At 44.6% G+C, this 144,179-nt stretch overlaps 1 protein-coding gene across 2 annotated transcripts; it reads right to left on the reverse strand.

Moving 5' to 3' along the window:
* Window positions 1–24,605: 24,605 nt before the first annotated feature.
* On the reverse strand, window positions 24,606–100,156 carry ENTPD1 (ectonucleoside triphosphate diphosphohydrolase 1). 2 transcript variants are annotated; one of them, XM_066601131.1, is made up of 10 exons: window positions 99,380–100,156; window positions 52,422–52,549; window positions 46,731–46,848; window positions 44,572–44,722; window positions 41,153–41,312; window positions 38,887–39,102; window positions 33,038–33,298; window positions 30,402–30,515; window positions 30,177–30,314; window positions 24,606–30,074 (listed from the first exon to the last, which is right to left on the reverse strand). In XM_066601131.1, exons 1-10 carry the CDS (start codon window positions 99,393–99,395, stop codon window positions 29,868–29,870), a joined length of 1,509 nt encoding a protein of 502 aa, XP_066457228.1. In that variant the 5' UTR covers window positions 99,396–100,156; the 3' UTR covers window positions 24,606–29,867. The 2 variants fall into 2 exon arrangements, with proteins under 2 accessions (XP_066457228.1, XP_066457227.1); XM_066601130.1 differs by lacking the exon at window positions 99,380–100,156 and adding an exon at window positions 87,520–87,570.
* Between the last annotated feature and the right edge of the window lie 44,023 nt (window positions 100,157–144,179).

Below are 144,179 nucleotides of genomic sequence, written 5' to 3' on the forward strand. Positions count from 1 at the left end.
CATTTACACTGAAAGATGATCGCTCAAAGTCGCTCAAACAACAGTTTGAGTGACAGTTTTGAGCGATCATCTTTGCATAGTCTATAGGAGCTAAGTAGCTACTAAATAGCTATGTAGGCGGAGCAGGACACCGCCGCTATCACTCGGCGAACAATACAGTTGTTCTGCATAAGCAAACAGCTGCATTGTTCTCCGCGGTTACAGACGGCGTCCCACTGTGAACTACCATTGGGACACAGGCTTCCGTGCTTATCAGCGCTGCCGATTGTGATAACAGCCTGCACCGCTGATGAGAGTTCATCACTCAATTCAAGAAAACTAGAATTGAATGATGAACGACTCGTGCACGAAAACTGCACAATGTCTGTGCATTTAGACCCAACACATAAAAGATGGCTTTGAGCAATTTTTGAGCGAGAATCGTTGGGTCTAAATGGGCCTTTACACCTCCTAGACTGGGCTGGCATAACTAATTTTAATAATAGGCGTGACTTTGACTAACGCAGATTGCAGTGTGATTCATGAGCATAAGAAAACCAGAGTGGAAGATTTGGAATAAGTGTGGCACCACCATTGGCAGGGCGAGGGCAACTCACTACCCCAAAAAATTGACAACAGGTTCCCTTTAATTGGCATTTCAATCATTAATTTTTATGACACATCAATCAGAGGCTGACCTTAGCTGAGGATGGAGAGGTCTGCAGTTCTTCGATTGTTCCTCTGCTGATGGAGTGAGGCTTCGGTAGCTGTGGAATAACTTGGGTAAGGTCCGTTTGACATCTGCGTCGGAACCCCCGGCCGGTTGTACCGTCACCAATCTGGCTCACAACACCAGAAGAAAAAACACTTTTTCTGCTGTCGAAAAGCCAGTCAGGTGTTTGAAAAGCAGGCAGACCCCATTGACTATCCAGAGACGGAACCAGTTGGCCGCGGGGATTACCCTTTTTACTGTTTCCCAAACGAAGCAGGGAAGTATAATCCCCAACGCAGATGTTACACCACCCTAAGACTGACCATTGTTCTAAGTCTTCCTTCTTTAGAATAAGGAAGTGCATAAAGCAAATTTGTTTTCCCCCAAGTGGTGTCAACCGACAAACTCAACAGTAAGTCTGATACAGAAAAACGGGTTTATTTATTTAGTACTAGAGCAGGCAAGCAAAAAATGAATCAGATTGACGCGTTTTGGAATTGACCTGACACATTACCCAGGTAAAACACAGATGATCAATAGCCCTGTGCTGTCATATTGATCTCCCACTGTCTTCTACCTGACCACAGCTAGTCTTGGCTTTAGTGTACGCCCTTTATCTAACCCTAAACAACTCCTTTAAAATTACTTATTCCCAATGTTATTACCATTACAAAATCCTGCAGAATTCCTGTGCTGTGTTTAAAGAAACACTGGAATAGCTCTTTAAATACCATTAGGGGCATCAACAGTGGCGGAACTACCACCGAAACAGCCATAGCAGCTCCAATAAGACTAAGTGAAAACCCGTGAATATGCATAGGGCTGTGAGATGGAAGTATCTCAACGCCGCGAATCTCGGGTGAGGAGGCAAAGCCAATGGAGTAAGAATGACGGCGAAACAGACGCGGGCTACCTCAACTGTCAATCACGTGCTGTCCTATGGCAGAGGAGAGGGGATGGTATGTTACACAGCTGTTGGGGATGTTTTAATTAATATATGTGTGTTTATTCGATAACAGTATTGTATATATCAAATGGTGTAATTTCAGTATATGGCATATCAGCTTGAAAAAGACCCACATGTCGTGTCGAAACGTTGCGCTGTTATGACCAACGAAGAATAAAGGTGTTATTACGTGGATAACCCTGGTCATTTGAATAATTGCTGCACCACGGATATTGCCTTTCTTCTATACTATATAAGACCAGCTGTCTAAGGAGGGTCCAAGATAGAAGAAGGAGAGCACAGAGGGAACACAATCACCTGAGAAGGAGGGGAGCACAGAAAGACCGCTGTCACCTGAGAAGGGGGGAGCACAGAAAGACCGCTATCACCTGTGAAGGGGGGAGCACAGAAAGACCGCTATCACCTGTGAAGGGGGGAGCACAGAAAGACCGCTATCACCTGAGAAGGGGGGAACACAGAAAAACTGCTATCACCTGGGAAGGAGGGAGCACAGAAAGACTGCTATCACCTGAGAAGGGGGGAGCACAGAAAGACCGCTATCACCTGTGAAGGGGGGAGCACAGAAAGACCGCTATCACCTGTGAAGGGGGGAGCACAGAAAGACTGCTATCACCTGAGAAGGGGGGAGCACAGAAAGACTGCTATCACCTGGGAAGGGGGGAGCACAGAAAGACCGCTATCACCTGGGAAGAGGGGAGCACAGAAAGACCGCTATCACCTGAGAAGGGGGGAACACAGAAAAACTGCTATCACCTGGGAAGGAGGGAGCACAGAAAAACTGCTATCACCTGGGAAGGAGGGAGCACAGAAAGACCGCTATCACCTGAGAAGGGGGGAGCACAGAAAGACTGCTATCACTTGGGAAGGGGAGAGCACAGAAAGACCGCTATCACCTGGGAAGGGGGGAGCACAGAAAGACCGCTATCACCTGTGAAGGGGGGAGCACAGAAAGACCGCTATCACCTGTGAAGGGGGGAGCACAGAAAGACCGCTATCACCTGTGAAGGGGGGAGCACAGAAAGACTGCTATCACCTGAGAAGGGGGGAGCACAGAAAGACTGCTATCACCTGGGAAGGGGGGAGCACAGAAAGACCGCTATCACCTGGGAAGGAGGGAGCACAGAAAGACCGCTATCACCTGGGAAGGGGGAGCACAGAGGGACTGGAGAGGCCACTATTATCTGGGGGAAGGAGCACAGAGGTGACACTATCATTAGCAGCGGTTATCAAGACAAACAGCACACTACACTAAAAACATAGCACTCTGTTCTGATTGTATTGCAATGGCACAGCACACTTTAGAGGACATTGGAAAAGCTTTTACGACAGAAACTGGTGTGAAAAAGTTGCAAATGGGGATTTGCACAAAAATTTGTGACTTTTCAGTTTTTCGTGCCGCCCTCACAACTTTTGTAAAAAAAAGTGGGTGGATATTGTCAGGAGGGGTCGCAGCTGTCCCAGAACGATACACTTATGTCTAAATTATGCCAGAAATTGGTGTAAATTATACCAAAAATGTACGCCAGGCACAAGGGTGCCTAGATGCACCTAATAAATAAAGAGGTGTGTGCCTCTTCATGTAATAGGCAGATCTTGTGGGAGGGTGAAATCTTATTAAAATCGGCATTAAACATGTTGGTCTTAATAAATATTCCTCTATGTCAGTAGCGTAGCCGCCATGATGGTTACTGCTATAGCGCATCTTAAAAACTTTTTTGAACTACTCTATATCTATAACTACTAACTATATATCAGTAAATGTTCATGCTCCAGGGGCGAAGAGGCATTCGAAGGTTTGCTGTGGACCCAGCCTCTTCTAGTTACGCTGACACAGAGGGTAGCACACTCGTCCATGGGATGATCCTTGCACTCATTAGAGCCAGCAGGATGAGCCCCATTGATGAGAGGGACGGATGAGAATGGTGACAGCCTTTGTACACAGCTGTGGAATATGTTGGCGCTATATAAAAGAAATGATTTAATATAATTATTCTTTTCCCCCTCACTGTGTGCAAACAAACTGGCTAGAAGGAAAGGCCATGACTAGAGGAACTATCCCAATCTGATCTATAGGTAGAACGCGTACTACACGGAGATGAGCAGGATAGATGCATTATGCGTTATGTCACTGGCAGTGCGAGTAGCGGGCACTCAGGCTGACTAATAGACTGTAGTAAGACACTGATGTTACTGCCAGGAAGCAGTAGGTGGCAGCTGAACACACCAGATTGCCACTAGCAAACATCAACGCTCGTCCAACGAAAAGGGAACAAACATTTCTTAATAGTTGTTGTTTGTTCATGATGTGGAGCCGTTTTTTATTCCCGACGGCCCCGACTATACTCAGTGCCTCGACGTATTCCCGTTAACTTCAAAGTAAGTAGTATTAACTGCAGTCCATATTTATCAAGGCAGGATTTTCTTCCGCTTGTCCTAATATTTAGTGCATTATAGTAAGAGGCGCCAAATGTATTAAGAAGTCCAATATATTTAGTGCATCTTTCCGTAGCACCTGGAAATCGCATCTATGTCAGCTGTAAGCGGATGTAGATTTACACCATAATTTATTTGTTTGTGTGAATTATAGTAAATCTGATGGGTCGCTGGAGGCCACACCCCTCCTGCTAAAAGTCCTCTCACTTCTTGGAAAATGGTGAGCAAAAAGGAAAAAAAAGCACAATTTTTGAGAAAAAAAAAGGTGCATCAAAATTTTGTTCATTTTTTACACCAGAAAACTAGCACAAGTGTCTTTCTCATAAATTCCTCCCTATGTCTCTAGTAGTGAGGAGCTCCCCCTTGTGGTGGCTGCAGGTAGCCACAATTTTATTGCTGTGTGAAGGGAGGGAGGCACTACAATGGCATGGTTTATGGGGGACACGGTTGGCATTGTTTATAAGGTCATTATGATGACACTGTTTATGGGGTCACTCTCTATATTCAGCCTCCGTAGTAACATGAATGAACATCAGTATAGAGAAGAAAAATAGAAGGGATGGAACAGGTGAGACAAATGGTGGAAACACACAGGTTAGAGGTGAGCATTGGGTGAATGTTTCACTGATTTTGGCATCTTAAACGGGTTGTCTAATCGTAGATAACCCCTGCAGTTTGTAACTGCTTTTGCCAGAGAAAGCTGTAGCCATCCTAACATTTCCCCTGGCGGCAGCAACAGAAATGTAGTCTTTCATGGCGGCCATTCAGATGAACAGCTGTCAATGTAACACATGAGAACTCCCTCAGCTAGCCAGCATGAACTTAGGTCATCCAAGAAGGAGGTCCCTCTATTTGATGTCCATAGGTCCTAGTAGGATTTGTGAACTGGGATAGTTTTTATGAGACAACCCCTTTAAGTCTCTCCCCTGCAACCCAAATAGGGTCTTTTAAAGGGCTGTGGACACCCTTGGGGGGTGGGGGACTTTTTCACTTGTATTCATGTATTCTAGGCTCACAATCATTTTTCCAATAGGGTTTCACTAGAAATGTTGTCTTCTGCAGCATCTACATATCACTGTATGTAGACACTGCAGTCTGAGCCTCAGTAGGAGATCCATCAGTGCGGCTGGACTGATGCTTAGCTCTCAGCCCCCATCTCTCCTCTCCTGCATTTTGTATCAACTAATGAAAATGATAACAAACATAAACTTTCTCGTTTAGCTGATAAAAAGGTGCAGGAGAGGAGAGAGCAGAGGAAAATTAGGCTGCCAGTCCAGAACACTGATGGATCTCCTACTGAGGGCTTATTTACATGAACGGATATTGGTCGGGTTTTCACGCCCGGCCGATATACTCTCCAATCTAAGCAGTTCCCCCTTTCCTCCCCCTCACCGGCTCTCTGCCTTTCTCCTCCCCTCTGAGCAGTTTGCAATGGTAGTTGGCGGGATGGGGCGGAGCTAATCTCCCGACCCTTGTCCATAGTCAGCAATGGGAGTGGGCGGGATAGAGTGGCGCATAGCTCTGCCCCGTCCCGCCCACTCCCATTGCAAACGAAGGTCTGGAGAAGAGAAGCAGAGAGCCAGTGGGGGGGGGGGGGGGGGGGGGGACTGCTTAGATGGGAGCGCATATCGTCCGGGCGTGAAAACCCGATCGATATGCGCTCGTGTAAATAAGCCCTGAGACTGTCTGCAGTGTCTATATTAGGGACATGTAAAAGCTGCAGAAGAAAATGGTGCAAAGTTTTTATGTAAACCCAATTGCAAGTAAGATTGTCAGATCAAAATATATGTATTTAAGTGTATTTAATAGTTGATTTGGACCCTGACCGATCAGTTGAGCAGGCGCATGCTGTTCGGAGCGGAAACCTCTGCACCGACCACCGTGTAGTGGCCGGAGCTTGTAACTGCAGACACGGTTCCCATTGATCTCAATGAGAGCTTTGCCTGCAGTTGCAAGCACTGGCCACTATACAGAGGTTGGTGCGGAGACGTCTGCTGCTTCCACTCCGACCTCTGTGTATTTGCGGCGCTGAAAGCATGCGCCCGCTCAGCTGATCGGTCGGGGACCCCAGCTGATCAACTATTCATGACCTTTCCTGAGGATAGGTCATCAATAGTATTTCCCTAGAAAACCCTTTTACTGTAAATCAGTATAAGTCCTGACCCTTTTATGGTCCGGAACCGTGGCAGGGATGCATCATCCTAGTTATAAAGTGATACTGATGCAAATTAGCTCTAGGACTTTAGGAAAGCTGGACCCTGACTCCTACAGGAACTGAAGTCATAGTCATGGTGGTTGTCAGCCAGCTCTCCTAGGAATAAGCAAGCCTCTATATCTGTAGCGCATTGCGGGAAGCGGCTCTGATATTCTTTCTCCTCTTATCTAGGGGTGTATGAGACGCCTGCTATTGAAATCCATTGGCTCGCCTAATAAGTAGTTTGGGCCATTTGTTTATCATATACAGATGCGATGTGCTGGCGGTTGGCGACATGAACAATTATATAATGGATAAATCGTGTATTCAGGCTGTAAGAGAGAATTAGAAAAATGCTTAATGATGCATGGGTAATAACACTGAGAAGAAAGCGCTGACATGCTGAAGAAAACAGCTGCAAAGGCATTAAACCCCTCTGAGCAGAACATATAGGATGCAAATTGAATCATTCACGCAACATACCTCCCAAGTTTTGGAGATATGAAAGAGCGACGGCCATATATGTTAAAAGGGGGTTTGTAGGCACAAATACGTTTGATGACTTATCTTCAGGATCGGTTATCAATAGCTGAGCATTGGGGTCTGCCACTCAGGAGCCTGGCTGATCAGCTGAGTGGGCACCCGCCGTCAGTGCCACTCTACACAGGGTCGGTACGGATGGATCGTCAATAGGATTTGTGCCTGGAAAACCCCTTTAACAAAGCTAGCGACAGTAGCCCCATAGCAGAGCCAGCCACTGAGCCCCCATAACAGAGTCAGCCACTGAGCCCCCATAACAGAGTCAGCCACTGAGCCCCCATAACAGAGTCAGCCACTGAGCCCCCATAACAGAGTCAGCCACTGAGCCCCCATAACAGAGTCAGCCACTGAGCCCCCATAACAGAGTCAGCCACTGAGCCCCCATAACAGAGCCAGCCACTGAGCCCCCATAACAGAGCCAGCCACTGAGCCCCCATAACAGAGTCAGCCACTGAGCCCCCATAACAGAGTCAGCCACTGAGCCCCCATAACAGAGTCAGCCACTGAGCCCCATAGCAGAGTCAGCCACTGAGCCCCATAGCAGAGTCAGCCACTGAGCCCCATAGCAGAGTCAGCCACTGAGCCCCATAGTAGAGTCAGCCACTGAGCCCCATAGTAGAGTCAGCCACTGAGCCCCCATAGCAGAGTCAGCCACTGAGTTCCCATAGCAGAGTCAGCCACTGAGCCCCCGTAACAAAGTCATCCATACTGTTCCCTTAATAGAGTCAACCACAGTGCCACATAACATACCGCATAATGTACATACTATTTATGTTTCAATATAAATTCCTTATCGCTGCAAGAAACTACCTCTGTCTGTCACCATCGCGCCATCACAGCATCACTTATTACACCCCCATAACAGAGCCAGCCACAGTACCCCCATAACAGAGCCAGCCACCAAGCTCCCTTAGCAGAGCCAGCCACAGTGCCTGCATAACACAGCTAGTGTTCCCTTTACAGAGCTGGTCATGGTGCTCCATAATATGCTATAACCAGGTGCAGTACCCCCATACCAGAGCCAGCCACAGCGCCCCCATACCAGAGCCAGCCACAGCGCCCCCATACCAGAGCCAGCCACAGTACCCCTATAACAGAGCCCGCCACAGTGCCTGCATAACACAGCTAGTGTTCCCTTTACAGAGCTGGTCACAGTGCTCCATAATATGCTATAAGCAGCCACAGTACCCCCATACCAGAGCCAGCCACAGTACCCCCATAACAGAGCCCGCCACAGTACCCCCATAACAGAGCCCGCCACAGTACCCCCATAACAGAGCCCGCCACAGTGCTCCTATAACTAAGCAAGCCAAAGTCTATCTTTAAAGGAGCGAGCCACAGAACCCTCAAAACTAACATCGTCACATCGCCTCTATTAGATCAACAGCTAACAAAGTCAGCCATATAAGCCATAATGTCTCTATAATGTAGCCAGCCATGGAACCCTCAAAGCCCAGCCACGGCGCCCCCCACCACATAGCTAGATATACACTGTTTAATTAGTATTTGTATTAATTGATACTGTTCTACATGTACAGCATTTGAAGGAAGGGTTCACCAAATGTCAGGACACAAGGACACAATGTCACAGAGATTGCGACACACGTGATGCAACTGAAAGAGGAAATGTGCCAGATGTATTTTCGGCTTGCGGTTTATTACTTATAAAATGCTTTTGAAACATTTTTGTAAAGTTCAATGTGATGTTAATTTTGGGGAATCCTTCTTTTGCTGCGGAATGTAAACCGCAAGGGTTATACCCCTGACAGATGAAGAGGAGAATATGAACAGCAATGTTTGAGTTGGAAGCATTACAGTTACTGCAATATCACTTGTGACCAACAGGTGGCGATACTGTGCCATGCATTTTCACATACGTGCTGCATTGTAGAGCAAGGAGAACAATTGGGGCATATTCATGCCGGGGGTAAATGTCATGGATTTTCCACAGAGAATTTTGCAGTGCAAGCCATGTAGTTGAGACTGAAAGGGCCACTCCAGCAAAAACACATTTTTCCAACCCTGCCTTTCCCCACCTCACCTGATTGCCTGTCACACTCTGGAGGTCTCTTCTATGTATTGCAATCACTTCCATGCAGTGCAGCCCTCTGTCTGATGCCTAGCACGCACCATTTACTTTCACTTTGAAATCCATCCCATGATGCATCGGCACAGTATTAGCTAGTGGCTATAGCCTTTCTGCCCGCTGGGATACAGTTTAATTACCATTACCTTCTATATTTACCTAAATAAGCGACAGGCCATAAGTATACAGTCATGAGGATGAGCTGTGATCTCCTCTGTTATAGCTGTGGGAGCATCATTAGTAACTGTGACGTAGTCTGTGTCCCCCTCTAGGAAGTTTCTTTGGTAAACTCCATGTAACAGCATCACACCTATAAGAAATTGACTAGAAACTAAATACATACCCCCAAGCACCACGTCCATCGGTCACATGGCCTGACAGCAGCTCAGTCCCATTCCAGTGAGCTGCAATACCAGGCACAGCTGCTATACAGTGTACAGTGCTGTGCCTGGTACGGACCTGACCATTGCTGTACCTTCAAGCAGCAGACCACCACTGATCAACTATTAATGTCTTATCCTGAGAACAGGTCATCAATAGTTTAGTGTGGGAAACCCCCTTTAAGGGTATTTTCACACATAACGGATTTTGCAGCGGATTTTGACATTGATCCACTGCGGATTTCATCCTTTTAGTTGGAGGAGTGAAGTCAGCTGTGGAACTGCAACAAAAACCGCACCAATAATGTGGTATTGGATGCGCAACTTGACGCAGATTTTAGTGAAGATTTTCCACTGCAAAAAATCTGCACAAATTCCCCTCCGTGGGAACATATCCCAGATCCCCAGCATGTCAATATATGCTACAGATTGTTAGTGCGGATTCCACTTCTTCAAAACAGGGGATGAAGTCTGTCCGAAAATCAGTTTCAAAACCCACATAGAATCATAGAATGGTAGAGTTAGAAGGGACCTCCAGGGTCATCGGGTCCAACCCCCTGCTCAGTGCAGGATTCACTAAATCATCCCAGACAGATATTTGTCCAGCCTTTGTTTGAACACTTCCATTGAAAGAGAACTCACCACCTCCTGTGGAAACCTGTTCCACTCATTCATCACCCTCACTGTCAAAAAGTTTTTTCTAATCTGTGTCTCCTCCCTTTCAGTTTCATCCCATTGCTTCTAGTCTTTCCTTGTGCAGATGAGAATAGGGCTGATCCCTCTGCACTGTGACAGCCCTTCAGATATTTGTAGGCAGCTATTAAGTCTCCTCTCAGCCTTCTTTATTTGCAAGCTAAGCATTCCCAGATCCTTTAACCGTTCCTCATAGGACATGACTTGCAGACCGCTCACCATCTTGGTAACTCTTCTCTGAACTTGCTCCAGTTTGTCTATGTCTTTTTTAAAGTGGGGTGCCCAGAACTGAACACAGTATTCCAGAAGAGGTATGACTAAGGAAGAGTAGGAGGGGAGTAATTACCTCATGGGATCTAGACTTTATGCTTCTCTTAATACATCCCAGAATTGTGTTTGCTTTTTTGTCTGCTGCATCACACTGTTGACTCATGTTCAGTCTATGATCTATTAGTATACCCAAGTCTTTTTCACATGTGATACTTAGCTCAATTCCTCCCACTCTGTATGTGCTTTTTTTCATTTTTCTTGCCCAGATGTAGGACTTTGCGTTTCTCCTTGTTAAATAGCATTCTGTTAGTCGCTGCCCACTGTTCAAGCTTTTCTAGCTCTTTTTGAATACTCTCTCTCTCTTCCCTAGTGTTAGCTATCCCTCCTAGCTTTGTGTTGTCGGCAAATGTGATCAGTTTCCCATCAATTCCCTCCTCCAGATCATTTATTAAAATGTTGACCAACACGGGGCCTAGGACAGAGCCTTGTGGTACCCTACTTGATACATTCTTCCAATTGGATGTGCAGCCATTTATGACCACTCTGAGTACGATCACTCAGTCAGTTGCCTTGTCAATCCCACATTTGGTAATCTTTTCAATAAGTATGGTATAAGATACTTTGTCAAATACTTTACTAAATGTTACATGCAGATTTTGATGAAGATTTTAGTGCCGATCCACACCAAAATCCACAGCACAAAAATACGCTACATGTGTACATATTGCACTCATTACATAGCAGAACTTAAAGGGGTTGTCTCGCGCCAAAACGGGTGTTTTTTTTTCCATAGGCCCCCCGTTCGGCGCAGGACAACACCAAGGGATGTGTTAAAAAAAAAATACATATTACTTACCCGAATCCCCGCTCTGCGACGTCTTCCTTCTTCTTCCTTCACCAAGATGGCCGCCGGGATCTTCACCCACGATGTACCGCGGGTCCTTTCCCATGGTGCACCGTGGGCTCTGCGGTCCATTGCCGATTCCAGCCTCCTGATTGGCTGGAATCAGCACACGTGACGGGGCGGAGCTACGATGACCAGCTCTCCGGCACGACCGGCCCCATTCACCAGGAAGAAGACCGCACAGCGCAAGCGCGTCTAAAAACGCCAGAAGAAAGCGAAATTAGACGGATCCATGGCGGCGGGGGACGCTAGCAACAGAGCAGGTAAGTGAATAACTTCTGTATGGCTCATATTTAATGCACGATGTACATTACAAAGTGCATTAATATGGCCATACAGAAGTGTATAACCCCACTTGCTGCCGCGAGACAACCCCTTTAAGGTCCCTTTACACTGGACGACTGTCGGGCAAACAATGCCCGACACTCATCCCTGTATCCCCGCGCTCCTGCACGGGAGATAGCAGAGCTGGCTGGTTCCTGGAGCAGCCAGCAGGGGGGCGAGGCAGTGCAGGAGATTTCTCTCCTCTCGCTCCCATGCCCCCTCCATTCACATAACACAGCCGCCGTTCACTACTGAACGGCCGCTGTTTAAACTGAACAATGAGCGATAAGCTTCATCGCTCATCTTTTATGCTGCATAAAAGATGAGCAATGAAACTCATCGCTCAGTTTAAACAGCGGCCGTTCAATAGCGAACGGCCGCTGCGTATCTCAATGGAGAGGGGCGGGGAGCGAGAGGAGAGAAATCTCCTGCACTGCCTCGCCCCCCCCCCCCCCCCCCCCCCGTCCGCTCCGCGAACCAGCCAGCTCTGCTAGCTCCCAGGAGCGCGGGGATACAGGGACAAGTGTCGGGCATCATTTGCCCGACAGTCGTCCCGTGTAAAGGGACCTTTAGATGAAATGTCTGTAGACTTTTTTTATAAGCGTAATATGTAGTTACTTATTTAAAGGGATGTTCCATACTATTGCTGACCTATCCTCAGGACAGGTCCTCTATAGTTGATCGGCTGGGCTCTGTTGCTTAGAACCCTGGCTGATCAGCTTATCGGGCGCCTGCTGACCGCGCCGCAAATGCACAGGGGTCAGAGCGGAAACCACTGATCTGGCCCCTGTATAGTGGCCGGTGATTGTAATTGCATGCTGGGGACTCAATGAAATCAATGGGAGCTGTGCCTGCAGTTCCAAGCGCCGGTTACTACACAGGGATCGGAGCAGCAGCTTATACTCTGACTCCTGTGTATTTGCGGCGCTGTTGGCGGGCGCCCGATTAACTGATCGGTCGGGGTTCCAAGTGGCGGACGCCAGCCAATCAACTGTTGATGATTATTCCTGAGGATAGGTCATCAATAGAATTTTGCCTGGAAAGCCCTCTCAATATGAAAGGTATAGGGTTTCAGATCATCAGAGCGCCGGTTGCAGAGAGCCTATTCCGTGGCCGAGTGGCACACCACCTTGTTATTATTGTTTACACTCTTAGTTTCCATGTGTTGCCATCCAGGACCTCGCTGTGATTAGCACAGACGGCCACTTCCTTAGAAGTTCTGCTTAGGTAAACAGAAAAAGTTTTCATTTGCAACTTCACTAACCACAAGGAATAGAGCGCATCAGCAAAAGTATAAGGGAGTGAGAGGAAGAAACCTCATGCCTATGGATATTGAACTTTCATGTAACTAATGCAGCAGCATGGTGGTCAACATACCAGCCGCAGGGGTGTAGCTACAAGGGGGGACAGATGGAACAGTTGCACCTGGGTCCTGGTAACCAAGTGGGCCCATAGGCCCTTCCAACACATAGGATCCTTTTACACGGAGCGATTTATAACAAAGTTTGCTCGTTTGCTCATGCAGCCTCTTTATGCAGACAGATAAATCATTCGCTTGCAAAACATTCAGTCATTCACATTCATTGTACCACTGAAGGTGAATGATTAAACAATTGCTGTTTACACAGAACGATGTGTGAACAGCGAATTATGATTTTTTATGCCTGCATTAAGTGAACAGCGAATGAGAAGCAAATGAATTCTCATTCATTGTTCAATCCTTGGCCATATTCACACTGAACAGCAGCAGCTTATCTCCCAGGAAAAAAAAAAGGTTCAAACGTTGGAATTCAACCTCTGCCCATCCTTCTTTTCCCCGACATAATTTGTCAGTGGCATGTTAAGCCACCCCCATATACATCAGAGGTTCATCCAACCTCGTCGTTATTGATGTGTATGGGAGACCCTTACATTAAATAAACCAAGCAGAAATGATCAACAATCTCCCTCATCCAATGAATCAAAACACACTTATACCAAAAGATGAGAATTTTTCACATGTGTAAATGTATCACTTCAAATGTAACATTTAATAAAAATCAATTAAAGTATATGGCTAAATACAAGGCCACATGAACAAATATATATAGAAGGAACAACCTCAACAATGTTGTTTGTCGAGGTATCCAAGTAGCCAAATATAATCCTTCCACGAAGTGAGGCAAAGAAAATATTTTTTAATCCATCAAGGCATAGAGACATATAACTCACCCTGACATGCCCTACCAAGTGCTTCTACTGGATCCTAATGCCGAACACAGATCAACCACCCTGATAAGAGCGACCCTGTCAGGAGCCTATCCCCATAGACAAGTGCCCTAATTTATCCCTACAAAAAAAACGTCCCAACTGTCCTAACATGTTTCGTCCCTGTCATGAGAGTCTACTAATAGATGTCACAGGGAAAAACACTTAATAGGACTAAGGCAAACGCATCAACCAATTGGGCATTAATATGCACTTAATAATGTTAAGCAGAGTAGCCTCAGAAGTTTGGGCATTATTATACTGCCACAATTTTGCCCCTTAGTATTGGGCAGTTATTGGTTACAAATCAGCATCAGTCTGTAGGTGCTTCTGATATAACCCCTCTGAAGTAGAGCAATAGAGCCCCATGGTGTCCAGCGCTGACAAAGTAACGGGGCATGCCTCCTCATGCTCATCTCTCCGCCGCCAATGCCCCGCACTTTATGCGAGACAGGAATGACATGGCTCTCACCCTCACGTCCAGTCTGCTGCTGCGTCATATGACAGTGACACGTGACTACATAACATGGCCGGTGATATTTAAAGTGTGCATATATATTAGTTTAACCCTTTCCAATCCACTGTCTGACCTCTGAAGACATTATCATTTAAGGCTGTACTGCTCTGATGTTGGAAGACATCTGTCGGGGGTACTCTTACTGTATATTGCCAGCCACTCTGCTGTCTGAGCCTATCCAACGTGTCACCTCATGCAGTACTGGCTTTAGCCAGCAGATAGTGCTGTTGTATAACAGCAGAAAAAGAGTAAGCCCCCTAGGAAAACCAGGATACAAACTGGATTGGAAAGGGTTAATAGTTTTCACTGCAAACTAAATTATACTCTCGCTTCCAAAATAAGGTTTACACAGATCTTTCCTAAAATCCCAGACAAAATAGTGCAGCATGCCAGAGGGCATGGAGGAAGCCAGACAGACCCTATCTTAGTCAATGGAGTCCGTCAGTAATCGCCTGGTTCGGTTACAGGACATACGTTTCTGGCAGAGATTTTGGTTTCCTGCTCCCATAAATGAACACGAAAATGGGAACATCAAACACAGATGTCAGCAGTCTTAGTCTGCTCACAGCTGATGGGCTTGTTACAAATTATCATACCTACCATACCATCATATCTTAAAGAGGCCGCAAAGAGGTAGATTCAGGCTGCTTTCACACCTGTGTTAGGGTCAGTTCAGGCTTTCCATCTCGTTTTTGGAGGAGAGAAACTGATTAAAAAACTGAAAGAAAATGGATCCGCTGGTTTCTCCATTGATTTCAATAGGCTTAAAAAACAGAAAGACTTGAGTTTGCTTCCATTCCATCAGGTCTTGTTTTTTTGGATGGAAAAACGCTGCAGATTGCTTTATTATACCGTCCAAAAAAAAAGAAACCTGACTATATGGAAGAAAAAAAAAAAAGAGTCTTTTCGTTTGCTTTCCATCTACCGTTTGTGCGCCCGTTCAGAGGGCCTGAGTTTGCAATGCCGTCGGGCAGGGGCAGACAATTTAACTCTGCTAAACTGTCTCCCCCTTCCCTCCCTCTTGCCAGCTCTCGGCAAGGGGAGGAGGCAGGACGGGGTAGGAGCTGGTGTGCTAAGCTTCTGCCCCTTGTCGGCTGCCAGCAATGGGAGGGGGCGGGAGCTTAGCAACTAGCTCCACCCCCTGCCATTGCAAACAACCGGCAAGGGGCGAATAGAAGGAGAGAAGGGGAAGGGAGTTTAGCAGCATGGCTGCTAAACTCCCTCCCACCTCCCTTCTCCGGCAGCTGTTATTGGCTCCCATAGGAGGCTTTGCAGCCACTGACGTATTCTTGGCCAGAAAAGTAGTTCCAGGACTATCTTTCCTGGGGCTATATTGGCCGGCCGGGCGCTTTTACGCTGCGGGTATACGCCCGTCTGCACTGATGCATTGGAATCCAATGCAACAGATGGTAGCGTATATCCGGCGTGAAAACGGCGGATGATATATGTTCGTGTGAATAAAGCCTTATACAGCAAATGTAAAAGACTGAACGATACTGAATGATTCTCTTTTGAACGAGCCAACAATGTGTCTGCCTGTCTAAACAGGCTGCGTGAGAGCGAACGAGCTACCGGGGACGGCACTCGTACGTTCACTCATTAAAATGAGAATTTGCTTGTCTAAAAGAATGCATAGTTCTGCTGTCAGCTGAGAAGTGGATACAATTGTATCCAGTCTTGACAGTGCCTTGTGAGCTAAGCAGTCTGGACTTCAGACTGATACATTGTAGCAAACCACCAGAGAGATTTTGTTCTGTTGCTGATGTGTTTAGTTCACAAAAGAATTGTCTAGACTGGATATAAATTATCAACTGCACCATCTGAATATAACCAGGGGCTTCTTTTATACCTCCTTCCTGTAATGTCTCACATAACAGCATGGGCATGCTTTGAGTTGTAGTTTCCCTTTTATATACTCCCTCTATAATTTCCACTGTTAACCAATAGTGTTTTGGACATTCTGGAAGATGTAGTTCATTCCTTTTATACATGGAAGTAACGAAGGGTTATGGGGGGCCAACTGACACGTACTCCCGCCCATGCAAGATTTCCCGGCTTTAGACCACCAAAGGTGTACCCCAATCCCCTCTGTTCTGCATCATCACCATAGGTGTGCCTATTAATCCTTTATGTGCTATAGACCATCAGAGTTTTGCCTGTTACCCCCTTCCGTGCCTTAGGCCGCCAGGGATGTGGCCACTAAACTTTTCAGTGTTATTGAAACCCATGGTAGGTCTCCCTTAACCCCTTAAGGTCCATATGTGGTGAATACATGGCGCTTGATACGGGGCTTTAATCCCAGCAGATAGCAGAAGTATGGCGCAGGATTAAAGCCTCTGCTCCTGTAATCAAGCAGGAGCAGGTCGGATCCTCAACTGTCAGACACAGCCAAGGACCCAGAGAATGGAAAAGCGTTTAACAGCTCAATGAGCGCTGCGTAATAAAGAGTGAAAGTGGAAATATTACTTCCACTACATGACCCGTCAATCACGGGACTGTCGAGTGCCCTCTGTTGCACAAGAGCTGCAGGGTCCTAGCAGACCCTGATCAACTACTGTCACTACAGAGGGATGGTTTCCCCTGTAACTCGGGCTCACCTACTCAGTCCAATCCAGTGTAGATGCTCCAGTGACTGCCCGCTGGTCTGTCCTTACAGGCTGCCAGCAGTGATGTACTATAACTGCATGTAAAGACTGCATCCGATCACTAACTTCAGTGGTTACCTGCCATTCTTACTGACATTATCACACAACACGGAGGAGGGTATTTTTTTTTTTCGGGACACTTTTGCTGCTGTTTTTTTGTTTTTTGTTATGTGTATTGCTCAGCTGCAGCAAGTGAGAGGTTAATGTTTGCATGAGACTGGGAGATGCTTGCAAAGTATCAATATTTGTCTAGTCATATGGTATGTGAGAGTTTATAAGTAAGAGTGTTTTGGGTGTGGTAGTCTGGAGTGAGTCCCATTTCTTCTGGGCTCCTGAGTAAGAGTGCCAGCCACATGGGGGTACCTTCAACCCTCATGTGGTGAAGAATGGAAGAGGAGGAGCGGTTTCTGAGAATCTATATACCAGTAACCACGGAGGAGTGAGAGCCGGAGGAGAGAGAGAGACCAGGTCTAGATCACCATGCAGAGGTACTATAACCAAGAGTGTCCGTGGAGTGTCCTTACCCTTATCCTCCTCTGGAGAATTGCCCTGCCAGGAGCGGTACCGGACAGATAAGTTGGCCTGCAGCACTGGTGTCATCCTGCGTTTTCCTCCCAGATCTTAAGTCTACTGTTTTGCCTGCACGGTTGTCTTGTATCCTTGTGCCTTGTACTGAGCTCATATCAAGTAAAGTTTTGCCAGGCCCTGACCGTTTCCAGGGACCTGAGGTACGTTACACAAGTATGCGGCTTATTTATTTACCGCCGAGGATCATTCCCTCCCTGGCACAGTGGCGTCACCCATGACAACCTTGTATCCTATTCTCATGTTTATTGGTCATCCCTCTCCTAGGGGTGTCCGGAAGAGTTCAGAGCCTGGTCAGTGACACTGTGACTAGTGTCCACTCTACCCTCCCAGCTCCTCAACGTATGTCCTGTGTCCGGAGTCACCCTACGGGACACTGCATAAAAGGAAAAGTTACTAAATACATCAATCAAAATGTGTAGAATTAATACAACAATAGGAGATGAAAGAGGTTTGTCATTTAAACTTGACGGTATTAGTGTATCTTGACGCCACCGGAAGCTAGGGGTTTGACAGTAGGAACGCTCCTATCACACCCCTAGCTCCCGATTGGCTCAAGTTAGGAAGGTCCTAGCACCCGGTGGAGACATTTTGGCCGGCCGTGGATGGTTAGGCTGAGGGTTACAGTTCTTGTTAAAGCTTCCATTATTACCTGTAAATGCTGCCATGTTACTGCTGTAACATGCCAGCATTTACATTTCATAATCTAAGCCTAAGAAGAACTGTAACCCTCAGCCTAACCATCCGCGGCCGGCAGAAAAATGTATGCAGACAGTGCAGTGTCTCACCTCAGTTCCGGACGGCATTTGAGGCATCTGTCCTATGCACCCTCCGCCTCAGCCCTCCGTCCCACGCGTCCGCCGCCGCAGCCCTCCGTACCCATCTGGCGCCTCAGCCATCCACCGCCTTAGCCCTGCGTCCCAGCTGCCGGCTGTCAGCTCTGTGTCTGGCGGCCACATGTGTGCTCCGTAAGGGGCCACTCACCCATTCCCAACTAGCAATCAGATGCCGCGCAACCCCTTCTATACTGACGCCAGGTTCGGCCTCCAGGGCCACCACACGGAAACTTCCTTGCAGATATGTGTGCGCGGCAGCAGCACTGGCCGCCACTGTATCCCTTTTTCAAAAAATCTTTAGTGGCCTTCCAGCACCTGCTGCCTAACAAGCTGTGCAGCCAATCAGTATCAGGCGGTGTCACCCCCTCTCAATCTTGGCTCCACAGGGAATTCCTGGTGGCGTCAAGATACACTAATACCAAACTGGACCTTCTATAGCGATACTGTATCTTTGGGCCGCCCTCACACGGCGTTTGCAAAACGTTGCCCATTCATTTCAATGGGAGACTCAGTTGAAAATGCCCAAAGATAGAACATGCAGTGCTTTCAAAACGCAGTGTTTTTCAAAGCAGCGTTCTCAGCCTTGTGTGAGCAGCCCCATTGAAATGAATAGGAGCCTTATACAGGGCTGAAAACGCTCTGTGTAAGGGAGGCCTTAAGTAAAAAAATGTGTTTACCAAGAATTGAGACGATGAAACTGAGTTTAGTATCAGACACTCACCATCTTTGGTTATTACAGCTGAGAGTAGCAGCAACATCTATAATTATAGGAGCAATGTTTAGAGCCAGTTACTTACAAGCAGTGATTAAAACTTCTACGGTTAGAGTCAGAAAAAACTGAAAAAAAAATTAATTAGAGCGAAACGTCAAAACAGATCAAGAATCACTAAATACAGACATGAATCTGATGGAAGCACGAGCGGTATGATGTGCAGGAAGCAATACTGTGCTGAAAGGGAGGGAACAGACAAAACCTAGTTTGAGCTAAAATTAAAAGATAATTCTTATCCTATTTTTTCCCCAGATACCTGTGCCCTTAACTCTGTAACATCATTATCCCTCCCCAGATAACTCTGCCCTTCACTCTGTGACATCACTATCCCTCCCCAGATAACCCTGCTTTTCACTGTGGCATTATATTCCCCCCAGATAACTCTGCCCTTCACTGTAACATCATATCCGTCCCCAGATAACCATGCCCTTCATTCTGTGACATCACTATCCCTCCCAAGATAACTCTGCAGTTCATTGTGACATCATGGTTCCCCCAATATAACCCTGCCCTTCACTCTGACATCACTATTCCTTCCCAGATAACCCTGCCCTCCACTCTGTAACATCACAGGTAACCCTGCCTTCACTTTGACATCATATCTCTCTTCAGCTAACCTTATCCTTCATTCTATGACATCACTATCCCTTGCCAGACAACTCTGCCCTTCACTGTGACATCATATCCCTCCCCAGATAACCCTACCCTTCACTCTGTGACATCACTATTCCTTCCCAGATAACCCTGCCCTCCACTCTGTAACATCACTATCCCTCCCCAGGTAACCCTGCCTTCACTTTGACATCATATCTCTCTTCAGCTAACCCTATCCTTCATTCTATGACATCACTATCCCTTGCCAGACAACTCTGCCCTTCACTGTGACATCATATCCCTCCCCAGATAACCCTACCCTTCACTCTGTGACATCACTATCCCTCCCAAGATAACTCTACCCTTCATTCTGTGAAATCACTATCCATCCTATTATAACTCTATCCTTAACTTTGTGACATCACCAGCCTTTTCCAGATAATACTGTCCTTCACTCTTTGACATCACAAATCTTAACCCCTTAGTGACCAGCCCATAGTGTTTTTATGTCCTGCCCAAGTGGGCTTTATTCCCTGAGGACGTAAAAACATGTGTCCTGCAGGGAATAAAGCCACGTGGGCTATGGACATGACAGCTCCATGCTGTCGGTGCCCGCAGGTAGCCGACAGCATGGAGCTGTCATCCTGGGCTGCTATCCAATGGATAGCGCCGATCACAATAAAGTGAAAAAAAACTTTTAAAAAAATTAAAGATTCAGCTGCCCTGATGGATTGGATCCATCAGGGCAGCTGAAATTACTCATCCGCCTTCTCCGAGGTGTTCTGCAGTGAAGGGGTCCTCCGGGACCCGTTGCTGCTCTTCTGTGCATGCGCGCCAGACGAATGACGTCCCACGCATGCGCAGAAGGCCAGGAGCCCCGGCAAATTTAAAATCTCCTGGCTCCCGTCTCCTGAAGGTAACCGGGAACCAAGGGATGCTACCAGGGACCGCGGTGAGCCGTCCCCGGCCTCGCGATCGCTGCTATCAAATGGATAGCGGCGATCACGAAAAAGTTTTAAAAAGTACAGTTTTCACCTCCCCTCATGGATCGGATCCATGAGGGGAGGTGAAAATACTCACCTCGGGTCCTCCGCGATGTCCCGGCGTTCCGGGACCTGAAGTCCCCTTCTATGCATGCGCGCCCAACGTCAATAATCGGGCACGTGCACAGAGGGGCTCAGGCCCTGGGAAATTCAAAATTGCTTTCCTCCTGCCTACCATGTGTATGCCAAAATGGCGTACGCATGCGCAAAAGCTATGGATTGCCAGGATAATTTAAATTCTCCCTGCTCCTGGCTACAAAACTGAGCCAAGAGCCTGGAGATTTTACGGGGGGCCGCGGTGAGCGGTTCCTGGTCATGTGTTCGCCGTTATCCAATGGATAATGGCAGTCACGTAAAAGTTTAAAAAAAAAAAAATAGAAGTTTCATCTTCCCTCACCGATGCGATTGGTGAGAGGAGATGAAACTTTTTACCGGAGGCCTCCGTATTTGAACTGTGACGTGATCGTCCTCCGTGAATCTTCCCGGATTCTGCACATGCGACTACCAGCAGAATGCCGGACACATGTGCAGGAGTCGGTGAGCCCAGGAAACTTAAAGTCTCCTTGCTCTCAGCGACCAACAGTCACAGAGAGCCAGGAGCAGTGACCAGAGGCCTCGTTGAGCGATCCCAGGTCACGTGATAAAAAAGTAGCGATCTAACATAAGCTGGTCTCACATGACCGGATAGGAATTACGCAGATCAATTGCATTGGATTACACACTTCCGCTCACATTAGTGGGTCGAAATTGTGTAATCCACTCGCAGGATACCGCGGATATCAGCAACACAGAGCCCATTGTGCTCCATGGTCGCGGATATACCCGCAGCCCATATGCAACTACGTTGTATACGGGCTGCGGGTACCCGCGTCATCGCTAAGCGACGGTGCAGGAAATACAAACAAAAAAAAAGGTGTATTGCGCATGACCGCCCGTGTAAGTATGCAGTTACGCGCAGTACATTACGCGGCCGTACGCAGGGTCACAGCTGGGTTCACAGCTGGGATCCGCTGCGGGCCTCCACAAGCGGATTCCGCCTACGGCTGTGTGAGCCCGGCGTTATTCAGACCGCTACCTGTAATACATAATTTACAAGAAGCCCCGGGAACGTTCGCCTTCATGCAGTTCGTTGAGCGTCTTCTGTGCGAGACCACCGCACCTCGGCAAGCTTACGGAGACTCACAGAGTGACACTTTTTACACCCCATACCCGCCACTGAGGTCAAGAAATGACCCCCAAAAAGCATGAGAGGAGGGGGGATCCCCGGTTTTATTGCCCCATGTACCCATCCCAACCAGCCTTCGTAATTGCCCCTGTCTTCGCAAATACCACACAGTTCACATTATTACTTTTATCTAAGATTTGGGGAAAAGGGCGGGGGGAGGGGAATATTTTTAGGGAGTCAATTTTTATTCCGCACAAGTGATCAGTGGGGCCTGGAATTTATTCAGTTGTACCCTGAAATCCAACGAGTGTTCCTTCCATTATAGGCCTTGCGATGTGTCCTGTAAGTAGATTAGGGCCACAAGGGGTATGGTGTATGGTTCTGAATACGGAACAAACAGGGGTATCCATTTTGGGGTGAAAGTCTTCATCCCTATGTGTGCTGTACAAAAAAAAAGCTGTTTTCAAATTGACACAATTGCCCAAAAAATGAAAATCATAATTTTTTTCTTACTGCTTTGCTTAGATCTAGTCAAAAATTGTAGGGTTAAAATACGCAGTACACCTCTAGATGAACGCGTTAAGCGGTCTAGTTTTCAAAATGGGGTCATTTGTGGGGGTTCTCTATAGTTTTGGCCGCTCAATGGCTCTACAAGTGGGCAATGGGCCCTAAAAGGTCTTCAAGCAAAATCTATGTTCTGAAAGCCACCAATTACTCCTTTCTTTTTGGGACCCGTTGTGCATGCGGACATAATATTAGGGCCACAATGGGTATATTTCTGAAAACAGCACAAACAGGGGTATCCATTTTGGGGTGTACATCTCCATTCATGTGTGTGTTGTACAAAAAAAAGCTGTTTTTTAAAATGACAGAATCGCCAAAAAAACAAAAATCACAATTTTTTCCTTTGCTTGAATTCATTCAAAAACTGTGGGACAAAATATGCAGTACACCCCTAGATAAATTCGTTAAGGAGTCTAGTTTTCAAAATGGGGTCATTGGTCGTGGTTCTCTATGGTTTTGGCCGCTCAAAGGCTCTACAAGTGTGCTATGGGGCCTAAAAGGACTTCAAGCAAAATTTCTGTTCTGAAAGACACTGACTACTCCTTTCGTTTTGGGCCCCGTTGTGCATCCAGACATAAGATTATGGCCACAATGGGTATGTTTCTGAACACAGGAGAAACAGGGGGATCCATTTTGGGGTGTATAGCCTCATTTTCATGTGTACTATAGAAAACATATAGGTCTTTAAAATGACATATTTGCAAAAATATGAAATTTTACTTTTTCTCCTCTAAATTGAATTCCTGAAAAAAAACCCATGGGGTCAAAATACTCCTGACCTCCCTCAGTGGATACATTAAGGGGTATAGTTTTTAAAATCGGGTCATTGGAGGGGTATCTATCATTCTGATTCTTATGATCCTTTGCAAACTGGGCTTGCTGTAAGAAAACAAAGTGTTCCTCAAAATGCTGAAAAGTAAAGTTAAATTTGTATGTCTCCTAAAAAAAAAAAAATAAATACAAGTTTTTCAAATGTGCATCCAGAATAAAGTAAATAGATGGAAATATATATCTTAGCAAAGGTTTGTACAGTATGTTTGCACATATTTGATATATTACAATTGAAAATGTAAAGAATTTTCCCAATATTGGCACTTTTAATAAATATACATAAATTCTATCGGACTATTTTCACCACCTAAATGAAGTACAGTATGTGGCGAAAAAATGTCAGAATCCCTTGGATATGCAAAACCTTTACGGAGCTATTCTATGTTAAAGTGACACACGTCAGATTTCCAAAATTTGGCCCAGTCATTAAGGCGCAAACAGGCTTGGTCACTAAGGGGTTAACCAGGCAACCCTGTAACTCACTATGACATCACCATCCTCTCCCAAACGACCCTGCTCTATACTCTTTGACATAACTAGCCCTCCCCAGATAACCTTACTCTTCACTTTGTGACATCACCAGTCCTCCCTAAACAATGCTGTCCATCACTTGTGACATCACAAGTACTACCCAGATAACCTTGTCCCTCACTCTTAGATATCACAAGCTTTCCCTGAATAACCCTGCTCTTCACTCTGCAAGCTCACTGGGCCTGCTCAGATAACCCTGCTGTTCACTCTATGACACACCAGCTTTCCCTAGATAACCCTGTCATCTACTCTGTGACATCTCAAACCCTCCCTAGATAACCCTGTTGGTCCTTCTATGATAGTACCAGCCCATCCCAGATAAGTCTGTGACAGCACACTTTGTACAAATAACAAAAAATGAGCAACATAGTCAAGTATAAAGTCAAAATAGCTGCATTGACCTTGATGCTCCTTTATTCACTCCAGGATAAAAGTCATACAACGTTTCAACCCCATCTGCTATCTACTCACTTTTTTTTACCCAATTGCAGTATAGCCTATTTAGCCAATAGATGTCAGTACTTATAAAAACTAGAACATAGCATGAAAGGATAGACATGACTATAGCTGCCAAGAGGCCTGTTCCTCGTGGGATGGTACCAGGAGATGCACGACAAAAGGGTGTGGCTTATGCAAATGTGTATTAAAGAGGGAGTTCTTAGGCAAAATAGGGTCTTCAAATACTCCAGTGTCTCAATTTTGCGAGTTTAGCCAACAATATTGCCTCAGGCTGAGAGCAGTCCTATGGAAGGTACCTTCATTAATGCACATAACAAATAAAGCAATCAAAAACTTAGAAACCTGATATGTTTATTGTAATATAGAACTACATACATTTTATAAAGTACATAAAACACTCATTTCTTGTTTTCAGAATTAAATTCCTGTTCAAATCTCTCCCAGACCAGACCAAGCTGTAAACACTACATGTCTAGGGGATGACTCCGTCCTACTGGACCATTGGCACTGCCCTCTGCCATGCCACAGTATGTAGTAGGAAGGACAATGTGCAATGTACTTCATAGGGTTGTATACTCTTGAACTGCAATCAGCGGGGTTTTTTTGGAACCACATCATGATACCTGCAAGCAATGGCCATAATATCGGTGTATTCCAATGACCATTGGCTCTGTATTATAATAGCCCTCTCTTAGGCTGGGGCACATCTACTTCTATCCCACTGAAAATATTAGATCATAGTGACAATCATTACATTTATAACAAGCGGATTCATTGAGTCCTCTCGTTATCGAACCAGCATGAACAGACCTATGATCATATAATCAGTGGCCTGATGGCGGCAGAATGCCCTGAGAGTCTGAGACCCCACAGTGGGCAACTCAACCAGCCGATTGTGGTCAGTGCCAAACGAGTGATTAACGCTGGGCCTTGATGTTTGTATAGGCCGAGTGGAAGGGGATTTATTTGCTTCTTCAGGTGGTTCTGACTATTCAGTCCATAGCTGGTTATACCCCATTACAAAAGTTTACTTATATTGCTGTAGGATCATTTTGTGCTTGATGGACCAGTCCTAACACATCAAGTCCCATATTACTTCAAGGGGATCTCCACTATTACAACATTTAGATGTGTGGCAGAAACATTTTCATTAGATATCCTCTAAGCAGACAAGTAAATTCCTACAAAGACAATAGGGCAAAGGAGATAGAGCCGCTCTATATAGGCATCTGCCTAGGACATATCTAATGGAGACCAGATTTTCCAATCTTGGACCTTTATTGCATAACTATAGGATATACCATAAATGACTGATAGGACACCTTTGGGACCCACACCTACAGCACGATGTAAAAGTTTTATGCCGGGGTGGAAATAATGCTCCAAAGTAAGAATGCTTTCAAAAATAGGCATCTGATTGGCTCCAGATTTATTCTGCAGGAGGACAACGACCCCAAACATCCAGCCAATGTGAGTGTAAAGATGAACAAGGAGTCCTGGAAGTGATGGTATGGTATCGTTTCCTTAGAGCCCTGATCTCATCATCATCCAGTCTATCTGGGATTACATGAGACAGAAAGATTTGAGCGAGCGACATCCACAGAAGATCTGTGTTAGTTCCCCAAGATGTTTGGAACAACCTTACTGCTGAGTTCCTTCAAAAACTGTGTGCAAGAATATCTAGAAGGAATGATGCCATTTTGAAGATAAAGGCTGGTCACATCACATATTGATAGGATTTAGATTTCTCTTTTGTTCATTCACTTTGCACTTTGTTAGTTGACTAAAAATAAACTATTAACACTTCTATTTTTGAAAGTATTCTTACTTTGTAGCATTTCTTCCATAACTCCCTAAAACTTTTACACAGTACTGTATTTGCATGATTTCTCCGAACCCAATTATGGAAATAGTCGAACGAGCTCTTCAAAGCTGTTTCCGTAACTCCCATAAAAAAGGACTTTACTCAGTTTACGCAATTCCCGTCTATTTGAATTATGGAAATAGCATAAAATTGCCAGTTCAGCTGTTTCCACAATCCCAGCCTGTAATCCCTGTATTCACATTTCAGTCATATTTGTCGCAGATGGCAATAGTCTTTAACTTCTGCAGTTGACAGTGGAGTTCATGACAAGCAGAAAACATCTTCTTGCTCCCCCTAGTGGTCGTATAAACTAGCACTTTCATGACCCTCTATAGTCAATATTTTAATTCTGCTAGGTTTGTGCAGTATTTGTACTAAATGCATTGATTGCGATGAGAAAATGCTCTCTTTGTAATTTAATTTTACATTTTAAATATATTTTTTACAACAGTCGGACCTCCATTTTACTAAAACCGAGCCCCAAACCCCCTGAATAGACATAATTAAATTATAAAATTCTATCCACTACGGGTGGAGATTAAAAGCTTACTGTATGCGGTGTTATTATGGGGATCAATGTATAACAGAACACAACAAGCTCCCCCTAGGGGTAACGATAGGCAGGGAAAATGTTATAATTTGAGAAGTCTACGCAGGGGATTTGGAGCTCTGTATCAGAAAAACTAAGCCTTGACCACTACAATAATATATTAATTCTCTAAGGGCTGACACCCACAGGTGTTTTATTCTCTCTTGCGCTGCGAGAGCAAGTGAAAACACTCGCCTCGCAACGCAAGAAAAACGCTGGTAAAATGCTGGAACATCGCCAGTGTTTTCAATGGGGCCAGCGACAGCAGCGCTAGCCCCATTGAAAACATAGTGAGAATGCCGCGGACTTCTGCCACAGCTGTCAGAGTTGTGACAGCTGTGGCAGAAGTGCAGCATGCTATCCCATTGCTTTCCATGGGATCGGCACTGCTTCCGGTCCCATTGAAAGCAGTGGTTTGTGGCAAACCCCGCAGTATGATTTTCAGGGAAGGGCTTGAAATATAAGCCCTTCCCTGAAAATCAATCAACAACTGGTTAAAAAAAGAAGAAAAAAAAATTTACTCACCTCTCCACCGCTCAGACGTGTCCTCCGGCTTGCTCCCCATCACTTTCAGCAGGCGAGGATTTAAAAATCCCCGCCTCCTAAAAGGGCTGTGCTGATTGGCTGAGCACTCAGCCAATTACAGCTAGTGCTTAGCTATTCATGAATGTGTTCTAGCAGTCATAACTTAATTATTTTTTCATCCATGTAGCTGTATGACACCTTGTATTTTGTGGGACGAGCTCTAGTTTTTCAGGTACAAATAATATACAGAATAACTTTTATTGAAGGAGCTGTTTCGAGGTAATTAAAAAAAAACAAAAAAAAACAACATGTTCCCCATGTTAGAAAATAAAAAACAAGCTCATACTCTCCTCTCCAAATTCCCCGCATCTTTTGCAATTTAGATTCGTCCTTCACACTGGCTTTGTGGTTACCGGCTGTAGTCAGGCTGTTCGTGGGATGTCACAGATTGCTGCACCAATCACAGACCTCAACACTCGAGCGCTAAGGTCTGTGATTGGCTGTAGCAGCCATTGCATGACAGCGGACACCTAGAGCTGCCGATGCAGGAGATGCGAGGACCTGGAAGAGGTAAGTATAAGCTTGTTTATTATCTTCTACCTTGAAGAACAACATTTTTGTTTTCTTCTTTGAAAACCCCCTTAAGTTTTTTAATGGGGAGTAATGAGGAAAAAAAAAAAGCAATTTCACCATTATTTTTGGGGATTTTTTTTTACAGCGTTCACCATGTTATAAAGGTTATGTCATTACGATTATGACAGTACTAAATTTAGAGAGGTTTTATTATGTTTTACTGCTTTTGCGCAATATTAACTTTTTTTTACAAAAATATTTTTCTGTATTACCATATTCTAAGACCAGAACTATTTATTTTTCTATCAACAGAGCTCTATGAGGGCTTGTTTTTTTGTTTTTTTTTTGCAGGATGACTTGTAGTTTCTAGTGGTACTATTGTGAGGTATGTATGACCTTATGATAGTTATTCCTGGTTTGGGGAACTGAGATGAACAGAAATAGGCTATTTTGCATTTGTTTTTAACTTGCTTTGCTGAATAATGTAATATTTCATACAGGGTTAATGAAAAGTCTCCATACAGTCTGCATAAATGTTTATTCCTATACAAATACTACAGGATACATCTAAGCAATACAATTTCAAGTATGTGTTTGATGTGCGTACCACCCACATCACAACAGACAAAAACTCACTCTGTTCCTCCTTGGTCAGCTGCATCACTTATATACCTGCAAGACACAAAACACACCCGCATGGAGACTTTTGACTAACCCTGTAGTATGGGTTGTGGTGATACCAATTATGTGCGTTTTTATTTTATTTAAAGAATTGTGTAAGGTGAAAAAACTACTTTTTAAAAAACTTTTATTTCTTTCTGTAAAACCACTTAGATGCCGTAGTCAGCAATGGCCATGGCATCTGCAGGGTTGTGGAGCAGTGTTTAGATTAACAAGTGCTCATCTTTTCACTTCTTTTCTGGGAAAAAAAAGACTACCATTTGTGGCAAAGACTACTGTATATTCTCTGATCAGTGGGGGAGATAACATGACCAAAAGTCCAAGCTACTTCTTCCCTGGGACAGGCAGGAGAATCTCATATCCTTCTCTGCTGCCCCTTTCCCCTCTGCTCTGCATAGAGACTGAAGTGGCAGCTGTAAATTCAGTATTCCCCTCTCACTTCAATGACTGTAGCTCTAGTTCTATTATGGCTACAGGCCTGTTTTTGGTCTTGTTTTAAAGCCAAAGATATTGGCTGTAGCCACAATAAAACCAGAGCTACAGTCATTTTCAGTGGAATGAGCTCTGTTCATCCCAAACTGTAATGTCCTTTTCCTGTTGAAGGAACAGATGTTGGAGTAATTAGTAGGAGGGAATTTGAAAAAAAATGTATGTATTTTCTGTAGCCTGGAGAGGTAAACAGACACACAACAAATGATAAAACAAGTTAGGAATGTATTGTCCTCTTGTCAGACAGGTGATCAAACTTCTTTAAGGGACTTTCTACAAAAGAATAATCATCTCGCGGAAATTGAAAAATATTTCTTGCACTTAAAGACACAGTGTCTGGTCAAGCACTCACACCACAGTGACATTTGACATTTTTGCTGCTTTTATATATAAACATAATGTGTTGGAGTACACAATAGCAATGCTATGGCTTTCTTGACAAGGACAAGGGAATGCGACCTATAATATAAATGACGAGGGCTTATAAAAATACAGTAATAGACCTAATTATATGATGTCACCTGAGATCAGTTTATTTTTTATAGTTCTGAACGTAAGCCCCATCGGTACGTTCATTGATATATTTTTTTTTTTGAGTCTACTCACAGTCTTCCATCATGTTCCTCTTGAAAAAATAAACTTAGTTAAAAGCTTCATAAATATGAAGTTGATAAAATATTCCATTCAAGAACAAAAGTTGTGCTCCAAGCATGGCTTGTATTGGTCCCACAAGGTAAGAAAAAGGCTCTTCTTGCTTTCTGCTCTTCTTGCGTTGGCTGATCCGGTCTGCAAAGTCACCATATAAAATCCATGGCAAGGCAAATCCAAGGTGCAGCTCTCAAATCTATCTAAGTGATCCACATTTTATGATGTCCTTAAATGATGCCCTTTTGTAGACACTTTGGCTTCCGGAAACTTAGCCAGCAAGTCAAAAGGACGAATAATAAGAAAACTGAGAAAAAGACCATGAGTCCAATATAACCACCGTGAGACAGCGGAGGAGAAAAAGGAAGCTCTGAAGGGATCATATTGGTTAAATTAAGCATGTATCCAAGAGTCCATCCAGCATCACTGCCATGGATCTGCAGAAGTGGAACAGAAAATCACTGACTGATTGACAAGGCCAAGGCACGGACAAAACAAGACCAAGACAAGACAGACAGATAACAACAAAATACTATTACCTTGCCTAAAAATGTGATATCTTTCCAGCTGCTGGAGTTAAAGCCATAACCAAGTTCCAGAAGAGTTAGAATATAGACTCCAGAGAAGCAATATTCACTTAGATATTTTTCCTTGACTTTTCCTGACTCGCTCTTTACCTTAATGAATAGAAAATGGAGACATTTATAAAACTCGACCAGATTTCCACCATGCCACCAAGATCAAGGAATTGGTAAGAGACTTGCCTCACTCCAAGGTTTAGCGCAGTGTCTCTCCACAGTCTCCTTCACTGTGTCCAAAGAAACCTTTTCCTTGCTTAGCTTTAGAAAGTCCATAACAAAATAGAAAGCGGAGAATGCCTGTAAGAAGAGGACATATAGGATATAAGGAGCTTTATAGGCTGCACACACCTATACATTACAATGTTTCCTTGGTCAATGGACACAAAACATGAAGCTCTCTCGATGAGGTTTTGATAACAATGTCCAGCCCCCTTCTCGTTATAGTTCTTTCTGAAACATAGGGTACTTCGTATAACTACACATATAGGTTAGCAGTATTTATGGTATAGTTAACAACACTTATAAACATGGACTGGATGTTATCTCACTGGGTGAACAGACTTGATTCTAGTCCATAACGTTACTAGGGATTCTATTTTATTAGGTCATCCAAGTATGAACTTTATAGCACTAGGCCACCAGGGACTACAAGCTATCACACTAATTGATTAGGTTTAGGTTGCCTTGGAATGAATGCTATCATACTAGGATGTTACAAACTCAATGTTATGACACTAGGCCACCAGGGATTCGTTGATATGACACTAGGCCATGAGGGACTGAAGAATTTCACACTGGGTGACTAAGGACTAGATTCTAGTGCAATGGGTCAGCGCATGTGAGGTTCTATCACAGTGGGTCGACAGGAATGGATTGTTTGACACTGGTTTTCCAGGGAAGGAATGCTACGGTATTGAGTTAGTAGAGATTGGATGTTATCCAACTGGGCCACCAGGGACTGAATGCTATAATACTGAACTACCAGGAAGTGAATACCACTGGACCACCATGTGCAGGATACTATTGTAAGGGCTTACCCTAAAGGGTTAAAATGTTGCCTTGGTGATGGACTGTGACTTGCGCCAAAATCACTGTATGCGCCAAAATGCGTCAAATTTCAGCACCGTGAATATGAGCATGCTCCGTAGGAAGTTTGTAGAGACTGAAGCCTTGGTTATGAAAGGGACATTTTGTGCTGAGGGACAATACAGAGCAGAGAGCTGGAGGTGCTGCTGAGCCGGAGAGAGCTGAGGAGCTGCTGCCTGTGAGGAGAAGCTGCTGGCGAATGGACATTGAGTGGAGACAGCCTGGTGTCTGGAGCCGAGAGAGAGTCAGCATTTTGTCTCCAGACCAGCAGGACACCTGAATGGTGACAAGGATTTACAGAAATTGTGGTGGAGGAGCGCTCCTGACCCTGGACAAGTCTGGGTCAATCGAAGTGAGTACTCCCACGAGACATATTGTAAGTGAGGCTAGCCTCAATCTGACAATAGATGTGCTCACCGAGGAAAGGGTTAAAAACAGTACGTTACAGGCTTACTATAGGAGATAAGGATCATATTATAGTCACTAACATCGTACAAGCTTCTGATGCTTAAACTCGAGTTATGGACGGTGTTATTTAAAGGGACATTATATGTGAATACGGGAACCAGTTTTTCTAAGAGACTGTATTGGAGTGTTAACCCGTAAGGGGAAGTTGTGACGCTGTACCATATATTCCATAATGGATATCGTTTGAATTGGTGCTGATAATTGCTGTAATTGTGTGCAATAGGAAAGAATTACAGAAGAACAAAGTATTATCCTTAAGATCTTGTTAGCTGTAGTTGGCAACCGTAAGTAAAAAGTAAAAATAACTAAGTAATTAACTAAGTAACTAAGGTTTAATCGCATAACCATTATTGCTATACAGTTATTGTTCATTTCTATTTCTGTGTTTCTTAATAAATATTGTAAACTTTGGTTACTCCATCTGCTGCATCGTATCCTGAATCCTGCGTTGCAGCATCACACTGGGTTATTACAGAACAATATGCTCTGTAGAAGCAATCAGTTACTCTGTAGGTTCTATGTCTCTCTCACAAAGCTCTGTGGCAGACAACTGCGGCAGTGGAGACCTTGTGGTTATAACTGCATGGTGTCCCATCCGTTTCACTGTGGAGATCAGTGGTTGACCGCAGATTATGAAGGGACGGTAGCTGACTATAACGGAGTGTCACTGTGGTTGGCACTTTTATAGGGGTGCGATCAGTTATGAGTAGAGATGAGCGAGTATACTCGCTAAGGCACATTACTCGAGCGAGTAGTGCCTTAGCCGAGTATCTCCCCGCTCGTCTCTAAAGATTCGGGGGCCAGCGGGGAGCGGCGGGGGAGAGCGGGGAGGAACGGAGGGGAGATCTCTCTCTCCCTCTCTCCCCCCAGCTCCCCGCCACAACTCACCTGTCACCCGCGCCGGCCCCCGAATCTTTAGAGACGAGCGGAGAGATACTCGGCTAAGGCACTACTCGCTCGAATAATGTGCCTTAGCGAGTATACTCGCTCATCTCTAGTTATGAGTACAGCAACAAGAGTTGGCAATTTTTGGAGGCATCAAATATGTATAGATGACACCTCTTCCCCAAAATTAGTATGTACATCCCTGTATCCATATACTGACCCAACTTTAAATGTTTTAGGGGAATGTAGTTGGAGTTCTTCATTTTTTTCCCATTATCATACACAGGGGCCAAGCAATACCTACTGATAAGCGTGTGCCAAGCCCACAACGGACACAAATCAGAAAGCCTTGAACCAAGTATGCAATAAGTTATACTCACCCCAAATTCCCCTTGTAAAACTGGCTGAAAAATGCCATTGAATGAACATCTGGAGTAGGTACAATGGGATAGGTGGAAGATTTCCTGGACAAATTGCTTGCATAGATTATAATCACCCGTCCCCTCAATTCGAATGTTCGGCGGCGTTGTTAGCGTCTTCTGATCGGACACACAGGGACTATTGTAGAGATCACTTGTGTTGAGATTCCTTGTATATCCTGAGTTAAAGCAGGGATTCAACAGGGAGATATTTTGTATGTTCTGTAATGGAGAACAACGTAGCAATGTTTAAAGACACATATACTAAATTCAGGTATACATTCTGCAGTCTGTATACGAGCTTAAGTGCACCTATAGACTTCTATGGGGCAATAATAAGGTGTCTATAAACTTCTATGGGGCATTACTGCTTTACTATTGTTCCAAATTCCCCCAATTTCATGCGTTTCTACCATGAAATAATGTGAATTACTTATGTTGTCCCCTTCCCACACTGACGTCATAATAGCATTGGCGCTATGGCAGATCATTGGGGCATTGGAAAAGGCAACAGGAACCTTGTGGTTCTAACTATATGGGGCCACTGTATGAAAGATCTCTGGGTGACCTTGCCCTATAATGTAGGCTGCTGCAAACACCAGGATAAGAGATTATACCAATTCTGGACATTTAACCTCTTTAGTGCAGGAACCTTGTGTAGTCTGAACATGAAGTCCTACTCTTTACAATTTAACCCCTACTGTGTACTGGTAAAGTTAGTAAGAAGTAGGAAACAAATGCAAGAGAATGTGACTGCAGGATCAGTGGATCAGACTACACAGAGTTCTTTTGTAGTCTGTTACCATGGAGACACAAAGTGTGAAAAGTAGCTGTAGACCTAAGACGGTCAGATATTTTTAATCGAAAGGTCAGGCTGTTGACTAGTAACAAACAATGACATCAAATATGACAAATCTGTAACCCCTTTACACTATAGGCTGTAGAGTTACGTTGTGCAGCGTTGGGATATGTATGAAGAGGGATCACGCGGTGACCCTTTCTTCATACAACGCGGCTACTGGCAGTTTCTTACAGCAGACACCTGCCTGCAACAGCTCCAATAAGCCACATGGTTCATTGGAGCTGTTAACCCTTTAAATGCACCAGCTGATGTTCTGGGATCCCGTATGGCCTCCCAGGAAGAGATAGGGGGTTGGCGTGCGGGTGCCATGGCAGCCGGGGCCTTCTGAAAGGCCCCAAGGCTGTCATAGTAAAATGCCTATCAAGCCATGCCCTTGGGGTGGCTTGATATAATGCCTGTCCGATCGCAGTATTATGTAATGCTATGGCAGAATAAATTTTTTAAAAATGTTCTAATTATTAAAAAAAGAAGAATACATTTTAAAAAGTTTTTCTAATTATTAAAAAAATAATAAGTTTAGACAAAAAAATTTCTTTCCATATTTATAATAAAAATCTAAATAATAAAACAAAAATACATGTTTGGTACCGCTGCGTCCACAAAAGTCCAATCTATCAAAGTAATGCATTATTTACCCCACATCGTGAATGTGAAAAAAAAATTAAAGGACTCCAGAAGTGTGCTTCTTTGGCCACACAGTCTCCAAAAATAATATAATAAAAAGCAATAAAAAAGTCATATGTACTCCAGAATGGTACCAATGGACATCCCACAAAAACCGAGCCCTCGCACAGCTATGTCGATAAAAAAGTTATAGGAGGTCGGAAGATGGTGGCAGAAAACAATAAAAAAAAAAATTAAATATCCTTGTAAATAAATCAAAGTAGTACAGCAAAAAAAAAACAACAAAAAAAACAAAACAAACCACTACTTAAATTTGGTGTTGTAGTTATCGGACTGACCCATAGAATAAAGTTATCAGGTCATTCTTGTTGTAATGTGTACGCCGTAGAAAGAGGATGCACCCAAAAATAGTGGAGTTTCGTTTTTATTCCATTTCACTCTACTTAAAAAATTTTTTGTAGTTTTTCAGTACATTAAATAGCACCATTGAAAAATATAACTCATCCCGCAAAAAACAAGCCCTCATACAGATTTTTAAAAGGGGGAGGAAAAACAAAAAATGAGGGGAGTTACCTGGGGACAAGAATCATTATTAAAGCTGCTCACAATGCTGTAAAGCGACATATTCACCACACCAGTTTCCCTGTTGCTCCAGTTCCGCCAACAGGTTTGATGATGTCCCAACAGCTGGACATGTGACTGTTGAAGTGAGCTAATGATTGTCTGCAGCACTCTCATATCCCTGGTGTTGGTGACATCATTGCTTTCCTGCTGCGGACGGAAAGAAGGACCAGCGGGGGACCAGGCACAAGCGGAATGGAAGTTGTGGGGATCTGTTGAGGTGATTATGGCTTCCTTTATTTTTTTCTATAGCATTGTGAGCCACTTTGAAAAACCTTTTGTCCCCAAATAATCCTTTTAATTACGTATGGCTTTAAAATGCTCTTATAAACTAAATTAAAACGTTGCAAAGTGTTTCTGACCACCCCTTCCCTTTGTGTCCTCCACTAACTTCCACAGAACCCTTAGTACCTAATTAACATAAAAATGAACACAATTTACATATCAATTTTCACTTCAGCAGGCAACCTTTCCCCAGGGCCGCCTATCCCCATAGACCTTCTTGCCAATAGGCAAAAGCGGCCTCGATTACAATGACTCTTCATTAGGGTCATTTAACACTATACAATGTGCTGGTATTGACCAGTGCCGATCCATGAGATCAGTGCCCATCTACCAAACCTTCACACAGGCCAATTTAGATTATTAGGAGATGAAGGATTTACATGATCATTCGTTCCCTATACAGCTTTATCATTGTTGACAGCACAACCCCCGTTCACATGGGGAGATGTGCCACTAATCAAAAAAAAAATAAAGTATGCTGAATAAAGATGGGATCGCCCAAGAAACAAGTGTTTGCCCAATTTATGGGATGATTGGCAGCACCTTCCCATGCCTACAAGATTAGGCAAAAAACACTTCTAGGAATGTTCTTACCTTATCATCAGGGAGTGGTAAAAGGTCCTTAATGTGACCAGCTGGTCCTGGACAAACAAAGATGGCCGCTTCTCTGACTACCTGATGCACACTGTGCATTAGTATGCATCGCTAGTCTAAAACAGTACACTCTGCTTTGATTGGCCAGTGTTGCCCATGTGACCAGTCCTGGCCAGTCAGAGCAGCATGTAGGTTCTTAGACTACTGATGCATACCAAAGCACTGGTAGTCAGAGAAGCGGCCATCTTTGTTTGTCCAGGACTGAAGGGTCGCTCTAAAAGTAGTTGCCTAGTACTATGCAGAAGTGCTGGTGATATTATGGATGACACACCGCTAGGACTACCAGGTCCATTGCCCTCCTTTTCTTAGGGATAGATGGCCAACACCCGCACGCCACCGTGGTAGACATAAGGAATGAAGGCAAATACTGCTCTTCTTAAAGTAGTCAACAGTGATATGAGTACAGAACTATATATAAAAGGAATACTTCCGATAAAATTCTCTACTACAGCGTGATCCATAATGACTAACTAATAACGCTCAGGCGACCGTAGAACACAATAGACTTTATTTAACACCCCAAGTCTAAAACTCCCGAACTTCATGCGATAGCGGTTAAATATTTTGCTATAAATAATCAGAACTCCAAACCGCTGGTGAGAAAAGTTTTAGAAGCGAAACAAGAATTGCAGAGCAATTTATAGAAACAATTACCAAACTAAAATACTCTAAGTATTTGAAGCAAGTGATATAATAACCCAGAGTCTAGAATGGGAGGAAAAGGGAACAATAAAAAAAACAAAAACGGTTAATTGCCTCCATTGTGCAGCTGGCAGGAAAAAGATGGCTGAGCTGGGTTGGAAAATTATGTTTTTTCGGCATCAATTGTGGGGTATAAGAATGTTCCCGACGCGGATGAACACTCGGCTATGAATTATATTTTAGTCTGCTTAAGCGTGGCAATGATTTCAACATTTTGAGCTGCGGCCTATTAAAGGGCTATTCCCATCTTGTAAAGTGAGGGCACATTGCTAAGATATACGATTCACTTTTTGATCGCCAGGGTCCAGCCATTGGAATCCCTGTAATTACAGTTTTCCTTGTAAATCGCTCCTGACTGTGCAAGAAAGTGCAGCACAGCCCCATCAACTTGAATAGAGCTAGGGGCTGAGCGGACTTTGGAGTGAGCGCCCCCTAGCTTCCGATTGGCTAGTACTGCGGCAGGGAGGACACGCTCCATCGTGTGCTGCTGTCTGCTACCGGTGGCGGGGGTGGGGGCTCGCCAACATAGCAGTGAGCACGCGGGAGAGCATAGCGGGGCCCTCAGGAAGCACGCCGTCAGAACTGACGGGGTCCCTAGAGTTCCTGCAGTGGGGACATGGCCACACGGACAGTGCTTCGGATCCTGCGAGCGCATATTTGAGGGTGCCAGGGAGTGTAGCAGGGCAGCAGAGTGGTCCCAGCAGCACCCCCCGGTCTACAGCGCTGTTTGGTGTATAGCGCTGCATAACCCCGCCCCCATATGACCAAAGCCCCACCCCTGCCCCACCTCCGCACCACCCTGCCGGGCCATGGAAAAATCATCTTGCTTGAGGCCGGTCCCTGGAGGGAAAAAGGTTGGGGACCACTGGTATAGACCAGTAATACTATTTTGAAGGGTGTAATTGCCAGCACCACCACTAATCAGTGGAATGAAGTGCCTTCACTGTTTAGAATGCACCACACCGTACTTTTAGTAGTGGCTGTTTCTGGTATTACAACTCAGTCCTATTCATTTGAATGGGATGGAGTTGCAAGTAAGTAAAAAATATCAGGTGTGTGGTAAACAATAAAGGGGACGTGATGCCCACTGGAGGGGGTGCCTGCAGCCAGATTCCAAATCGATCCCTATCCTGAGGGGAGGTCATGAGTATTTTAGCTCTAGAAAACCTTTAAAGTTGAATAGGTACTGCATAAAACTATATACAATGAGTTCCCTCTAGCATACCAAAGGAAATGGCAATCGTGAGTTGACTGGACCCCAAAAAGAAGTGCTGGGAAAAAATAAAATAAGTATTTCAACACTGTATGACACTACTTCGCCCACTACGAAACAGCCATTTTTCATAATATTTTTTAGAGAGACTCTTGGTTAATTTATTAAAGTGACCCTCCAGTCTTGGCTAAACAAAGATGGCGGCATGGCTTCTCTGACTACCTGATGCACACTGTTCACTAGTATGCATCATCTAAGACATTACATGATGCTCTGACTGACCAGCACTGCTCATGTGAACAACACTGGCCAAACAAAGTAGTGTGTCGTGTCTTAGCCTAATGATGCATACTACTATACAGTGTACATCAGGTAGTAAGAGAAGTAGTGCTGCCATCTTTGTTTGGCCAGGGTTGCTTTAAGTGAGACAGGCTTTGGAGTACAATAGAAGAAGTGTCTCTCTGACATTCAACTGTTGGTAGAGCTCTGTAAAATCTATGTCTATGTCAACATGTCTACAGTTATTTTTAAAGGATAAATCCTAGCAAAACGGTGTGTTACACCTAGTGCAAGATCTGCAGGGGCGGAGCCAGACAGTAATTCAAAGAACACCAAATAGTCCTGCTCCACCACTGCGGATCCTGCACCAGTTATACAAATGGTTATAGAATACAAACTGTTAGATGTTACCCCTTTCCATCTGCCTCTTCTTCTGTAGGCTATCCAGGGTTAGGGTGCAGAAGGAATAACACTTGGCTGCAGGAGCACTGTAGTCTATACTCCAAAAATTGTCCAAATTCATTTTATTTTGCCCAAATGACATCATAGATATTTCTGACTCAGACTTACCGTTATACTGTTGGCCAGCTGCAGGCGGAGGGCTTGGTCTTTTCCGTAACATAGAAAGCTATGTGTATAGACATTGTAGGTTTTTCCGTACAATCGAAAGTGCAAGGAATTATCTTCTGATTCAATATTTTCATCAGATTCGAACGTTATCTGTGTTGAGGCCCCTCCCAGATCCAGGGCACCCGATGTTCTCACCGACTTAAAATAGGACCATTCCTGGTAGAATAAAAAGTAGGGGTTTTGGTTTTTTTTTTTTTGTGCTTTTCCATCAGTGTATTGTCTCCGAAAATAAACCAAGTTGCCGACACCCATAGCTTCAAAGTCTATACTATGATTCTGAGGCGAAATTGCCTCTTGCCTCATGGGAGGGGGGGGGGCTTCCTCTGGATCAACAGTGCAGGATAATAGGCTGAACTTATGGGATCTAGGTCTTATTTCAGCCTTACAAACAATTTGACTCTTTTTGACTAAACCAAATCTTTATTAGATTAGAAATGTCTGACTACGATCCCTGACTTTAAAGGCGATTTTCTTTCCATTTCATTGGGGGTCTGACTACGGAGATTCCCAGCTGAGACCGAGACTGGCACACCCAAATGCCCCATGTGAGTGTAGTGCTGGTGCGCATGCTCGACTGCTGCTACATTCACTCGGGTGGCAGTGATTGGTGCACTTGGCAATCTCTTTTCATCCCAAAGCAGCAAATAGGGCAGAAGTTGAGCATCTGCACCACCGCTCCATTCACTTGGAGCATTCGGGTGTGCCGGTCTCGGAATGTCTGGGGGTCCCAGCACTGGAATGTGGATAGGGGATAAATGTCTGTAATGGGAATAACCATTTAAAGGTGTTTTTTTTTTAAGTAAAAAAATTATATGTCCAGGGAATGGACTCAAATTAAAAACAAAATAAGCCATTCTAACCAGGCCGAAGTCCTAAAAGCTTATTCTGGGAGCGGAGCAGCCAGGCCAGTGCAGGAGCCCCTGTCCCTTCTGCTCTGGTCCCAGTAGAGGCTATAGCTGCACAAGCTATTCATTGTACATATGAGGGCTTTAAAAGTAGGAACTTTCTGATACTCAATATAAAAGCACATTTACCACCATGTCCTACGGATAGTATAGTATCATGACACATTCTGTAGACTCAGGGCACTGTAAAAAACATGATTTTACCGAATAACTGCATCCCCAACCAAAAATTTCCAGCAATGAAGGAGACAAAACCATCCAAAGGGTTTAACTGAGATTATAAGAAGGTAAAAAAAAAAAAAAAAAAAAGGGTCAGGTTTAGAGATGAACGAACGTACTCGGTTCAGGTGTTCTTGCACTCGGGCACCACTTTTTCCGAGTAACTGACTACTTGGACTAAAAGATTCGGGGGGCGCCGGGGGGGGGTGGCGTGGTGGAGCAGTAGTCAGTTACTCGGAAAAAGCAGTGCTCGAGTGCAAAAACAACCGAACCGAGTACGTTCGCTCATCTCTAGTCAGGTTTGATTTTTCCAGAAAAAGTACCACTCTTGTCCACAGGACATTTATTTTATTACAGTTCATCCCCATTTAAAAAAAAAAAAAAAAAAAAAAAAAAAAATCAACTGCAATAACAGCTTTAACCTATAGACAAGAGTGGCGCTGTTTCTGGAGCAAAAGCCGACCCTTTCTCCTAATTACATACAATCACTTTGTCATCTACCCCTATATCTCTAATACATACTACGGGGTAATCAATGGGATATTTTTGCCACGAGTACATTGACTTCCATCAGTCAAATAGTGATCACCAATATCATCAATATCACATGAGGACTAACAGTGGAACAGTGGGGAAGATTTTCTATTGAAAATGTGCCAGTTTTCTGGCACACATAGTGCCAGAAAACTATCTTACATGCTCTGCACCACATTTCTATGTGTTTTAAACACTTTTACACATTTTATTACCCAGTCTGAAAAAAGTGTGTAGTTTCACAGGAAGGGTCAAGGCTTTACAAAAAAAGACATGGCCTATATGTGACAAGGAGCCACAATGTATCCATGAAGACTACCTTAAACTAAGCCAACTAATGCATGGTATTAAGTTAGACTGAAGTGTCTAATAAAGCGCTCGATTCCTCCTCTAGCGTGAGCTACTCTGATAAATGTTGTGCATTTTAAGACTGTCTAGTCCAAGTTTGCACTGCCTACCTATTAAACCTCCTTCGTTAATCTGCCTTAAGGTGTCCCTTTAATTAAAACATTAAAATTGCTTAGAAGAAAAAAAAAGGTTGCACTGACTTGAATAAAGTTTCCTAGAAGATAGTTAATTGTGATCCATCCGTAGGCTCCTTCTTCTTGTCCTGTAATTATTCTGGCACCTTGAAAATCAAAGTGAGAAGATCGCAAAGTATCCTCCACTGAAGTCAGAACCTTATCGGCCACCTCCGGGTTAGTACGCCTACGGTAGAACAAGATCGTTAGTAAATAAACAGTCAACGTAATAATAGAATGTAGTTTGCAAAAATAAACTGTTGACACATCTCGACTTGCTTGAGCATGAATTAAGCTCTGGTTACTGTCACATGCATTGTAGTATTGCAGTGTGTACAACGGCCATATTAAAGGAGTTATCCCATGAATCATCTTCATACCAAAAATCCTGGAAGGCTGTTAACATCTGTTTTAAACTAACTCATTAGATTTCTAGTATAAAACTATACTTTTTTTCATCATCAACTAGAGGCTGCTGGGGGATGGGGGCTATACCCGGGTGTGCTGACAGCGCCATGTATTTCAAGGTGAAGGGGAGCAATGTACAGTAGCTACTAAAATCCGCTTCAGATAGGCAGCTAGTCAAAATCCCCACCTGTCGTGCGGATTTTGATGCGGGTTTTTAAGCGCAAATACTGTGGAATTTGCCATGGAAATTTCTGCAGTATTTCCACCCCATGTGAGTGTACCCTTAGAAAACTTCTGATGGGTCATAGTGGCATGTCAAAAGTTTTGGTCGGTGAAGGTCCAGGTGCTGAAATCCCCATCAAGTGCTAAAACAAAAGGGCAGCAGTGCTCATTTTTAAATCTCTGCTCAGAGGAGTACATGGGCTCAATAGAAAGTCTATGAATCCACGCATCACTGGCAGCCCAGAGGCATGGCACTTGGCTGAGCACTTCTGCCCCTTTGTTTTAGTGATCAGTAGGATCTCAGCACCTGAACTTCCACTGATCAAAATTTCTGACATGTCAGAAGTTTTTTAAAAGTTTTGAAAGTTTGTGACAGATTTCCCTGTCCTACTAGAATGTCTTCTTTGTTGTTGCTCATCACTAGGGTTGAGCAAACCGAACCAGTTTGGATCAAACTTTGCTAAAAGTTTGATTCAGTAGGAACCGAAACTGAACTTTTATCAAAGTTCTACCCAAAACAGAATTCTACTAGTTCAGTTCATTCCTTAGTAGTCCTGAACACTGGTGTACAACAAGTGTTATACAGTGCTTAGATTGGATGCAGGATGTGATATGGGCAGGCATGGAAGCATACAGGTTCCCAAAGGTATCCTGTGGCATATTGGTCCACATTTGCTATAACTGAGCCTTTAGATCATGCAAGCTCAAATGGTCCCATACAAGCTGGTTACACTGTAGCAGTCCAGCTTCATTGTTCAATACACCAGTGCAAATGGAAGCGATGGTGGGTGGGTGTCAAAGGCAGTACATGTAATGGGCGCTGTGATATTAAATGTCCTTCAGCCAGGTGCCTGGAAATGGTTCCAACAGACACAGGGCCCTTTAACCCCTTCCCGCTGCAGGGCGTAAGTTTACGTCCTGGCAGCCTGGTACTTCCCGCAACAGGGCATAAACTTACGTCCTGGAGATAGCGCGGGATCACATATGATCCTGTGCTATCCCGCAGCGGGAGCCGGCTGTCAGTCACAGCCGGCGTCCCGCTGCAACAGCGGGGGGGGGAAGGGGGGGGTCATCGGAGATGCGCCCCCCGCTGTTAACTCCTTCCCTGCCGCGATCTAAGTAGATCGCGGCAGGGAAAGAATTGACAGAGGGAGCGCGGCTCCCTCTGTGTCTCCGGCCGGAACTCGCGATGTCATCGCGAGAGCCCGGCCTGTCACCATGGCAACAGGACGCCAGACACTGGCGTCCTGTATTGCCTATGCCTATAATCGCTGTACAAGCGATAAGGCATGGCAGAGCAGTAGCTCTGCCATGCCTTATACCAGCGATCATCAGGGCAGTGGTTAAAGTCCCTCAGAGGGACTCAAACAGTGTAAGAAAAACAAAGATTAAAAAAAGAATTTAAAAAAAATGTAAAAAAAAGTGTAAAAAAAACATTTTTTAATGCTTTTTCTCAGATTAGCATAAAAAAAAAGGTAAAAAAAAATAAAATCCCACATATTTGGTATTGTCGCGTCCGTAACGATGCGTACAATAAGTTGCACATGCTTTTGACTGTGCACGGAAAAAACGCTAAAAAAAAAAATGCTAAAAAACTGAGGCAAAATGCTAATTTTTAGCATTTTGCCTCACTAAAAACGCAATAAAAGTGATCAAAAAAGCCGTATGTACCCCAAAATGGTACCAATAAAATCTACAGCTTGTCTCGCAAAAAATAAGCCCTCATAGAGTGCTGTACATCAAAAAATAAAAAAAAGTTACAGGACTTTGAATGCAGCAATTTAGAAAAAAAAAAAAAAAAAAAAAAAAGATTACCCAGAAAAAGGGTTTTTATTGCAGAAAAGTGGGAAAACTTAAAAAAAATGTAAGAATTTTGGTATCGTTGTAACCGTACCGGTCCGCAGAAAAAATGGAATGTCTCATTTATGCTGCATGAGTACCGCTGTAAAAAAAATTAAAAAAAATCTATGGCAGTATTGATGCGTTTTCTCTCCCTGCTATCATTAAAAAAAAAAAAAAGTTTTACAATATAGTCTATGTACCCAAAAGTGGCACCGATAAAAACTACAGTTCGCCACGCAAAAAACAAGCCCTCATACGGCCGCGTCGACGGAAAAATAAAAAAGTTATGACTTTTGATAAACGGAGAAGAAAATCCGCCAAAAATTGTTGCGTCCTTAAGCCCAAAATAGGCCATGTCATGAAGGGGTTAATAATGGCGCCATCTGCCTCTTGATCACGGACAACAAAACAGTTGGAGCTTCTGCTTATCAGACGATCAGACCGAGAAGCACGATCAGTTCCAACTGTTTTGTCTGTCGAGGTAGCCCTGGAGCCTGATCACTTTTCGTGCGTGCCCTCACGCATCCACTGGTCCCAACACCACCTAACCACCTCTATATTCCAATAATGCGCCCCTCTCAAACGCTTAACTGAGTGAAATCTCTTCTCTGCCTCGTAGAGGTATCTAATAGTCAACAAGCTCTACACAAGCGGAAAAAGAAGTCAATTACACACAAGTAGCCTATGAGAGCCTGTTTATAGGCCAAGGGGGGAACCACTTTTAGGGCTCAGGTGGCAAAACCGTTCAATCACACCAGAACTCTAATCATTTGCATATCTGCCGGAGTTTTGCAGCAAAACAACAACTTCTTGTAGTTGCTTGATTTTATTTTTACAAAGAATGTAATTCAGACCAAACCAAACTTTTTGCAAAAGTTAAGCAAACTGGCCGAACCAAACTTTTTCAAAATTTGCTCATCACTATAGATTCACTAAAATGCACAGGAGAGGCAACAGACAGCAGGGTAATATACCTGAGAAGTCTCATTCCAGCAGTGGCCCCTAAATACACAGGTGTTTCCTTCTGCTGAGTTGCTGGAATCACTTCTTGGGCTTTGTTCATGCAATGCAGAAGAGAGCGACCGGCATCTGTAGGCTTCAGGTAGTAGCTAGATATACCATTGCCTTTTTGGAAGAGAAGAAAAGTGATATTGAAATGATCAAATACATATGAGATGCTGGATGAAGGAATTGCGTTGTAAAGGGGTCTGAGCTACTATTTATATACAGGTACACTATATACTACCGGACACGGACAGGGCATCCAATACAGTATTTACTCTTGACTATGTTGAAGAATGAGCTTTGTCCATGAGCAATCAACAATCCGTCGGCACTCTGATGTAATCATTTATCATGTATCCTCCTGTTTTTTTCTGACTGTTTGCCAGTTCTGCTGTTGGCAGACATACAGTTCTGACATTGTGAGACAGAAATAAAATAAACATTTCATGAATCTGCCGTACTTTCCTTTACGTCCAAAATTAAAACTAATGGACGAGGGCCAGGACTTATGTTTTATCCAACTGGTGTTCACAGCTTTGGACTAAATTAGAAGAAAAAACGGCTGCGCACAGGAATTTCAGTCTCATTAATCACTCACGGATGTCTATTTTTGGAAAGCCACAACAGAATATCCTATTTCTTTAGTTTAGGTTAGTCAGAAGGATGGATGAGTGGGGATAAAGAGAGCAATGGAGAAACAAACAGAGGTAACCACAGATAGGCAACGCTCGTTCTTCCATGAGAGAGGTTAGAAGGAATCGGCTCAGAACGAGGCTGTGTTCACACGGGAAATATTCCTGTGCGAGTCGTGTCCGAGTCCGAGATGGAGAAAACTCGCATAGAAAGAGAACCCATTCATTTGAATGGGTTCATTCGCACTCGTGATTCTTCACTCGGACCAATGGGATGAATTTGAAAAATCGTTGCATGTGCTGACTCTCGGTTGAGAATAACACCCTGTTTTCCCCCAAATAAGACCTACCCTGAAAATAAGCCCTACCCTGATTTTTGGGGAGGCTTGACATAAAAGCGATGGCTGTGAATGGCTCTTCAACCGCTGCTCAGCCAATCAATCTAGAGCTGAATGAACTAATCACAGCCATCTGCAGCATTTACATTACATGCCATGTTGTGGAGGTTTCAGAAATCTCCTTCACATGGTGTGGAAACGTTCATATGTCACTACTGAGCATACGGAAAAAGGTTTTCTTCCTGAAACCCCTTTAAGATGTCTAAAAGTACAATGCGAGTATAGTGACCAGATAGAGAATAAATGGAGCTAGTGAGACCGCGGTCCATTGACGTGTCTATCAGAATTACAGACCCAGCCAAACAAAAGAGGAGTTTCCCCAAACACGTATCGGATCTGTATGTTGTGTATACAGCATTAATATATTTGGTCAGGATACTCCTTTGAGTTTTAAAGTCATTCTTCAATCAGAAATGAAAAATTCTGTAATGTAGGAAGATTTGTCCCACCGTACCCCTTATATCCCAGGTTTTTCTATCCTTTGGCCCCCAATTTAAAAGACTGGATGTGGATTTTGGTCTGGTTACTCCAAATAAGCCAGTGCTGCTGGTGAAGTTAAATACCATATAATAAGAGATGGAGAGAGTTAGATATGAGAGAGTTAGATATGAGAGAGTTAGATATGAGAGAGTTAGATATGAGAGAGTTAGATATGAGAGAGTTAGATATGAGAGAGTTAGATATGAGAGAGTTAGATATGGCCCATAAGGCAAACTATGCCCGACACTTGGCCCTGTGTGTCCTCACTGTCGCACGGGAGCTAGTAGCACTGGCTCACAGAACGGTCAGCAGGGGGGCGGAGCGGCTGCAGGAGATTTCTCTCCTCGCTCTCCCCCGCCCCTCTCCATTGACATAACATAGCGGCCGTTCAGTACTGAACGGCTGCTATTTACACTGAGCGATCAGCTCATCATCCAGTGTAAATAGCAGTCATTCAATACTGAATAGCCGCTATGTTATGTCAATGGAGAGGGGCGGGGAGGAGCGAGGAGAGAAAGAGCGAGCGAGAGCGAGGAGAGAAAGCGCGAGCGAGAGCGAGGAGAGAAAGCGAGAGTGAGGAGAGAAAGCGCGAGCGAGAGATATAAGGAAACTACTAACCTTCCACTTTACATTCTGCTACCTGCTCGACGACTCCAGTGTCATTTTCCTTCTCTGCTGGCCACTGATAAATATACAGGTTGGTGTGCGAGGAGCCTGCGTCCAGCACAATGCCATACTAAAAAATAATCAACAGATTGATTATTAACTGCTTGCAACCAACATATCGCTTCAGTGCTGCTTGTTATATTACAGACTATCAGATGTGGCCAGAAAACCACCCAGTGAAGCCACTAAGATAATTCTTCAGCATGTGTATAAATACTTGAGATGCCCACAGGTGGTTCCTACTGGCGAGTCAATGTGTCAGCCATAAAACCTACTAATAAGTAAGGGGATGAAGTAAGTGATTTCAGCCACAGCGACAACCCTTTGTGACCGATGTTGCCCAATGATGTGGACTCAGCAGCATAATCAGCCCTTTCAATGCTAAACTGCTAACCTCTAGAACATATTTTACATCTCAGGCCTGACCACAATGGGAGTGACATGGTACAGAGAGTGAATGGTGGTCTGCAGAACATCCCACTAGTCTACCATCTCACAGCATTGTCTATATATATAGAATGAGCCTTCATATTTGAACATGGAATATTTGGGGTATACATCAGTTACGGTACAGTGGGGAACATGCACAGAAGTTATAGGAGATACATATGTAATCTTTCAGACTCTAGTCACTGTATAGCTAGAATCATCAGCCTTCATATAAAAACGGATAATGTTGACCTCCATTCGAGAAGAGCGCGGCGGCGCTGTGCGTCTCTCCTTGTACGATATGTTCCCAGTTGTTCACATGTGGATATATCAGTGTTTGCATTAGTTGCTACGGGGGAGAAAGGCTCCTCGCAGGCCATTGTCCTGCCTGACATCGCAAATATGCAATGTTTGTCCTTTAGTTCTCTAGCTTCCATGCATGTGGGATTACTGATAACAAAGTAAATGGAAGCCACCTGCTTGAAAATAGCTGCATCTCTTTATAGACTGTTGGGAGCCTAAGATAGGGATACAGCAAAGACTAAGCAGTAAACATCTATTACGGGTTTACTATCCTTTGTGGATGGCGCAGTAGAGCCCCATTTACACACAAAGATGATTGCCCAAAATTTGCTCAAATATCCATTTGAGTGACCGTTTTGAGCGATTAGTTTGCAAAGCTACTAATGGGCACTAATGCCCATTAGTTGCTTATTAGCTTTATTTGCATGTAAATGAGGCTCCCTTTGCTGTATGCAGATAACAGCGGGTGGTCTGTTATCTGCATACAGATCAATTAATCTCCCACGGGACAGCAGCTGAAAACAATGTTATCAGCGCTCCCGTGGAGAATCACAGTGTGCGATCCCTGATATCAGCTGGCTAGCCTAATGATGGTTTTTATGCTGAACTAAAAATCATCGTTCATCGGAAAAGCGAGCGATGGTAGCATTTACATGCAACGATTATCACTCAAAAGACATCGTTTGAATGAATTTTGAGCGATAATCATTGTGTGTAAATGGGCCTTAACTCCCTTGTTTATAGACTTGCCTCTAAAACGTGTCAAACTCAACCAAATATCGTTTATTTTCTTCCAACTTTGCATGACTGCTACTGATAATATATCTCTAGTGCTGTGGATGAGCTTTAATGCGTGACTACGTCACGGGGCGCACTCTGTGCACTATTGACCTGGGCAATGTAAGGCATCTTGCATCCTTCTGGTTAATATGTGAAATATTACTTTGGGCCTTGTATGACGGTACTATTTTGTTCTGTGTGCCATTATATTGCCTCTCAATGGAGGTATTATTTGAGCATTGCATGGTTGTGCTGCTTCAGACAGCATTATTTGGGCACCAGGTGCCACAGATGCCACATCTATGTGCTGCGGCCAGTACTATTATAGTACACTAGATAACAAAATTATAATTTTTTTGTTCCCAGGAACTTAGCGCAATTTTTTGGGTTTCTCAGGTGACATGTAATTGATAATACGCTTTTATTGAGTCATAACTTTGGTTTTGAAACAATTAAGCTAATGTTTTAGGTGGACCTATATCCTATGCAGCATATCACTAACAGATTGTAAAGAAAAGTTTCATTATGCAGGCGCATGCATTTGTTTTTTTTGCAAGTCTAGAGCTGCCTGGAAATCTGAGGTATACTTTCTGTTATTTGCAGGAGACAATCAGACAAAGCATCTGCATCAGTTTTTCCATGGCCTCGAGAGGTTGCAGGTATAATTGCAACCTCTCAAGGCTATAAGAAAACCAAGTATACTTGCAAATCTCTGAAGGCCATGGGAAAAGCAATTGCGATACTTTGATTTTTTCCTACAAATAAAAGAATGTAAACTTCAGACTTCAAGGCAGCTTCAGACTTGAAAAAACAAACAGATGCATGCGCCGTGCGTAAGGACATATGTGCTTGCAATCTTCCATGACTGAGTGCGATATGTGCAGTGATATGATGTATAGCGCCAGGTAAAGTAACAGCTCAGCTGGTACAAAACCATTGACTATTTGACTCATTGTGAGCCTGGCTACCCTTAGTTATATTCAACCCATGCAGTTGCACAGGGCAGCAGCCACTAGTTTGCGGGAGAGGGACAGCCGAAGGATGTGGACTAGGGGCATTTGCCTCCCTTAAATCCACCCAGCCATAAGATCTCCTTCTTCAGTGCAGCAGCATCCTGTGAAGCTACATTAATCATCTTCCCCTTGGCTCTGTCTCCTCTTTGATATTCTGAAGTGCCTCTGTCAGCCCACTGGAGCCCCTGCAACACAACTGCTTAGTGCTGCTACTGTATTTATGTTATGAGCTTGGTTCTGGGCTGTATTTATGTTATGAGCTTTGTTATGGTATTGAATCAGTATATCAATATTGATTCATGCTGAATTTATGTCCTCAACTTAGCTCTGGTGCTTTATGTATGTACTGCGCTGTATTATGGTGCTGTATTTATGTTATGTGCCTGGTTCTGGGGCTGTATTTACGTCCTGAAGCTAGTTCTGGTACTGTATTCATGTTAAGAGTTTGATGTTGCATTTATGTTATGAGCTTGGTTCTGGAGCTGGATGTATGTACTAAGCTTGACATTGCTGCTGGATTTATGTACTAAGCTTGGTTCTGGTGCTGTACTTATGTATTGAGCTTAGTTTTGGTACTGTATTTATTCCCTGAGCTGTTCTAGTGTGGGTATGCCACTATCTTGCTGGCAGACTACCAATCAGTGCAGTATATATGATTATTTGGTTATGATGGGAAGTACCCTACAAACTCTGTATAGGATGCCATCTAAGGATGAAAGCTCAGGTGACTGCTACATAGTGCTAAGCTATTGTAAGATCAACCAGCCTTGACATACGTAGAGCTAACATACCCATTGTAATGCAAAATCAGAGCAAAGTAAGTAAACCTCCATATTTTCAAAGTTACTCTACATTTTTATACTGCAGAACTACATTTTCCCAGCAGCATTTGCAGAGCCGGTACCTCTATCATATTACTCGAAGTTCAAAACCCGGAGCGCAAGTCGCTCTGTGCATTACTGTAGGCTAGAGGGAAAGCGAGATCAAAAGAATCTAAGCAGCACCGTATGCCCGTACCTATCTTCGCAGTTTGCACTGGCATCCACACGCCTATATAGGATAAATATAGGATGGCACATTGTAACATGTAAGAGCTGCCTAATTGTGTAATGCTGTATATAATCTTGCACATTTGTCAGCAGTTTTAGTCCTGGAATCTCTCCCAGACTTCAGTAAATGGTACGTTACAGTCTGAAGCTGACACTAATGAGGTTCTCTCTTGGATAAAAGCTGCACAATGAAAATAAACCTGACAAGGGGAGATAAGGGATATTATTGAGTAGGCACTGCCATCTTAATTATGTGGTGCAAAGATTCTGCAGGAAGCTTTCTTTAAGAAAACTTCCCTGACCCCACAATTCCCATATGCAATATTTACATAGGAAATACCATAAGCTCTGTCTGCCATAGTAGATTGCACGATATAAGAAAGCAGACCGCCACCCAAGAAAAATAATCGCTAGTAGATAGAAATCTATAAAATCCTTCAGTCATTCCCATCTGAAGACATTTTTGGCACAGAATGAGGAGCTTCTTGTTCCCTTTTTGTCCCTGATTAGGGTCTCCTATAGGGAAGCCACTTAAAGGGAACCCATTACATTCAAGATGCGGCTCAATTTGTGTAAAGAGCAGGAGGAGCTGAGCAGATTGATATATAGTTCTGTCGGAAAAAGTTCAGTATAACTTGTGTTCTATTCATTTAAACCTCTGCTCAATCTTAGGAGTCCAGTGGGCGGAGCTATCAGTGATTGACAGTTATCTCTGTATGCACACACATATAATCACTGATTAGGACAGCCCCTTGCACTGCTATGTATGAGCAGAGGGTAAAGGGGCTGTGCCATTACTGGACAACATGCCTCCTGTAGTGCTCCCTGTGCTAAAATAAGAAAAGCAGTACTTACTTGTTCCCTGCCACCGTGATCAAGTGTAGCAGCCCCGCTGTGGTAATGGCATTTCTTGGGACAGATGTCATCACTGGAAGTCAGGCCAATTAGAGGCTGCAGCGTCACGTTCCCAGACTCCTGGCATCATGGCTCTCAGGATGTCAACGCTGATGCCAGGAGAAAGAGTGGTAATGCTGCAGCCTCTGGTTCGCTGTAGTGGTCACCTGACTTCAGGTGATATTATCGGTCACCACAAACTCCAGGACCACAATGGGGCTGTAGCGCTGGATCACAGTGGCAGGGAACTGGTAAAGTGCTGCTCCTTTTCTTATGTTAGCATAGGGGCACTTAAGGGGGAATGTTGCTCAATAACCAGACAGCCCCTTTAAATTAATAGTTTACAAGTTATACTGAATACTTTCCTACAATTCTATACGTGGATCTACTCCGCTCCTCTTGCTCTATACCGTGAGGTCGGTAGATTCGATGTGACAAGTTCCCTTTAACTTTCCAAGAATACAAAACAGAATGGGAGGGATATAATACTGCAGTAGATAACTTTCCCAGAAACAGATATAACCAATAGTCTTCTTCGCAGGTGATTTTTTTTATTTTATAGGGAAAAATATTCTCTTTACCCCCCTCCCCAAAGCAACTGATAGTTATATGCTACAGATCAGTGGAGTGTGACGATTACCATTCAATGATCACTATAGCATAGACTTCAGAGGTTCTAAAGCATAACTACTCTTTCAGGTTGCCTTCATGATAAAATTCTGCTTACTTGCAGTCACCACTAGGTGGTGCTCACTGCATTCACTGAATACAATAGAAGCTGTATAAATATACATACACAGTGAGCTCCCCCTAGTGGAGGCTACAGGCAATTAATGTTAATCAGTAAACTGTACTGCTATGTGAAAGAAAGCAGGGAATTTGGAGCTCTGTGTCTCAAACCTACACATATTTTTTACTTACTAGTCTCTTTCTTGCCTTTTTGAGGGAAATGGGTTAATTAGATTTTTGCTACTGGGCACTATTTTTTATGCCCCTTTGTTAAATTCTTTGCACAGTGCCTTGTTGGAATGGCACCATGAAGAAACCAGACCCCCTCTAGTGATGCCAGTGGTCAGACCTCCATGACCAACAGGTTAGGGGATATCCTATGCCACAACTAATCTGAAAATCCCATTAAATACAACCGGAAACAGTTATGAAATTAATTGCATTACCTTAAGATTCTTTGGAAGAGGTCTGTTCTGAACGACTGCTACTACAATTAAAGCAATTATCCCCAAGACAAAAAGAACTCCTAGGATGAAGAGGACCTTTCTGTTCCATGTTTTCTTCTGTTTTGCAACTGCAACAAAGCAAAATCAATGTAAATGTTAGATGAGCAGAGATCATTACCACCAAACATTCAGTAACCATTTATATACTTCATATCTATAGCACCAACATATTCCGCAGCGCTGTACTGAGATTCATCACCACCAAGAATGTCCAATCTGCTCCGAATGCCTAAAAAACAAGCTGTAATATAGTCGGCTTACTGTGGTAATGATCTTAAAGGGAACCTGTCACCAGGTTGTGGCTGCCCGGTTAATGGGCAGCATGAACCAGGGACAGATATGCCCATTTGGCCCCAGTTTGTTTCATCCTACAACATTGCTGGGTTTAAGAAAAAGAAAAAAGTGAATACCAAGCGTTCCTTCACACGAGCGTGTGGTGACAGCGTATAAGTCTTCCGCAGGCTCCCATGTTGCCGCTCACACATATTGCATGTAAGATGCAGGCAAGGAATACACAGCAAAGTCTATCTTGGCGCGTATTACGCGCACCTACATGCCAAGATAGTGGATGGTGATTGGCGGCATGCAGCAATTATGTAATCTCATTGCATACTTTCTGTGTGCCGCCTCGGGTTTAACTCACAGCTCCGGTCCAGCGGCCGCTGCTAGTGTAATCAGACTGACCTCTCCCCTGGCATCTGCGTTCCTGCACACAGACTACGGGAGTAGAGGGCAGGGGTCACACTATGATTATAGCAATAGTGGCTGCTGGACTGGAGCTACAGATGGAGGGAGTTAAATGTTTGATGGTGTCAAGTTGCTGTCCAGCCCGAGGTCCACTAAAGGGGGCACTTACTACTGGGGTCACTATTATTACTGAAGCCACTATGGGGGACACTTACTTCTTGGGTCACTATTATTATTGAAGTCACTATGGTGGACACTTACTACTGGGGTCACTATTATTACTGGAGCCACTATGGGGGACACTATTACTACTGGGGTCACTATTATTACTGGAGCTACTATGGGCGACACTATTACTACTGGGGTCACTTCTTACTGGAGCCTCTATGGGGGACACTATTACTACTGGGGTCACTATTATTACTGGAGCCACTATGGGGGACACTTACTACTGGGGTCACTATTATTACTGGAGCTACTATGGGCGACACTATTACTACTGGGGTCACTTCTTACTGGAACTACTATGAGGGACACTTTTGCGTGTCACTATTAATACTGGAGCTACTATAGGGGACACTATTAATACTGGAGCTTCTATGGCGGACACTATTACTACTGGGGTCACTAATAATACTGGAGCCTCTTTGGGGGACACTATTAATACTGGAGCTTCTATGGTGGACACTATTACTACTGGGGTCACTATTAATACTGGAGCCACTATCACGGTCACTATTACTACTGGGACCACTAAATGGAACACTATCACCAAGGGAGTCACTATTACTAATGGGACCACTATGGCAATCACTATTCCTTTTTTTTAGAGGGGGGGGGAGGGGCACCATTTCACACTTCTTCTCAGGCATCAAAAAGGCACCCCTGATCATGGATTATCTTATGTGGCCTCCTCAGGTTCCAGGGCGCCCCTTTATTTATGTCCCTGCCATACAGAACTCTTTCAAACACACTACAACAGGCCTCCAAGTTCTTCGAAGCTCATGCCCTGAATATAAACTATGGAGAACCTTCCAAGAAAGGAAACTGATCGACTTTTTTCCCATCCTTATTAGAGAAGAGGAAGCAATACGTTGCTTTCCGGTGGAATTATGTCATAGAAGTGTAAGAAGGGATTCCCTGCAGCACGGTCTTGTACAAATTAACAATCTGTACCATTCACTGCCTCTTACAAAGCACATTCTTTCCATCTGGATATATTCCCGCTCAGCCAAACACTGCAATAAAAGAAAAAAGTAGTGCCCAAGATAGAATTGCTTTCCTTAGCTGAACTGCTTTTGTGACTCCATTTACATAATAAGTAAGAGAACAGGCCACTGTCTTGTTGGCATCGTTTAACATTATAAGTGACCACAATAAACTAGTCATTTGTGTGCTGCAAACTGTGCAAGACCTGTTCTGTAGGAAGTAGGGAATAAGGCCGTCTTCTAGTAATAAGCAAAAGGCCATTGACTGAGGTTAAGGAACATGTCTCGGAGACCTAAGCTTACAAAAAGCAGCTTGTCTCAAGGCTATTTGTATCTGGATATTTTTACCATGGCTCCCATAAAGATATTATCTCACTAGGATCTGACCGATCGGGAAAAATATCCCTTTTACAGCACTTAACACTTAATGTGGTTGAAAAGTTTGAGGTGGTCGACGTGTGACTTGGAAGAAAACAATGAGGTTGTCGAGAAGTCGGACACCTTATATGGGTCTGTTAGAAGAAATTACAAGTCTTGGCTACTAAATGTCTAATGATGGAAAAGCTGTGACAATGTTCCCTTTAATATGTAGAATTCTTCAGGGAGACTTATCTCAGCAGAGAAGGTCACAAAGCCCTGGGAATGCTAAAGATAAATGTATGAACCCGTTATACTGCCTTCCCAACCCACATATGTCATACATTACTAGATTTAAAACTCAGGGTTTCTTAAAGAGGGTTCTGCTTTGGACAACAATTCCTACTTGTTAGAAGGGTCTCTTGACAATAAGCTGTTCACAAAGTGCTGTTGAGAAGTCCAGCAATCAACTGTAATCTCTGGGGAAACCTGGCAGTAAGTGTTCAACTTCCCTGCAGTGCGCCCACAGGGAAAAGGAAGCATTACACAGTATCCATTCACATCAATGGGTTTTCTGTATAATGCAGGATCGGACAGGACCTCCAGAGGTACTCTTTGGAACCTTCCACTTCTATGGTAAGGAGATGAGGATCCTAAACTGAGGACCCCAACCTTCTATTAGAATTCCAAATAGGGTGCTTGGGTTTAGTAAATCACACAGCCCCTTTTAGAAAAGATATCCACCAATATCTGATAAATAGGGCAGAAATGGACAAAGAAAAAAGTGTGTAAAGGCCCATTTACACGCAAATAATCATTCAAACAATTGAAAGTTTTAGCGATTTTGCATAAAGTGTTAATAGACACTAATGTCCATTAACACTTTATAATCTTCATTTGCATGTAAAAGGGCCTCCCTACACAACTCCAACATGTTACAATGTAAGCTCTGACTCCCGCGGAGAACACAGTGTGCGATTTGTGTTATCTTTCTCTGGCTGAACGATGGATTTAAATCATCCTCCAGCCGAAAAGTAAACGATGGCAGCGTTTACACGCAACGACGATCGCTCATTTGCGGTTGTTTGACCCCATTTTGAGCGATGATCGTTGCGTGTAAATTGGCCTTTAATCATCTTCTAGCCTTCAAGCCCTCAGCTCAATGCCAGCTGGCCTCCAACTAAGGATTCGAGTAATCTGAGTCAGGCTAGAAGATACTAAATGACCACTACGTTGGAAAGCCTGCAGTGGTGGTTTGGTAGCAATCAAGCCATAGTATTGATCATAAATCAGATTAATCAGATTTTATAATCTCACAAGGATTTACAGTATTGGTTTTAAGAATTCTCAGGATTTTGTAAAATGTTTTTGCCTCCTTGCATTCTATTATACCAGTTTTATTTGTGCATCAACACAGTGGTATGGAGTGGAGTATGTCGGACATGTGGTAGCACTTTAACCCTTTGCAATCCAATTTTGGATTCAGGGTTTCCTAGGGGGCTTTGTCTTTCTGACATTATACATTGGCGCCGTCTGCTGGCTAGAGCCAGTACTGCGGTATGGGACATGCTGGAGAGGCCCCCGACAACAGGGTGTCCAGTAATACAGATTAAGAATACCCTGCCGGACGTCCTCCGACATTGGAGCTGTACAGCCTTCAATCAGAATGTCTTCAGACGTCAGACAGTGGATTGGAAAGGGTTATAGTGCCTTTTTGGGGTACATGGAAGGTAGCATTTAATTAGGGGTGAAATCCTGTGTTGTTTCTGTTACATCATAGCAGGATGCAATATAATGTCCATGAAGGACGGTGTTACATCCAAGCCGGATAGAATGTTATGTTTGTAAAGGACGGATATAGACACACAAAGTTGTAATGCACAAAATAGTATATAAGGAAACCAAAAAGGGTGAACTGACCCTAACCTTCCGATATGAAAAAAACCCTACCTAAAAAGTGGAGCGCTCACCTGATGAGAGCAACCCCACATTAGCAACCAGGGGTGACCTTGACTATCCTTAGATGGCAACAGGGATGTGACAACAGTTAGATGTTATGCAAGAATAAGAACCAGAGACTTATTTGAACTGAGACATTGAACTGGTCTGAAAGCCTCCTACTGGAACAAATACACCTTCAGACTGAGAGTATGACCAGCGTCCTCTGTAAGGAGGAGCTGGAGTAAATGTATACATGGAAACACTGATTGGCTGGCTGGGAAACACACTTCCCAGCCAACCAATCTATCCACACACCAGCAGAGAAGTGTTCCCCTTGGCATCCAGCGCTTTAATGACAAGGAGCATGTGCGGGTGTGAGGATGATCTGGGCTGAGGTGTGACATCACTTGGGTCCTGATCCTCCGATACATCGAGCCGTGACCGTTTCATTTGTTTTGTTTCTACCATGAAAATAGAGTCAACGTTTCTATACAGGTTGCTACAGTTATGGTGAAACCAAACGTGTTTATGTGATTTTGTGATGTTTATTCAATTCAAGTTTATTTTTTTGTTCCTGTTTTTTTATGCATTTATTGCATATTTGTGCAGTTTTATTTTAGAAACGCACTAACCCATAAGGTTTGGTTTTTTTAAGCTAAAACAAGGAAAGGATAAATAAAAACCGTAGAAGTCCTTCCTTTTATATTTTTTTTCCCCTTTAGCATCCATTTGTGGCTGAACAGTGAAAAAAAAAAGCTTAAAACAAGGGGGAGGGGACACATGACACCACAAGATCTGCACCAAACTGCTGCGCTATTTATTTAATTCGGGAAAATGCCGGAGGGCAGGATGTTGGCCCGGATGGAGCCTATTCTAGCCAGTTCAACACAGCTAGCATTGGTCTTCAGATACATCCTGTTCCATCATGATGGCATAACGGTGATGCGAACTTAGCCTTAAATGGCAAACTAAAGCAATAAAGAATCCAACATCATAGGATACTAAAATTGGAATTGCGCTTTTACTGTTTCCGTAGGTATTGGTGAAGGTGCCAGCACACGTTCATGCAATATCTCACTGATTTAGCATACATGTGTATTAGTATAAAAGCCCAGTTAAAGAGGCTGTTCAAGTTGCTTTTTTTCTCTCCAAAAATATTCCCCATGCAACAATATAACAAACTCTTATATAAAATCACCTCTCCTGGCTCTCTGCATCTCCAGCACTGCTGCTTGGTCCTCCGTGCCTGTAGAACTGCTTACAGGCTGCAGCAGCCTTTGTATGGAACATCACAGGCTGCTGCAGCCAATGACAGAGCTCAGCGATCAAGCTCAAGAGATTTGTCATTGGCTACAGAGCCTGTGATATCCCAGAAGCAGGCTGCTGTAGCCTGTGAACATAAAATCACGGGGGACACCCAAAGTGGTGGCACAGGAAACAATGCAAAGCCTTGTCATGTTGTTGCACGGGGACCATTTAAAAAAAAAAAAATATATATATATATATATATCAGACAACCCCTCTAAATTTGACATGGTCCACAATATGTTTCCTCATGAATATACGAGAGTAAAAACGTTCCATATTCCACCCGATGCTGTATTACAGAGGTTATCTCTTCTAGATATATTGCTTTTAGCGGAGACTACAATGCCATATTGCAGTAGATGGAGTGCCTATGGCTCCAATAATACATAGCAGTAAGGACTCTGTACCGGTCATACCACGAGCATAAGACCTCCCGTTCAGCAAAGGGGTATAACTTTTATTTAATGTGCAATACCAGAAAGGACTCTTTATAAATGAACAAGCCCTGTAACATGCATAAAATAGTCTATAATTAGCATCAAACGAGAAAGCGGTAACGAGCACCTCTTCTCCGTCCTCAGTTTATAAGCATTAAACAAATATTTAAAAGGTTTTTACAAGCAAATAATGTCAGAGTAGAACTGAGTCACGGGCCAATTGTAGACATGTTATAACTAGCGCACTGGGGCAGCTGCAGGGGGCTCGGAAGGAAGTCACTTCAGCAAATTTTTGTCATCTGAATCAAGTGTTGTAGACTTGTGCAAATCAATTTCTTATGTTTGAGTGTTACTTTTGGCAAACTTCTATCAGTTGTCTCACCAAGACAACCCCTTTGAAAAATAAGCCTGTGCTGCAATCAGCTCATTGCAAGAGGTATGGCTTAATTTAACCCCTTCCACGCTGTGATCATTGGAACGAGCTGCATCTCGGAGGCGGCTGGCCCATCCATGCATTACAAAGATCATTTAAATGATTGCCTTTCTGGAGAGCAGTAAGAACTTAGTCAAAAGTAACCTGAAACAACATGTACACTTTGAAGATGAGCTATGGAGAAAAAGTTGTGCAACCATAATGTAAGTTTTGCGATCACCCACAACATTGTTCCCTATGAGGAAATATTGAGATTACATAAGGTTACTGTGACCTAAAGACCTTAAAGGGGTTGTCCAGGACTTTTACTATTGATGACCAATTTTTAAGCTATTGATACACTGAAACACAAAACTAAAAACAGTAAAAAAAAAAACAATTTTTTTCGGCAGAGGTATCAACTTGTAATTTATGGATGACATTCCTCTATATCAGAGTTCTCTAGGACTTCTGATAAATCATCCTTCATCTTCAGAATAACGTTTCTCGAACTGACAGACGTCCGAGCTGGGAGAACTTTTAGCATGTCCTTCACCTGCTATCACAGGCCGATAGCAAAAAAACCCTTCGATCTCTCACACTCCACGTTGTAAAGAAGTCAGTGAGCCTGCAGTCTATGTGTCATTTTCATGAGATCCGCGTCAATCCTGTTGGCTTATGGGTTCGGGGATGAAGGATTCATGACAGCGGCTGTCAAGTTGGATTTCATTTCACATTCAAGATGTATGTTTTAGCTCAACTTTTAATGTGTGCGTTCAGTTTGGGGACTATTCCTCTTCTAATAGTCCTCAACCTGATAACCGCAGCCGGACATGAAGCGTCCAGCCTCCAAACTGTATAAATATCATCCTATCTGAGAAACCTCCTACGGACGTTAGTAGGATATAAATGTCCTTTATCTCAAAGGACAGGTATGACTGGCTCAGTGAATGTGGGTTGGGGGGGGGTGATAGCGGACCGGGGATCGTTCGGCCCGCTCGCCTCCATTCACAGTAAACAGGCAGTCGTTCATAATTGAATGACTGCCTGTTTACACGGGCTGATCCACATTTTCGTTCTATACATGCAGAAACTGAATGACGTACAAAAAGCGAATATATTCTCGCTTGTCATCCAGTTGGAGCATGCATTTACACTAAATGATATGGCCGTATATCCCTTAGGCTGACTCTCCGACAAAAAGATGTAACTAAGTATGGTGGTACCGATCATAGAGGCATGCTACGTTCCTACTATGGGAAGTGGCACTGAATGCTTTATGGCACTGTTGTAATGAACCAGCCATGATCCAGAGGTGAGTCCAGAGTGATGTCAGCCTCGGCCCATGTGATAATATAGTTAGTGCATGTGCACGGCCATTCACTGCTTGGTGCCAATTTGTGTGCATCTATATGCTGGTGTGAAGCATGATTGGTCAGCTGGAGGAACCTTTATTGTAGTACACTTATTCCGTACCCTCCTCTCAGAGGGCACTGGTTATGCATGGTGGAGTTCTGTTCATGTCCACCTGGTGTACTCACTGTCAGGTAAGTTCCCGGTCTTTACCTTTGTCACCTCATTTAACTACTCTACCTTTGCTTCCAAGTGCTGTTGTGACTATCGTTATCATCAATTACATGTCGGCCCCTTTTCACCTCCAGGTTCTGGACGTGGGGCCGCCCTCATCAGTGCGATCGCCCCACTTTTAGGCAGGATTTTCCTGTATTGGTATGATAGTGCACGTCTTCCCTTTCCCCATTGTTTAGTTTTGTTATTAATAAAGGTGTTTTCCGAGTTTTCAACTGGTGAGTTTACCGGTCCTTTTGGACAACTATTACGTCCGACCTTGTCAAGGTTAGCATTCCAGCTCAGACATAACAGGTATATTCACACCTGTGCTGGCAGTTCCAGTTTATTTCCATTGTTTGGCACTGTTCTGCCCGATCCAGAACAGGTCAGACCTGAATGGCGCTGAACAGACCCCATTAGCTGTAAATGGGGTCTGTCCAGCTTCTGGCATTTCGACTGGAATTTTCTCAGATAAAATAGCACAGCATGCTGTGCTGTTTCGACCAGGATCTTACGTTGGATGTGTGCCAGAGGCTCAGAACGAAACATCTTCTGCAGATGGGAAACTGGCCTTACCCTGCTTGTGATGACATTGCCATAGTGAGTTCCTCTAGCTGTCACTGGGAGTAGCTCACTGCATACACATATATAAAGCTCCCATAGAGTTCACAATTAGTTGTATAATTCCATACAATTAGCTCCTCCTAGTGGTAGCTGCATACAGTGAAGAGTTATAAGGTTCATCAAGTAAGAAAAATGGAGCATGTCCATACAGATCAGGGCTATAGAGAGGGCACATGCCCCAAGACCTTCACCATCCAAACTCCTTGCACAAGCTGGGTCATCAAATCCATTTGCTAAAATTACTACCCGACTGGGAGAAGAAGTAGGTTTCTGGCGGGTTGAAGGGAGTGGTTTATAAAGGCATAATTGTGACTCTCACTATGGTAGTCTAGGGGACTTGCCTGTCTCTGTAACTCCCATAGGCTGCATTAAATTTGTCATGAGTGGCCACCTTCCCTTTATTTCATTGCTGGGTACCAAAAACAGGATGTTGGGGTCCCACTAAAAATATTTTTGCCTGGGATCCTCAATCAACCTTAGTCTAGCTCTGGCATAAATGTTTTATGAAATTGATCAGTAAAGAATTTGGAATCCAAAATAACAATATTTGATATTTTAATAAAAGCATAGACAGTGGCATAACTATAGAGGTCGTAATGGTTGCAGTTGCAACCAGGCCCCATAGTCCAGGGCCTTATATGCAAATAAGTTTAACCCTGCACTTCCAGTTAGTGGTCATCACCAGAAGGCATGCCATGTTCTCTTCACAGACTTGCTACCCAACCATTTCCGCTGTGCTGGCACAAACTCCCTTATCCCAGCGAGGCCGCCTAGCAGCAACGCAGAAGAAACTTGACACCAGCAATTTGGGAGACGCGGCAAGATGTTTCAAGACAAGATCAAGACCACACATGGTCCTCACTACTGAGCAAGGGGCTGGCAGATGTGCAATCGCTGTAGACAGAGTGACACCAAACCAGCTAGGGAACAGAGGAGACCCCACACCACAGCCGACAAGAAACCATGATGAGATCAAGAAATCTCCCCCCATCATGCAGCGCTTGTCACTGGGAAAGTGGTGGATCTGAGGACCCACGCCAATGTGAATTAGAGCCATAGAGATATAATGGGAGACATGTACCAAAAAACGTAGCATGTGGCAAACTTTTTGTCCAAATTTGCCGCAATAAAACGGAGCATGCTCATTGGACCCTGACGGATAAGTTGATGCTCCGATATAAAAGGGACAATTTGTGTTGCGTAGTAGGCTAAGCAGACACAGGACAAAGGACTCGGGAAGTTGCGCGAAACCAGAGACGAGCGGCTGCGACAAGTTCCAGAGGGAGAGGGAGCTGAGCTAGGCACTCCAGAAGTTAAAAAAAGTAACATACAGACAGATTGGTATAAGCCGAGCTACAAGCCCAATGCGACAAATCATAAGTGAGGCCGGCCTCTGACCAGGACTACAAAAGTGTGCACACAACAAGGTTCAGAGAGTTAGCAAATAGTCACCAGGCCTGCTGCAGCATCCAGCAATGGTGATGGTGTTAGGGAGATTGAACTAAGACACTGGGGAGAATAGAAAGCAACTTTAGATGTTGATGAGTGTCCATTCCACACTGAAACTATGTATTATGTTCTAAAAATCTGTACTGTTACGTTGTATTGATCGCAGATACGTACCATCGCTATTGCTCCATGAAAGCCTCACGGTCTTGTAGTTAACCGTACTTAGTGTCTAGAAAGTCAGCAAAAGAAAAATCTCATTGTTTGCTCATTATTATCCATTTGTTTAATTTAATGTGTTCTTAAATAAATATTTTGCACTGTCTGCTGCATCGTATTCTGACTCCTGCGCCACCATACCCTGACCCGTGACAGTGGGCAGCAAGCTTCACTAGCCTGGTGAGAGAGGGGCACGGGGGTGAGTTCAAGGGTCTGAAGGTGGTGAAGCATTTGCGGTGGTTGCTATACAGTAGGGTGAGGGGCATTCAAAAGTTTAGTATTGGGGCCCTAAGTTTTCTAGTTATACCCCTGCTCATAGGACATTTAGCGGCATTCTCATTGGATAGTGGACCCGTTGAAATTTGCTATATATAACATTTTTGATACACGTTAAAATGATGACAATGTAGGGAGTTCTGTGAGTTCAAGCAGTATTTATAGCTCTGCAATATATAGTGATGTCATTACCAGACCCCCAACCATATACGGTATATAGATACACGGAGGAAGGCATCATTGACTTGGCGCCGTGTCACCGCCTGAGCACCATGCGTCACGAAACGTTCATCATTTCCATATTAAAACCTGAACCAACGATCGCTCTTATTCAAGGCCATAATTAGGCCTGTGTAATACGTAGGCTGAGCACTGATAGCACCTGTTGACAATTTACAGCAACGATGACGCCTTTTTACCAAATCCTAGAGCCCACGTAAGATGACAAATACTCCGCTCCAAGTGCTTAGAAGTAAACTGCATGTGTTCATTGCTACATAGAACACAATGCCCAATCAAGTCCTTGGAGTTGTGCTAATTGCTTCTATTCAGCCTCATACGTAATCAGCTTACATACTTCTTATGTTCTCTGTCGCATGTAATCAGATGCTCGCACGTTTTTCAGTTTTGCACAACCTGTGACGCCAGATCTGTTCTTGACGTCCAACGGGGCTTTTTGGCAGATGCGACATCCATTCTCAATGCTGTGTCATACTGCTAAATAAAGATGCAGCTTTTACGTACAGAAGTTACCCCACGATGGCTCGATTTAACCATTTTTGGGCTGACACATTCTTCTTGATCCATCGCACAATATTCGACGCTGCAATAATGCCATGCCATATGTTGTTATCTCATATTTTAAGAAAGGGACTAAGGATGCACATGCAGGTCATGTGACTGCTATAAGGTCCTTGAAGAAAGAGGCCCCAGACCAGATTTGATCCCTTTGTTACTAGGTGAGAGTACTGCCCTCTCCAGATGAACTACGTTGTTAGCAGACGAGGTGGTTGTGACTTGCCCAAAGGGTGCGGAAGGGAAACAAACACCAAGCCCTTCTATCCTTAGTGGCAAAAACTTGCACCATATTGGGAGTCCCTGACGCATCTTTGCTAAGAGGCACCTTCTCCTTTATTTAAGCCATTGGATGGGGCAATTAAAATGGATCGAGTCAATGTTAAAGGGCCTTTAGAAGGGTGGCAATGGGCTAAAGTTAAAAAAATAGGAGATATCAGACGGATGTGTTCCCCCCCCCAGGTCCAGAGCTACTGTGAAAGAAGCTACAGTGGTCCCGTGTCATTCATTGTACATGTGGCCATTCAGTCAATGACTGACATCAGCGATGAAAATGCCATCAACCACTGAAGCCTGTGATGGGCAATGGCTAATTTTATTTCCCCACCAGCTATAGAGAAACTGTTTATTGACTGACTGTATTAAGTAAAGGTTTTAGTCTTCTTAGGTCTAATGGCCAACTTTCACAGGTCACTAGGAAGTGAATACACATACAGGTGGTCCCATTCCCACCCTTGGTAGGCACAGGTGGCCGACATGCCAATACTGACCCTCCAGTCATAGGACAAAATTTGTCCAGGGTCTGAAGGGGAGGGAGTAATATTATTTGGTTCCGTCCTATTCCCATCTAGCCTTTTGATCCTGGTGCCCCTCTTCATACGTTCAAGATGGCTGTGGCGAATCTTATACTACCCAATGCACACTGAGCTCTGGTGGTGTATTGGTAGTCTAAGATATTACACGCTGTTCCAATTTACCAGTGTTGTTCATGTAACCAGTGCTGGGCGATTAAGAAACGGCATGTACTGTCCGACTACAGATATGCACAGTGTACATCGACTAGTGACTGAAGCCCTGTGGCCATGTTGGTAAAATGATGAGGAACCAGGAATAAGTGGATTGGCAGCAGAACCCGGAAAAGTACAACTCTCTCCTTCTGGTCCGATGGGTCACCTTTAAAGCGAACCTCCAGTTTTGGACAAACAAAGATGGCCGCACCAACTCTCTGACTCCCTGATGCATCCGGTACGTTAGTATGCATTGGTAGTCTAAGACACTCAACGCTGCTTTGATTGGCCAGTGCGGACCACTATTGATGCAGTGCCAACTCGGCTGTTTCGATACATGTCAACCACCCCAACAGCTGCATGCCGATAGGTTGGGGTTGATGGGTGCCTGAACTTGATATAGAAGTGGATCTCAAAAGGTGGAACCCACATCTATTGTACTTGATCCTATCCGGTGGCTATGCCATAAAAGTCTCACATGGAAATACTCCCTTCAGGAATATTCATATCCAAACCACTGCTTTTACTGCTCTTTAAAGTCAGAACTTCACTATCTTAGGCCGTGTTCGAATCTGCGCTGGAATCTCTGTTCGGTGGTTCTGTCGCAGATTCGGTAAAAAATGCCGGAAGAAATAGAACTGCATGCAACGCTTATTCTTACAGTAAAATGTCGAGCAGCTGAGCAAAAACCGGAAGGACCCCATTATAGTCAATAGGGTCCATTTGGTGCTCTTCCGTTCCATCATTAGACGAACACATTTGGCCATGGGATTCCCCTATCCTACTTCCGTAACGGAGCAGGAAAACGGAATCCTTGAGCGCAGATGTGAAAGTAGCCTTAGGCTGCCTTCACACTGGCGAGAAAATCTCACACAAGCATCAACCCCATTCTTTTGAATGGAGTCATTCACATTAGCAATGTTTTCCTGCATGTCACCACGATACGATGCTATGCAGGAAACAAATTGCAGCATGTCCTATGTTTCTGCGATATCGCCCAATGTTTTCAATGGGGCCGGTGGCCGCAGCGCCTCGAGCCTTAGTGGGCCCATAATGTCTCCCTTCCCCTATGTGTGGAAACCAGTACCATTAATGGTGCTACTATGAAGTTCGGAATCCTGCTAATGATTTTGCATTGGGGCACAGCAACTTCAAGTTACACCTCTGGTCAACAGTTTGTACAGCACTGTGCCTAGGTAAACTGGGGTGCCGAAGACCCTTCCGTGAGCTGATCAGCAGGGGTGGAGGCGTCCGCTTCCCACTGATCAAACATTGATGGTCTATCCGAAGCACAGAAGTCCCAGACAACCCCTGGAAAGAAAATGAACTTGGATCTGCGTCTAATAATGCAATAAAGAATCTACATATATTATCAAGAGGCCCAAGTCTACTAAGTACAGTCATGTCGGAAAGCCTCCTGCTTTTGAGAGCTGGACTGTAGTCTTGCAGTGGACATTGGGTCTACGTCTCTATTCAATACACATGCATGTAATGTAGCGTCATACCGGAACCAATTACCAAGGAACATATTGTGCTGGTCGGCACTTAAATTCGTTCTGGAAGTTAGCTTATTCTACATGATTCATCTAGTGCAACTGCAAGTATTAGTTCCACCTTTGCTATGTTGCTGGGTGGTCTGTGGACCCTCCATGACTTGAGCTACCATTGAAGCCCCTCTAGAGATTTTCCTTAAGGATCATTATGAATCATGAAAGGAGAAGAATGTACGGTTGCAGGCACATATTACAAAGGAATGAGCTACAGACAGAAGGGAACGGAGGAGGATGAGCGCTGACACTGTAATGAAATGAGACTTGCTGACAAAGCTCGCAGCAGTGACGGAGCATGGGACACCTGCACGACCCAGCAGAGGCTGCTTCGCATTAGTCACAGGTCATTGTTGTATATGGGATGAGATCATTTTATCGTAATTAAGGGTTGTAGGAAAAAAGAAAAAAAAAAAAGGATAAAACGACGCTGACATAAATTACAACCCTTTTTCTGCCAAATTCTACCCCGTAATACAGATGGACTTAAAATGCAATCTTCTCATAACTGCAATGGAGAGAGCAGCACCATACATAGCCATGTAGGAAGATGGAAGTACTACCAATGGCGCATCGGCGGGGGCAAATTTTGCATTGGGGCTCAAGAGCTTCCTGTGAAGCCTCTGACCGGTGCACATACTCCCCGCAGACCCTCCTACCTCTCCACCACTTCTTGGGGGCTGCCAGACACTTTAGGTTGGTCAGCAAGGGTCAGGGGACCTCAGTTCTCCTGGTCTGTCCCTATGGCACATATGTCTGAGTACTAAGTGAAGGATTTTTTATGTCCAACTGAATAGAAGACACTCCTTGCAAGACACTTCAGATGCGCCTCTTTTTTTTTTCCTTCTTTCCCTTCACCTCTTCGAGAGGTTTGGTCTCCTTAGACTTAGTTGATTGCATAATGAAAACCTATGAGACCATAATACTGCCGCACTTTTAAATAAAAGAGAGAGGAAAGCAGAGATAAAAGAGAAGTGCATCCCGTTAGAAAGAGGAAGTGGTTCATTGTGCAAAATCCCGTTGATCAGCCATACAGAAGTGTTGGCAACACAAGGGGGCCAGGTAATTTTGCAAGAAAAAGCCCAAATTTTTAACTTACTAAAGGGGCCTGCTGCTGAGAGGCCAGAAAAAAATGGATCTCCAGGATCTTGTGTTCATATACAGCAGCAAATCTGAACAAGCAGAGCTGCAGTATAAAGCATAGAGGAAGAGAAGCAGTGACAGCCAGAACTTTTGATAAGAACGAGGCAGAATTTGCCTTGCCCATGTGAGGTGGAGGAGGCGTGGCTTGAGCCACTCCAATGGGAGCTCAGAGTCCCAGACTCAAGTTCCGCCCCCTACCAGTAATGCGCCAGCTTCAGCAGAAAAACTCTGCTCACTCCATGATGTGGGCATGATGCAATTAGTGGGTCACTGGCCCAGAAAAATAAGGGGATCACTAAGGAAAGTCCTGCCTTCCCTGGTGAAGTGACTAGCATGTCACAAGTGAGTTTGCATAGTATGCATTATAAATCGTAAAAGTCGGGTGCAATTAGAGTTGTTTTGGCGCAGTTCCGAATGGACTGCATACATGGCACAAGTCGAATAAAGAAGAGAGCAGGTAGCCTCAAGTGCACTACCCCGTCCCCTCCCCTGACCATCTAGCATTGCAGCCCCACGATCTCCCCAGACTTTCTTTTCGAATGGCTACTAAGTGTCTGCTGCAGCCAATCAGAGGCCGGAGGTGCTGTTCTCCTAGCATCATAGCTCCCAGCATCTAAGCGGTGATGCCAAGAGATCGGCATGTGACCACTACCACCTCCGAAAGACTGTAGGGGTCAGATGGTAGCCATTCCAAAATAAAGACGGAGACTGCAGAATTGGATTGCTGGGGAAGAAGACGAGTAAGTAGCTGCTTTCATTATTTTGACAGATTTAATAAAACCCCTTAAAAAGTACTGCCCCCCCCCCCCTTCCTCCTATGAAGAGGAAGCCTGTATGATATACAGTAAAGTTTTAAGTTTACTGCACGAACTGTGTCTCGCCTCCGTCTGTCCGCGTCATCATCCACCACCTCCATCTTACACCCATACAAAGTGATATAAATATGTACGATATATAAAATTTAGTTCACAATTGCACTTTTTTAATTTTAGCTTAACCCCTTCACGAGCGCATAGCGCAAATGTACATCATGCAATTGTGGAGGTGTTTGGAGCAGGTTTATGAGCTAAGCCCACTCCCTATCATGTGGGTGCTGGCTATTTTTAATAGTCAAGAGCCGCAGGCAACAGCCACAACCGTCTCTAGCTCTAATCGCAGCTGTTTAACTACTTAGAGGCCAATGCTGACCGCTGCATCTAAGCAGTTAGCATGAGGGGGCACCACTCTGTCGCCTCACTGACCCCCCATTCTCTGCAAAGGCTTGAGTTGACTGCAAGGAGCCTGGTGAAGGGGATGCCATGTATAGTAAGGCTTTATAGTTAAAAGTAGTATATACTGCAATACAGAAGTATTGGCACAAGCGATCAAGTGCCTGCAAGCGTCAGTCCCCTAGTGGGACTAAATAAAAACTAATAAAATCTATAAAATAAAAAAAACTAGCTAACGGTCCAGAGGAAGGATCAAAGATGCAATTATAGTTTAGTAATGGAGAGCATAGTGGAACAGGCAGTCCCAAAACTCTATTTTTTACTATAAACAGCACCATGGGTTGTGTCTCGTTTTGCAGCATTGAAGTGAATAAGGCTGAGCTGCAATACCAGACACAGACAGCGAATGAGCGGCGCTGTTTCTGAAAGAAAAATAAAACAGACTTTCTTATTAGCTACAATTCCTTTGCACAAAGTAGAACAAAGTGCATCAGCAGGAGAGTGCATTCCTCACTTGATGAACTTGCAGCATGCAAGACCGGTCAGAAGCCAAAACAAATAGGAATCAAGTTTGCTTCTCCTTGAGAGTCACTTACAATCTTTTATGCCTATTTCAACAAACCAATGATCATATGGTCACAGGCACAGTGCCAGGTTTATATGGTCAAGGCTCTCTTTTAGGAAGTGTGAACTGAGCCTGTCTAGGTGCATCAGGTTGTGGATTATCTCCTTTTTCACACTTGTGGATTAGTCATCAGCACTTTATAATTGCTCTGCCATTGTTGTAATAGTAATCATCTCTCCATGCACTAACTTCCTGCTGAACCAGTGGTGGGCTTGTGTTATACACAGCAGCTAATCAGAAGAGACAGAGCTGCAGGCTGAACCAATGATGAGAAAGTAGGTGTGTCTCAGACTACCACACGCTCTCTGTAGGCACTGTAGCCAAACTGTAGCCATAAATCCTAGCTCTGATTTATTTGAGCAGAGCTAAAACAAAACGAAAACAGCAAGAATGAAGGAAAATATAGAGAGGGTAAGTATCCCCTGTAGGTACTGACAGTTACACTAAAATAAAGCACACAAATGGGTTTGATATACAGGACATTTCAATATATAATTGATATAGTCTCGGATTACAGGGCAATACTTTAGGTTGGCATGGGTGGTAGGTTGCTTTATTATTATTATTATTTAGATATTTTTATGCTGTCATTTTTTGTAACATCTATGTCCCCCTTGATGTCATACAAGACCTCTGGGGGACATTCCCTATTTTTTCTTCACAGTATTCCATGGATTCTCTTGCAAATCTGTATTGGATTCTTCCATATAAAAAGATCCATCATATGAACAGAGCCCTATGGCCCCTCAATACTACACCATATTGCAGAGAGATTCTCCCCTAGAAGCAATGCCTCTTAGGAAATCATGGGCTTATCGAAGGTCCAGTATAGTCCCATAGGATGCTATGGGTGCCGTTGAACTTGACAAGCAAAAAATTGCCAAAAATGTTAAAAAAAATCCTCAAACTATATGGAATAGGAAAAAATAGTCTAAAATATATTTCCACGTTTCCATTCATTACTCCTTGGCATACCTGTCTTTATTTGTGAGTATGCTTTTCCTCCTTGGAAACCCAACCTTTCCTAACTAGAACGACCCTATTTTTCACTCCCTGGAAATGTTTTTTGGACAAAATGCATCTGAAGGTGGAAACGGACAGGGGAAATCAAGAACATTTCCATTCTTAGATCACTACATAAGAAGAAGAATACACCAACTCCCAGGAGCGGCATCAGTATCCTGTGTATAAAGCAGAGCCTTGACGGAGCAGAAATATCACTAAGGTCACGGTTTTTATGTCGCCGCCGTACACTGCGGTCTCCAGTTTCATACTGCTTCTCGATACAATATCAGTACACGATGGATCTTCTCTGGGAAGTTTATTCAAGTGGATAGACACATCCTCAAGAGGATCTGAAGGCTGAAAACTACAAATTACACTGACATCAAAGAAATGAAGCTCTTGTAAAATAAGCAAGAAACAGACAGACGGCCCAAGATTCCCATGTAAGGAGATGATTGAGGAGCTATATCCATTAAAGGAATATTCAGAGCATTTAGTCCCTTGTAGTATTGATAACCTATCCTCAAGATAGGTCATTAGTAGGTGATCAGCAGGGGTCCAACTTTTGGGACCTGTGTTGATCAGCTGATCTCACTGCAGCAGGACAGAGGTTTACAGCTCCGTCCACATTGGGATTAGAGCCAGAAGTGTAACAGAAAGCTAGATCATCAATACTACAAGGGGTTAAATGCCCAGAGTGAGTAATGAAACTCATAGTGGTATGTACTAAAGCAACACCTCTCCTGACATGTATGCTTTAGTAAGTACACTCATCGTCAAAAACAATCCCTCCCCTAAAAGGAGTTTTTGGAATCGAATGAAACTTTCTGTGATTGTAGCACTGATATAAGCAAGTCATTAAAATATCAGAGCAAAAGGATAATTTATGGAGCAAAACTAAACCCTCAAAAGGGAGGCTCTAGTACCCTGTTGTACCACCTCTAGCTTGGATAAAATGTAATACGCAAAAGATATGGGGGCATACAGATTCCTTATGGTATCCTGCGGCATATCATCTGTAACTGGTAGTGCACACTCATAGGCCGCCTGCAGGCGGGCGGGTCGGATCCGGCGGCGAGGATTCTTGCCGCGGGACCAGACCTGAGCGCCTGCAGGGACCAGCGCGTACTCAACCGCGCCCGCCGGCTCCGGCTGTTTGATGTGCCGGCACATGCGGCGGGTGAGTGACATTTCTGTGCAGGGCTCGCAGAGCCCCGCACAGAAATAGAGCATGCCGCGATTTGTTTGCCACGCGATATTTTGCGCGGTCAAATCGCGGCCGTCTGCATGGGATTGCGTTTGTTAAGGCAATCCTATGCAGGTTTCCAGCAGCGGAAATTCCGTGAGAAATCCCGCCGCAGAATTTCCGCTCGTGTGCAGGCGGCCATAGGCTGTCGATGTTGGTGTCGTAGGTTGTTCCAACCATGCTCTATTGGTGATGTCAGACTGTAGTGTAACAATGTTGTGGGGGCTCCTGTGACCCCCTTGGGTGTGCAGCCGAGCATTATCCTGCTGGAAGCCGCCATGAGAGGAACACATGTGGCTGCAGGATGTCCTGAACATATCGCTGAGCTGTCATTGTCCCTCGTACCACTACTAGGGGGGACCAACTGTTGTATGTGATGGACCCCCAGACCGCTCTACAGCAAAGGCAGGATTGAGACGCTCACCCTGAGGTCTCCAGACACGAACACGGTCGTCGTCAGCGCCTGAACTAAACCTGGATTTGTCACTGAAGACAACCAGTTCCACTCCGTAGCAGTCCAGTTTAGTCGTTCATGGCACCACTGCAAACAGAGGCGACCATGTGTGGGTGTCAAAGGCAGTACATGTCATTGGCACTTACATGCCCCAAGCAGTGTCTGCCATCCGGCACTTACAAGCCCCAAGCAGTGTCTGCCATCCGGCACTTACAAGCCCCAAGCAGTGTCTGCCATCCGGCACTTACAAGCCCCAAGCAGTGTCTGCCATCCGGCACTTACAAGCCCCAAGCAGTGTCTGCCATCCGGCACTTACAAGCCCCAAGCAGTGTCTGCCATCCGGCACTTACAAGCCCCAAGCAGTGTCTGCCATCCGGCACTTACATGCCCCAAGTAGTGTCTGCCATCCGGCACTTAGCATACATACTATACCAGGGTTTCACATCATTCGACATACAGTGCTCACGTTTGTATGTCAATCAACATGACTAAACCGAAACATGGGTAAAGAGGTAACGAGAACTATGGCAAGTCGTAAAGTATGCACCAAGTATAGTACCATACTGCAGAAATCAGTACACTTGGAGGTATGCATTATGTACATCAGTGAAGCACAACCTCCAATATATTCCCCGCTCAATCTGTTGGCGAGTTCCTACAAAACCATCTAGAAATGCTTGGATAGAAGAGCCACCGAGGTTAAGGGACGTTGGTATGCAGCACCTGATGCAAGGCATTATGGTACCAACTTTTGGAACTCTCCAAAAGGGCATTTAGGGGCAATACATTCCTTTTCTTCTTAATGCTACAATTACACATAAATATAATCCTGTATGTATATAATTAGCCATAACCTAATGTGTTTATATGTAATTATACAAATTATATAGAAATACTCATTGCAACTATGCGTAAATACATAAAGAGTGAAGATGTTAATATAGGTTATGTAAGTGCGACCAGACACATGTGGTGAGAGGGTGACATATGCAAACAGTAAAATGTATTCGCACTTTGACAAGTCTTATCTCAAGTAAACAATAAAATGTAAATAACACCAGAGCCAAAGGGCCAAGACAGAAGATGTGTCTGGGATGCAGAGACTCCGTGTTTATGGAGGTTATAAGAGGTCAATGGAAAAGACATGTATATATGTGGTTGTGACATTGAGTGAAGATCATAGAACACAATGCGGCAGATACTGGTCTACTCCAATCATTTATGGATGATCTATCTTCAGGATCAATAGTTGGTCTGTATGGGACAATCTCTTGGGATCCCCACCGATCAGCCAATCCTTTAGCCAGCTGTCAGGGTAGCGGGGCCAGAAGTCCACATGGGTGATCAGCGCCAGAAGAGTAGTAGACGGCTTCACTCCCATTGAAATCAATGGGAGCACTGCTTCCCTTTTACACTCCTCATTATGGTCAGAGCCAGAAGTGTAATAAGAGGTAGCGCTCGCACTAATTTCACTGGTAGTGAAGATGTATATTACACTTCTCGCCCTGATCACCGATGCAGATGTCTGGTACTGCTGCACTTACAGCGGGCTGGAAGATCAGACGGACCCCGAACGACATATCCCTGTCAATCAACTATGCTGATGTATACTGAGGATAGCTAATCAATAGTAAGTGCCCAGAATACTCCTTTAAACATAATTTAAGAATTTTTGGTTTCGTCAATTTTTTTCAATTTCCGGCATCATGATCTATATTAAAAGAAAATCCTGAAATCTTACAGTTCTCACACCGACCACCATGTCTAACAATAGTCTGACACTTCCTGTTCTGTAAAGAAAACTTCTCAGCCATCATCACAGGATGGATTAGGCCCCTTTTACACGGAGCGATTATTGTTCAGAGTGTTGCTAATCATTCGTCATTTAATCTGTGAAGGCATAAAAAAAATCATATGAAGATCTGCCTGTTTACTGTGAACGGCTGGAAGGGATCTTCGGCCAACTCTACCTCCATTCAGTGAATGATTATCACTCCTGTGTGAAAGTGATAATCGCTGGGACAGTAACACAGGATCAACTATTCACGTACAGACAATAGAATAAAAAAATAAAAAAAATGTACAAAAGAAAAATAAAAAGACTGAAACATTCTGGTCTTTTAGGGACTAAGAATTCATTTCAGGTGGTCTTGAGTTGTTGCAATGGTGCCAAAGGTGCCCAGGAGCCATTTATCTAACCCCCTAACTACTAATATAACATGTGTCAGTGTATTCATACAATGAGCTGATTTCTGCAGGAATCACAGCTCCGTACCAATACAGTGGCCAGGCTTGGTATTGCAGTCCAAGTTCTCATTCACTTTACTGCAAGCTGGACCTGCAATACCAAGCCTGCTTCTGCAGAAATCAGCTCAGTGCACAAGCACACAGGCTCAGTGAAGAGCTAATTGGTTTACATCCCTGTAAACAGACCCCTGTCAATCTCATAGGTCATCAACAGTATATAAGTAGACAACCCCTTTAAACTTTTATAAAACTCATCTCAAGTTGCAACCTGTGACACTAACTCTTAATATTTTCTTGGAGGTTGCTACTAATAAGACTATAATGGTCAGTAAGCCCGTCATATTCACATCCGCTGGAGTTGCAGACGTCTCAAGTAGCATGCTCAGTTTCTCATTAGTTCTCGTTTCTATTGAAGAGATTAGTAAGACATAATGTAATACATGAACTGTAAAGCTAAAAGTACACAGTGGTCATGTGCAGACATAGTTATCCACCACGTCACATGACTCATGAAATTGTTGATACATGAGACATTGAATTACCATCATCTAATGAGATCCAGGAACTGGATATGGTGACCAGATGATTCTCCCAAGAGAAAACGGCTCATTCCATATAACAAACATAAAAAGTACGGGAAACAAAAAATAATGAAAAGGTGAATTATTGAGGCGGCGGACAGAGTTTATATGGTGAGGTTATTGTAATAAATCATCAGAGTGATAAAAAGGGGACTAATTAGGGCTGAGGCACATGGAGACAGTTAGGTTGTTGTCACTGTATTGTAAAAGGGGTTATCCAGTTGTAAACTATTGATGGTTTATCCTTAGGAGAGCTCAATAATAGTTGATTGGCGGGGGAGGGGTTCATCACTAGGGACTGATCAGTTGTTCTATGCCAATGCACTGAGACGATATCTGCATGAAGCAAACCGCTACTACAGTGGAAACTTGGCATGCAACACCATGACTGGCCACTGCAGTGGAAACAGAGCTGTCTGCTTCCTGCACACATCAGCTCAGTGCACAGGCCTGGCCATCAGCAAGAGTCTGGGTGATGGACCCCCTCTGATCTACTGTTGATGACCTATGCTAAAGATTCATCAATAGTTTACAACTGGACAACCCCATTAAAATACAGCAGTACAAGCCTGTTAGGGGCCAGCCCAGCCTGGCAAGGAAATGTTATGTTTACATGTGTTTTATGAGCTTTGGGCTTATGTTACCGACCCTGTTGTAGCCCCGGGAACATGGTGTGTCTGATCTTATTGCCAGCTCAGTGGAGGTTTACCGGTCACCGTACTGGACGGAGCATGTGAATTTATTGTAGGATTGGTAGGGCATCTCATCTTGCAGGGAGGTGCCTGTAGGTGGTACAGGTGGTCATGGCATGTGAAAAATGTTGAGTGCAACTAATGAGTACGAGTTACGGAAAGTCCTGAAGCCTCCTGATCATGTGGAAGAGGTTGGGTGCAGCCGAAAGCACTGAGCTAGGAAAGAGCCCTGGAGCCTCCTGAGCACAGAAGCAGAGCCGGCTCCACTTGGTGTCCTGCTGTGTTGCCGAGTGGTTGGAAGCCTTGCCACTATAGAGACTGTGAATGCATACCCATGTGTGCTGACGACTGTAAACCCAGAGCCACGCCAAGCCTGCCGAGTGCCTAATGACTTAGGCCTCCTGCTCACGGGTGTATTTGCATTGCAGAGTCCGCAGCAAATACAGCCCATAGTATTTAATGGCAAAACCCCATTTCATCTCCATGAACAGAAATCGATTGCGATTTTCCGCTCATGGAGAATAGATCGCAGCATGCTGCGATTTTGTGCAGGTTACGCATGGCCAGCTTTCATTGAAGTTAATGTTAGTCGTCCGTCCCGCTGCACTTCTGCAGTGAGCACAACAGTACGCCAGCCCCCCAACATGCTCACAACAGTACGCCAGCCCCCCAACGTCCCCACAACAGCACGCCAGCCCCCCAACGTCCCCACAACAGTACACCAGCCCCCCAACGTGCCCACAACAGTACGCCAGCCCCCAACGTGCCCACAACAGCACGCCAGCCCCCCAACGTGCCCACAACAGCACGCCAGCCCCCCAACGTCCCCACAACAGCACGCCAGCCCCCCAACGTCCCCACAACAGCACGCCAGCCCCCCAACGTCCCCACAACAGCACGCCAGCCCCCAACGTCCCCACAACAGTACGCCAGCCCCCAACGTCCCCACAACAGTACGCCAGCCCCCAACGTCCCCATAACAGTGTGCCAGCCCCCAACGTCCCCATAACAGTGTGCCAGCCATAGATGCCCCATAACAGTGTGCCAGCCACAGATGTCCTCCATAGTAGTATATTAGAGAGATTAGAGCTTATCCTAGCCACAGATATCCCCTCCCAGTTATAACGGATAGTAGTGATTATATTGTGCCTGTGTTGCCATACCTTTTTAATCATTGCCACTTTAAGGGTATGTTCAGATGTAGGGGAAAATAGTGCAGATTTTCTGCTATGGAAAATCTGCACCCCTTCTGCTACGTGTGAACGTACCCCAAGAGCCCGATGTGACATCACACCCCACCGGAAGCTCACAGCCTCACTACTGATTTATAAAGCAACTTTGTAAGCAATTTAAATGGGGACTAGATAGTAAATCCCATTAAAGGGGTATTCCTATTTTGGCTTTTTATGACCACGATGGGTAAAACCCGTCCCGCTTTTCTGACCACTTCCCGGAAACAGACGAGCTTCAGCCCAGCGCTATTCGCGCAAGTCTTACTGAAGTGAATGAGAACTATGGAAACAGCGAAGCACAGCACGCTACACTACTTCTGTAGCTCCCCGAGTTATGGAAACAGCACAGCATTGTGCTACACTGTTTTCATAGCTTCCATAGGGAGCTACGGGCTACGGGGACAGGTGGCAAGCAAGTATAGCAGTGGCTATGAGAAGCCAAGATGAAAATACCCCTTTAAGTGAAGCAAGTGTGTCAGTGAAATCCTGGGCCTCCATAGACAGATCAGCACCAGAAAAGAAGTAGTGAGATCACTGGGGGGTATTCTACGGAAGTAATGAACTTTGAGAGAACTCTGACCTCTGCTAATGCGACTGGAAGTGAAAGTTACAAGAAGAAAAGTTGCAAAACTGAAATTGATGAATGAAAGTAAGCAGCCATGCGGGGGGGGGGGGGGGGGGAGCAAACAAGGGGAAACTTGTCTATTCACATAACACTACTGTGCAGAGAGACACCCTGATAACGAGATTTGTTCCGAAGACTCAAAAGTGAGCAGCCAGCTGCGGTTAGTGACTGATCCCATCCGATTTTCCAAATCCTGAATATCTAAATGACAGCTTCAACTTTACGTAAAAAAATACTCCAAACATTTAAAAACCTCAGAATCCAAAAATACTAATTATAGAAAAGGCTAAAAATTAAAAGCACAGAACATTTCATAATTTTCTGTGCCTCAACGTGATAAACTACACTGACAAAAAAATATAAATAATGCACCCAGATAGAAATGTCGGATTGTTGCAGAACTCGGCCAGCAGTTCTGTCTCAAGTAGATATGCAAATGATTACAGTTGTGGTCTGATTACACACCGGGTCCTGCCACCAGAGGGCGTAAAAGTGCTTCCTCCGTTGCCCTGTAAAAAGGCTCTCAGAAGCTACTTGTGTCTAGTGGACCTCTTATTGAGAGATCGTTGACCACTAGACGGTTGACCATTGGGCCTCTATGGCACTCTTGAAGACATCATTGGAAGGATAGAAGCAGAATGGTGATTTTTAACAAATTACCCACCATCTAGGCCATTCTGACCAAGCTGTTGGTAGGTGTTCAGAGCAGTAGTTACGCGAGGGCATACACACATTATCTCTACGCCCAACCATATCTCATAATGTATCTAAGCTAGAAGAGTCCCAACAGGGTACTAGAGCCTCCATGACTGTCCGTATCACATTATGTATCCAGGCTGGAGGCGGCCCAACAGGGTACTAGAGCCTCCATGACTGTCCGTATCACATTATGTATCCAGGCTAGAGGCGGCCCAACAGGGTACTAGAGCCTCTATGACGGTCCGTATCAAATTATATATCCAGGCTAGAGGAGGCCCAACAGGGTACTAGAACCTCCATCACTGTCTGTATCATATTATATATCTAGGCTAGAGGCGTCCCAACAGGGTACTAGAGCCTCCATGACTGTCCGTATCACATTATGTATCCAGGCTGGAGGCGGCCCAACAGGGTACTAGAGCCTCCATGACTGTCCGTATCACATTATGTATCCAGGCTAGAGGCGGCACAACAGGGTACTAGAGCCTCTATGACTGTCCGTATCACATTATGTATCCAGGTTAGAGGCGGCCCAACAGGGTACTAGAGCCTCCATGACTGTCCGTATCACATTATGTATCCAGGCTAGAGGCGGCCCAACAGGGTACTAGAGCCTCCATGACCGTTTGTATTACATTATGTATCCAGTCCAGAGGCGGCCCAACAGGGTACTAGAGGCTCCTCTGAACTGCACAGTTTTGCCCAATAAATTTATCCTTATGTTCTAATATTGTAATCTCTACCATATATAATCATCACACATATACAGTTTAGTTCAATTCCAACAACTCCTTTTTCGTGCATTATTTTTTTGGCCATGCATACAAGTCAGAAAAAGACAGGTTAACTTCTATAGAAGGGGGTGTTGTGAGCTTCGTGACATGCAGAGGCCGTTGTACAGGGAGAGGGAGGTGGAAGGAGTGGGGCTGCCCCATGCTGTTTGTCAGCGGTATGATTCTCGTTTTTTTGCCTCTAATAATAGAGATCCAGCTTTATAATAGAGGTAAGGAGGTAACTGCTTCAATTACTGATTTCCATCATAATTAAGAACCGTTTTGCCAAGGTTTGCTAGTACCGTATTATTTATGCTACAATACCTAGAAAACACAGAAGTGTAACAGCTGCTGACATTCACTTCCAGCAAATTATTATTTATCTACTTGTTATCTTATCAACGTGGCAAAAGCAAACAGCTGGAATCGAATTTCTATTAACATTAGCTGATAGAAGTCAAAGAAAATTGACATACACTAACACTATCACTGGTTTCTATATACAGTGTACAACACCCATTGTTTTGGAGGTAGGCACATTTTACTACCTGATGTGTAACTGAGACCCCCACACAGGATGGAAGGTAGCAGTGCTCAACCAAGTTTTAGACCCCTTTATCTAAACCTGAAATTTTCAGATTGCCAACAGTGTTCTAAATGAAATCCATTGGAATATAAATGACTTGACAGGCTGTTACAGATGCAGTAAGTTTTAACTTGACTGTGATAAGCAATTGCAAAACTGTTGTCCAGATCAGGACAAGGCAGAGACCAAAAGGACTAGAGGGGACAGATAGATGAGATATCCACAAAAGCAACACACAAGGAAGGGATGGGACCTATGCTTGGTGCAAAGGTGACCAACCTGCCCAACTAGTGGAGCACCCCCCCTAAAAAGGGCGACCCCACAACATGAACTTGAGGTTTCTCTGAAATGGCCCTAGGTGGAATAATGGGGTAGAGACTAATACCAAGTAAAGGCCAAAAGGGAAAAGTGTAGTAACACACAAGGAACCCCTGAGAGGGGATACAAGGAAGGTGCAGAACTGAACACAGGGATGAGGGATACAAACTGGCATAGCACTATAGTGCTCAAAATAACTCCACCACTCCGCATTACTATCTCCACCACTACTTAAGACTAGGATAGTGTTGAACAAACCAAACCAGCAAAACCCTGTTTTGGGTTGAACCTTGCTAGAAGGTCAGTTCGGCACAAATCCGAACCAAGCTTTTAGCAAAGTTCTACCAGAAACAGGGTTCTAATGGTTCAGTTTGCTCAACACTAGTCCTGAACACTGGTATAGAACACTATCGGAGAGTGATAAAAGCCCTATATAATACGTGAGTGTTACACAGGGCCTTTATGGTTCTCAGACACGGTTATACATCAGTTTTAAGGGTTTTGGTGAACTTCCTGTTCAGATCGAAATAATTCTGACTAAACCAAAAGGTTTGCAAAAAGTTAGTGAAATGGCCAATCTAAACTTTTCAAAACTTTCGTAATCACTTACAACCGGCATTCTTTGATCAGAGTAGCTGGTTTAAACCACCAAGCAACGTTACTGACTGGCTGGCCAGGCTGCCCATTACCCCAGCCAGCCAACCAACCAACTATCATCAAGGAGCTGTTAACTCTTTAATATTATAGTAAGAATACCCTGCCGGACGTCTTCAGACATCGGAGCTGTACAGCCTTCAATCAGAATGTCTTCAGATGTCAGACGGTGGATTGGAAAGGCTTAAAGGGGTGTTCCGGCAATGGGATGTTTTTTTCAGTTTTCACCCATCCAACTAGATGGGTGAAAACTGATTGCCGGGGCCCAACGGCTCGGACCCCACTGATTCTGAGCATGGGGGACTCGTGTCCCCCCTTTTTTCACAGTTCAAGATACAATGTTCTATTTCTGTTATGTGGCAGGGAATGGAGTTGCTGGTTGCACATGCGCAGCAACGGCTCCATTCCTCTCAACAAGACAGAAAAAAAATAGCCGAACGGTGTACTCTACTATCTCTGTGTGCTCCATTGATTTCAATGGGACAGACGGAGATAGCCGGGCACTATGCTATCAGCCTGTGCTATTGATAGGAATGTAGCCGCTGTTGCACATGTGTCACTCTATTCTCCGCTACATAACAGAAATAGGGCAGTGTATCTTGAACTGTGGAATAGGGTAGGGTGACGGACACAAGTCCCCTATTCTCAAGATCCAGTGGATGGGTGAAAATTGAAAAAGAACATCCAATTGCCGGAATACCTAATGCATGGAGTGTCAAGTTAAACTTTGCTACATCTGTATGTTATAACACTTGCGGCTGTGAAAAAAAATCTACTTGGTATTAAAAGGCAGATGTTCGGTTGAATATTCATAGTATGTTACGGTTGAGCAATAGCACAGCTCAAGTCAAGTTTGCTAGAGGCCACCTGGATGGTTCAAAGCACTACTTGGACAATGTTCTGGGAACAGATACACTAGAACTTTTGGTTCACATACAAATCTTCATGCTAGGAGAACAGACCCTACTTATCAACACCAAGAAGCCATCCCAGATGTGTATCATGGCAGCGAAGGGAGCACAACAGCGTGGGCTTCGCTATGATGCCCGAGGAACTGGACTTGCTTGCAATCACCGCCGAACAAATGAAATCCAAAACGTATTGGGAAGTTCTACAAGGGGCCGTCGCTGCATCTGAGTGATCTGAAGATCAAAGGGATCGGGTCACAAGGTCAAGCATACAAGCCACGTAAAGTAAACCAAGTAAATGAAAAGCAGAGAGGCGGCGACAGGAAAAATGCTGTAATCCAGAATAGCCAGGAGAGAAGGATGACCTCAGATCTGTAGAAACTCTGTACAGCAAGGCCAACTAAAACAGTTCTGTACGGACGAAGGGAAATCCTAGATCCGATCCTCAGCCTTAGAAAGCATCGACTGAGGCTGGACTAGCTCGTCTGTACAGCATGTAGTCAATAAGATTGTATCTCAGTACCGCTGTGCTATATTCTGTTTGGTGTGACAGAAAGTGGATTTCTGCGATTTCTGCTTCTCACATGCTGCTCTTCAACTCTGCAGTTGGGTTTTACTCTCTCTTACAGGGGCGCCAACACCAAATTGAAACCATGTTCCGGGACCCCAAGGCCCCTACACCATATATAGCGCATCTATGCCTTCCTATTCAAGTACACTATTATTTCAATATAGGACACCGGTATAAAGATATATAGCGCTGAATCAGGCTTTTTGACTACAGCCTGTATAAGGGTTCACAAACTTTTTCCATCAATAACCTTTTTGGTAGCGTGAATTGTTGCACTTGTTACTTACCTTAACAGTTAATTAGATATCTGCACCATGTATGGCCACATGTACTGATCAAAGATCTACTTAAAGGGGTTTCCCAGCTTTATAAATTGATGACCCATCTACAGGATAGGCCATCAATAGCCGATTGGTGAGAATTTGCCGCCCAGGTTCATGGCCGATCAGCTGTTCACTAGACCGCTGTCACCATGTACAGAGCAGAGGGCAGATAGATCCTTACAGGGGCGTAACCATAGGGGATGCAGGGGATGCGGTTTAACCCGGCCCACGAGCTTTAGGGGGCCCATAAGGCCTCTCTTCTCCATATAGGGAGCCCAGTACTATGACTAAACCATTATAGTTGGGGGCCCTGTTACAGATTTTGCATTGGGGCCCAAAAGCTTCAAGTTACGCCTCTGGATCCATACATTGTGCAGCAGCCCAGGTTGGTATAACAGGCACAAATCCCATTCACTTCAATGGGAACAAAGCATGCAATATCAACCCAGGCCACTGACAAATGTTCAGACCCTCACTGATCAGTTATTGAGGACCTATGGAAAGGTCATCAATTTTTAGGAGTTAATTAAAACCCCTTTAATTACAGAGGGCTAACAAAATGAGTCTCAGCTGTTGAATTCCATGTTGATGCCGAGTGACTGAGGTGACGGGTATTGCTTATTTTGTTATTTTAGAGCATTTGGTGTTTTTGATGGGTGGAGGGGAGTTTTATGGAGACGGACAATCCCTTTAAGAGATCTACAGTTCTTTCTATTCAGATGGTACAATGTGTGTACATCAGACAGGGTCGGCTCCAAATCAAGTGCCTGGGGTGTTGGTTGTGTCTGGGAAGGTCAGGTAGGGGAACCAGTTTGTTTAGTAAATTACTTTTACCCGCATGGATCAAGGTATGTCTACAAAAAACAAGTGACAAGATAATAGAGAATAAAGGTATGAAGTTATTACATTTAGGGCTTCTTCACACGACCATGTTTGCGCAGGTATTTGCATGTGCAGAATCGGCTTGCACAAAACACAGAGAATAGAACCCATCAATTTCAATGGGTTTGTTCTTTTGAGTGAGTTTCGTATGCGCAGAAAAAAGTACGAGCTGCTCTATCTTTCTTCATTTTGCACAGCAAAAGTTCCATAGAGGTCTATGGGAGGTTCGCAAACACTCAAGGGGAAGGGTGTGACCCTGCGCAAAACATGGGGAAAGAACTCACCTGGACCTCATTAGGCTTAAATAGCCATTAAAGGGGTTGTCCCGCGCCGAAACGTTTTTTGTTTTTTTCAATTGCCCCCCCCCCCCGTTCGGCGCGAGACAAACCCGATGCAGGGGTTAAACAAGAAAACCGCACAGTGCTTACCTGAATCCCCGCGCTCCGGTGACTTCTTACTTACCTGCTGAAGATGGCCGCCGGGATCTTCTCCCTCGGTGGACTGCAGGGCTTCTGTGCGGTCCATTGCCGATTCCAGCCTCCTGATTGGCTGGAATCGGCACGTGACGGGGCGGAGCTACAAGGAGCCGCTCTCCGGCACGAGCGGCCCCATTCACAAAAGGAGAAGACCGGACTGCGCAAGCGCGTCTAATCTGGCGATTAGACGCTGAAAATTAGACGGCACCATGGAGACGGGGACGCCAGCAACGGAACAGGTAAGTGAATAACTTCTGATAACTTCTGTATGGCTCATAATTAATGCACGATGTACATTACAAAGTGCATTAATATGGCCATACAGAAGTGTATAGACCCACTTGCTTTCGCGGGACAACCCCTTTAAATCCATGAAACGGGTGTGCAAACTGGTCCTGTACATGCAAAAAGTGCACTAATGTGCATAGACACCTGCTTTAATCTACCTCAACAGCTTTGTTCATGCGCAATTGTGCCCTGCTTCTGGCCTGCGTACCTTTTCAATGTCATCCACAAAACAGCTCCAGTGGTATTGCCTATTGAAATCAGGACAAAAAAAAACACAACTGTACGCAAACCTTAGAAGAAACAGATGTAGCAAAATGTAACCCGACGCTGATAATGTGCTGCAACAAGTTAGCTCAATACAGCAAACATCCTTGAAAAAGGTAAGAAAAAGTTCTGTACTACACTTTATTTGACATGTTAAGCATCAAGTTACACTTTGCTACACATGTACATTCATATCATATTTGGTAAATTTACTATCTTTTCTATCTAGGGTAGAACTGGATCTTGGAATAAGGCAGAAATTCTCAAATGTGATGTCCAATATGAAGAGACAAAACAGGATAGAGAGAGGCCATCGGCTCTTCCATGTGCGGTGCAGTATACAGAGGAGCCGTCGGCTCTCCCGCGTGCGGTGTAGTATATAGAGGAGCCGTCGGCTCTCCCGCGTGCGGTGCAGTATACAGAGGAGCCGTCGGCTCTCCCGCGTGCGGTGCAGTATACAGAGGAGCCGTCGGCTCTCCCGCGTGCGGTGCAGTATACAGAGGAGCCGTCGGCTCTCCCGCGTGCGGTGCAGTATACAGAGGAGCCGTCGGCTCTCCCGTGTGCGGTGTAGTATACAGAGGAGCCAGAAGTATAGCGTATTCCCGCGGCAAATAAAGCATGACACTTTTTATTCATGCTGCGGAATTCCGAAAGTAGAATTCCGCAGCGTGAACATAGGTTCAATAGAACCTAATAGCTCAAATAGCTGTGGCATAACGCCACGGATTTCCACTGCGTGAAATGCGGCAGAAATCCGGCCGTGGGTATTAGCCCTTATACAGATTTTTTTTTTAATTTAATATTAAACACTTAAAGAGGGCCCAAAACATTAGGCTTGTTATTATGGCTAGTACAGGTTCTGCGAAATGTGATCCAGGGATTAAAGAACACCTGCAGTAAATATAAAGCGGTGTGTTAGTTTGCTAAGAAAGTTCCTATAATCACTTTAAAACTGTAACAAAGCTTATAAAAAGTGCAGACCCTGCAGGTCGCCGACATCCTCACTCGGCACTTTATAGTATGAGCCTCAATTACTGCTTTTTGCGGTAATCCAGAAGGGTAAGAAATGTAGCAAGAATAGCTCAGATATTAGGAACATTTCCGCATGTACTTTATGATGCATTATTCATTTAAGGAACTTCACGGTTTCCTGTTTTTCTTTCATGTGTCGCACTCAGCAACAGCAATGAATGATTTTATTCCACCGCTGGGTGTTTTTACACAATATCCACTTGACCCAGAGGTCAGTTTTTATAAATGTGCTTTAAAATGGGTGTACCAGAATTTCAAGTTATCCTCAATCCATAGGATAGGGGATAATCTACTGATTGGTGGGGGTCTCACTGCTAAGAGCCCCGCCAATCTGGAGAATGGGACGCTCTACTCCGGCTCTTCTGTAACTGCATGGGTCACTTCTCTTCCAGCAGCGATGTCATTCCGAATGCAGCGCTGGCAGGGCATGCATGGTCAGCGCTCCAATCATTTCAATGGGAGTGATGGAAATACCTGAGCAGGTGTGCCCCAATCAAAAATGAACGGAGTGCTGGTGCGCTTGTATGACCAGCGCTCCATTCAGTCTCCTCCTCACTTCAGGGAAGGGGGGAATGGGGGTGCAGTTCTTGATATCGGCAGGCGTCTCACCAGGAGAGAGCCACCTACTGATCAGCAAGTTATCTCCTATCCCATGGAGGATATCCTAGCCTCCAATGCAGATGTAAAAGCCTTACTAGAAAGAGATTCCCCACTTAAGACTCTTATCTATTTCAGAGTGACTGTAAAAAGCATGCTTCTCTCTAGACGACCGCACATGTCAAAGCGATGATTTCAATGAGAACTGTGTAATATTTCATTTCCCTGTGATGATGCTGCAGAAAAATGAAACACCTGCTTCCGGATTTCCTCCATCACTAGGCGTCTCAGCAGCATGACACCCAGCTTATCGCTGGAGGACCTTAGTTGTTCAAGGCATCTGAAGATCTCCTGATTAACCAGTTGACGGCTGACAGTTTTGGTATATTATTTGCTACTAGCAATCAAAGTTGTGGGATCTTCCTCCTTCTGTAGGAGACTCTCTTGTGAGCTCTCTTGCAACATTTGCTGGCCCAAGATTGCTGGCTTATTAGCATTTAACAGGGTGGAGTGAATTCAGAGGTGACAAGTAGAACTTGATATGTCACCAGACTGTCACTTCCCTTCCTTTCTCCTTAGCCCATACAAGGTAGTGTAAGAAATAGTTGCAAAAGCAGCTACTTTATAATAGCATCTCTAAACAATGGATGTTAGCTCAGGCAGAAGATCGCACCTGGAGGTATAACCACCCAGCATGTGCTGGCTGACATGCCACATAACCCCCCTATTATGGGTATTATTGTATCTTGTCACCACCGGAAGTGTGGATATGCCATAACATTTTGTCATGGGAATACCCCTTTGAAAGGCTTATCCAGGCATGCAATTTTTTTCAAAGCCGCTTACAATGCTGCCGAAACGTAAAAAAGCCCTACGCATCTCACCAGTTCTGTCGTTGGCCAGTCCCCCACTGCTCTCCACTTCCTGCATCAGCAATGGCATTACCGACACCGTAGACATGTTACCACTTCAGCCAATCACCGAATTACTTTAAACAATGAGTAACAGCAGCAGTCACGTGACCCTGTGTTGGGATGCCTCCGCTGCTGCAGCAGAAAGCGGAGAGCAGTAGCGGACAGGGAACCAGCAGAACAAGGGAATATGTGAGGCGAGTATAGCTTTTTTTAAGGTTTGCAAATTTTATTTTAATCTCCAGATGACCCCTTTAAGGCCTCATGTCCACAGGCGGATTTGAGTTGCGGAATCCTGCTCCGGTGCGGAAGATCCGCAGTTCAAGCTGCCCATAGGGAACCATGGGCATCCGCACTTGAATTTACACATGCAGATTTGTTTTCCGGATTTCATATGCGGAAAACATATTGCAGCATGCTCTATTTTAGTGCGGATTCCGTGCAGATGGCTTCCACTGAAGTCAATGGAAGCAGTCTGTGGACAGGCCGCGGATTCCATAGCAAAGCAGAAGTTTGGGGGAAAAAAAAAAAGGTTCGGATTCCGCTGCGGGCTCTTGAAGGCAGAATCCGACGCGCCCGTGGACATGAACTTTTAGTATGGTAGGTAGATAATAATGACATTACTAAAGGGAAAGCAAAAAGAGGACATAGTAGTAGCTCTTGTGCCTTCCAGATTTTCTTAATTTTTAGCGTTCTGCATTTTAGTATAGCGAACAGTAAGTACCTGTGACACAACCGTCAGTAGGATCATACAGAAACCACAACTAGAAGTAGGTTCTTGTACATAAAATAAGTATTAATCAGCAGCCTGACAAGTAAATCTACGTCAACCAGTCCAACATTGCATCCTCCAAGCAGTACTTACCTACAACGCGGCTCAGTGCCATCTCCGGGATTCCAAGTGCTAATAGATAATCTATAAAACTCGCCTCGTTTATATCCCTCACAGCAACATTGTTTCAGCACAAACAGGCTGCTAACACGTGCGCATTCCTGCAAATACCATTCACATTAAGTAGTAATTCAAGTTACTAACAACATCCAATGACTGAAATGAAGACAGACAAGTCCCAGGCGTGGGCCGTGAGTAAGTGCTCTTCCATCCATTATCCCCATGGTCATCAGCAGCTTAACTCACATGGAAAATAAAGTGCAGCGTTGTAAATAGTAATCAGCATATAAGTGTCATAATTAATGATGTGCACAGAATGGCCACTTTACTATAGCTCCCGGCCACTTGGAGCGTCTGTTTATGGATATTGAACCGTGACCCCTGAGTGCAGCAGAAAAATCACGTTTTCCGTGGATCAGTTTCAATAAGAATCTACATTAGATCAAAAGATCTAAGCGACTTCCAATGCGGCCCAGTCATCAGTGCTAGACTAGCCAGGCCAGGAATTCACTGCCAACCGCGTGTTTTCTTGTAACGGTGTTCAGAGAATATCGAGAATGGCGTGATCAAGGAAAAAAAATATCATGCTGTGCAAGGGGATCGCATGGAAGGAAAAAAAACTCATTACCGAAAGGAGTCAGAGGAGGATGTCAAGAATCGTTTTGAGGAGCACAGTCAAGGAAACTGCAGCTGAATACAACGCTGGTGCTTCGACTAATACATCTGAACATACAACTTGTCGTTCCTTAGCACAGATGGCCTACAACACCAGACGACCAGTTCCAACACCATTGTTGTCTAAGATAAAAAAGAAAGTCGGCACTCCATTGCACAGAGATTGGATCCCTGAGCAGTGGAGAAACATCACTTGATCCGATGAATCCAGATTTCTGCTGCACCATACCGACGGGAGGTCATAATTTGGCACAAGCATCGTGAATCAATGACCCCTTCTTATCAGGATGGTGGAGGTGTAATGGTGTGAGGAATGTCTGCTCGATACACACTAGGCTCTCTGATACCTGTGGATGGACGCCATGGTGAATTGCTACAATTCTGAAGTCCAAAGGAGGTTCAAATTGTAATTAGATGGGGGTTTCTAATACAAATGACCTGAATGAGAGGGGGTTAATTTCGCAGTGGAGATGGTGACATAATTGACATGTCGCTGATTTGAATTCCGCGGAGGGTCTGCATGGAAATTCCGCCCTGTGGGAGCGCAGCCTGTAGGGGAGACTAAAAATAATATTTCAAAGTAAACCATAATAAGCCAGACACCCTCCAGTCATCCTCTTTTGTCATCCGTCCGCACAAAACCATGTATCTTTTAGAGCCATTGGTTCCCTATGGTGTGTTTACAAGTCCGTGTTTTACAGGCGTGCAAACACATGTACCTGCAAAACATAGGACATGCGTGCACCATAGGTCGGTGGTACGTGTCAATTTTTCCCACGGGGAGACCTCTTGTACTGAACACTGTAACCAATCAGAGGCAGCGCTCTTTTATTTTTAAATCTCCTCGCTATAGGGAGTCCCCTGCCACAGTTGTCACAGGATCCCAATGTTCTGCCATTGCTTTCAATGGGGCTGATGCTGTTGCCGGTGAACTAGTTGAAAGCAATAGAATGTCGGCAAGCCCTGCAGTGATTTTTGGAGAAGGGCTTTAAATATAAGCCCCTAAAATAAAATACTCACCTCTCCGCCGCTGCCTGGCACTGTAATGAAGTTCTTTCAGCAGGTGGGGATTTAAAATCCCCGCCTGCTGAAAGGGCCGTGTCTGATTGGTTAAGCGCTCAGCCAATCCCAGGCAACATTCAGCCGTTCATTGAATGACAGCTGAGCGCTGCCTGTGATTAATCACAGCGCTCAGCCAATCACAGACAGCGCTTGGTCATTCATTGAAAGCAATGCTGCATTGACCCGTGTTCACGCATGTTTGTACGCGTACGTGGGCATGCCAGTTTCGCGCACGCGTATGTACGTACCAGCACATGCTCGTGTGAATGAGGCCAGAAGAAGTGCTGTAGTGGGAAAAATTGGGCGTTCATGGATCTGAACTGTCACCAATATGTCTATGGTAGGACACATCTTGCCTCACAGGGTGGTGCCCAACTTGGTATAAGAGGTGGGGTGTGGCATGCAAATTGTGGCTGTGCTGGTGCGATGGCGCAATGCGCAGGCAAACACGAGTGGTCAGTTCAAGGTTGGGTGCGGGTCAGTCGTAAATTATGAAAGAAACCCTGGAAGCCTGCTTAAAGGTGGGTGCAGCCAGAACGTGTAAGCTGTGGCACAATCCTCCTGATCACAGCCCAAATACCCGGAGAGTGCAGACTGTCGAGCTGTGGTAGCTCCAGTCGTTGACCCGCTGAGTCATAAAGAAAGCCATCGTTTGCTTGACACTCGTCCCTTTTAAATGGGCCTTTACACTATTGTGACTGTGATATGTACCACTGAGAGCTGTGTCCACGGAGTTAAGCCAAGCCTGCTTGATACAGAAGCCATAAAGACTGAGTGGTAGAGATGAGCGAGTATACTCGGTAAAGGCAATTGCTCGAGCGAGCATTGCCTTTATCGAGTACCTGCCCGCTCGAGATGAAACGTTCGGGTGCCGGCAGCGGGCAGGGAGCTGCGGGGGAGAGCGGAGGGGAGATCTCGCTCTCCCTCTCTCCCCCCCGCTCCCACCTGCTGACAGCCGCTACTCACCGGTCCCCCGCGCCGGCACCCGAACGTTTCATCTCGAGCGGGCTGGTACTCGATAAAGGCAATGCTCGCTCGAGCAATTGCCTTTACCGAGTATACTCGCTCATCTCTACTGAGTAGCCAAAGAGCCTGTGACTATACAAAGAGACTGAGGGGCATATATATCCAAGAACGACGTTTTACACTCTGGTCTTTCATAAGCAATGATGGAGTAAGCCTCTGTTACATTTGTTGCATCATAGCGCCGGCCGCGTGCCATCTGCTCAACATTTTGCAATTGTTTAACATCAGAATTCTATTATAAATGTATTTATTAATGCCCCCTAGAGACTTGATTCCACAAAGAGCCAATACATTGTTACCAAGTAGTAAAGCCAGCATTGCCAGAGTATTTGAAACTGTGTTACAACATTCTGAAACTGTGCGCCAAGTTAAAGTGACTGCACCCCCGATTCAGCTGCCAAGTATAGACTGAGATTGTTAATTGCCACATGTGCTCAATCTTTTAACGCACTTGCACATTGGGATCCCCACAAACTATTCTTCACATATCACCCAAAGCCCCTTACATGTTTGTAAGGCCAAATGCACACAACTGGGTCAGATTCCAACTGCGAAATCAGACCCTGTGCCTCGGCATCGACCCACGCGTACCTGTTATCTTCTCTTCTTTCTGCTCTACGGATGTGCCGGTTAGCGCACCGGTGCACATGCGCAGCACAGAGAGTCGCACCAGCGATGACGCGGATCCGTTGCGACTCGTCGCAGGACTGACGGCTCCCACTAACTGCAATGGAAGCCGTCCATGCAAGGCTCACACTAGAATAGGACATGCTGCGATTTACCCCCGCGAGCGGAAAATCGCAGTTGATTTCAACACCTGGGCATGGAAAAACATTTTCCATAGCGTGTCTATGGGCAGTATTTGCTGCGGGATCCGAAGGCGAACTCTCTCTCTCCATATCCCGTAGTGCAAATACGCCCGTGGGCATTCGGCCTAAGACAATCATCTGGAAAAGGTTTTTAGAGAAACCAACAAATGGCCAAGTGGTAGTAAAGTTTACACAACTCTTCTGCCCAATGTAATTCCCCATAGACTATCGTTACATAGCTACCAAGTGTTTTTGAGCACTCTCTGGAGTAAACACTGTTTTGCCCATAGGCTCCTGAGACGGAGCTCACAGCAGGTAACCCAACATCTAGAATTACGGCTACAAACCCTATGACAGAGGCAGAGACCGCAGTCATCATACATCAAACAGAAGTATATTTGACTCACCAGTCATCATTCCTGTAGGCAGGAGGTACACCTGAAATCACAGTGCTTTCAAGTAATATGGAAGGTGTGCCACGAATTGTAGTGAATGGCGCAACATGATGCAAATATCTGCAATCGTTATTGATAAATGATGAGTTGTTTCAATCATTATGAGCAATTTAACATCTGCAACAGCTACACTGATGTAATATGGGATTGTGTCACACTGCACCTCTTATTAAATTCCAAAAATACCTGGAACGCTCATCATATGTTTATTGCTTCTACTGATGCCAGGTCACATGGCGCTCCAATTTGCTGCGGCTCTCACCCAGCCAGCCAGAAACCTACTGCACACTGATGAGGGGCAAAAACCTGAAACAGCTGTCTGCACATGGTTATCATTTCCTTCTGGAGAAGACTCTGGTTTTGGCTTATATTCCCAGTCATGTTACAGAGTCAGACATTGACTTATAGGGAAATCAGCTTCCAATACGTGGCACTGCAGGTCATTATTCCACCTCTGATTTGCATACTTAATTTCCCAGAGAAGCACTGCATGGCCTAGAAATCTTCCCATACATACTTGGCAGTCTCCACAAGTAGAAACAGTCCCCCTCCCCACCTTTGGGTTAGGAAAACATGGCTTATGTATTAAAAATAGATGCAAAAGTAGAATAAACTTAGTCAGGATTCTTCATTTCTTTGATCCCTCCATTCTCCCTTCATTCGCCAATTCTGACAGTAGGGATGTTAGAAGGTTTTTCTATTTTGTGCAGGTACCCTTGCTAACAACAGTCCAGATCCCAGACAACCCCTTTAAATAGGACCTGTCATGGAGTAAAGCCAGCAGGACTGAGGGCTCCTGCACACTGGCGAGAGCGATATCGGGATGTGATTGATGCCCCAATATCGCTCTCGCAGTCCTTCTGAAGCCCTGGATGCGAGGTGTTTCCACAGGGAAACAACCTCCCATCCTTGCAGGGCTGAAGGGATCTCCTGCTGAAGTTGTCACAGCCAAGGTAGAAGATAGTGATCTTCTTCCATTCATTTTAATGGGGCCAGCGGCAGCAGCGCCAGCCCTATTGAAATCAATGGGAGATGCTCATGGTCCTCTGCCTCTGCTGTGACAGCAGTGGCAGGGGACTCCCCGTAGCGAGGAGATTTAAAAATAAATGAGCGCTGCCTCTGATTGGTCACAGCGCTCAGCCAATCAGAAGCAGCGCTTTCAGGGAGCGGGGAATTTTAAATGCCCCGTCGAAAGAGAAGGAGAAGAAGAGTGCCGGGACCTGCAAGACGACGCCTCAGAGATGACAGTGCTTCCCAGGTAATGTATTAGTATTTTTTTTTTCCAACAGTCATGGATTATTTTTGGGGGGTGGGGGCTTATATTTCAAGCTCCCCCTGAAAATCCTCGCCACGGGGAGTCCCCTGCCATTGCTGTCACAGCAGTGGCAGAGGATCGCGAGAATGTCCCATGGATTTCAATGGGGCTGGTGCTGCTACGGCTGGCCCTATTGCAATGAATGGGAGAGATCGCAAAAAGAATGGACATGCCGCAATTTTGTTTTAACTCTGCATCGCAAGCATTAAAACATCACACATGTGCATGGAGCCATTTGAAGCCATTGGCTTCATAATTTTGTGATTTCTCGCAGCGCTGGGAAATCATGCAATTTCCTCGCCACTGTGAAGCCACCCTGACTTTATGGCTCCGTAGCTGCAGCTCTGCTGACCTAATTCCAATTTTTTTCCTACATATTCCACTTCCGTTTGCGCGGATGGGCTGTCTTAGGTCCGGATCCCAACACTGTCAATGTGTCAAGTGGGCAGTCTCTACCGCTCACTGTCAATAGTCGACATCAAACTGCATTGAACTTATTTAGAAACGATCCTTTTACTATGTTATTGGCTTGCATTACTTTGCATTGCACTATTAGGTTTTCATCATATGAAACTATAGGTCAATCTTATGCACTACAATGTGTCATATTTGGACTCTCATAAGCCACATGTAGCAGAGTTGTTTTTTTTTCTCTGCAAATTGTGCCATGCATCTGTAGTGGATTTGCCACGGGCCGCAGCCTTTAAAACCCACATTTTTTACGCGACGGAATTAAAATACAGCGGATCGAAAATCTGTGCTGAATTTTACCATGACATGTGGGTAGGGTTTTGTAAATTGTTACAGAGTCTGCACAAAAACATGGGACATGGATTTACTTAGCGGGTATCTTTGCAGCACTTAACATGCGATCGCCACCAATATTAGTAATACACAGGCAGGGGCGTAAGTAAAGGCTCAGGGGCCCTGATGCAAAAGGTGACCTGGGGCCCCCCTCTATTTGTATCTGTACCCGTACCCATACCTAAACCATGCTGCACAGAGACATAACTTGAAGCTTCTGGGCCCCAATGTAAAACCTGTAACAGGGCCCCCAACTATAATGCTTTATTCATAGTACTGGGCTCCCTATATGGAGAAGAGAGACCTTATAGGCTCCCTAAGGGTCCAGGGGCCCGGGTGCAACCGCATCCCCTGCACCCTCTATAGTTACGCCCCTGTACACAGGAGAGCGGATACGTTTAGAGAAGTCCTGCACAACATACAGTAGCTGTAACTGCTCCGGTGACTCCATGAATTGTTCTTTACAATCACTTTTGTGGTCTTAACCCTTTCCAATCCAATTTCTATCCTGGTTTTCCTAGGGGGCTTACTCTTTTTCTGCCGTTATACAACAGCGCTATATGCTGGCTAAAGCCAGTACTGCATGAGGTGACATGTTGGATAGGCTCCGACAGCAGAGAGGCTGGCAATATACAGTAAGAGAACCCCGACGGACGTCTTCCAACATCGGAGCTGTACAGCCTGAAATCATAATGTCTTCAGAGGTCAGACAGTGGATTGGAAAGGGTTAAGATAAGTTGATGCAGCAAGTTGGGTTGAACTTTTTACATCTGTACATCCAGTAATTAACACATTTCGCATCACTGCTTTCTGCCTTGGACATTTCATTTACAGTAATTTGCTTACAGGAACTAAAGCAGCACTCGTTATCTTTCATGTTGGTCAGTCATGTGGTTCACCTTGACATAAAAGCTCTTACAGTATACCAAGACCTACCAACCAAATTGCAAAAAAATTAGTCATTTAGTTCATTTGGTCAATTAGTCACTTTAAGAGCTCGATATATGATATCTCTGTGGGAGTTTGCAGGTTTGTTCTTTAATATCACCACAATGTTCAAGTGCTATTCGAATGGACCCAATAGCTCGCTGTTGGCTGATCACAATAGTGCATTGATGAGTTTTTACACGCAGTACATGTCGGCATGGAAAAACTCGCTGGTGTGTGTTGCAAGTAATACGGGTCTGTATATAGTCTGTTTTTTTAATGGACTACATACGTACTAATAAAATGCTAGCGTGTCAGAGGCCTAAGGGGTGATAATCTTCTTATCTTCTCTATTCCTGGATCATCAGCACTATTTATCAGCATACCCATATTTGGCTGAATCTATAGCACTGTTCATCCTGAGCCTCCTGGTTCAGGAATAGAATTGCAGAACTGCAAAAATGACTGAGGCCCTTTTGCAAGCAGGGCAATAGCCAAGAAGGTTTATGGTGACATAGGCTAAATTCAGTGACTTTTTTCGTGGTGGTGGGGTGTTCTTTAACGTTAATGTCAGCCACATCAATATTTACTGCATCATCGAACTTGGCGCTGGGCTGATATTTCTTACCCAGTGTTATCGTACTGTGCAGCAAGGTCATATCTTACTGAAAAAGATGATAAAATGTAACTTCCAGCAATACTCAAGGGCTGACGATCAGCTCTCCTCCCCCATTTGCTGTAAAGTTAACCAGGCTGGTACGCCGCACACTGCAGAGTTCTGTCTAATCTACGAGAACGAGTTATGTTTGTACATAATGGCTACACAAATACATAAAGAACAAACAGAGTCTGAGAGCAGAAACACCTGACACACAGAAGGAGACTTCCTGCCTGGGTCGACTAAAAACATATAGCAGCAACTGCTGGACACAAAGTTACAGGGTGCAGAAATTCCAGACTCAGCAGATTCCTAAGTTCTTGCATTCATACTTTACATATTAACTTGCTGTGATGGATCATGGGTTATTGTATGGGTCAGCATCTGGTAGGTGGGGGGGGGTCTTACTTTTTTCAGATCCATTGGCGATGACATATTTAGTCAGGAGCAAACTTTTGAAAAGTTTGGCTTGGTCGGTTTGACAAACTTTTGCAACAAGTTCAGCATGGTCCGAATTTGTTTGAACCGAACCAGAAGTTGACCAAAACCCTTAAAACTGGGGTGTAAGACTGTCTAAGAGCCATACAAGCCATCTATATTACTCTCAAGAGTGTTATACAGGGCTATTAGACTGTTCTATACACCAGTGTTCAGGACTAGTGCTGAACGAACAGAACCAGTAGAGCCGTTTCGGGTCCGTGCCGAACCAAACTGTTAGCAAGGTTTGACCCAAAACAGGATTATACAAGTTCGGTTTTCTCAGCACTGCTTAGATCCATTAACCCTTTTCAATCCAATTTGTATCCTAGTTTTCCTAGGGGGCTTACTCTTTTTCTGCCATTATACAATGGCGCTATATGCTGGCTAAAGCCAGTACTGCATGAGGTGACACATTGGATAGGCTCCGACAGCAGAGAGGCTGGCAATATACAGTAAGAGAACCCCGACGGACATCTGCCAACATTGGAGCTGTACAGCCTTAAATCATAATGTCTTAAGACATCAGACAGTGGATTGGAAAGGGTTAACTCTGCTTTGTACAGATCTGCAGGTTAAGCGTTATATCTGAATTAAGCCACAATATGGCTGCGTTTTAGCTTCGATATTACGTCTATTAGACCCAGACCCCTTCTCGATTTTACTGAAGTAAACTTAGATGACTACCGGGTGCCGGTCCAGCAGTGGTAGGTGTGCAGCCAGAAAATGTAGATCTAGTACAGCAGTGTGAAACTGGCCTTATGCTTACAGATGACTCTATTTTGCAGCCCTTTCTCTCAAGTTTGAATCTGACCAGGATAACATCTGCATGGAGTTTGCCTTCTTCTCACGTTACTGTTTTTCCATCTGATACTTCTAATGCTAAAAAATACTTTCAGCCTGTGTGTATGTATATGAGACTGACATTGGCAGAATGTTGCTAGTAAATGACACCAATGTCCAATTTACAGGGGTCTGACCATAGTGGCCCACCAGTACAGGGCTGCAGAATGTGTTGGTGCTATACGTTGAACCATGAGTCATAATGACAATCCCCTTACGTGTGTCCTATGAAAAAGGGCTTCAAAGATTATTGCTTTAGATTGTTATGCTACTGACCTCCTTTATTTAGGGCACCTAAATAAGACTAACCTAATGGGAGCAGCAGGATCCGCTGTACACCTACCAGCAGCGTACACTTCCATAGGGAAGCTTGAGGGGCAGCAGATACTATTATACCCACTAAGCTGGTGCTATTAGGGCATCTAATAGATGCCATCATTTAAAGAGGTCTGTGTGACATCCTCTAATGCGCTATGAGTACTGATATTAAAAGCTGGAAGGAATTGCAAGTAATAATGCTAGAAAAATATGAACCGCCAACATTAAACACAATAAAAGTAGTGCTGCTGGACAGGGCATGCTGGGGGTTGTAGTTGTTAAACAGCCAGAAACTCAGAGCTGCAGTATATAGAATACAGCACAAGAAGTACAAACTCCATGTCCTACTAGAAACATAATATCCCATAATGAATATATGTATTATACTAGCTCCAATAAGAAATATAGTGCAAGTCATATTATTATAGTAGGGTATCAGCTCCTATAATAAATATAGTGCAGGGCATAGTATTATATATAATATACATCACCACTCTATGTAAGGAGCAAGTGGATATAATTTATCATCGGAGCTGATGTAGTATATATAATAATATGAGCTTACAAACTCCCATAGTGCAGGTGAAGTAAGAAACAGGACTCCAAAGTTTCCAGACGAGTCAATATAGAATAAACTTCATAGCTTTAAGTTAGGACCAAGTGGATATATAACCCTCCAGGCTCGCCTCCTCTTCTCCACACATAGAAAATGCCTCAGGACGGAACCATGTTAATCATTGGAATCCCTCAATATGGGAAGATGCTGTCTGGCAAGGTCCAGGGTCGGACTGTTGTATGGCATGCGGATAGTTACAGTTGACAGGTTTTAATATCTATATTACTATACTTTCATAAGTACGATTATCACATATTCCTTCCTTGGTTTTAAAGTTACTGGACTATTGTGAATCTACTTCGGACACTGTTACGGTGCCATGGAGGACCACTAAATTCCATACAGAAGGGATTGCGATGATTAACATACTTCTGGCCTGAAGATGTACTTCTGAGGTATTCTCTATGTGAGGAGAAGAGGAGGTGGTCATGGAGGGTTATATAGCCACTTGGTCCTAACATAAAGTGGTAAAGTATATTATACAGCAGTGTTCCCGAACTCCAGTCCTCAGGGACCCCCAACAGGTCGTGTCTTCAGGATTTCCTCAGCGTTACACAGGTGATGTAATTATTGTCAGTGCCTCAGACATTGCCACAGGTGTTCTTACCATAGGATATCCTGAAAACATGACCCGTTGGTGGTCCCTGAGGACTGGAGTTGGGGACCCCTGTTATACAGGGTCCGGCAGAAGTAATACCCCTTTTTTATGAGCTGGTAATATAAACCTATTTATATTAGGGATATGACTCGTACAAAGTCGTAACATCACGAATCTGATCAGAAAGTTTGAGGCAACCGGCAGTGTGCATGATGCCAAAGGATCAGAAAGACAAGTTTCAATGACTACAGAAGAAAAGGCTAATGAATTACAGGCATCGTTGGTACGAAGCCTTCAAGAATCCAGTAGGCATCTGTCAGGAGAACCTGGTATTAGTGTCAGAAGGGTACGAAGGTTTCTGGGCAAAATGAAATTGAGGCCATACATACTATGTTTAGTACAGTCCCTACATGATGGAGATTCAGACAGAAGGGTGGAATTTTGTGAACTGGGCATTACTTTGCTGGACCCTGTATACTGACTTGTCTGGAAACTTTGGACTCCGATTTCTCACTTCACCTGCACCATGGGAGTTAGTGTATATATATATATATCAGCTCCAATAATAAAAAGGTGCAGGTCATATGCATATCAGCTATGATAATAAATAGTACAGATCGTATTATTATACATGTACTATATCAGCTGCAATAATAAACAGTATAGGGCATATTACTTACTATATGTATCATATGCGCTCCAATCATAAATAGTGCAGGTTGTATTATTATATATACTATATCAGCTCTCATAATAAATAGTGCAAGTCATAATATTATACGTATTAGATCAACTCCAATAATACACAGTTCAGTTCATATTATTATATATGTATTAGATCAGCCCCTATAATAAATAAACAGTGCAGATCATATTATATATGTACTATATCAACTCTGATAGTATTCAGTGCAGGTCATTATTTACAACAGTGTATATTCCACATACTACTTCACACATGAAATAAGTAACACAGGATACCATCAGGAATATTCTACAAATATCTAACCTATGAAATTGCTTGTGGTACATAATTCATTGAAAACTTTTCACAGTAACAGTAGCCAGCCAACCTTTATACCTCCTTGCAGACACTGGCTACAAGCTGAAAGGTTGTTAATCTTCAATGAAACAATGTATCAAACGTCGAGAAAAAGTTCAGATCTGGAGTGATCTTCCCAGTGCAGTGCATGAAGGGTTAAAACTTACTGTAGAAAGAGAGAGAGAGAGAAAACAGTGCTAGCACTCACCCTTTGGTTCTTCCATCAGCTCTGCTGCTCCTTGCTCAGCCAGTGCCTGCTGCAGTCTCACTGAGAGATGCACATGAGACTTGCCTATTTAACGGTGCATGCATGTGGGTGGACTCAGTTTTTTTTTCTACATGGAAGATCCCAGTTGACAGGAGGTCACTGTCTCTTGATAGTGGCTCTGGAGGATGGAGAAGACACAGGGGCCTGGCTGCTGCTGCTGGAGCTTGGGATTCCTGCAGGATGGATATGAGCAAGCTCTCATTCTATCTGTGTGTGTAAACAGCCCATGTCTTCAGCTTGCACAGCAGCAGCAGCAGCATAGCCGGGTCCCATGGAGGTTTTCCCTTGCAATAATAATAACCCTGGGTTGCAGACAGAGGAGGTCATTATTCATCCTTTGAAGCAGCTCCACACTGGAAAGAATACATATGAGAAAAGGAGAGAGAGCACAAAAAAAATATGTCCTGTTCTTAAAGAGCCAGTCCCTGCCCTACATGGCACACAATGCAGCCTCTCTATGTGTGCACAGACATTTCCATCGGATCACCTTTCATTTGCAGGACTGATTGTTCGCCTGGCTGACTGCAGAGCTGTCAAAACAAGAGCTAGGAGAGGAGAGCACAAGGGAATGAGGTGCTGGGATTAGCCAGGAGTAACACACTGGGCTGGGTAAAGCAGCAGCACTTGCTCATTAGCTCACTGGGGAAGTCACACTAGATAGGGATGGCTTGTGGGATCACTCCATTAGGTAACTTGGAGCCTTCTGCTCTCTCTACGCATTATGCATGGTGCGTTTTATCCTTAGCAGAAGTGATGTAGGATGAATGGGTTGGCACTAAATAAATGCATCTAATTACAAGGTGTGGTTAGAGCTGCTAAGGTTTAATTGGAATGAGACATCATATTGGAATATCAGATTTCATGTTTAGTAAGTAGATGTAGTACAGAAGTGATCGGACTGATATCTGGTGGAGATGGGTTACCTGTGAGGACCGGCTATTGGCACTTTTTTAATCTGCACCCCCATGTTAGCCTTTGCTAGAATATGGGCATTTAGAGAATGTAGGCTGCTGTATCAGGTAGGCAGTGATAGTGAAGCTGGACTTCCCCACGGTTCCAATATGGCTTGGCTTCGCATTAATAGATTAAGGGATCTTTTAACACAAAATGCATCCAAATCTGCCGCTGCGGAACTCCACACCAAAATCCACAGGTCTATCTGCGGAATTTTAGGCAGGTTTCAAGCCATTTTTAATTCCGCACCAAGATCCACAGGCTATATGTGGACTTTATAATGATTCTGCCCTTGCCGTACCAGAACCAGAAATCTGCTCTCCATGCACTGACCTACTGAACCTGTGTCAGACTTATAAATAGCAGAAAAGGCATAGTGACAAGGGAGAGGGACAGAGCTGCAGCCTGAACCAATGATGAGGCAGGGGGTGTGTCTCAGACTACAACAGACTCCTCTAGACACTGGAGCTAAGCTGTAGTCATGGATCACAGCTCTTTCCTAATGGACCCTAAAACGCAGCCAAGCAGTAAAATGTGAAGAAAATAAAACAGTAAATAATTATTTCCTGAGTAATGACTTACGTCTTGTTCACATCAGTATCAGAATCTCGGTTCGGAGTCTCCATAGTTGATTTCCATGAAAATCCTCTTTGGATCCGACATGCTGAATTCAGCATTCCCACTTTGCCGTTGTTTAGCTCCTTGGACTCTTAGGACAAAGCCAAAACAAAAGGAGAAAGATGGCGCAGGTCAGTGTTACTGTGAACGAGTCGTTACATATCATTTTTGAACTCATGGCTGGTCACTTTAATGCCATGGCTATCTGGCACCAGAGTTGGCCCTCTGAGCTCCTGGGTCTGTAGCTATGTAAATGGCACTGGGGCTGAAGACATTCCTTGAAGCCTGTTATATTGATTACAATGAGTGGTCTACTCTAGACTCTGATCACAGATCTCTGGGGCACATCATGTACCAAGATGCCTCTTCTTTTGAAAAGGTTTGCTGGCCTTGCAGTGCGTACTAATTCTAGCCCATGTGAAAGATCCCTTAAAGGGGTTGTCTATTTGTAAACTATGTGCAGGATAAGCCAAGAATAGTAGATCAGCAGAGCTCTGCCTCCAAGAATCCCTGGTGATCAGCTATTCACCAGGCCAATGTGCTCATGCACTGAGCTGATTTCTGCAGGAAGCAGACAGCTCCACTCTTATTGCAGTGGCCAGGCTTGGTATTGCAGGCACTGTATTCAATTGGAACTTTAAGTAGAGAGCTGCCCATGTCTACTCTAGGCGCGCTGGTGACTGACTAGCCCAATTTCAGGATAGGCAGACGTTATGCAGTCTGACATTTATTTTCCAGGATGAAATAGTGCTGCATGTAATGCTATTTTTGTCTAGAATTTTTGTGAAAATTAGTGACAGAAGCTCCGGACAGAGCCTCCAATGCTGATGTAATCAAAGCATTCTTTTTACATCTTGCTCCTTGGCCAATTTTTAGAGTCCATTAAGAAAGAGTTGTGATCCATGATTACAGCTTAGCTTAAAGGGGTATTCCAAGACCTTTAATTTTTTTCTATTGATGACTGACAGGTCATCAATAGATACAGCAAGGATTATCCTGCTGTCACTGTGGTCAGCGAAGCAAGCAGAAAGCCCAGGTTGGTATTGCAGGCACAGCTCCCAATCTGCTTTCTGCATTGATGGCCCAGGGAATCAGCTGATTATCAGCGATTCTGAGTGGCGGATCACTGTTGATGATCTATTGATAACCTGTAGAACATCAACAGAAAAAATTTTAAAAGTTACGGAATGCCCCTTTAAATTTCTACAGGAGTCTGGGGTAGTCTGAGACATGCACCTTGCCTCATCATTGGTTCAGACTGCTGCTCTACTCCTCTCCCCTGTAGTTCTGCCTCATCTGATTGGCTGCTGTGTATAAACACAAATCTATTACAGGCTTTCTAATAGGTCAGAACAAGGAGAGCAGATTTCTGCTAAGACAATGACGGAATGATTATAAAGTGCAGATTCTAAACCATCAGTGAGAAAAAGTTGTTTATTAGGAAATTGCTACTGAGAAAAATTAGCTTTATTAAGCGGAAGCCTGGAGGGTTACTTTAAATGGTAAAAATACTTTCGCCTGCAGCAGTCACTAGGAGGAGCTCTTGACACAGGATGTATACAGTTTTGAGTTCAATTGAAGCAGGATAAATCGATATGTAGTGAGCTCCCCCTAGTGGTAGCTATAGGAGGCTAAAATTTCATCTAAATCTACAGTCTGTATATTGGGGATATGATCCAGGCATTATACAGACTTTTGGACCTATGTAAACAAAATTGAATTAAATATACACACTTTGTGGGATTATCCACAATGGATATTTATCACCTCTCCAAAGGAGGGGGGATAAATGTTTGATTGCTGGAGCCCCACCACTGGAACTCCAAAGGATCACTAGAATGGGGCCCTCAGGGAAGATCAGCAATATTAAATGCCCAGAAAATCCTTTTAACATCTAAACAACCTTAAGGCTGGATTCAGACGAATGTATATCGGCTCGGTTTTCACGCCGAGCCGATATACGGTGTCCTCATCTGCAGGGGGGGGGGGGAGGATGGAAGAGCCAGGAGCTGTAACTGAGCTCCCGCCCCCTGTCTGCCTCCTCTCCACCCCCTCTCCGGCCCTCTGCACTATTTGCAATGAAAGGAGTCGGGACGGGGGCGGGGCTAAGTTCTGAGAATTAGCCCCACGCCCGTCCTGCCTCTCCCCATTGCAAATAGTGCAGAGGGGCGGAGAGGAGGCAGAGAGGGGGCGGGAGCTCAGAGCACTGCTCCTGGCTCTTCCAGGCTCCCCCCCCCCTGCAGAGAGAGATGATGTATATCGGCTGGGCGTGAAAACCGAGCCAATATGCGGTCATCTGAATCAGCCTTACAACGCACAAATCTCGCACGATTTTCTCACCAGTGTCAAGGAGCCTAAGGGGGGCTTCACACTGGCGTGAAAATCGCGTGATTTTTGTGCTGAGAGTGAGTGAAAACACAGAATTATGCAACCAATGAGTTTCAATGGTTTCCTTCATATTTGCGATGTTTTCACTCATGCAATGTTGTGAGGAAAAAAATCGCGGCACGTCCTATATTTCTGCGTTTTGCTTTTTTTAATCTCCCATGTACCCCTGTGGAGCCTCCTTTTTATTGCATCACAAAGCAAGAATTTGCGATTTTTGTGCGATGCCTTTTTACCATTAGAAAGTCCTATTGACTTTCACGCTTTAAAAAAATCACAGCGAAATCGCATGAGAAAAACGTGCAAAAAACCCCGCAAGCAGCAGTAATGTTCTTGCGTGAAAAAGCAGCGCTAACGCTCAAAAATTGCGGGAAACAAAGACTTCTTTTTTTTAACAACCCCCCCTCCATATGCCAGCAGCTCCCATTGCCTTCTATGCCAGCTTCTATTGCTGCGATCAGCCGGCAAAGGGAGGGGTAGGTACTTTCGCACCCGGCCATGTGAATGGGCGAGAAAATACAAGATTTAGCCACAACGCCCATGTGAATAAAGCCTGATACGGAATATTTTCCCCGCCAAGCTGTATAGAAATCTGCTGGGCTTCTCCGGCTGACGGCACACGGACCCATTATAGCCAATCAGGCTATTCACACAAGCAGTTTTTCACATGGACTTATGGTCCCTGTGGAAAATGTCGCAGTACGTCCTATTCTGGTACGTACCATGGAATAGGACATGTAATGTTCATTGCTATCTGCTGCGAGTCGCGCCAAAGAATCAGGCCCAACTCGCAGACACTGGTGTGAAAGGGCCCTTAGATGGGGATTTTGATGCAGATTTTACTCCTGCTACATTAAGTGGTGATATTAATGGTGAACGTCTGCAGCGCGCTTGTTCTTCGGTCTCTCCTGCACGTGGATAGGATTAGTAAAATCTCACCTGTTTGCCTTGTGCTGTAATCCCTTGCACAAACCTACAGGTGAAATCTGTAGCAAAGCAGCCACAGGTGAATTAACCCTTAATGCTACCAGGTAGAGAGGTACCTTCACACGGGGCAAGCAGCTGCCGACAGGGCATTAGTGACTGCTCACTCACTTGTCGGAGTCAATTGGATCATAGTAGAACTAATAACCAAGCGACTACCGGCCGCGAACACAGGAGCCGCTCAATCTCTGAAGCTCACTGTGATTGGAGGTGGGCTGCAGGAATGATCCCCGGCCATTCACTTGAACGACTATAACCCCTGTGTACAGGGGCGTAACTAAAGGCTCGGGTGCCCTGATGCAAAACGTAAGCTGGGCCCCCCTATCTGTACCTGTACCCATACCTAAACCATGCTGCACAGAGGCGTAACTTGAAGCTTCTGGGCCCCAATGCAGAACCTGTAACAGGGCCCCCAACTATAATGCTTTATTCATAGTACTGGGCTCCCTATATGGAGAAGAGAGGCCTTATGGCCCCCTAAGGTTCCTGGGCCCGGGTGCAACCGCATCCCCTGCACCCTCTATAGTTACTCCCCTGCCTGTGTAAGTACAGGAGCGATATTCGCTGCTACAGCTTTCGGATGCCAATGCGACCGACAGTCATACCGTGTAAAGAGGCCTTACCACTGCCCCCTAGGGACAAAAATATGTAGCTTTTTAAATTTTTCACATAGTCATAAAACTCCATAATATACATTATGCACAAAATTATGCACATATTTCCTTTTTTTATCAAGCAGATTGTGTCGCACGGTGCATATTATTTGCTTTACTTTGGCACCCATGTGCAGAGCTCTCCAAGACCTGACAGAACAAACATATAAAAAGTCCCCCACCAAATACGGTAATACAAAACACATACTGTAATCCTTCACATAATCTTCTATACCCAATTTATTCATACTGAGATGGAAAGTACATTGTTGGGGACATGAACGTATGTGAATGACGCCGCTCTGTACAGCGCTGTATAGTATGGTGGTGCTATATAAGCCATGGGAAATAAATAGTGAATAAATACAGTACTTGTTCCCTTGTCATGGCTACAGGCCTAAGTATGAAAAGATCACTGGACACAGGGGTGCACCTACCACAGAAGTGACTGCAATGCGGAAGGGAGGTGGGGAGAAGGGGCTTGGCACTAAACAGTTTCCCCAGCTGCTATTCAGTTCGGTAATTGTATACGTCTAGATGTTAGCTCCCCCTAGTGGTTGCTGCATGCAGCCAGAGTTATATAATTCATATAGGTAGAAAAACACATTGGGAGGCTCTATTCACACGGGCGTTTTATTGTGGCGATGTTGCTGCGATAAAATGCCAGCCAAAAATCGAAGCATTGGATTCCTATGCATTTGTTCAGATGGGCAATTTTCGGGGGCGTAAAATCGGCCAGCTGAAAAAATAGCGTACACGGTGCGCATTCCATCTAGCCGCTGTTACGCTGACAGGAAAAGATAGGTCTAGACCTATCTTTGGCTGGAGTACAGTGGCCGGTCCCATAGACTCCTAAGGGAGCCTATGGGAGCTGCCAGAAAATGCATGTGGGAGGAAGTTTAGCAGCGGCCCTTCTAAATTCCGTTCCCCTTCTCTGCCCGCCGGCAAAGGGAGGGGGTAAAATGGGGCGGGAGATTAGCACACTAGCTCCCGCCCCATCCCTCCCTTTCCTTTGCCGGCAAGAGGCGGAGAGGGAGATTAGCAGAGGTAAACTATTTCTCCCCGCCTGACGGTATTCCGGGCTGCGGCGTATATGCTCCACAGCCCTGGCCGTGTGAATGGGCGACAAAACGAGAGATGCAGCCATGACTTGGTCACGGCTGCCTCTCGTGCATGCAGTTTTCGGCCATGATCCGTGCGACCGAGAATTGCATCGCCCGGGTAACGGAGCCCTTAAAGAGGAAATTAAAACAAATGTACCTTCCACTATAAAACTGAAGGGCCATTTTATTAGATACTCCAATCTAGTAGCGTGTTGGACCTCCTTTGGTCTTCAGAACCCAAAGTGTGCTAATAAAACATTCCCTACACCATTACCCCACCAGCCTGGACTGTTGACACCTCACAGGAAGGGTTCATCGATTCATGCTGCTTGCACCAATTTTTGACCCTCGCATCGGCACGGTGCAGCAGAAATCTGGATTCATCTGACCAGGTGATGTTTTTCCACTGATCAGTGATACAATGTTTGCACGCTTTTGTCCACTGGAGTCTTGTTTTACTGTTTCTCTTACACAATAGCCCTGGAACTGTTATAGCCCATCCTTGCTAAGGAATAATGACGTGTGCATTTGGGAACATTAGTTGGTGCACCAGCCTTGTATTTGGCTGCAATTTGCTTGACCGTGCACTGCCTGTTCATCACAACTATTTCTGACATCCTCCTTTGACCCCTTTTATCAATGAGTTGTTCCCCACATCCTCCTTTGACCCCTTTTATCAATCAGTTGTTTCCATCCACAGAAAAACCCCCTTCGCTGGACGTTTTTCCTGGATCACGCCATTCTTGCTATACTCTGATGACCAGGTCTCATTGAAAATCGCTCAGATCGCTGGATTTTCCCATTTGATGTAGATTTACACGGATAGTGACCCACGAAAAACTTGTGATGGTATTTTATGCTGCACTCCAGGATTACGGCTCTAATTTCCATACAGGGAAGCGCCAATCGTAAAAGGGTCGGGGTCTCTAATAAAGAGGCCATTCAGTGTCGATAATTTAAGCTTTGTCTTAGGAATATATTATTATTAGATGAGAAGCTCTATTCACCTAGATGACGATGGACTAATTCTATAGCATCAGTAATGAGCATTCTCATCCCCTATCACAACATGAGTAACGCAGTCTGTTCCATTTCATTCACAAATACGTAAAAAAGCTTTGCTGCTCCGTGATGATATACGAGAGCCAGGGACAACTCCATTAAAGGAGTTCTGATTCCCAGAACTTTGGCGGGAAATAGAGGCAAAAAGCCAGAAAATAAATCCATCTGTGTGGCTACAATATCGTCACTGGGTCCCCTCCTTTGTGCAGGATGTGGGTGGAGAAGACGGGGCTCCCGGTGTTATGGAGATAAACTTAATCTGTTCCCTCACGTGGGTGTCTGTATGGTAGATACAAGCAGAAGGCGAGGAAACTTGCTGGCAACGTGACAGCCCCTAACACATGAATTTCAAGTGCTTAGTAGAAGCTAGAAGGAAAAAAAACTGTGGATTATAAGATGCTATGACGCTGCCGAGTCTTTACAGTCATTGATGGATGACAGTCTTAAAGGGGTCGTCCGAAACGTCATGCATTATTTATATTGATAACCTATCCTATTGATTCCTGGCATCACTGTCATTACGGATGGAGCTGGAAGCAGATTGCACTGTCCGAACTGCAGTGGCTCAGGTTGGTAGTGTAGGAGCAGCTCCCATTGAGTTCAATGAAATATCAATCTGGGCCAAGCTGATATCGAGTGGTGGGATCGGTCATCAATAGAAAAAATGCCCTAAATCCCACACAACCCCTTTAAGGCAGCTTGTCTGTCCACAAACACCCCTTGGTGAATAAGAATCAGGCAAAATTTAGCTTATCTCCCCCATTTGGACTCCTGATTGTTACGGATAATGAGTGTGGACCCACTGGATCAACCAACCGTTTTACCTTTGGGCTACTCCCAGTGTGGCTGGCAGCTGAACCCTCCTGGTCAGATGGGAAATCTAGGCCTTTGCTAGTAAGGGAGATGAGGGTTCCCCTGCCTATAAGCGGGGTAGGTGTCCTGATAAGAACGGCCCCACTGTCTTCCTCTTAGACCTGACTATCCCTAACAGGACACGGGAGAAGTACAGGACTGACAGCAGACACATGTATAAAGATATGATTATGGGCAGGAGATCTACACTGAGTGATTGAGATAGGATCCCACCAGGATAACATGCAAAGTCAGAGAGCAGCAAACATACAAGATACAGGTCAGACAGAAAGACAGAGATAGGAAGGCAATGCTGAAAGACAGAGCCAAACACCAAAACAGGGAAGAAGCCAGGGCAAGATATATAGAAGTACAGGTGACCTAGAAATGCTGAGTGTCAGGACCAAACACACAACAATACTCAGGCCAAGAGGAAGTGCATCAGTCCAGTTTAAATAGGAAAGAAATGCCTATTAACCCTGCAGCTGAGCTGAGAGCCAGAGAACTGGTTAACTCTTTCAGTGCTGGTAGAAAACAGACACATAGAGTCCATACACACAGGAGGAGCAGAGTGATGCTCACATTGCCCGGACCCGCTAGAGGGCATCAGACACGGGTAGCAGACCTAACACTAATGTGTCTGTTTAAGTAAATACTAGTATAACCCATGAAATAACAATTCGGAATCATCTTTTCTCATAACGCTGTGTTGTACTCTTCTTCTGTTATTCCTTCTAGTAATGTATAAAAATATAAACAACTGGGTGTTACCAGTTGGAGGTGCGTCCCTACACTGACACTATCCAATCCATGCAGAAATTGTCAGACTATGTAGGGAGAAGAAGAATGCTAACACCCAGTTGTCAATTTATTTATACCATTTTAGTAGAAATATCAGAGGAACGGCACAAACCATGGGGTTCTGAGAAAAGATTCATTGTTATTTAACTGAGAATGCAAATATTTATTGAGACGGACATCTGAAGTGGTTTCAGGTGCTCTTTAAAAGGAGTCGGGGAGCACAGCAATTGTGCAGTTGATAAATATAGTATGTGTATTCCCAGTATTTTTCAGCAACATTTAACTAAGGGTGGATTCAGACGACCATATATCGGCTCGGTTTTCACGCCGAGCCGATATACGTCGTCCTCATCTGCAGGGAGGGGGGGGGGGATGGAAGAGCCAGGAGCAGGAACTGAGCTCCCGCCCCCTCTCTGCCTCCTCTCCACCCCTCTGCACTATTTTCAATGAAAGGAGGCGGGACAGGGGTGGGGCTACGTTCTGAGAATTAGCCTCGCCCCCGTCCCGCCTCTACCCATTGCAAATAGTGCAGAGGGGCGGAGAGGAGGCAGAGAGGGGGCGGGAGCTCAGTTCCTGTTCCTGGCTCTTCCATCCTCCCCCCCCCCCCCTGCAGATGAGGACGACGTATATCGGCTCGGCGTGAAAACCCAGCCGATATACCTTTGTGTGAATTCAGCCTTACGGTGCATTCACAGGGCTGATTTTTCACACGTAATATCTGACCAATAGTAAAGGACAAATGGATTTAAATGGTTTTATCCACATGAGTGATTTTTTTTTTTACTTAGACCGATAGTGCCAGATGAAAAATATCCTATTTCTGGGCAATTTTCGTTTAAAAAAAAAAACCTCACTCATTATTTTCTATGGGAGTTGTAAAAACCAAAAAAAAACATGTTGATGTGATTTTTATGTGAGCGTGATTTTTTTTTTAAATTTTTACTATTGAAACAACATGCGTTTTCTTTACACGTGTGAAAAAACGCACATGAAAATCGCATGTCGCCGAGATGTGATGCGTTTTCTTGCAAAACGCATCGCATTTACAGCGACAATCGCAGGACCGCAAGTACCTTCGCTCATGTGAATGCGCCCTTATGAACTGAATAACTTTATTTGATCTGCGCCAACTACAAAACTACTGCCCAGACTAAGCTTTCCCCTCTTTAATCCATCCTGAACACATCAACCAGGTTCATTTTTCTGTCCAACCACTACACTAAAGTCTCCTCCCTGTGCCAATCACTACACTGATATCTCCACTTTGTGCCAGTCACTACACTGATGGCTCCACCCTGTGCCAATAACTGCAGCGGTGACTGTTCACTATAGAATACAACATAAACTCATCCATAAAGCTCTCCACAGTGCTGCACCATCCTACATCTCCTCCCTCTTCTCTGTCTACCACCCTACCCCTGCTCTTCGCTCTGCTAGTGATCTTGGATTGAAGGTCATTTTACACTGGTCGATCAGAACTATGTAAGATCATGTGACTGCAGCATGTAAAGGGCTGACAGAAGCAGGGTTCCCTCTGTCACCCATTAGACCCCCACGATGTGATCATGGGGTCCTGATGGGTCGCTATGTCACCTGGAGGCTTAAAGATGGCCTCTGGATCTGCCATCTTTGGTGAAATATTGCAGTCAATTATAAGAACGATCAAAAGTGATGACATTCGAGTCCCCCAGTGGGACCAAAATAAAATGTTTAAACAGTGTTTTATATATATATATTACAAAAAAAATAAAAATAAGACTCAAAACCCACCTTTAGCCCCTTAGTATGTAGAAAAAAAAATCACCACTAGTTTTGTATTGCAGCAGTCGTAATAACATAGAAAAGTTTTTTTTAAAAATCTAAAAAACATGCAAAATTAGTTATATTTGCAATATCTCGCCTAAGCAATTAAAAAGTCATACCGTCCCACAAAAAAAGCCCTGACACAGCACCATTGACGGCAAAAAAATGTTAGGAGTCTTTGAATGCGGCGAATAAGAAAAAGAAAAGATGTATTTTTGCTAAGTGTAAGGCCAGCTGCACACGGGCGGGTCCGATTCCGCATGCAGAAATCCCGCAGCAGAATCCGACCCTGTGCCCGGCTGGCATCCGAGCATACCTGCCTTTCTGAATCTGCGATCTTTCTGCAATATCATTGCGGAAGGGCAGCAGATCGGACGGCTTTTAGCCCTTCACGCAGAATCTGCGCAAAAACAGAACAATTGATTTCCGCTCGCGTAGAGGAAAAAGCTATTTTCACATGTTATGGGCAGTATTTGATGTGGTATCGCGAGGCGGATGCTCACTCCGGATTCCGCAATGCCAATCCGCCTGTGTGCAGGCGGCCTTAAACATATTACTTACACCGCACAGTGAACTCCTTTAAAAAAAAACATTCCAGAATTGCAGATTTTGTTATTCTTTCCCCTGTAAAAAAATGTAATAAAAAGTCATCAAAATGTTATATGTTCCCAAAAATGCAATAAATGAATACTAGAGTTCATCCTGCAAAAAAAAGGCCTCATAGAGCTCCGTTTTTTTAGATAAAGAGTTTTTAGGTTACAAAAATTATGATTATTATCCGTTCAGTCCCATCTGACCATCGGTCACTCTATGGATCGATGTTCTCCACGCGTTTCTGTCTTTCACGGCTTCTTTCAGTTCGGCGACTGACATGTTGGTGGTGGCCTTGATTGTATCTAGCCATCTTGTTCTTTGTCGTCCTGATCTTCTCTTTCCACTGACCTTGCCGAGCATCAGTACTGTTTCCAGTGAGTTAGCGGGCGTCATGTGGCCAAAAAAAGAGAGCCGCTGTTTGATGATTTTCCCCTGTAGTGATATTTTCGGTTTGACGCGATCTAACACTACCTTGTTCGTTGCCATGGCGGTCCAAGGTATCCGTAGCATTCTCCTCCAGCACCATAGTTCAAACACATCTATTCTCCTTCTGTCTGTTTTCCTGAGCGTCCAACGCTCGCAGCCATATGTCGTTATGGGAAAGACGATTGCATTGACCAGTCTGGTTTTTGTTGCAATGCTAATATCCTCGCTTTTTTAGATCTTTTCCATTCCTTGCATTGCATTCCTACCAAGTGTCATCCGTCTATTGATCTCGGGTCCAGATTGCCCGTTGCAATCCAGTTTAGGATCCAAGGAAGATGAAATCTACTTCTTCGTTGTTGATTTTTATGTTCACTGTACCATTTCCTACCGCGGTCATGACTTTCACTTTCTTCCTGTTGAGGTACAGTCCCATGCATTCGCTTTCCTTTTGCACTCGTTGGATAAGGTATTCCAGGTCCCTATCACTTTCCACAAGCAGGGTGCTGTCATCTCCATATCGGAGGTTGTTGACATTTCTGCCACCGATTTTGACTCTGACTTCTGATTGGTCCAGATTGCATCGCCTCCTGATCGTTTTTGTGTACAGATCGAACAGCACTGGTGATAGAATGCAGCCTTGCTGTTGCCTTTCTCGAACCAATCCGTGTTTCCATAAGCCGTCCTGACTGTTGCTTCTTGGTTGTTGTAAAGCGACTTCATAAGCTGTTCACTATGTTGTGGGATGCCCATTCGCTTCAGACACTTCCAAAGCTTGTCATGTTCGACACAATCAAAAGCCTCGCTGTAGCCGATGAAACACATCTACACGTCCTTCTGATACTCTCGGGTCTTCTACATGATCCAGCGCAGGTTCGCGATTTGGTCTCTGGTGCCGCATCCTTTGCCAAAGCCAGCTTGAACGTCTGGCTATTCCCGTTCACCAATTGTCGCAATGTATTTTTGTATGATCTTCAAAAGTATTTTGCCGGCGTGAGGTACGAGGGCGATGGTGGGGTAATTGGAACATTCTTCAGCATCACCTTTTTTTGGAAGTGTGACGAAGACAGATCTTGCCCAGTCTTTGGGCCATGATTTGGAATTCCAGGTCTTTTGACATAGGTCGGTTAGGATCTTGCCTGACACTGGTTTGAGCAGTTCAGCTGGTGTGTGATCAACGCCCGGAGCTTTCCTGTTTGGTACAAAAATAGCAAAACATAAAAGACTGTATAAACTTGGTATCGCCGGAATTGTGCTGCCTCAGAGAATAATGTCATCACATTATTTATTCTGCATGCTGAACACCGTAAAAATGAAATTACGGAAACAGTAGTGGAATTTCTTTTTTTTTTTTCCATTCCCTCCCACAAAAAAAACTAATAAACGTTATACAACTTTATACATGTGCCAAAAAAAGACAACAAATCCCGCAAAAAAGAAATCCCTCATGTGACCAAGCGCGTCATTTGAAAATTTTTGGTCTGGTGGGAAGGGAGAGAGGGGGAGAGAGAGAGAGAGAAACACGAACCAAGAAAAAAAAAATATTAAAAAATCGGGACCCTACGTTCCACATACAAAAATGCTCGAGTCTCCCATTGTAGTCAATGGGGTTCGTTACTCGAGTAGAGCTCTCGAATTTTACGAAAAGCTCGACTCGAATAACGCGGACCCGAGCATTTGGGTGCTTGCTCATCTCTACTGAAGAGCCATTTAAATTGGCTTGTTTTACTATACCGTGCACAAATGAACATGCCCTACGAGCGCAAAAGGTACCTTAAAATGCGCCAGTACGGGCACGAAAAAGACTCGCTCACTGAGCGAATACATTGCGCTGAGCCGTGTGCAATCGCGCATACTCCAGTGTGAATCCGCCCTAAGTCAACGGAGAAATGAAAAACCTTTGGCTCCAGAAATGCGATGATGAAAAAAGCTGCAAAAATGAGTTGGCGATTAGGGCGCAAACAGCCTTTGGTAGTAAGGGGTTAAACGCCATACGAGTGAATTCTTGTGTCGTGTGCGGTGCGGAGTATAGGGAGCCGTGTACAGTAGCTGCTATTTAAAGAGAGTGGGCTGATGAGCAAGAAAAAATCTCATTAGTCTGTAATTAGACCGCAGCATATTTTGTCAATTATCACTTGTAGCTTTAAAGTATTTATAAAGCCAATTCTCAAATACCCCATTCGGGAATTGTGAGTTAATTGAGGTTAGACCTTCATTTGGGGATCTCTAGCTAGACTGCAGAGCAGTCTATCTGTGCAGGATCTATAGCCTGTCCATGCGTTACAGACAGATCTCTGCATTGTGCATTAATACCAGTGCAAATGGAAATAAATACATTAGTGCAGATCCTGGCTTTGGATAGCCAAAAGTATATTAGTACAGTATCTAAACCAATGATTCCCAACTGGGGTGCAGTGGCACCATGGTGTGCTAAGAGAACCCGCAAGGTGTGCCGCGGCTCCCAGGCTGGGAATCACTCAGCTGACATTAAATAGGATACACCAAGGTCGAAGCGGAAGCGCTGCTCTGATCTTTGTGGCCGTCGCTCATTACTGCAGGCGCAGCTCTCATTGAAATCAATGGAGCTGTGCTTAAAATTGCAGGCTGGGGTCCCATTGATTTCAGTGATTATGAGCGCCAGCCACTACACAGGGGTCAGAGCAGCGCTTCCACTCCCACCCCGGTATATCCTGGCGGGCACTGCCTGGAAAACCCCTTTAGGCCGAATGCCCACGGACCGATTATCACTGCGGAATTCGCGTCCAGACGCCCACCGTGAATTCCGCAGCAATGTCCATCCATAGACATGCTATGATAAAATATTCTCCCCTGCCCACAAGTGGAAATCAGTCAATGGAAGCCATCCGTCCCGCGATACTTCCGCAGTAAGCACTGTGGTAGTATCACGGGAAATCGCTTCACCGCCCAGTGCCGGCGTGTCATGCGCTGTACTGTGCATACACGCTGGTTCACCTGCCGAGACACTGGGGGGCGCCGGGTCTGATTCCGCTGCGATATTTCACAGGAGGAATCCGACCTGGCCGGGGCCAGGAGGCCTTAGGCTGGGTCCACACCTGGCAGATTTGCTGTGGAATTTCAACGCCCGCACAACACTTAGTTTAGCTACTGTTATGAGCTTGGTTCTGGCATTGTATTTATTGTATCTGAGTTTTTTTCTGCTATTGTATCTATGTACTTAGATAAATTTGTGCTGTATTTATGTACTCATCTTGGTTCTTCTGATGCTACATTTACGTTATGAGGTTGTTTATGGTGCTTTATGTTATGATCTTGGCTCTGCTGCTGTATTTATGTACTGAGCTTAGTGCCGGTGCTGTATTTATGTACTGAGCTTAGTCCCGGTGCTGTATTTATGTACTGAGCTTAGTCCTGGTGCTGTATTTATGTTATGACCTTGGCTTTGCTGCTGTATTTATGTACTGAGCTTAGTCCTGGTGCTGTATTTATGTACTGAGCTTAGTCCTGGTGCTGTATTTATGTTATGACCTTGGTTTTTCTGATGTATTTATGTTAGGAGATTGGTTCTAGTATTTTATCCATGTGCTTAGTTTGGTTCTGGTGCTGAATTGATGTTAGGAGCTTGGCTGATGTGCTGTATTTATTCATTGAGCTATTCTGCACAGAGCAACATAGATAGCTGTTTTCTTAGTATGTGGGAACAACCAAAAACATTTAGCACAGGGTGCCATGTAAATTAAGGTTGGCAATGTTTAGATTTATCAAGAGGGCAGTATGAATAATGAATATAATATTGGTGGCCTCCTATAAGAATAGACCATGAATGTGTTATCGCTAGTGGTTCGATCCTCGCCAATGTCACCAGTTTCCTTCACCGTAGTAATGACACAGTGTTAGCCATGTACATGTGCCTGGTACTGCAGCTTTGCCTTATTCAAGTGGGTGCTGAAGGGACTGAGCCAAGAGCTGAACCCCTGCTGATCATAGATTGATGGCATATCATAGAGATACAGTAGGCATTAATGTTATATCCTGGAACATGCCTTTAAATCAACCTTCTAGTCCAGAGACAAAATTTTTGTGTGGGTTATATTACCTGCCATTGGTTTTCCATTACCGGGCCCAAGTTTTCAGTTGCCCAATTGGCCACCGCAATCTTTTAACACAGTAACATAGTATGTAAGGCTTCTTTTACATGAGCGCATATCGGCGTGGCTGCTAAACTCCCTCCCTATGTTCTCCTCTCCCCCGTGCAGGCTCGCCTCTCGTTCCTACCTGCTCGTTCTGTTCAATGGGTGGCTGAAAAAGACGTGTGTCCATTCAGTTCTGCCTATTACCCCTCAATTTTTTTACTATCTAATGCACATTGTATTCTCACACAATCAGCGCTGGTCAATCAGAGAGCAGGTGTAGTGCATCAGTAGCCTAAAACTACCATTTCACTATATGGATTTGCTAATCAGAAGACTGAGGCGGCCATTTTGAACAAAGAAAAATAGGGCCCAGAGCCAGCATGACGCAGAGACATAGGCACAGAATACCAACAGCAGGTAGTTTAATTACCCCTTCCTGATCTCTGGACACAATGTTGCCCCAGAAGTTGCTTTAACAGAATATACATATTCCATCCATAGAACACTTTTGGGTACTTTTTTTCCTTCCTCACTCCAATAAGTATCCTAATAATAAGTTAATTCTATGAAACTAACTTAAAGGGGTTGTCCCGCGAAAGAAAGTGGGGTTATACACTTCTGTATGGCCACATTAATGCACTTTGTAATGTACATTGTGCATTAATTATGAGCCATACAGAAGTTATTCACTTACCTGTTCCGTTGCTAGCGTCCTCGTCTCCATGGTGCCGTCTAATTTCAGCGTCTAATCGCCCGATTAGACGCGCTTGCGCAGTCCGGTCTTCTCCCTGGTGAATGGGGCCGCTCGTGCCGGAGAGCTGGTCCTCGTAGCTCCGCCCCGTCACGTGTGCCGATTCCAGCCAATCAGGAGGCTAGAATCTGCAATGGACCGCACAGAGCCCATGGTGCACCATGGGAGAAGACCCGCGGTGCATCGTGGGTGAAGATCCCGGCGGCCATCTTGCTAAGGTAAGGAAGAAGTCGCCGCAGCGCGGGGATTCGGGTAAGTACTAAACGGTTTTTTTTTTTAACACATGCATTGGGTTTGTCTCACGCCGAACGGGGGGGGCTATTGAAAAAAAAAAAAAAACGTTTCGGCGCGGGACAACCCCTTTAATATGTTATTACTACATACACAGTGGAAAAATATGTAAAAAAAGTTTTTTTTTAAATAGATACGATGTGCCCAATATATAGAGGTTAAATAGTTTAACTATTACCACATTAAGCCAATCACAAATATGTATTTATTTACCCTTTCCAATCCACTGTCTGACGTCTAAAGACATTCTGATTGAAGGCTGTACAGCTCCGATGTCAGAAGACGACCGGCAGGGTATTCTTACTGTAGATTACTGGCCGCTCTCTTGTCGGGGCCTCTCCAGCATGTCCCATACCGCAGTACTGGCTCTAGCCAGCAGATGGCACCATTGTATAATGGCAGAAAGAGAAAGCCCCCTACTGCACAAAAATGTATAGACTGTATTATTAAGGGGAGGTGCTTAACACAGTGAGGTAATCCTATGTTCTGCTCCACCCCCTCAGAACTAGCATTAGGCATGGCGCTGTGTTTTGCCCGGAGTGTTCCTTTAAAGTTGGCAAGCATCGATAAATTATGGTTCACCTTACTTGTAACTTTACCTCATCTAAACTTGCGGGTGCCAGAACATGAACATTACCTGACTTGAAAACAAGGTGTGCCTATTATTTTTGTCAGCTCGGACAAACTGAAGTACAAGTATGGCATTGTTCCTACTATGACAGCACGCTGCTTAACTCATGGTACTTCCTGGTCTAATTCCTCATCGCAGTAAGATATAATTAATGATAATTAATACCGTGTATAACTTTTGTTATGGCAGGATGATTAAAGGAACTATTTGACGCTGAGCTATTAAGGAATTGATCATGATTATTCAAAGGAACTGGTCTGAAAATAACCTATTGTTCATCAAGTTTAGCAAGTTTTTGTGATTTCCATTTTTTTTTTCATTAGTTGGCATTGTTTATTTTGTTAATGTTGTTGTATTAAAAAAGTTCTAAATGTTTCCCTTTTCGCACAGCCCATTGAGTCTTCGTAAGGAGCACTTTGGGCACTTTTGCTTTTTTAGCTTATGAAATGTTCAAAAATGAGATAACTGCTGACACCTGATGATGAGCCTCAGGCTGGGTGGAAACAGACCCCATTGCAGTACTTCCATGATAGAGCCCACATACGTGAGCTCCAGGCCTCTCGCATTACATTTAATATTTATTCGGAATGGAATGACAGAACTGATTTTTATCAGAACATTAATTAGTGACTAAAACCATTAATGACTCATAGACAGTAATTCTATGACAGCTTTGCATAAACTACTTGTTGACATGTGATGTCCTTACTAGACCTGTTTAGAAGCAAAGTGCTTGTATATATATGAGTATATAATGTGTCGGGGAGCTGGGGTCCGGGTAACTGGAAGTCCCTGAAACTATTCACAACCCCTGTCCCTACCTACTTGCCCCCCTAGGCTAGGCCCTAGGGCGACAGCTAGGCGACAGTCCCTAGGCTAGCTAGGGATGCAGGACAGGGAGTCAGACTCACAGACAAACACAGGTAAACACAAAGGCAGGTCAGGCAACAGGAGGGAACGAGATACAAGGGGTCAAAGCCGAGACTATGGGAAGATATAGGGGTAGGAGATGAACATGTGGAATCTCTGTAGGTAGAAATACAGGGAGAAAAAAATAACAAAATCCTGATAGGGGTTTTCTGTAGACCACCAAAAGCAACAGAAGAAACTGAAACCTTACTACTAGGGCAGACAGAAGAGGTGTCAAACCGCAATGAAGTAATTATCATGGGGGACTTTAATTATCCAGATATAACATGGGAGAACAAAACCTACAAATCTCACAGGGGTGATAGGTTCTTGAGAGTAATTAAAGACAATTACCTGAACCAACTTGTGCAGGAACCAACAAGAGGGAGAGCCATTCTGGACCTAGTACTAACTAACAAACCGGAACGTATAAAGGGGGTGCAGGTTGAGGGACACTTGGGGAACAGTGACCACAATATAATCAACTTCCAGCTGTCATTAAATAAGAAGCCTTATCAAGGAGCGACAAAGAAACTAAACTTTAGTAAAGCAAAATTGGATCAGCTTAGAACTACTATCGGTAACATTAATTGGGACAACATCCTCAAAAATATCAGTACAGAGGACAAATGGGAAAAGTTTAAAAGGATCCTAATCACCTCATGTGAGCAGTTCATACCCTTTAAAAATAAAAGAACTTCAAGTAAAAGGAAACCAATGTGACTCGACAAGACGGTAAGAGGGGCAATAAACGAAAAAAAGAAAGGGTTCAAACTACCAAAGCAAGAAGGCAGTGAAGAAGTGCTAAAATTGTACAGGGAAAAAAACAAAATATGCAAAGATAGGATCAAAATTGCTAAGGAGGAGGCAGAAAGACTGATCACCAAAGAGAGCAAAAACAACCCAAAACTATTCTTCAACTATATTAATAGCAAAAGGATTTGCACTGAGAGCACTGGCCCTTTAACAAATAATGCAGGAGAAATCATTGAAGATGATGGAGGGAAGGCAAATCTAATAAACAGTTTCTTTTCAAGCGTATTCACAAACGAAAAGGAAATGCCACATGAGATGCAGGGGAATAAAATGAACCCCTCACAAAATATCTCATACCAAACGCAGGAGGAAGTGTGGAACAGGTTAAAGAAGATTAAAATCGATATATCGCCAGGCCCAGATGGAATACACCCAAGGCTACTAAGGGAACTACGTGATGAGATAGCTAGGCCGCTATATCTAATATTTCTGGATACTATCAAGACTGGGGTTGTACCATTGGATTGGCGCATTGCCAACGTGGTTCCAATTTACAAAAAGGGGATCAAAAGCGAGCCTGGAAACTACAGACCGGTAAGTCTCACTTCAGTAACGGGAAAAATATTCGAGGGGTTTCTGAGAGACGCCATTGAACAGTACCTCAAGGAGAACAATGAAATAACTCCTCACCAGCATGGATTCAGGAAGGGTCGATCATGTCAGACAAATCTGATCAGCTTCTACGATGAAGTAAGTACTGGGCTGGACCTGGGAGAGTCTATTGATCTCGTATATCTGGACTTCTCTAAAGCATTTGACACTGTGCCACATAATAGGCTAATATACAAAATGAGACCGCTCGGATTGGGTGAAAACATGTGTAATTGGGTAAAGAATTGGCTCAATGATAGAAAGCAGAGGGTGGTAATAAATGGTTCATACTCTGATTGGGCCACTGTCGCTAGCGGGGTGCCACAGGGTTCAGTATTGGGCCCCCTTCTGTTCAACATATTTATCAACGACCTGATAGCGGGGCTGCACAGTAAAATATCAATATTTGCAGATGACACAAAATTATACAATATAATCAATGCAATGGAGGACAATGTCAGCTAGAAACGGACCTAGATAAGCTGAAAAATGGGCAGAAAAGTGGCAAATGAAGTTCAATGTTGATAAATGTAAGGTTATGCACATGGGCAGGAGAAACGGATGTCACCAATATACACTAAATGGGGTACTGCTAGGGGAAAGTGAGATGGAAAAAGACCTGGGGGTACTAGTGGATTGTAGACTAAACTGGAGTAACCAATGCCAGTCTGCTGCTGCAAAAGCTAATAAAGTCTTGGGATGCATTAAAGAGGTATAGGGGTGAGGGATGAGAACATTTTGCTCCCACTATATAAGGCACTTGTCAGGCCCCACATGGAATACTGTGTACAGTTCTGGACACCGGTGCTCAGGAAAGATGTTACAGTACTGGAGGGGGTTCAAAGAAGGGGAACTAAACTAATACATGGAATGACGGGACTGGAATACCCAGAGAGGCTATCAAAATTGGGATTATTTACTCTAGAAAAAAGAAGGTTAAGAGGCGATCAAATAACCATGTATAAATACATGAGGAGACAATACAAGGATCTCTCCCAGGATCTGTTTATACCCAGGACTACGACGGTAACAAGAGGGCATCCGCTACATTTAGAGGAAAGCAGGTTTCATCACCAACACAGAAAAGGGTTCTTTACTGTAAGAGCAGTTAGACTGTGGAACTCTCTGCCTGAGGATGTGGTAATGGTAAAATCCATAGAGGAGTTTAAAAGGGGACTTGATGTCTTTCTGGAGGGGAAGGATATTATAGGTTATAAATCTTAGGTTAATTGTTCATCTGGGTTTACAGGCAGGTAGGAACTATTAGGGGTTGACCCAGGGAACAGTCTGATTGCCATTAGGGAGTCGGGAAGGAATTTTTTCCCCAAAAGGGCTAATTGGCTTCTGCTCTTGGGGTTTTTTGCCTTCCTCTGGATCAACAACACAGGAGGATAAATAGGCTGGACTGGATGGACATTGTCTTCATTCAGCCTTACAAACTATGTTACTATGTTAGGTGAAGGCAAGGTCAGGTCCGAATCAAGTAAGTCAAAGCAGGGAATCAAATACAGGTAACGCGGGTGTAGCTGGAGACCAAACAAACACTGGCAAGGTCCAGAGGAAAGTGAGACATTTAAATGCTGGCAGAACTCCTGCCCCAGCAGCTGATTGGGGCGGGGAGCCTGACAGCAACAGGACCCAATCACAGGACGCCGGGAGTGAACAGCCCCCGACGCCTGCAAAAGACAGGAAGCAACAGATGGAACGCGCCCGGGTGTCTTGGCAATGGGACGTGGCACGGGACGGTAACCCACGTCCCCAGTATAAAGGCTAACTAGGCGCACGCTCCCTGTGCACAGGAGCATGCGCCCGGAGCCGGCGCATCCGATAACGGTGGCCAGGGGAGGTCACGAAGACCAGGGCTCCTCTGCGCTGCACCCCCGCAGCCCAGATAATATGACTGTTAGCACGGGCAAGGAGACCCTCAGAGCCGCTGGACCTGACATAATGTATATTTAAAGCAGTTGTTTCCAGTGGCGTAGCTAAAGGCTCATGAGCCCGGGGGCAAATGTTCATCTTGCCTCCCCCCTACAGCTGTTCTGCATGGCTACCGGTCATTATCCACCTCCAAAATGTACATACAAACATTAATTTTATATACAGCATAACTATAGAAAACATTTAGAAATAATGGCTTAGATACAGCCACTTCGTGCCCCTGAAAAGTAAATCTGCTCTCCCGTGGCTCCTAAATAGTATATGTTCCCCTTTGTGGACCCTAAATAGCATATGTACCCCCTGGTGACCCCCTAAATAGCATATGCGCTCCTTTGGGACTGATGAAGAGGGATGTGTGCCCCGCTGTGGCCCCTAAATATGGATTTGTGCACCTCCAGACTCCCACCATCGCTTATTAACCCCCTCACTACCTCAACCCCGTTACCGCCACTGTACCCCCATCGCTATCTGAAACTACAGCCACTTCATTCAATAGCACTCTGCCTTTTCCCATTTTCAAACAAAAGATCTAAACAAGTAGAAAAAAAAATTGCCTAAGTAGTATTTGCTGTCGCCTTCTTTAGACAACCAGAGCATCCATACTGCATGGATAGTGTTACGACTTCCAATGTACTGTAGCTGTTCTATGACTGACTAGTGCCGGGCAATCACAGAGCAGTTCACAGTGTTTATTAGATAATTAGGAAATGGTGGCAGTCACCCGAAAATGAAGCACCGAACCAGCCAAACGGAAGCATCGAACCAGCTCAAGTAGAGGTAAGATACTTCTTCGTCGTCCGTTCTGGGACGGAATTTGTGCAGAAACCAGAGTGTCGCTTTAATGTTTTATTTTAAGTTTTCACCCATCCACTGGATAGGTGAAATCTCATCTAGTGCTCAGGTTCTGAGCACCGTCACTGCCACCAATCCCGAGAACAGGGGTCCAGTCAAGAACAGAGAAGAGGTCACACACTGGAGATTGCTGAGTTCAAGTGCTTGATCAGAATTCCTTTCACCTGGTTCCCCAAAGTGCGAACAGGGGGTTCTAAAAGATAAAAATCCTACACGGCAGGTACTGCCATGGGAAAAATAAGGCAGTAACCGGCACAGAATTAGGTGTAGCAGCAAGATGGGGAATTTGTGTAAGTTGGTAAAAGGCTGCTGGGATGTTAAAAAATTGAAGAACAAAAGATGTCTTTATTGCAGTCTTTGCAGACACACATCGTGGCCGGGAGAAATCATCATGGCGGTCTGAGCCAGATGGATAAGGCAGGAAAAGCAGAGAGAAAGGATGTCATTTAGGAGTTACTAAATAAAACTGTACTGTAATCATCGTCTACTCAGAACTGGTATCTTGTATGGAAATATTCAGCCACTATGTAGTAGTAATATGTTATCATGGCATGACGGTATTATTTGGGCCTTGCACAACGTGTTTTGTCCAGTAACAATATGTAGATATTTGACCACCATATGTTCACTGTATGGAGGTCTGATTGGTTATATTGGCACAGTGGAAGGGTACGTTTATCCCTAAAAGTGAGCCGAATGTTCATGATATTCTTTAGGCATTTGAAAGGGTTGACAACTTTAATATTTTCACAAACATGCTAGTAATGTCCTAATATGTTGCTGTTTACAGCACATATGTGAAAATAAAGGGGGGAAAACCCCTTTAAGAGTGCTGTAAGGTGAAAGACCAAGTGACACAAAATGTAATGAAGCAAGCACAGTGGGGGCAACTTTGCATGTGGGCTGGTGGGGTTTGTGTGCCAGGCAGGGGCGTAACTATAGAGGATGCAGGGGATGCGGCTGCACCTGGGCCCAGGAGCCTTAGGGGGCCCATAAGGCCTCTCTTCTCCATATAGGGAACCCGGTACTATGAGTAAAGCATTATAGTTGGGGGCCCTGTTACAAGTTTTGCATCAGGGCCCGGGAGCTTCAAGTTACGCCTCTGGTGCCAGGGCTGCTTTTTAGTCCCAGTCCGGCTCTGGCAGCTGGGGTGGTCGGGAGTATGGAAACTGCCAATTGGGCTGCCTTACCCTGTTTCTGTAATGATCACAACAACATACATTAGTCATCTTTCTTATAAAGCAACTTTATCAAAGAGGAACTCTTCATATTAAGCAAGAATTATCCAAACTGTCAGATCTCACAGCGGCTTCAACTCTGACATTTCCTGTAATGGTATCTGAAGATCTGATAATAGATTGACCTTGATCATCTCGATTACTGAGCCCCCAGTGACACAGTTCCTGTAGCGCTGAGCAATAGTTTATGACGGCTGGGGTATTGCCGCATATCCATATACTGTATGTAGCATTTTACAGGATTGAGGGTCTTTTCTTCCAAGTTTTACCACTAGGCCAACATCTGACTCCTCCCATAATTATTTCAAAGGTTCATAGTCAGGTTGCTAGTATCATTAAATCCCTCAATTTCCTATTTCTGACCCCAACCATAAGGAGATATTTACACAGGATATACACTCATTGTAAAAACAATCCCTCCCCTCGGAGATGTTGGAATGAAACTTTCTCTGTGTGATTGTAACGTTGATATAATTAACAATAACAATATCAGAGCAAAAGGAGAATTTATTGTGGAAAACCGAACACTGGAACGGAGACTCTAGTACCCTGTTGTACTGCCTCTAGCTTGGATACAAGATGTGATACAGGCATGGAGGCTCTAGTACCCTGTTGTACTGCCTCTAGCTTGGATACAAGATGTGATACAGGCAGGCATGGAGGCTCTAGTACCCTGTTGTACTGCCTCTAGCTTGGATACAAGATGTGATACGAGTGGGCATGGAGGCTCTAGTACCCTGTTGTACTGCCTCTAGCTTGGATACAAGATGTGATACAGGCAGGCATGGAGGCTCTAGTACCCTGTTGTACTGCCTCTAGATTGGATACAAGATGTGATACAGGCAGGCATGGAGGCTCTAGTACCCTGTTGTACTGCCTCTAGCTTGGATACAAGATGTGATACGAGTGGGCATGGAGGCTCTAGTACCCTGTTGTACCGCCTCTAGCTTGGATACAAGATGTGATACGGGTTAGCATGGAGGCTTTAGTACCCTGTTGTACCGCCTCTAGCTTGGATACAAGATGTGATATGGGCAGGCATGGAGGCTCTAGTACCCTGTTGCACTGCCTCCTAGCTTGGATACAAGATGTGATACGGGCAGGCATGGAGGCTCTAGTACCCTGTTGTACTGCCTCTAGCTTGGATACAAGAGGGCACACGGGCAAACATGGAAGCTGTAGTACCCTGTTGTACCACCTCTAGCTTGGATACAAGATGTCATATGGTCAGGCATGGAGGCTCTAGTACCCTGTTGTACCACTTCTAGCTTGGATACAAGAGGGGATACGGGCAGACATGGAGGCTGTAGTACTCTGTTGTACCACCTGTAGATTGGATACAAGACGTGATACGGGCGGACATGGAGGCTCTGTTATACTGCCTCTAGCTTGGATACAAGATGCGATACAGGTGGGCATGGAGGCATACAGGTTCTGTATAGTATCCTGTGGCATATCCATCCATATTTGCTGCAACTGAGCCTCTAGATCTTTCAAACTCATAGACTGTCGAAATTGGCATCCCAGATGGTCCCATACATGTTCTATTGGAAAAAAAAATCTGGTAACCAGGCAGCCACGGAAGGTGTGGCAATGTTGTGAAAGCATTCCTGTGATACCCTTGTGTGTGCGGCCGATCATTGTCCTGCTGAGCTGTCATTCTCCCTCATAGCACTTCTAGGGTTGATTGACTGTTGTATGCGAAGCCCCCCCCCCCCCCAGACCATCACACCAGCAGTGAGCAAGTGTGCCGCTTCACAGTAAAGGTAGGATTGAGACGCTCATCCCAAGGTCTTCAGACATGAACTCAACCTTTGTCAGTGCCTAAAATAAACCTGGATTTGTCGCTGAATACAACCCGGTTCCATTATGTAACATTCCAGTTTTGTTGTTCACAACACCATTACTGATGAAGGTGACGGTGGGTGGGTATCAAACGCAGTACATGTAATCGCCATTGTTAGACCAAATGTCCTTCAGCCAAGTGCCAGGAAATGGCTCTGACAGACACCCTGGTCTCTAGCGATGGTGCCACCTGTTTTTGGGTGGCAGACATCGAAACAGTTGGAGCTGCTGGTGCTTGTCAGAAGATCAGACAATCTTCTCTACTGGTGGTCTGTTGATGGCATCCTGAGCTTGATCGCCTTCTATGCATGTCCTCATATATCCACTGGTCCCAACACCTCCTAACAGTCTGGTCAGAATGGCCTTAGTGGTATATAATTCGTTGATATGACCATCCAGCTTGTCACATGCCAATAATGCGCCCCTCTTAGACTCTAGTAACGGGGTGAAATCTCTTCTCTGTGTCCTAGAGGCGTCTAGTGGTCAACAAGCTCTACACAAGCGGAAGAAAAGGCCACTACACACAAGGTGCCTCCGAGAGCCTTTTATAGGCCAAGGGTGGAGACACTTTTTGGGCCTGAGGTGGCAAGACTGTTCATCTAATCACAACCCTGCCTGAGATGTAACTGCATGCCAAGCTTTGTAGTAAAACGACAGCATCTTCTATGGGCATGATTTTTTTTGACAGTGTGTATTTGGTGATAGAAATTCTGTCTGGATTTTCAGCAGGAGCAAATCTGCGCCATTTAGGTGTAGATTTGCTTGTGGATTTACTGTTACAGATCAGTAAAAAAAAAAAAAACATATATATATATATACTGATCTCCACCTGCTTTCTTAGGCCGGTCTCATACGGACGCTTCTGATTCCGCATGCTGGAGCTTGCAGAGGAATCCGGGCCTGTCCCCAGCTAGCGTCTGTGCATACCTTTCAATTCGTGTATTGCGGATGGTCGTGGTGAGCTGCCATCAGACATGCGCGGTTCAGAATTTTCTTTAGAATCTTTCTTTTTCCCGTGCGTTGCTAGGTGATGGCGTGGGTACCCACAACCTATCCGCAATGTCTTAAATGGACTTGAATGGAATCCATCCATGCGGAATCCGCACAAGAATATAACATGCTGCAATTTTATCTCCACAAGTGGAAATCGCAATCTCTGTCCGCTCATGTAAGTGGACATGAATACGTTCTATTCTTGTAATGGATGCGGAATACAACGGATTCCGCAATTCAAATCTGGTCATGTGAGACTGGCCTTACAGAGGTTTGCCTAGTGCCCTGCCATTGTCTATTGTCTTCCAATAATAATATCTCAACCCATGTGACAGTTGTAGCCTGTAATTGGTTGCAGTGGTCACATGTCTGTATGACATCTCATAAATGGAGGAAGCAGGGCTGCTGTAGGCTTTTCTGAAGAGGTAGGTTCTTTTTTTATGCTTTCCAAGGTGGTGGAGAGAATGAGGAGTTGGGATAGCGAGTCCCAGGGTATAGGGGAGACACGGGAGAAATCCTGGGGATAACTGTGCGAGGAAAGCACTAGTGGACAGCAGAGGGAGAGGTCTTGTAAGGACCAAAGATGAAATATTGGGAGCTATCTGGATATCAGGTAAAAGATAGGGAGTAGACAGGTTGTATATAGGAGATTATATGTGGGGAGGTATCAGTATATTAGGTCAGAGATGTATGAAGGAGACAGGTTGTATATAGGAGATTGCATATGGGGAGGTAGCGGGATATTTGGTCAGAGATGTATGGAGGGGACAAGTTGTATATAGGAGATTATATGTGGAGAGGTATCAGTATATTAGGTCAGAGATGTATGGAGTGGACAGGTTGTATATAGGAGATTGCATATGGGGAGGTGGCGGGATATTAGGTCAGAGATGTATGGAGGGGACAGGTTGTATATAGTAGATTACATGTGGAGGTATAAGTATATTAGGTCAGAGATGTATGGAGGGGGCAGGTTGTATATAGTAGATTACATATGGGGAGGTGGCGGGATATTAGGTCAGAGATGTATGGAGGGGACAGGTTGTATATAGTAGATTACATGTGGGAGGTATCAAGATATTAGGTCAGAGATGTATGGAGGGGACAGGTTGTATATAGGAGATTGCATATGGGGAGGTAGCGGGATATTTGGTCAGAGATGTATGGAGGGGACAGGTTGTATATAGGAGAATGCATATAGGGAGGTAGCGGGATATTAGGTCAGAGATGTCTGGAGGAGACAGGTTGTATATAGGAGATGATATGTGAAGAGGTATCAGTATATTAGGTCAGAGATGTATGGAATGGATAGGTTGTATATAGGAGATTACATGTGGTCAGGCATCAGGAAATTAGGTCAGAGATGTGTTGAGAGGACAGGTGTGTACAGGACATTACGTGTGGGAGGTATTGAGATATTTTGTCAGAGATGTATGAAGGGGACAGTCGTGGATGGCCTTATGTCATTGATAATATCTTGAACTGGTGTTAGGGTTTCTGCTGGGATCTGTGGTACTACATAGGTTTTTCAGCTGCTCAGCCCCACAGGTGGAGGTTGATTGAGCTGACTGGGGGTGGATTGCTCCAGCCAGCCAATCCACAAGATCTGTTGCACATATATAGCAGCTCCTCTGCTAGAGGCTGCTGGCCTTTTCTCTGTTTGTTCAGTGTGTTCAGTGTGAACAGTGTCATACTCCTGCGTGTGCATGTGGCTGGATATGAGGTGCCTGTGCAGCGTCAGGATGTTCAATGTGAGTAGTGTCATGCTCCTGCATGTCTGTGCAGTTCCCGGTACGTGTAGTGTGAACTGTGTCTTGCTATGGGTTCTTTATCATCTAGAACCAGGTAGGTTCCTAGGTTCCAGAGCGGGATCGTCCCTATCTGGACGATCGCCCCACATTGCAGTCAGGTTTCCTAGGGTTAGTTGTCTCGTTAGTGTAGAGACCCGCGAGACAACGAGGACCCGTGAATTGGGGTCACGGGCTTAAGTATCTGGGCCATAATACGAACTAATACCTGGTATTGTATCTATTCCATCTGTTTATGCATGTGGGTATTCTTGGTGCAAGTTTTGAGTGTTTATCAGCCGTTGGTTTGTGTCTGTCCGCGAGTGAAGTCTGTTTCACAACCTTGAACAGCTGGTCGAAGGTGCATACTGCTGTACGAGATGCAAGAATGTTGCACATTTAGAAGCCCAGGTCCTGCATCTAAATGAATGGCTTGTAACACTAAGTAAGATACATTGACAATATAGAAAGGAGTTTGCTGCTCACGGAGCAGGCACTCATTGGGGTAGAGATGGGGGGGGGGGGGGGCGATAGAGGTTTGGGAGAACAGGACAAACAGGCAGCTAGCTGGGTGACAGTTAGAAAGAGTAGAGGGTAGAGAACCAGGGAGGCTAGTTGTGAACTGGCACACCCCAACAAGTTTGCAAAGTTGGCAGATGAGAGGTATGCCATTACAGGGTCAGCACAACATGTCTCTGACTGCTAGGGAGATGACTGCTCCAGTAAGAAGGGGAAGGGGGGCGCAATTCAGGCTAGGGTTCTGGTGGTGGGGGACTCAATTATTTGGGGAACAGACAGAGCAATGTGCCACAAAGACTGGAATCATTGAATGGTGTGTTGTCTTCCTGGTGCTCGATTTTGACACATTGCGGATCAGGTTGACAGATTACTGGGAGGGGCTGGTGAGGATCCAGCAGTCATGGTACACATTGGCACCAATGACAAAGTTAGAGGTCAATGAAGGACCCTCAAAAATGATTTCATGGACCCAGGATCTAAGCTCAGGGTGAGAACCTCCAAGGTAGTTTTCTCAGAAATAATACCTGTACCACGAGCCACACCAGGAAGGCAGCGGGAGATTAGGGAGGCAAACAAGTGCCTCTGGAGTTAGTGTAAGAAGGAAGGGTTCGGGTTTCTGGAGAGCTGGACTGACTTTGCTATCCGCTACAAGCTCTACCATAGGGATGAGCTGCATCTCAATGGGGAGGGTGCTGCTGAGCTGGGGGAGAAAATGGCTAGAAGGTTGGAGGAGTGTTTAAACTAGTGACTTGAGGGAAGGGAACCAGAGCAATAGGAAAAAGACAGTGTAGACAGTAACTTGGGACCAAGTAATGGGAATGGGGGTTGAGCGGAGGGAGGGGTTAGTACAGTTAGAACTGACAGAACAGCCAATAGGACCATAACTAGCATAGTGAATATAAGTAATAACAACTGTATAAATTATATGGCAATGAATGCAAGATGTCTGATCAGTAAAGTGGGTGAGCTTGAAGCAAGAATGTCTGAAGAAAATTACTATATAGTAGGAATAACATGTAAAAGGACCCCTAGATAGAGCTTTAAGGGTACATTCACGTGGGTGGAATTATTCCGCCAGGGCACAGCAGAATTTGTGATTTTGCAGAAAATTTGGCGCAAAATTCACACGGCTAACATACAGATTTTGATGTGGAATTGAAAATGGTTTAAATCTGCCTTCAATTCTGCATCAGAATCTGCATTCAGCCATGTGGACTTTGCAGGGGCAAATTCCTCTGTATCCTGGTGAAATAATTCTGCCAGTGCGAAAGAGCCCTAAGAGGCCTTCTGGATATATTCTCTTCTGACATTACATCTGTATGTGACGAATATGTTTATACTATATGTGATGACAGAAAACCATTAACATTTCCTCATTCCCCTAAGGACATAGAGAGAGAAAATCATGTAATCTCTTCACGTTGTATTGTATTAACCCATTGTGTTCAATGGGTTAATCTACATAAGCGATTTTCTTCTTACACCAATAGTGGAAGACAGAAAAACTAAAGCAGGCCCTATTTTTTGTGCAATTCACGCATAAGAATAGAGCTTGAAACGTGCAACGTCTTCGTACAGCACATGGACTCTATCTCTATATGATGTCCAATGCAAGTTGCGTCTGAGAATCTCAGGTACAACTGTCTATCGGCCTAAGGGCTCAGTCACACGGGCATTTTTCCGATTTGCAGATGCGCTTGCGATCTGCGTCTATATATACCCAATGCTTAGCAACGGGATCAGTCACATGGCCGTTTTTTATGCGAATGTGCCAAAAATTAAATGACACAACGATACGCAGAACGCATGTAACAGAGGTCCCTGAGAACTGCCTCTGATAGGTCACAGTGCTCAGCCATTCAGAGGCAGCACTCACTCACCCATTCATGAATTCATGAATGGGTGAGTGAGAGCTGCCTCTGATTGGCTGAGGGCTGTGACCAATCAGAGGCAGCCCATTCAGCAGGCGGGGATTTTAAATCCCTGCCTGCTGAATACTACAGAAAGCAGTTCAGGAGAAGAGCCGACTGGACGCGGCTGAACTCCGGCACCTGCAAAAAGGTGAGTAAATTTTTATTTTTTTTTCACACTTTTTTGGGATGGTTTTCAGGGAAGGGCTTATATTTGAAGCCCTTCCCCGAAAATGAATACAGTGCTTGCCGGCAGCCCATTGCTTTCAATGGAGCCGGCTGTATTGCCGGCTTCATTGAATTTAATGGGTGAACATCGTTCTCCTCTGCCACAGCTGTGGCAGAGGATAGCGGGCAGCGCCTGTGTGATTGAGCCTTTTCGGCTGATAAACGCTGCTAGCATCAGTTTTGCACACAAAAAAAAAAAATCGCACGGAAAAACGCACTTGTGACTAAGCCCTCAGGGTGCATTTATAGAGGCGATTTTATCATGCGAGTTTTGTGCATTGCAATTTTTCTCTTGCAACGACACAGCGAGAAAAAATGCACCATTTCCTATTTTTGGGCGATATTGCCCATTATATTCTATTTGACTTGAAAAAAGGGGAAAAAAGGCATTACGCTTGCATCGCACTCTTATATCTTTTTAACAATTGAAACAACATATGATTTTCATGTGCATGAAAATTGTAGGTTGCAGCAATGTGATACAATATGTTTTTCTTGCAAAACACATCACAGGGAAATTTAACAGCACAATATCAGGCTGAGTTTCTTGGACCAGTATTGCGCTCGCTTCTGTAAATGCAGTCTAAAGAGTTTATTACAATAATGCACTGTTTAGAATATATATATATATATCTTACTCAGTTTAGATCATCCGCTTGTCATTGTTGTTGTGCACTTAAGAAAAAGTCACATATTGAATGTTTGCAACGTATTAAAATATATTCATGTATCTTTATAATCCATTATGTGTATTTTCTGTTTCAGCGGTCACTGACTTTGGCCCCTGGACGCTGTAAACTGGATTCAGGCAGCTGTAATGAGGCTACAAATTAGCGTGCATATTACCGCCACAGCGGTAGCCAGGGAATCAGCAGATAGTTGTAATAAGACCACCATTTATCATCTGTATAAGGGCTTCCACACACTGGCCAGAGCGACATCAGGATGTGATTGACGCCCCGATATCGCTCTAGCAGTCCTTCTGAAGCCCTGGATGCAAGGCGTTTCCGCAGGGAAACAGCCTCCCATCTCAGCAGGGCTAAAGGAATCTCCTGCTGAGGTTGTCACAGCCAAGGTAGGAGATAGTGATCTTCTCCCATTGATTTTGATGAGGCCAGCGGCAACGCCATTGAAATCAATGGAACATGATCACTGAGGGAATCCCCTGCTGCAGCTGTCACAGCTGCAGCAGTGGATCCTGATGTGCTCCCATTGTTCTCAATGGGGCCGGCAGACGCAGCACCAGCCCCATTGAAATCAATGGTAGATTATCAGGATCCTCTACTGCTGCTGTGACAGCAGTGGCAGGGGACTCCCCACGATGAGGGTTTTCGGGGGGATGTGGGTGGAGCTTGAAATATAAGCCCTACCACGAAAATAATCCCTAACTGTAGGGAAAACAAGTAATAAGGATACATCACCTTAGAAGCGTTGTCATTTCCGGTGTGTCTTCTAGCAGGTCGCCAGCATCTTTTTCAGCTTCTCTTCTGGCTGGGGATTGAAATCCCCAGCCCCTGAAAGCACTGCCTCCAATTGGCTAAGTGCTGTGACCAATCAGAGACAGCGCTCAGCTGCCATTCATTGAAATGGCTGAGTGCTGTTTATGATAGGTCACAGCACTCAGCCAGTCAGAAATTAATCAGAATGCAGCGCCCCTAAAAAAAAGCAGCTCCTGCTAAAAAGGATTAAGTGCAATCAAGAATCACTAAAGACAGCTATAGCCTATCAACAAGGTAGGGCATAAACATCTGTCTTCTGGTCTTCCAATCACTTCGAAACCCAGTCATGCAAAGTGGCTGATGGAGCAAAAACTCTCTGAAGTTGAAAGTGCAGGTACTTTTTGAAAAGGGGTATTCTGAATTTAACCCTTTCCAATCCAATTTCTTTGCACCTCACACACTCCCCAGCTCTTATTTATTTTGGGTGGGAAAGTGCCTTGTAGATTCCTTGGAATTACTCAACAGAGAAATGACTAATCATGATGATTTTATTGGCATTCTTTTTTTTAATTACAGATGAGTTATGAGTGTTTCACATCAGGAAGATAATTTGTGATAATATTGTAAATATATGTATACTGATATAACATACAGTACATTTATATAATAAGACTTTATTAATTTCTAATTTCTCTAATGATATCTATCTGTCTCTGTAATTCAATGCCATACAGAGGCATCCTATAACTGCATACAATGTGTATAACATATGTTTCTAACATCATACAGAACAGAACTCCAATGTCAGAGCTCTCCTCTGCATAGTGTTAAAAACATGTGTCAGATCTCGCCCAACATGGGAGCTATGCAGGGAAATCTCAATGTCGGACAAGGGCCGACACAGGATTGGAAAGGGTTAAACATCTATGGCATATTCAGAGGACAGACGTGGGTCCCAAATAGATGCATGGCTGCTTCCCTAATTCCCATAGAAGTTACCATCTCTCCATTCTCCATCTGGATGCCGTAGCTGGTGACTGCCCCCCTTTGATACTGTTGTACCTAGACGCCACCGGAAGTGGTGGGTGTACACCACTGTTAGGCTGCTTGACAGCCAGGTGACGCTCCCGTGCTTGATTGGCTGTTAGCAGCGGTACTGGCCAGATTGAGAGCAGGGTATGGAGAGCGGGGGAACTGCATGGGTGAAGGCACAGCAGCTGCCAGATTGAAAGCGAGGACAGAGAGCGGCGAAGCAGCAGGGGAGAAGGCACAGCAGCAGCAGCGCCAGGAACCTTGACAGTGGGGTGACGCTCCCGTGCTTGATTGGCTGTTAGCAGCGGTACTGGCCAGATTGAGAGCAGGGGATGGACAGCGGGGGAACTGCAGGGGTGAAGGCACAGCAGCTGCCAGATTGAAAGCGAGGACCGAGAGCGGCGAAGCAGCAGGGGAGAAGGCACAGCAGCAGCAGCGCCAGGAACCTTGACAGTGGGGTGACGGAGAGCGGCGAAGCAGCAGGAGAGAAGGCAGAGCACTGGGCAAACAGCAAAGGCTTCTGCGGTGCCAGGGATCTTGAAAGCCATAGACACAGAGTGACGGCGGAGAGCGCAGGATCAGCTGGGGAGATACCAGAGCAGCGGCCTGGTGCTGGACAGCAACACAGCACCCAGGTCGGCATCGGGATCGCCAGGGTCGGCATAGGGGTGGGGTTAAGACACATTACGAGTTTAGTAATAAATGGAGGGTTAGGGGTAGTTTCACAGTTAGATATACATTATGAACTGTAAATGCTTCTATGTTCATGCTAATAATGTACGCCTAACTGTTACCCCTATCCCTAACCCTCCATCCATCACAAAAGTCCTTCCACGCTCCTAGGACCTTGCAGCAGGCAGGCAATCAGGAGCTTTTCAGCCAATCAGGCATGGGGGCATCACCTGGTTGTCAAGCAGCCTAACAGTGGTGTCTAGACACCCACCACTTCCGGTGGCGTCAAGGTACAACAGTACCCTCCCCGTTCATGACACAAATGTGGGTTCCAGAGGTGGTACCTGCATTTATCAAATATTTATGACATTTCCTGGATGTCATAAGCATCTATGGTGGGAATACGCCTTTAGTTTATATGTAGATTAAAATGTAAAAAGTTCAGGTTAGTGTAGCTACAGGCAGTCAAACCTGAGCCTGATGTCTGAAGGAGCCCAAAAGGCCCCTGTAAGAAGACCCCAGCGTTATAAATCACCCATGGAAAGTGGGGATCCTGTTACAGATTTTACGTTTGGACGTTCTAGTTATGTCATAGTGCCAAAATCTTGATTACCTGAAAAAAGTAATACAGCATTATACAGTAAACCACTTCAAAGTCTGACTGGACCTCGTGGGATAAGAAGCACAATGCCCGATTATATTGGAAAGTGAATAGCCAACAACTGTGGTTCTCATTGAACTTACTATCAATAGAGAGCGGGGAGACTTCTAACGTGCAGATACAGTTGACTCATATTTCTTACTCGATGATCCTAAGAGCCAGCAGTAGCTCCAGCGACGGGATAATACATTCCTTTTTACACAATGAACGCCGTCTCTAAAGTTACAGCATCCCACTAATTGCAAACCACTAAACAAAACCACAAGAATGCTTCATGTGGGATAAGGGCCCGTTGCTTTGAAGTGTCAGCATTGTCTTTCCTCGTACTGTTCCCCAGCAGCGTGCGATGGATATGATGCTTACTCTATGACTTAATGTTTAAAGACGACGCCAAGCGAAAGACAGATTCCAGGCGGAATGATGATTTTTCTCGAGTTGTTCTCGGTGCTAAAGACATTTTGGATGGAAGACAATGGAAAAATAGACGACTTGTATAATAAATAGCTGAAAGCCACAGCGACATGTAACCAAGGTCGTGAGGAAGGAACGTCTTTATTACGCTGCCAAAGTGAAAGGGCTGCTGTCATGCCAACATATTATAATATACACACAATTATAGCTATTGTCACTTCACAATTACACATAGTTTATAGGCCAGCTATGTAGGACGAGAAAAATGAAGACATGAGGTCAGGGATGTGCATAGAAGATAGCCAGCTCTACGGGATGCCTCGATGGTTTATACATCCTTGAAGGTTATATATGCCTAAGGAACGAAAGCTGCGCTGTGATTGGTTGCTGTGGGCAACAAAGACATATTTTGTTTTAGGTGACTTTCGTAATTCTGCCCCACGGTGTTCTACCTGCAACAGCGAATAGTTATTGTGGAAGACTAGGTGCCATGTTTAAGGAAACGTAAGAGGCTTTCACTGACAAGTACCTCGGTACAAAACCACCTGCTGGTTCAGAAATGGTGCCAAACCAGGTCTGTTCAGACATGAAGAACTCGAGGTCTCCATCAGTCTGGTTGCCCAAAGTTGTCCGTGGCATTCAACAGTAGATTGCAAATAGTCCTCAAAAATCAACTCGGAGTTTATTCCAACAAGTTGATGTATCACTGACGTGTCGGCGAGTGCCAAAATTTCGGAACCTGAAACCATACCGAATAACGTGTGTGCAGGAACTGAAAGAGTGCGACAGAGCTAAACACGTAAATGACTTTACACAGTTACGGACTATGATTGGTAGAGGACTTTCAGACCCTTTGTTGTACCTCATGACGGACGAAGCGTAGTTTCATTTATTAGGTCACGTGAATTCGCAGAATATGAGGTACTAATCTACTGAAAATCTCCACTCGATTCCCGAAGCACCACTGCACGACAGGAAAATTGGCGCTTGGTGCGCAGTGTCAGGAACAAGAATAATGGGCCCAATTTCCTTTGAATTAACTGTGAATACTGCGGTTTATCTGGAAATCTTTGAACAGTTTTTTACGACCAACTAACACCAGAGGAAAGAATGTATTGCTTGTTCTAACAAGATGGGGCAACATGCAACACTTCCCGCAACTCACTGGCATGGGTTCATGAACTGTTTACAGAGGAGCGAACTGTGAGCAAACGGTGATGGCCATGAGACTTGTCACATGCAATTTTTTTCTATGGGGAAAATTAAAGCAGAAGGTGTATGCCAATAATCCACATACCCTGGATGAACTCAAGGAAAAAAATCACAAACACTATCTGCACCATCACCGTTGAAGAGCTGCAAGCAGTATCAGCCAACATGTTGTGATGTAGCCAGAGGTGCACAGAAGTGATCGGGGACAACTTGTAGCACGGTTTTACCACGTAGGTAAATCAATAAAGCTTTGGAAAAAACAATCCAATTGCTCATTCTTCCTGTCCCAGTGTTGCCAGAGTCAGGCTACGTTTGTTTCCATGGCCCACCCTGTATTAGGTTCGGTAGTTTGAAAGCTCCTGATGTGAAGTGTCCTCAGGGTAATGACCTTTTGGACACCTGAAAATCACTTAGAGATGGTAAACTTTAGTAGGGTACATTTGCATACACCTTTTGTGCTTGACACTTTGAGCACTCACCTCTACATTAGGCAATAAAGGGGTTATAAAATTCAAATTAGCTCAGAGTGATGGCAAAATAAAACATCACTAACAAGCCATACTCAACTCTCCACCTCTGTAAGCCTAACAGGTAAACGAACCCTAACCCTCCAGCCCAGGCAAAAATCAATACAGACACTGCTGCTAGGAGCTTAGAGAATTCCAATTGGGAGCTAGGGGTGTGACAGGAGCATTCCTCTATGCAAGCCCTGTCAAACCCCTAGCTTCTGGTGGCATCAAGGTACAACAGTACCGTGTAACAATACATGTGTGATATCTCTGCAGCCATCCCTCAAGCTTACGTTGCTTATTAACAGCCAGAATATTGCATTTGTTTTTGAACTTGTGTATTGCCCCATTGGGGCGGGAGCAGTTTTATTATTATGGGCATAGGCATGATTCTTTTGTGTGCTCATTGGGCATCTTGAGTCTTAGTACTTGTATTAACATAGTATCATAGTATGCAAGGCCAATAAAAGACATATATCCATCCAGTTCAGCTTATTATCCTGTAATATTGACCCAGAAAAAGGCAAAAAAAAGCCCTTGGGGAGATAGAAAATAATTTTTCTCATTTTTGGGAAAAAAGATCCCTTTCCAACTCCAAATGTGGCAATCCGAATAATCCCCGGATCACCGACCCTTCTGAAGTAATCAGTTACTATAACATATAATATTGCTACACTCATGAAAGACGTCCAGGCCCCTCTTGTTCTCTATTAGTGAGTTCCCCATTACCACGTCCTCAGGCAGAATGTTCCATAGTCTCACTGCTGTTACAGTAAAGAACCCCCTTGGGTGGAAACCTTCATTCCTCAAGACGCAGAGGACGCCCGCTTGTTACAGTCACAGTTCTGGGTATATAAGGAGATGATGGGAGGAATCTATGTATTGTTATTAGGTCACCCCTCAGACGTCATTATTCTAAACTAAATAACCCCAATTTTGATAACGATTGTTAAACAGTTTGTTGTATGGGGACAGGGGACGGGGAGGGGCGTGGGATGGTTGGAGTGGTATTCTCAGCCATAGGCACAGAAGTCAGGGATCAAGATATACCTCCACGTGTGATGAATATTCGCACACAAAACTTTTATCCTGAAACAAAACCTCTAGAAACCAAGCAGACTTTCAGGCTACCGGAAAAGCAGAATAGAATTCTGGGTTTAGTGATTTTGCGGCTGATGCAGCTTAAATTAGTCCTCATGCCTAAGCAGCCCACCCTTTGCATAATCAGCAGTGACACTTCCACAAACCCATAGGACTTTCTCAATAGTTCTGTACTTGGCTTTTGAAGAGAACAGAGTTGTGCTACGAACTCTCTAGATCTTCCTTTACACCACCTACCTTCCCGTAGACACATGCCATGATCTGCCTTAGTTCTGCCATGATCACGCTGCACCAGTCACCTGATCCCTCCTCATCCAATGGCCGGCTAAATACTTAAAATCAACAGAAAATCAAAAATAAAATTTTTTAATCCAGCCACTGGGTGGCGTGTACTCCCCACTAATGCTTCTTAGTGGGGCCTACCCAACTCTCCACCTAGAGGGGCTACCCCTCTACACTATGCTTAGCATTTTCATGTTGCATGTTCTTTGTGTCTACACCATGCATGGTTATACTACATTGTCTGGAACATGTATTTTGTATTGAGTGCAACTTTCTTTGTGCAGCCTAAACTGTAACATCTACCGTGTTTCCCCGAAAATAAGACAGTGTCTTATATTAATTTTTGTTCAAAAAGGTTTAGCTTTTTTTACATGTATAGCTGCCTGGACACTATTTAAATTGACTTTTTAAATTAACTGTTAGCAGGGCTTAATTTTGGAGTAGGGCTTATATTTCAAGCATCCTCAAAAAGCCTGAAAAATCATTTTGCATTCTCAAAAATTCTGGAAAATCATGCTATGTCTTATTTTCAGGGAAACAGGGTATTACTCAGGAGTTGAATATATTGTTGGGAGGGTGACTTGCATGGACCGCCTATTATTATGTTGTTATCTCTCTAGTTTGTATCTATCCACTTTTCTTCTGTCTGCTTTTATGCATTGCTTAATAAAGAATATTTTATTACATTTTTGCATTATTCATCATCGGGGAGATAAAAAAAGGGCCCCTGTGTGAAAACAATAATAAAGAGTTTATGCTCCCCGCCGGGGGCTTCGGATGTCCTTGCTGACATAATGTTTACGTCCTGCAGTCTGTAAAGAACACGTCACTGCGAAGACCCAATGCCGCTGGATTTGCGGTGAGTATAAACTCTTTATTACTGTTTTCACACAGGGGCCCCTATTTTAGAATGACGCTTTATCTCCGACAACCCGTTTATATACACACTACTTTATCTGCGTCTATATATACCCAATGCTTAGCAACGGGATCAGTCACATGGCCGTTTTTTATGCGAATGTGCCAAAAATTAAATGACACAACAATACGCAGAACGCATGTAACAGAGGTCCCTGAGAACTGCCTCTGATAGGTCACAGTGCTCAGCCATTCAGAGGCAGCACTCACTCACCCATTCATGAATTCATGAATGGGTGAGTGAGAGCTGCCTCTGATTGGCTGAGGGCTGTGACCAATCAGAGGCAGCCCATTCAGCAGGCGGGGATTTTAAATCCCTGCCTGCTGAATACTACAGAAAGCAGTTCAGGAGAAGAGCCGACTGGACGCGGCTGAACTCCGGCACCTGCAAAAAGGTGAGTAAATTTTTATTTTTTTTTCACACTTTTTTGGGATGGTTTTCAGGGAAGGGCTTATATTTGAAGCCCTTCCCCGAAAATGAATACAGTGCTTGCCGGCAGCCCATTGCTTTCAATGGAGCCGGCTGTATTGCCGGCTTCATTGAATTTAATGGGTGAACATCGTTCTCCTCTGCCACAGCTGTGGCAGAGGATAGCGGGCAGCGCCTGTGTGATTGAGCCTTTTCGGCTGATAAACGCTGCTAGCATCAGTTTTGCACACAAAAAAAAAAAATCGCACGGAAAAACGCACTTGTGACTAAGCCCTCAGGGTGCATTTATAGAGGCGATTTTATCATGCGAGTTTTGTGCATTGCAATTTTTCTCTTGCAACGACACAGCGAGAAAAAATGCACCATTTCCTATTTTTGGGCGATATTGCCCATTATATTCTATTTGACTTGAAAAAAGGGGAAAAAAGGCATTACGCTTGCATCGCACTCTTATATCTTTTTAACAATTGAAACAACATATGATTTTCATGTGCATGAAAATTGTAGGTTGCAGCAATGTGATACAATATGTTTTTCTTGCAAAACACATCACAGGGAAATTTAACAGCACAATATCAGGCTGAGTTTCTTGGACCAGTATTGCGCTCGCTTCTGTAAATGCAGTCTAAAGAGTTTATTACAATAATGCACTGTTTAGAATATATATATATATATCTTACTCAGTTTAGATCATCCGCTTGTCATTGTTGTTGTGCACTTAAGAAAAAGTCACATATTGAATGTTTGCAACGTATTAAAATATATTCATGTATCTTTATAATCCATTATGTGTATTTTCTGTTTCAGCGGTCACTGACTTTGGCCCCTGGACGCTGTAAACTGGATTCAGGCAGCTGTAATGAGGCTACAAATTAGCGTGCATATTACCGCCACAGCGGTAGCCAGGGAATCAGCAGATAGTTGTAATAAGACCACCATTTATCATCTGTATAAGGGCTTCCACACACTGGCCAGAGCGACATCAGGATGTGATTGACGCCCCGATATCGCTCTAGCAGTCCTTCTGAAGCCCTGGATGCAAGGCGTTTCCGCAGGGAAACAGCCTCCCATCTCAGCAGGGCTAAAGGAATCTCCTGCTGAGGTTGTCACAGCCAAGGTAGGAGATAGTGATCTTCTCCCATTGATTTTGATGAGGCCAGCGGCAACGCCATTGAAATCAATGGAACATGATCACTGAGGGAATCCCCTGCTGCAGCTGTCACAGCTGCAGCAGTGGATCCTGATGTGCTCCCATTGTTCTCAATGGGGCCGGCAGACGCAGCACCAGCCCCATTGAAATCAATGGTAGATTATCAGGATCCTCTACTGCTGCTGTGACAGCAGTGGCAGGGGACTCCCCACGATGAGGGTTTTCGGGGGGATGTGGGTGGAGCTTGAAATATAAGCCCTACCACGAAAATAATCCCTAACTGTAGGGAAAACAAGTAATAAGGATACATCACCTTAGAAGCGTTGTCATTTCCGGTGTGTCTTCTAGCAGGTCGCCAGCATCTTTTTCAGCTTCTCTTCTGGCTGGGGATTGAAATCCCCAGCCCCTGAAAGCACTGCCTCCAATTGGCTAAGTGCTGTGACCAATCAGAGACAGCGCTCAGCTGCCATTCATTGAAATGGCTGAGTGCTGTTTATGATAGGTCACAGCACTCAGCCAGTCAGAAATTAATCAGAATGCAGCGCCCCTAAAAAAAAGCAGCTCCTGCTAAAAAGGATTAAGTGCAATCAAGAATCACTAAAGACAGCTATAGCCTATCAACAAGGTAGGGCATAAACATCTGTCTTCTGGTCTTCCAATCACTTCGAAACCCAGTCATGCAAAGTGGCTGATGGAGCAAAAACTCTCTGAAGTTGAAAGTGCAGGTACTTTTTGAAAAGGGGTATTCTGAATTTAACCCTTTCCAATCCAATTTCTTTGCACCTCACACACTCCCCAGCTCTTATTTATTTTGGGTGGGAAAGTGCCTTGTAGATTCCTTGGAATTACTCAACAGAGAAATGACTAATCATGATGATTTTATTGGCATTCTTTTTTTAAATTAAAGATGAGTTATGAGTGTTTCACATCAGGAAGATAATTTGTGATAATATTGTAAATATATGTATACTGATATAACATACAGTACATTTATATAATAAGACTTTATTAATTTCTAATTTCTCTAATGATATCTATCTGTCTCTGTAATTCAATGCCATACAGAGGCATCCTATAACTGCATACAATGTGTATAACATATGTTTCTAACATCATACAGAACAGAACTCCAATGTCAGAGCTCTCCTCTGCATAGTGTTAAAAACATGTGTCAGATCTCGCCCAACATGGGAGCTATGCAGGGAAATCTCAATGTCGGACAAGGGCCGACACAGGATTGGAAAGGGTTAAACATCTATGGCATATTCAGAGGACAGACGTGGGTCCCAAATAGATGCATGGCTGCTTCCCTAATTCCCATAGAAGTTACCATCTCTCCATTCTCCATCTGGATGCCGTAGCTGGTGACTGCCCCCCTTTGATACTGTTGTACCTAGACGCCACCGGAAGTGGTGGGTGTACACCACTGTTAGGCTGCTTGACAGCCAGGTGACGCTCCCGTGCTTGATTGGCTGTTAGCAGCGGTACTGGCCAGATTGAGAGCAGGGTATGGAGAGCGGGGGAACTGCATGGGTGAAGGCACAGCAGCTGCCAGATTGAAAGCGAGGACAGAGAGCGGCGAAGCAGCAGGGGAGAAGGCACAGCAGCAGCAGCGCCAGGAACCTTGACAGTGGGGTGACGCTCCCGTGCTTGATTGGCTGTTAGCAGCGGTACTGGCCAGATTGAGAGCAGGGGATGGACAGCGGGGGAACTGCAGGGGTGAAGGCACAGCAGCTGCCAGATTGAAAGCGAGGACCGAGAGCGGCGAAGCAGCAGGGGAGAAGGCACAGCAGCAGCAGCGCCAGGAACCTTGACAGTGGGGTGACGGAGAGCGGCGAAGCAGCAGGAGAGAAGGCAGAGCACTGGGCAAACAGCAAAGGCTTCTGCGGTGCCAGGGATCTTGAAAGCCATAGACACAGAGTGACGGCGGAGAGCGCAGGATCAGCTGGGGAGATACCAGAGCAGCGGCCTGGTGCTGGACAGCAACACAGCACCCAGGTCGGCATCGGGATCGCCAGGGTCGGCATAGGGGTGGGGTTAAGACACATTACGAGTTTAGTAATAAATGGAGGGTTAGGGGTAGTTTCACAGTTAGATATACATTATGAACTGTAAATGCTTCTATGTTCATGCTAATAATGTACGCCTAACTGTTACCCCTATCCCTAACCCTCCATCCATCACAAAAGTCCTTCCACGCTCCTAGGACCTTGCAGCAGGCAGGCAATCAGGAGCTTTTCAGCCAATCAGGCATGGGGGCATCACCTGGTTGTCAAGCAGCCTAACAGTGGTGTCTAGACACCCACCACTTCCGGTGGCGTCAAGGTACAACAGTACCCTCCCCGTTCATGACACAAATGTGGGTTCCAGAGGTGGTACCTGCATTTATCAAATATTTATGACATTTCCTGGATGTCATAAGCATCTATGGTGGGAATACGCCTTTAGTTTATATGTAGATTAAAATGTAAAAAGTTCAGGTTAGTGTAGCTACAGGCAGTCAAACCTGAGCCTGATGTCTGAAGGAGCCCAAAAGGCCCCTGTAAGAAGACCCCAGCGTTATAAATCACCCATGGAAAGTGGGGATCCTGTTACAGATTTTACGTTTGGACGTTCTAGTTATGTCATAGTGCCAAAATCTTGATTACCTGAAAAAAGTAATACAGCATTATACAGTAAACCACTTCAAAGTCTGACTGGACCTCGTGGGATAAGAAGCACAATGCCCGATTATATTGGAAAGTGAATAGCCAACAACTGTGGTTCTCATTGAACTTACTATCAATAGAGAGCGGGGAGACTTCTAACGTGCAGATACAGTTGACTCATATTTCTTACTCGATGATCCTAAGAGCCAGCAGTAGCTCCAGCGACGGGATAATACATTCCTTTTTACACAATGAACGCCGTCTCTAAAGTTACAGCATCCCACTAATTGCAAACCACTAAACAAAACCACAAGAATGCTTCATGTGGGATAAGGGCCCGTTGCTTTGAAGTGTCAGCATTGTCTTTCTTCGTACTGTTCCCCAGCAGCGTGCGATGGATATGATGCTTACTCTATGACTTAATGTTTAAAGACGACGCCAAGCGAAAGACAGATTCCAGGCGGAATGATGATTTTTCTCGAGTTGTTCTCGGTGCTAAAGACATTTTGGATGGAAGACAATGGAAAAATAGACGACTTGTATAATAAATAGCTGAAAGCCACAGCGACATGTAACCAAGGTCGTGAGGAAGGAACGTCTTTATTACGCTGCCAAAGTGAAAGGGCTGCTGT

This window comes from Eleutherodactylus coqui, chromosome 4 (genome assembly GCF_035609145.1).
Source record: "Eleutherodactylus coqui strain aEleCoq1 chromosome 4, aEleCoq1.hap1, whole genome shotgun sequence".
Taxonomy (NCBI): Eukaryota; Metazoa; Chordata; class Amphibia; order Anura; family Eleutherodactylidae; genus Eleutherodactylus; species Eleutherodactylus coqui.

Bases quoted from the DNA above. Each gene is read 5' to 3' on its own strand.
- ENTPD1 (XM_066601130.1), bottom strand. From the start codon at position 87,541: ATGGCACTGAGCCGCGTTGTAG. The intron at 52,550-87,519 runs GTAAGTACTGCT...GCTTTGTTGCAG, and splicing joins GGCACTGAGCCGCGTTGTAG to TTGCAAAACAGAAGAAAACA. The intron at 30,075-30,176 runs GTAATAGTATTT...CCACTTCTGCAG, and splicing joins ATATCACATTTTTAGGCAAG to ATCCATGGCAGTGATGCTGG.